The 121,896-nt window shown below is 53.1% G+C and overlaps 9 protein-coding genes across 11 annotated transcripts in view; 5 read left to right on the top strand and 4 right to left on the bottom strand.

The window, feature by feature from the left end:
* Positions 1-2,597: 2,597 nt before the first annotated feature.
* Positions 2,598-17,916, bottom strand: PPP1R3F (protein phosphatase 1 regulatory subunit 3F). Its single transcript, XM_032843050.1, is given in 5 exon segments — positions 2,598-4,370; positions 6,849-6,931; positions 7,370-7,425; positions 16,894-17,855; positions 17,857-17,916. Coding segments are annotated over 5 exon segments (2,442 nt in total). The 5' UTR covers positions 17,902-17,916; the 3' UTR covers positions 2,598-3,074.
* On the top strand, positions 17,478-36,187 carry FOXP3 (forkhead box P3). Its single transcript, XM_032843051.1, has 13 exons — positions 17,478-17,561; positions 21,316-21,775; positions 29,530-29,764; positions 30,299-30,403; positions 30,502-30,640; positions 31,047-31,134; positions 31,204-31,308; positions 32,146-32,233; positions 32,432-32,512; positions 33,213-33,363; positions 34,082-34,158; positions 35,391-35,492; positions 35,701-36,187. Exons 2-13 carry the CDS (start codon positions 21,756-21,758, stop codon positions 35,848-35,850), a joined length of 1,341 nt encoding a protein of 446 aa, XP_032698942.1. The 5' UTR covers positions 17,478-17,561; positions 21,316-21,755; the 3' UTR covers positions 35,851-36,187.
* A 763-nt stretch (positions 36,188-36,950) lies between these two features.
* On the bottom strand, positions 36,951-50,248 carry CCDC22 (coiled-coil domain containing 22). Its single transcript, XM_032842911.1, has 17 exons — positions 50,048-50,248; positions 48,811-48,988; positions 43,248-43,380; positions 42,322-42,428; positions 42,117-42,183; positions 41,834-42,012; positions 40,262-40,456; positions 39,711-39,773; positions 39,505-39,624; positions 38,844-38,963; positions 38,641-38,757; positions 38,433-38,534; positions 38,242-38,349; positions 37,980-38,075; positions 37,677-37,736; positions 37,523-37,597; positions 36,951-37,077 (listed from the first exon to the last, which is right to left on the bottom strand). Exons 1-17 carry the CDS (start codon positions 50,095-50,097, stop codon positions 36,964-36,966), a joined length of 1,884 nt encoding a protein of 627 aa, XP_032698802.1. The 5' UTR covers positions 50,098-50,248; the 3' UTR covers positions 36,951-36,963.
* Positions 50,249-51,502: 1,254 nt separating this feature from the next.
* Positions 51,503-76,190, top strand: CACNA1F (calcium voltage-gated channel subunit alpha1 F). Its single transcript, XM_032842879.1, is given in 49 exon segments — positions 51,503-51,591; positions 52,983-53,235; positions 53,622-53,727; positions 53,951-54,090; positions 54,337-54,479; positions 54,569-54,721; positions 55,364-55,560; positions 55,668-55,771; positions 56,488-56,678; positions 56,929-57,021; positions 57,134-57,198; positions 57,200-57,228; positions 57,399-57,425; positions 57,582-57,742; positions 58,675-58,900; positions 60,236-60,443; positions 60,544-60,664; positions 60,781-60,862; positions 61,783-61,828; positions 62,014-62,065; positions 62,899-63,061; positions 63,248-63,377; positions 63,585-63,644; positions 63,794-63,900; positions 63,992-64,079; positions 64,490-64,597; positions 64,670-64,722; positions 65,708-65,854; positions 66,655-66,856; positions 66,955-67,113; positions 67,890-68,000; positions 68,245-68,328; positions 69,160-69,180; positions 69,386-69,514; positions 69,863-69,928; positions 70,188-70,279; positions 70,737-70,896; positions 71,123-71,250; positions 71,549-71,645; positions 71,831-71,933; positions 72,199-72,300; positions 72,467-72,597; positions 72,843-72,971; positions 73,252-73,421; positions 74,369-74,494; positions 74,596-74,723; positions 74,824-74,933; positions 75,468-75,665; positions 75,960-76,190. Coding segments are annotated over 49 exon segments (5,955 nt in total). The 5' UTR covers positions 51,503-51,566.
* Positions 76,191-79,290: 3,100 nt separating this feature from the next.
* Positions 79,291-90,985, top strand: SYP (synaptophysin). The gene is given in 8 exon segments (XM_032842919.1): positions 79,291-79,341; positions 80,515-80,550; positions 80,552-80,581; positions 81,708-81,832; positions 84,559-84,754; positions 85,482-85,673; positions 87,007-87,337; positions 89,488-90,985. Coding segments are annotated over 7 exon segments (942 nt in total). The 5' UTR covers positions 79,291-79,305; the 3' UTR covers positions 87,334-87,337; positions 89,488-90,985.
* A 1,441-nt stretch (positions 90,986-92,426) lies between these two features.
* PRICKLE3 (prickle planar cell polarity protein 3) lies at positions 92,427-101,244 on the top strand. 3 transcript variants are annotated; one of them, XM_032842899.1, is made up of 9 exons: positions 92,427-92,566; positions 93,749-93,834; positions 94,660-94,843; positions 96,723-96,836; positions 97,168-97,305; positions 98,274-98,477; positions 98,589-98,775; positions 99,539-99,835; positions 100,399-101,244. In XM_032842899.1, exons 1-9 carry the CDS (start codon positions 92,525-92,527, stop codon positions 101,001-101,003), a joined length of 1,857 nt encoding a protein of 618 aa, XP_032698790.1. In that variant the 5' UTR covers positions 92,427-92,524; the 3' UTR covers positions 101,004-101,244. The 3 variants fall into 3 exon arrangements, with proteins under 3 accessions (XP_032698790.1, XP_032698792.1, XP_032698791.1); XM_032842901.1 differs by lacking the exon at positions 100,399-101,244 and adding an exon at positions 99,212-99,360 and having other exon boundaries at positions 92,431-92,566; positions 99,539-99,753; XM_032842900.1 differs by lacking the exon at positions 92,427-92,566 and adding an exon at positions 92,866-92,942.
* Positions 101,245-101,274: 30 nt separating this feature from the next.
* On the bottom strand, positions 101,275-104,175 carry PLP2 (proteolipid protein 2). The gene is made up of 5 exons (XM_032842902.1): positions 103,929-104,175; positions 102,672-102,824; positions 102,478-102,573; positions 101,848-101,938; positions 101,275-101,655 (listed from the first exon to the last, which is right to left on the bottom strand). Exons 1-5 carry the CDS (start codon positions 104,022-104,024, stop codon positions 101,633-101,635), a joined length of 459 nt encoding a protein of 152 aa, XP_032698793.1. The 5' UTR covers positions 104,025-104,175; the 3' UTR covers positions 101,275-101,632.
* A 2,753-nt stretch (positions 104,176-106,928) lies between these two features.
* On the bottom strand, positions 106,929-110,981 carry MAGIX (MAGI family member, X-linked). Its single transcript, XM_032842977.1, has 6 exons — positions 110,814-110,981; positions 109,872-110,018; positions 109,041-109,123; positions 108,728-108,964; positions 108,446-108,617; positions 106,929-107,696 (listed from the first exon to the last, which is right to left on the bottom strand). Exons 1-6 carry the CDS (start codon positions 110,860-110,862, stop codon positions 107,398-107,400), a joined length of 987 nt encoding a protein of 328 aa, XP_032698868.1. The 5' UTR covers positions 110,863-110,981; the 3' UTR covers positions 106,929-107,397.
* A 9,197-nt stretch (positions 110,982-120,178) lies between these two features.
* The window catches only part of GPKOW (G-patch domain and KOW motifs), a 16,379-nt gene continuing 14,661 nt past the window's right edge, over positions 120,179-121,896 (top strand). The window contains exon 1 of the mRNA XM_032842884.1: positions 120,179-120,306. The gene's annotated coding sequence lies outside the window, so the exon portion shown is untranslated. The remainder of the gene's footprint in view (positions 120,307-121,896) is intronic.

Genomic DNA, 121,896 nt, shown 5'->3' with positions numbered 1-121,896 from the left:
CTTTTTGTTGCCTGAGCTCAAATGTTAAATGTTAAATAAAAATGTTGCAGTTCTAGAATAGATCCAACTTGGTCATATTACACTTTTTAAATGTATTGAATGTAGGCAGTGCTAGAGACTGAATGATTATGTCCCCTCACAAGCTGTATGTTGAAACGTAACCCCCAATGTGATGGTATTAGGAGGTGGGGGCCTTTAGGGGTGATTAGATCATGAGGGTGGAGCCTTCATGAATGAGATGAGTACCTTTATAAGAAACCCCAAAGAGTGGGCACATGGGTGGCTCAGGTGGCTTGGTTAAGCCACTACCTTCAGCTCAGGTCATGATCCTGGAGTCCTGGGATTGAGTCCCGCATTGGGCTCCATGGGTGGCTCAGGTGGCTTGGTTAAGCCACTACCTTCAGCTCAGGTCATGATCCTGGAGTCCTGGGATCGAGTCCCGCATTGGGCTCCCAGCTCTGCGGGGAGTCTGCTTCTTCCTCTGACCTTCTCCCCTCTCATGCTCTTTCTCTCTCAAATAAATAAATAAAATCTTTAAAAAGAAAAAAATAGAAACCCCAAAGAGTAACATTGCCCCTTCACTATGTGAAGACACCCCAAGAAGAGAGCCATCTATGAACCAGGACGTTGGTCCCCACCAGACTCCAAATCTTCAGGTGCTCTGATCTTCAACTTCCCAGCCTCTGGTGCTGTGAGAAATAAATGTTTGTTGTTTTCAAGCCACATAGTCTACACTATTTTGTTATGGCTGCCTAAGCAGACCAAGATAGGCAGCTGGTTAGTTTAAGGTATTTGTATATTTTCTTGAGATCTATAATATTCTTTTTTCACTCATCAAGTTTTAGGATCAAGATTCTATCAGCCCCATAAAACGAATTAGATGCTCCCTTTTATGGCACTCTGGAATTGCTTTTGTAAAATCAGAATTATTTGTTCCTTGAGTGTTTCACCAGTGAAGCCATCTGGGCCCAGAGTTTCTGTATGGGAAGACTTCCGGTTATAGGTTCTGTTACTTTAATGGTTATAGGACTGCTCAACTTTTCCTCTTTTTTTTTTTTTTGAGACAGTTTTGGCAAGTTACATGTCTGTAGTAATTTGAGTACTTTGTCCATTGTATCTAACTTTTCAATCCAGTTGGCAGAAAGTTGCCTTTTTGGACATTGAGCAAATAATCACATCAGTGGAAGACCACGGACACTTGTTTGCGCTTTTGATATTTGGCCAAGTGAGAATATCCTCATTGAAAGATGAAATGAGTGGGTGTTGAATTTGTTTTCAGTACCTGTTTTCCACTTCCAAACCTCTGCAATGCTATTCCTTCTGACTGGACTGCCCTCTCTTCCCCTCTACTATCTGCTGGATTCCTTCTCATTTTTTAACTCAGTTCAGGCACTATGCCCTCCCAAAAGGTTTCCAGAGTCCCCACACTGGGCTGAGCATATGTCCTGAAGCCCCCGTCACTGCTAATGAGCTAGTCACACTGTACTAAAATCCTTTCTCTGTATCTGTCTCTCCCACTAGACTATGAGATCCTTCCTTTGTGTCCTCAGAACAGAGAAGAGGTGGTCAGTCCACATTTGTGGAACTGACCCGAGCTTGTCACCACTGAATGCCCAGCTAGGCTCTCTAACCATGTCTCTATTTTCCCACATCCGTTTATTTGTTCCCTCATTTATTTCAATCAGCAGGCATTTATTGAGGACTTACTAGGTGCCAGGCCCTGTTCTAGAAGAGTGGCCAACAAGGAAAGAGGAAAACCAGGCAAGTGTGGTGTCCCAGAAACCAAGTAAAGAGAGATTTCAAGGTGGGGGAGACGACCAGCTGTGTCAAATGTTGCCAATAGGTCAAGGAAGATGAAATCTGGGATGTGGCTGTTGATGGACCAATCAAATATCATCAGGGATTTTTGCTGAAGTGGCTGGGCAAACAATCTGATTGGGGCTGTTTCAGAAAAGCAGGGGAGCCCTAGAGAAGAATGAAAGAAAGTTGGTGTAAAGTTTTGTTGCGAAGGCAAGTAAATAAATATATGGTGTTTTGTTGTGCTAATGCAGAGATTTTTATTTGCATGCAGTAAATATATCTATCCTTTCTTTCAAAGCTTCTGGGTTTCCTGTTTTGAGTTATAAAGGCAAAGTCTGTGGACAGCAACTGTGGTATGAATTCTTCACAGCACATTAACTCCTCTGTCCCTTCTGAGACCTTCCCAATCTTGGAGACAGAAGGGTCTCCTTCCTGGTGTCAAAGGCTTCTTTTTTTTTCCCAGGAACCTCAAAACCTTGTGACTTATTCGCAGCCAGTATTCCCACATCTACAGCTGACCACATCCACCGCCACAGCCGTGTGTTCGACACCAAACCCTCACATGGCAATCATTCTTCCTCCCTCCCTGGCAGAATATAGAAAAGACCAAAGGACCCGCCCCTCCAAAGACCACCAGACCACACAGGGCAGGACCATAAGGTGAGGTGACACGTACTGAAGCTGTGGCAGCAGACATGGCTATGTCCCACGGCCAACTCCCTACCCGCCCCTCCCATAGAACGGGACCACCCCACACACTCAGGCCCACACGGGAGAACACTGTACAGCAAGACACATCATTTCTCATAGAGCTCTATTGTGGCATATAATAATAGGTACTCTATATAAATTAAATTAAAAATAAAGCTCCAGCAGGTTGCACAGGTTGGCTGTTAATAAATATATCTCTGGGTAATTGTGCCCCAAGACCAGCTCACGACCACTCGCCCTCGTCCAGAGAATTATACAAAAATAAATACAGGCTTGGGTGGGGAGGAAGGGAGGACATGCCCAGTTCCTCTCTGAAAGTTATCTCACACCGTCCACCGTGCCCTGTTCCCCTCCACAGGCATCACCACAGGGAGCCCTGTGCCAACAAGTCCTCAAGGACGGGAAGGTGTCTCTCCAGTTGGGCATTCTCAGAAGCAAAAGACCCCTCACTATACAGGCCACACATCCTATCTGAACCCCCTGGGTGCAGTGCAGGGACGGCCTCTCTCCACACCCCAGAGAGGGGGGACGTCTGTTACTGCTGCACCCCATACAATCAGCCTCTACGAGAACCAGGCCAGAGAGAGGCACAGCGCAAGCACCAGGAGGGACATACCACTGTTCAGAGCCACAGGGACCACCACCAACACAGCCAGGACCCCCACAGTCTGGGTCAAGGGCCCCCACAGCTGGGGAGGCAATACACACACACTTTCTGCAGGGACTGCTAAGGTGGGAGACTTCTTTGGGGGCTCCAGGCTTGGGCCTGCACTCTCTTCATCCTGGGGGCTCATATGGGGCCTGGCCAGGCTAGAAGGACAGACTTCAGCCCCCGAGGGACTGAGGAGGGTCAAACTTTGCCCCCGTAGGACTGGAGCAGCTGGCTCCTTACCAGATCTAGGAACCAAGCTGTCTGCCCACTCAGTGGTAAACTCCATCCGGCCTTCTTTCTCCCCTGGGGGCCCGGTCACCCCAGCCATCACCCTATTTATGCGCAGAGAGTCGGCGTCCTTGCCCATCCCCTTTTCTGGAGCCCCAGCGAACTGACCCTCTGCACCCAGAACCACGGGGCTGTCACAGCCCGAGCCCTCTGCCCACGGGAGCCACACATCTCCCATAGTGGCTACCACAGGATGGACCCCTGAGAGGATTTCTGGAGGTGATTCCTTGGGGGTGTCCCCTTCTGGGCTGGAGGGTACAATGGAGAGTCCCTCTTCGCCCTCCCCCTCCTCATCAGGATCCTCAATGTCCTTGATAAGCTCCACACCACGCCCCAGCCGGGCATAGTGCAGGGTGATCTCCTCAGCCAGGGCGCTGTTCAGGGCCCGCTCGGGGCCAGGCCACTTCAAGATCAGGTCGCGGTCCGTGAGTATGCCCAGGGGATGGCTGGGGGATACTCCCCCATCTGTGGGGCCCTCCCCGCCACCTCCCACCCCACCTGCAGCCACAGCGGCCCGCAGGCGGCTCAGGTGGGACAGGTAGAGCTGCTCCAGCTCCTGGTCAATGGTGTCCTCACCAAGCAGCTCCTCTAACCCACCCACAACCTCCAGACCCCCAGGGGGTTCATCCATTAAGGCCCCCACCATGGAATCCTTTCGGCCCCCTCCATTCTCTTGCGATACTTCCCACGTGGCCTCCACCTGTTGCTGGCTGGGTTCCAGAAGAGGCCCGGCTGCCCCCTCACTTGCATCGGGCCCCGAGGCCTGGTCCCTGGGGGAGCCACCCAGGCCACAGAGAGAGGAAGAGGGGAGAATCCTGATGGCCCGTGCCTGGGGGACCTCTGTGAAAGCCACAGGCGGATTGCTTCTGGGGACGTCACCTTCCTCTGGGGGTTTGCCAGTCACTGTAACTTCAGAAACCTAGAGCCATTGGGAGGGGGGTAGGGCAGGAGGGGAGAGAAAGGAAGAGGAATGAAGTAGAGGAGGGGATGGGACAGGCAGAGACAGTGAGACTGGTGACAGCCCACACCCAGCCCCACCCGTGTTTCCAGGTACACCCTCCTTAAAGAGCCCTCTCTAATGCTCCAAATGCCAAAGCCTATGTCATCTTTATTAACATAACCAAATCAGATGGAGTAAAAGGGGACTTCCTGCAGATCATTAAGCTAAGGAAGGCAGTGGGCCCCAACATTTGGTGAATGGCTCTCCGTAAGTACTGTTGGCTGACCTCTAAAACAGATCCAGAATATCCACATGAATTCAGGTATTTTCTCTTTCAAAAACATTTATTTTGACAAGGCCTAGAAACAATGGCCTATCTAGCAGGAGGAAAGCACACGGAGCACCCAGATTCTAGTTTCTAAATACCATTCTCCCCTAAAAGGAACCAGAGCTTTCTAACTAAATGGCTGTGGGTAGGGTAAGTACAAAATGAGTCTCGGACACACTGTCATTCAAGAATCTGAAGAAGTGGTCAAAGAATGATGGGACTGTGTTCAAAAGGACTCTGGAACCAATGTAAACAAGTTCCTACTGACTGGAGAGAGTTCAATTTAAACATCAAAATGAGTAAATAGATGCAATGGGTGGAAACTTAACAAATATGTTTAAAATTCATGAGTTAGTAATAATACACCAAAACCAAAAATCCTTTAGTTGGTCACCTTTGGAGAAGTTCACTTCTTCTGAAAACTGGTAAATAAAAGGGAAAAAATTAAGCATTTATACAGCTTTTTCAATACAAATTATATACCCTCAAGGCAGCCAAACGGTTGATATGAGAACGTTTTTCCTTGGAAAAGAATTCCAGTTACTAAATGAAATGGGAATAAGAGAATTAAATAGAATCAATTCTAGTTAAATTAGTTTCATAATAATAGATGGTATTTAATAAATCAATTTAAAGTGGATTAATTGGATTTAATAGATCACATTAATTAAGTGGAATTAACATATTGATTTAAAAAAGAGTGAGAAATGTGTTTCCATACAATCAGCCAAAACCAGCCTGTGGGAAACTCTACAGGACAAACAAGGTTTCTTCAACAAACAAACTGCCAGAAAAGTGAGGGAGATTTTAAATCTAAAAAAGACCCATCCACCAAATGTAATGTGTTGACCTGGTTTGGATCCTATAACATCTATGAGATAAGGAAATTTGAACACTGATCAAATATTTGATGATACTAAGGACTAACTGTTGATCTCCTGAGGCATGATGCTGCATTGTGTTTTTTTTTTAAAGAGTGCTTAATTTTATGAGATACAAACTGAAATATTTGTGGATGAGATAATGTCTGGATTTCTTCCCAAAATAATTCCATAGGCAATTGCGGGGTGGGGCAGAGAGGGTATGGAAAAAGTAGGAATGGACATGTGCTGAAATTTGTTGAAGCTAGGTGACAGGAATATGTGAGTTCATTATACTAGTCTCTTTCCTTCTATATATGTTTGAAAACCTTTGTACTAAAACACACACATACACACATGCTCTCTCTTTCTTTCTAACATACATCTCCAGAATCTCTATCTCCCCTGTCATCTCTGGCATCAATTGCCCAGACCACTGCAGTTGCCTCCCCGTACGGTCCCCCTGCTTCTGCCCTCATTCCTACAGCCCACGGTCCTCACAGCAGCCAAAGGGAGCCTGTTAAATCCTAAATCAGATCATGGCCTTCCTCCGCTCACAACCTTTCCGTGGCTCCACTGTCACTCAGAGTAAAAGCCCGAGTTCTCTCCAAGGCCCACGAGATGCTATGTGATCTGTCTGACCTCACCTCCTGCTGCTCCCCAACGCCCCCCCCACCGCCGCTCACTGCTCCCTGCTGTTCCTCACACATTAGTCATGGCCCCGCCTGGGGGGGCTTTGCAGCTGCCTGGGATGTTCTTCCCCTAGTTACTCATGTGGCTCACTCTTACCTTCTCCAATCTTTGCTCAAATCTCACTTTCCATGAAGGCCTCGCCTGCTCTAAACTCACAAACCTTCCCCCCACCCCCATATGCATGCACATGTGCACGCACACGTGTATGACACACACACTCCCCATCCCTTTATTTTTTTCCTCAGCACTCATCATCACCTAAAACAGCATATATTTTAACTATTCTTTTGTTTTGTCATGTCTCACTCCACCAAAATGTAAGTAAGTCCCACGGAGACCTCTTTTTTGGTCGCTCCCAGCTTCCCAGTGCCCAGGATTGCTTGGCACAGGGCAAGCACTTGATAAGTGTTTGCTAACATAACAAAAGCTCGGGTGAATCCCGGCTGTCCACCCTCCGCCCTCAGGCTCTGCTTTGGGGGGACTCCCTCTGACCTAGGGTAGACCTGGAGCAAGCTGGCCCCCACCACCCAGTCTCCCACTGGGCTGTCCATCCAGAGGCCGCCAGGGCCTGCTTACCTGAAGCGTCATCTGAGGCCATGGGCGGAGAGGGGTGGGGGCCACCAGGGGACCCACTGACTCCTGGACATTAGGGCGCTCTGCTGGAGAGAAGAGAAGGGGTAGCGTTGGAGTGAAGCTGGTGTCCGGGCAGGCCAGGTTTAGTTAAGAAAGGCTACTCTTGGGGCGCCTGGGTGGCTCAGTGGGTTAAGCCGCTGCCTTCGGCTCGGGTCGTGGTCTCGGGGTCCTGGGATCGAGCCCCACATCGGGCTCTCTGCTCCGCAGGGAGCCTGCTTCCCCCTCACTCTCTGCCTGCCCCTCTGCCTACTTGTGATCTCTCTCTCTCTCTGTGTCAAATAAATAAATAAAATATAAAGAAGAAAAAAGAAAGGCTACTCTTTGGGCTACTTGGCTTTTTGTCTCTGAGGCTATCTGAGACAGTTGAAGGCAGAGGGGACCTCCTAATTCATATAGAGAAAACGGGGAGAAAGAAAGGAATAGTGCGCAGAAGCTGAAACCTCCACAGCCTGCCAATTGCTTACCCACAGCAGGGGTGCTGTCCTCTGACCTCCTCATCCTCAGCTCTTCCTCAGCGGGCCTGTCAGGGGCAAAGGGGAGAATGCATGGATCTGATGTCCCTGAGAGGCCAGTTCTGCCACCCACCGGCCCCTTCCGAGCCTCAGTGGCGGCCCACTCCCAAGGGACAGTGGCCATCTTCCCTTCTGCCACCTCTTTTTACCCAACCCTGATTGGAAAAGTCCCACAGACACATTGGGGAAATGCTGTGAAACACAGGAAAGCATAGCGAAGGGGGAAAAGTCACACATCAGCTAGAGGCAACCACTAGGACCATGAAGGACAAGTTAATTCCAGCTACTCTACAAAATCAACTTAGCTTCCGCAGACAATATTTCACAGCTGGCTTTGTCCGTGCAATGTCCGTGCAACCATATGAAGCATCACTATATGCTCTTGTCAACGCCTGAGATGGCCGTTTACCCTCACAGTGGCTCACCGTGACATCTGTAACCCACTCCCATCCTCCTGAGCAGCTCGCTTGTTGCCTTCATTCCGCTCTCACGAAGCAGACTCCAGCAGACACTACTGGGCATGGTTTACATGAGCATTTTGGATCATTTCCTTAGGGTATATTCCTAGCAGTAGAGGAACCCACTTTCTCCAAGAAAGGCCAGGTGAGGACTGTGGGACTCAGAAAAGCAGCAAAGAGGAGGAAGGAAGCAACTGGAGGACAGGAAGGAAGCCAGCAGAAAAAGGAAGTAGCCCAGGGTCACAAAGACCTGGGTCCCTCCACCAACATGTCCCCCGTCACCCAATCAACCTGGCCAACCCCCTAACCTTTCGGAGCCTCGCCCTCCTCACCTTAAAACGGAGCACAGGACAGTCAGGATATACACACCAAGCACAGGGCAGTCAAGGCCATCGAACCAGACACCAGGGTCTATCACGGAGCAGGGGGCTGAATCGACCGTGGGTATTCATTAAGGTTGGTCCTCCTCCACAACGCAAGTCAGGCCCCACCGTCTAAGTGGCATAAGGCAAGTGTATTTCACCCAGTCTCTCCCAGGGGTGGGGTCACAGGGATCATGGAGAAATTGCTGTTCTCATTCTCAGAAATGAGTACCAAATGTTTACAGATTAAGGCAAATGAGAGGGAAGCGTTAACAAAAACATGAGCAGAGGCGGAGAGGAGCTGAGGCAATTGCTCAGACCTTCTCGTTCCTAAAAGGTAATATGATGACATTGACATTTCTGCAGATGGTTGCAACTTTTTGAAAAACATAATTAATTGCCTCTCAGAAACCGGGGATCACTAGCTGACCTGAATAGAATACCTTCTATGATGTTCGGCACTGTTCTGGGTGCTTTCACATCTATTAACGCAGCCTCACAATAATCCTGTGAGGTAGGTACTTTTAATCCTGTGAAGTGGGTGGTAGTATTATCCGCATCTCACAGATAATGACGTGGAAGCTGAGGAAACGGCTCGAGGTCAGGCAGCAAGGACCAAAACCTAAGCCTTCTGGCTCCCATGTCTAAATCCAGGCTCTTGATCAACAAACTGCTGCTTCCTGGACAGGGGGCGGGGGAGAAACTGGGGTCTTACCCCAATGCCATCTCCCATCCTTTCCAGAAGTAGGTAGAGGGGGGGCAGCAATGACAGACAAGATCTCTCTCTCTTCATTCATTCAGGCTTTTCTTTGGACCTACCTTTTGCCCATATATTCATTCCCAGTTTCCCTGCCTTCGTGGGACATTTGACTAGGTGACCACCAGACACGGAAGTCGCGGCAAGGTCCCTCAGGGAGGAAATTTGAATCAGGTACATGGATCTAGAGTCTGGAAGCTCCAGAAGGGACTATCTGTCTTTCTCTATGGACTAGGGCTCGTGCATCCCACCAAAGGTATTTGAATCTGAATATTACCAGGCCCGGGAGTGAGTGACTCCAGAATCCTGGCCACCAACTCCCAAGCATCACAGAGAAGAAAGGGGGATTTGGAACAAACCAGTCTGGTCTTGCGCCAGTCCCCCCAGTAAGTTTAAAATCTAGGTCTTTGGACCTGTGGCCCAACATGATTTCTGAAGACTTCTTTTGCTGGCACAGTCCTTCGTTAGAGGAAAAAGTTAAGTTTCTAGAATCTTCTACAGCAAGCTTCTTCAAGAAGACCCACAAACATAAGGGTAGCCCTCCCTCCAAGGGGCAGGACTAGGCAAGCCGTCCCCTGCCATCTGGCCCAGTGCTGACATGTACAACCAGGCTCTGAAATACCACTCCAGAGTCCTAGATGTATTTGAGAGAGAAAAGGTGGGGTGGGGAGGGACACAGGATGCAGCCAACCAGAAGGAAAGGAATTCCACAGTTCAGCTTTAGGAAGGAGAGGAAAAACAAATACAAAACAAATCCCTCAGCCCCCAGAGCGTCTCTTCTGCAGCAGAGGAGCGTGAGAAGAGGGGGAGCTTCCAAAAATCAGGTCAAGCAATTCAGCCGATCCCAAGATCCACAAAGTCAGCAGAAGTACACAGGGCTCTCTCCACATCTCTGAAGTCAGAGAGATGAAAGCAGGAGGCACAAGCATTTATCGTTCATCTCCTCCAACGTGGGCCCTTTTCATTGATACACCAAGTCATTTGAAAACCTTCACATCTATCCTTCAAAGCAACACCCTTCCCTTTTTACAAATGCGGAAACTGAGGCTCAAGGAACCGTGTCTCTACACCCACTAACTACACACCACACTGATAACAATCCAAAGAAGGCTCCATTTTGAAGACTGTTCGAAACTGTGGGCTGAAAAAAAAAAAAAACCTAGATATCCTTGAACTGTCTTTCACAGTAAACATTCAGGGGCAGCTATGACTTTAATCAAAAGGAGGATAGTAAGAGAAATGGAGTACAAGTGTATACTGACTCACTGATCAGTAACAGAGAAGAGGGGTTCTTAGAAAAACTGGGAGGGAGGAGATTAAGAACAAAACTGTACCTCCAGGGTGCTTGCTAATTTTCGAGAAGGAAACCTGCTCTTTTGGCACCAGCCCCACAAATGCCACGTGCTATCTCCTCCAGGGCAAAACGCAGTAGTGGGCCAGGGGCAGGCCCGGGAACCTGGGCCCACACCCAGGATGCATCCTTGGGGTGTTCTCAAAAACTAGTTAAGACAGTGCAGCCTAAAAGGGACCACACCAGTCTCCTAGGTGTGAAATTCCTCCTGCCATCAGGAAATTCAACGACCGCTGACCTCAGACGACATGCGGGGAGACCGGAAGGTGAGATTTCATAAAGAGGTGCCGTCAGCCCCAGCCTGGGCCAGCCGAGACAGAACAAAATAGTTAATCACCAGAGTGCAAGCGGGGGAGGGCTGACAACCCCCAATGGGCGAGAACAAAGCAGACTCTCAGAGCAGTCACAGCACTGCAGCCGCCACCCCGAGTCCTCTGGGAGTACCCCCGACGCTGTTTTCAAAGAACTTGGCAAGCCCAAAGTGGGTCATGTGCTGAAACCCAAAGGGAAACTCAGCAGACCCCAGCTCCCATGCAGTCAACTCGAAGATAATGCTGACTCCCCAGGAGGTCAGGTGGCTTCAGAAACCTGCCCCACGATACTTGGAATCCCAGGATTCTGGTTACCCACCCAGCCATCTGCTTTCTGACAAGAACAGGGTTTGAAGCAGCTGTGAAAGCCACCACATTCTGGGGGGGCACTGCTCTGCCTTCCCCAGCTACGGTCTGTGTCAGTGTCAACTCTGGGACTCATAGCCCCTCCGGCGGGCTGGGAGGGAAGAGAGCAGTTTATCGTGGCCACGAACTTCTTTCATGGCAGGGACCTCATTCATTTGGCAGTGACCCCCAGTAAGAAATACATTTGACATCATAAGCCAGCACCCCCCATACATGTGTAAATATACAAAGTTATAGAAATCTGAAAAAGTTGTTCTTTGAGTGAAACAGCACTTACCTTTACTACGTGTTGTGACGCACACTATTTCCTATGCTACTTCTTTTTCTTTAATATTGGTTGGGATCCAGGAAACTGATTTCACAGTTCAATGAAGGGTTAGAACAGGTAACTTTGAATAATCTCAGCTCTGCCACCTACCAGCTGTGTGACCTGGAGCAAGTCACTTAACCTCTCGATGCCTCACTTTCCTCCTCCGTACGGAAGGTATAATGGTAATGGCCACCCCAGAGGGCTGTGGGGTAGACTGAGAAAATAGTGGAACATCGCCTATAAAGTGCTAACAAACAGCGATCCCCTCCAAATTCCCACTGAGGGAAATTGAGGCTCCGAAAAGGACAGCAACTTGCCTGACAATGCCCCACTGGTCAGACGCACCACCCAGCCTGGTATAGCCTTTAGGAACTGTGGAACTAGCGGAGGACCACCCTGGCCCAGAGCCCAGCTCCACCACTTCCATAGTGTGTGGCCTCAGTCCACATCCTTAACCATGATGCCCTACCAATTGTCGGTGGAGTACAAAAGGATCGCTTTCTCACTCAATCCTGACTTTCTGGACAACTAAGACGGCCCTTGGCCTGTCCTGTTTCAACTTTGTTTGTTCTGGTTTCGCCTAAGGCTGCCGACTCAGAGAGCAAGTTGTGTCCCCAACCATTCACCAACAGGTGACCTAAAAATCACTGAGGCCTTACCGTGCATCAGCCCAGTGACAGACCCTGGAGACACAAGGGGGAGCACACCCAACTAGCAAGCTGACAATTTCGTGTGGAGGAAGACATTTAAAAAAATAACTCACACTCATTCTTTCAACAAACATTTATTGAGCACCTGTTAAGTGCCAGGCACCGTGGCAGGCCCTGCAGAAATACAGAGGTGAACAAAAAGCAGACCATGTCCCTACCCCTCACGGAGCTTACAGTCTAAGAGGGCAGAGAGGGTCATCCAATAATCCCCTAATGAAGGTCTAACTACAAACTGAGGTCCGTGCCTTCAGGAAAGGAAGAATGCCCTGGAACAAAGGGCCCTGGCCCAGACTCTAGGGTCAGGATGGGCTTAGGATGCTTAGAAGGAAGATAAGCAAGGGAGGGGTCAGGGAGAGGCCGCTCAGGAACACTGCTGGGGAGGTAATGAATTTGATCTAGAACAGGGGACCCATCTTTGGGACACCAGCCAAGTGAGAGACACCGAGCCTGGCTATGTGAGCTGAAGGCAAGAGCAAGGAGAAGGGCCAGGGGGTTAAGAGGAAAAGCAGCAGAGCGTGGTCCCAAGGAAAGGGAGAGACCGTGTGTTAAGTAGGAATGCTCAGCAACTTCAAGAAGAAAACCAAAACCACCTCTGGAATCTGGTAGATGTGGGGGGCTGAAGCAAATGGAGAAGGAGAGTGTCAGCAACTCTTCAGAGAGGGGTCAGCACTGAAGAGGAAGGGGTGGTTAGGCGCTGGTCGGGAGCAGCAGGGACAGAGGGGAGGTCAAAGGACAGGTTTTTCAGACAGTAGAGATGCTAACATGTATAAAGGCCAAAAGAGAGGATCAGCGAGGGGGGCCAACAAAGCTGCCAGGAGAGAAAGTGTCAAGTTCTGGAGCAGGTGGCAGAAAATGGAACTTGCAGAGCACAAATGGGGAGACTGGCCTGAGGCAGTAAAAGGGGCCCCTCCTCCCCTGTAACACAAAGGAGGGAACTTAGTTTGCACGCTGGGGGGCTGTGAGCTATGGGGAGTTCCATCCTTTCAGGTTCTTTTTGTTTTTTGAAGCAGGAAGTAAAGTCTGAAGGTAAAGAACATTTGAAAAGAGTCACAGCAAGGGGGAGACAAGAGTGGATCAGAAAAATAGAATAGGACTGCCAGGCGGGGTGGGAAATGATCTTAAAGTTGTGGCAACACACACCTGTTCTGCTACATGACATTTTCAGGCAGGGCTCGGCTGATCCACACTATAAAAACATCAGGGCCATGCTAAGAAAACATCAGAATGTTGGGACGGACAAGCTTTCCAGGGGAAGAACTCTTAGAACTGAGGGATCAAAACGAAGAGACCGCAAGGAGTACAGGATCAACATTCCTGGTGATGGAAAACAGCATGGGCAAAGGCCCTGAGGCAGTAAGGGGCAAGGCACCTTGTTAAGACCACAGTGACAGGAGCTCAGAAGGCAGAGGATGGTGGGATGTGAGACTAGCAGCTGTGGAGGACAGACTGGGGGACAGGGCAGGGGGATGCTGGAAGGCCATGCTGAGGCTTTCTTGGTCTTTCTAAGAGGAACAGGACACCTCCTAAGGGTGTTAAGCCAAGGCAGACCAGGAGGGTTCCTCCCAACACCAGCCCTAGGGCTCTGGACTCTGGGAGCCTCAGTTTGCTCATCCAGGAAAGAGGGATAAAAACAGTCTCTCTCAAGGCGAATACTGAAAGGATTAGATGAGGCCTTTGCACGCGAACCCTCAGCAAAACGCCCAGCACAGAGTAGGGTCTCTGCCAAGCGTCAAACACCAAGCCCTCCATCCCTGCCTCTCCCACCCAGTTCCACCACAAAACCCTCGACAGCTTAGTGCCAGTCTGCGTCTTTTTCCCTGTTTGAACCTAGCACCGTGCCCAGCACATAGTAGGCCCTCAACAAATGCTTGTTGATGGATCATCTCGAAGCCTAAGTGTTATCAAAAGCCTGGTCCCATAGACTTCCCCTGTGCCCCCACCTGACGTGGCCATGCCCAGTTGGGGCGGGGGTGGGGGGGGCGGCGGCTGCGGCCAGCACTTCTGAACAAGGCCCTCTACCACAGGGCTCCCACACGTTCAGCCTATCCCCTGCGACCAGCTACCGGTTCCCAAGAGGGCTGGGTCGCAGGGGCAGCTGTTCTTCAACAGTGCTCCAAGTCCCGGGCAGCACACAGCTTTTAAAACAATAATAAGTTGAAATGTACTCGCCAAGAAAGCCACCGACCTACAAAGAAAATCTTACCGCTGATCTTGCAATGAGCACCAACCTCCCCTTTGCAAGAGCTGAGATCAAAAGATAAAGAAGCTATCAAAAAGCCATCTGCCCACTTAAAATAATATCACAAGTCATGTTAGGAACCACAGACCCGGGGCCAGATACCAAAACAATTGTCTGAACGAGCTGCTTCAATTTCTCCTTAAAACCACCCATGTATTTTAAAAGAAAAACACCCTCTCCACCCACCTTGGCCCTGCGAGCTTTTGATTTCTCTGGTTCTCTTCCTTTAACACTCTAAAATGACCAAACTCTGGCTACCCAAACTGTCACATCTTACAGACAGGGCTCCCATGCAGCCACCTGGGAAGACAACTTGGGAAAAGTGACAGAAATGAAGGCGCTTCTGGGAACCAGGACCACTCCAAACCTTGATCTGGGTGATGGCTACGCGAGCATATGTATGTAAAAATCCACTAAGCCCTATACTTAAGATCACTACACTGTGTAAAGGGATACCTCCAAAAAGCAAAGAGACAGAAAAGAGCGAGAAAGAGAGAAAGAGAGAGAGAAAAGGAAAGCAAACCCCGCTGGGAACACCAGAAATGAGATGCAGAATTCTTCCCGAACCCTGTCAGAACTTCCAGAGTAGTTAAAAAAAAAAAAAAAGTCCCCAGCATGTCCTCCCTGGCATTGTCACTCCCTGAGCTACCTCAGTATCCCCCTTTATCAAATGCACATAACCAGAGCGCCTGTACCACAGAGCACACACAGCAGGACTCAGGAGAGAACAGACTTGAAGCTCTCAGCATACAGCTCAGTAAATGCTGACCACTACTCTCTTCCACGGCTACCACCATCCTTCAGTGCCTTGCCCATGTTTGCTGTGTTCAATCCAAAGTGACTGTCATTCCCCTTTAGCAGATGAGAAGACTGAGGCTTACAGATGAAGAAACTGAGGCAAGGCCACACAGTAGGTGATGGGCAGAGCCGAGTTTGGGAGGGGTATCCACGGAACTGTATGTGTGATTCCCTAAACATAAACACTAGCTAACACTTTCTGGCACTGCTATGAGCCAGATTTGGTTCTGAGTGCTTTTACTCGTCTCCTCTGAAGTAGGTGTAATTATCTGTTTTACAGGTGAGGGTACTGAGGCATGGTGCGGTTAAATGAGTTAGCCAAGGTCACAAAGCCAACAGACAGCAAGGCTGCAATTTGAACCAAGGCACTCTGATGTCAGAATCCATTCTCTTAACACTGTAAGGGAAGGCATGCTGCCTGGCCCCCTTACACTAAGTCTCAGGTTACTGTGGGCTCACAGGTCCGTAAGTGGGTACTTGCCTGCCTGCTCACACACCTGGGCACGCCTGCCCACCAGCCCTAAGCTAGACCTTTCTGAATCACTCACTCACAGCCTAAGGCCTTGCCAGGACCACAAACATCTTGCTGCAGCCTGAGGCTTCTGATCAAGCATATACAAGGTCCAGAACGCATTTTCCCATTCCCATTTCCAGTCCTTCCCAGAGGCAGGGAAATGTGTGCATTTCCCACACACGCACAAAGACTCTACTTCTCCCAGACTAGACTTACGTGACCCCGTCCCCCAAAAGAATCAGGCCTAGCTGCTACCTTCAAAGAGCTCCTAGCTTGACTGAGAAAATCTAGTCTCCTATGATGCCTCCTGGGGTTAAGTGGCTCCTTCTCCCAGGCTCCGAATGGTCACAGGCAAAAACAAAGGACAAGAGCTTCAAGTCCAGGCCCATCTGGTTCTGCCTCTGCCAGAGCCACTGCTTCCCTGTGAGAGCAGAGACTCAGTCCCTCAATCCTGCAGGAGACCTCGCACTGGACTAGAACATAACAGTAAAGAGATGCACAGGCTTCAAGGTCAGCCATGGTGGAATTGGAAAAGCCAGGCGCCATCACTTCCTCAACCAGTTTCTCCCTCTGGAATCCCAGTTTGCTGTTCTGTCAAATGGGGATCAGATCCCCTGTCCCCCACTGGTAAAGCCCTTGGTCTACCCTACTAGATCACTGAAGTTCTGTCCACTGCAGCACACAGCTCATCATTCACACCAAGCTCATTCTCACCTTAGGACCTCTGTCCTCAGCTCCCTCTGCTCCCATACCTGTGCATAACCACTCCTCCTCTATCATTCAGGACTCAGTTTAAATGGCACCTCCTCAGAAAAGTCCTCCTTATTCCCTTTTCTACAAACTCTCCCCACCCCACCCCCATACCTGCACATGACTCTTCTGATCATCCAGGACTCACCTCTTTAAAGGCCTTCCCTGAACATTCTAAAGCATCTATTCCCTCCAAACTATCGCCTTACCCTATTTCACTTTACTCTCAGCAACTAATCTTATCCCTCTGTATCTTATCTGCTTGTTTTTTTTTCTTTCAAACCATCTCCCAGAGGAGCCTACATGATCCTTGAGGGTAGGGAAGATGTCTGTCTCCTTCAGGGTTTTACCGGGGAATTCAATAAATGAATGAAACCCCAGTAATTAAAACAGAGCCTAGCACATGTTTGGCCTCCGTTACTCTAACTGACTGAATGCGCCCTCCTCCCTGTCCTGGAGAGCAGGCCTGAGGGGGTTCCAGGGTCGGGATGCTTGTCCTCCATCCTAGACACAGCCCTGCGTTGGCGGAGGTGGCGCTGGCAGACATTACCTGCGCCTCACCGGCTTCATGCAGCTCTTCAGCTGCCTGGCCTCAGCCTCCACGGGACCCTGGCACTCGGGCTGTGGCTCCAGCTGCTGCAGCTGCTGCTGCTGGGGCAGCCCTTCAGCATCAGTGGGTGTGGGAGCGGGTGCGATCCGGAGCAGGACTGTGTAGTTGCGGCCTTGGTTGTTGGCCCAGAAAGTGCCCTCGGGGGTCTCATAGCGCACCACGAAGTCCAGGCGCGCCCCATCGCCCGCGCCCTCAGCAAAGGGCAGCTGGAAGGCAAAGCGGTCAGTGCGGCCGCCGTCGTCGGGCGAGGAGGCGGACGCCTGGCCAAGGCCCAAGCCCAGGCCCAGGCCGGGATCCAGGATGGGATCTCCTGCTCCTGGTCCTCCCGCTCCTGCCCCCGGCGGGCTGCGCGGGACGTAGCGCGCTGGGTGGTCGCAGAAGGAAGCCCAGCCGTCGTGTGAGGCCCGCACGTGCACCGCTTTCTCGAAGGAGCGGTTCAGCACGCGTACCAACCCGCGCAGCACCGGCGGGCGCCCCCCAGGCACCCACACCCCGGCACCCCCGGGGACCGCTCCGGGAGGCGGCAGCAGCGCCTCCAGCTCCACCATGACGCGCCCCAAGCGCTCCAGACGGCCCGGCGCGGGCGGCAGCGAAAATGTGGGCACCAGGTAAAACCCCCCGCCAGCGGGGACGGGGCACAGCGGCGAGGGCGCAGGGCAAGCCTCCTCTTCCTCCTCCCCTTCATCCCCATCCTCGCCATCGTCGTCCTCGTCAGCCCCGCCGCCGTCGCCATCTTGCCCGGCCGCCGCCGCCATCTTGCCCGCCCCGGGCCCGCCCCACGGCCGGTAGCGGCGCAGCTGCGCCAGCGGCAGCCCCAGGGCCTCGTCGGCGAACAGCACTCTCCGCGGGGCCACCGCCGCCTCAACAGAAGTGCGGGGCTCGCCCGCGGCCGGCGAGGGGGGGCGCGGGATGCCGCAGCGGGGGCTCCACAGGGGCCGGGCGCGCCATATCGGCGGCGGCGGCGGCACCGACGGCACCGGTGGCGGGACCGGCGGGGGCAGGGCCTGAAGGGGCGGGCAGCCAATGGGAAGGCCAGCGCGGGGGGGTTACGGCTCACGGGGGGTGTAGGCGGTGAGAGGAAGACAGGTAGAGCAGAAAGCCAATAGGGAGCCGCGCCTGGATGACGTAGCGGGGAAGCGAGTGCAGGAGAAGCACGCAGCCAATGGGGATGCCCGAGAGTGGGCGGTGCAGGAGGCGGGATGATCAGGGAATCAATGGGGAGGCCTAAATGGGGGGTGGTGCGGGGTCCGGGATGGAAGGAGCCGTAGGACTGCTAGTGGGGGAGTGTGAGCGGGAACGGCATGTGTGCGGCGGGGAAAATGGAACGACTGCAGGCGATGGGGGCAGCGGGGAGCGAACGGAGCGGCCAGAAAACCAGGAGATCCCTTGGTTGCGTAGGCGCCGGGACGCGAAGACAGAGGCCGCGAATAGCCAATGGAGAGCCACGCGCCGGTGGCGTAGAGGAGATGACGAAAAGATAATGGCTACAGCGGGCCAGTGGGGGAGTCGTGTGAGCTTGCACTCTGCCTTCAAGAGGCGGTGCTAGGGCTGAACTAACGAATACGAAGACTAGAAAGAGACCCAAGGGGCGGTGTAAGAACAGCCTCAGAGACGGGAATGGAGGGGCAGGGCCAATGGGAGTGGACGGTGAAGGCTGGAGCCAGGAGGAGAGATGGTTGATAGCCAATGAGGGACCCAGAATGAAGGCAGTTGAGACCTCAAAGGGCAGTGCTCGCACGAAATGAACCAATATGCAAAGGCTGCAAAGTCTAGCGGACTGGAAGGACACGGAGGAGGATCCGCCGAGAGCAAAGCCAACCGGGGTGTTGGAGGTTGTGTGAAGTATGAACAGCCAATAAAGAGGCCAAAGGAGGGGATCTGGGCTGTGCGGTGGTTGGGCCAGAGATCCATAGAATGCACGCAGTTATTGGGAAGAGTATGCCTCTTGTGGTTGGACTCACCATCTCCTTAGCCCTTCGTGTCTTCTCATTGCCCCAGAGCTGTGAATGCCTAGAGTCCCTGAAGACCTAGACTGCACCCTAGTGTGAGGTCGAAGAAAGCAAAACGGACTCTCCTGTCACAGTTACTGGGTCTTCCCTGCCCACCTCGGATCCTTTGCTTGAGCAATGCCACTAGCCAAGAATATTCTTGGTTGTCACCCTCAGCATTCTCCGGGACTTGTCACCATTGTTGAAGAATGGCCAAATGAAAAATTGACCTCTTCTGGAAAATGAGCTTTTTCTGACTTCAGCTCAGCAAAACACTGAGCCTGACTGTATGCCACCAGGAGTTGGCTGAACACATTGGCAGATGTCTAATGTAATCACAAACCAAAGTCCTACCTTTCTTGCCCCACTGGCACTCCACATCCCAAAGTGGCCCCACTTCCCTCTTTCTGTCCCCCATCTCTGCTCCTGCTGTTTCCTCTGCCACAGGCGCTGCTCTGGCTTCCTCATTCACTCTCCTTTGAGGTCCTGCCTCCTGTGGGAACTGAAATGTAGCTTTGGTCCACTGAGTATGACCCTTCATAAATTCCCCCTCCCTCCTGGGAGGGTTTTCTGAACACCAACTGTATGCAAGGTGCTGACATGCGACATCCTGAGGAGAGAGGAGGTCCCCCCCACCCCGTAACCTCCCCCTTCTCAGGTCTCAGTGTCCAGGGTGGGGTCACGGATCAGGAAGGAATATGTTCACTTGCAAGCAACAGAGGGAAAAAAAACACAAAAGAGTAGGGCTTAAACAAGATAGACTTGGAGGGTTTTTTTTCTTACTTCTAGTTAGGGCATTATCTGTGTCCTGGTCTGGCCCCAAGACTCTCATCCTTCAGCAAATTCTGTGTGCTCTCCATTCAAAATGTTTCATGAATCCAGCCTCTCCTCCCCACTCCACTGCCAATGCCTTCATCAGTCACTGGATTACTGCAGTAGCTTCCTTGTGTCTGATGCCCCTGCTTCCATCTTCACTCCTATAGTCTGTTCTATACTCAGCAGTCAGAGGGATCCTGTTAAATCCTAAGGCAGTTCATGTCGCCTCCTTACTCACAACCCTCCTGTGGCCTCCTCCTCACTCAGAGCAAAAGCCAAAGTCCTTACAATGGGCTACAAGGTCCTACAGGGTCTAACCCCCATAACTCCTTTCTGACCTCACCTTCTCCCCCTCTTCCTTTTGCTCACGCCACTGTAACCACACCGACCACCTTCGTAGACCTCGAGCAAATCACACACACCCACTCAGGGCCTTTGAGCTGGCTGTTCCCTCTGGAACCACTCAGGTATCTCCGTGGCTCCATCCCCCGAGTCTGCCCAAGCCCCCTGCCCCCATTCTCTGGGGACTTTCATGGACCTGTCTGTGTACTCCTGTGTACTCTCCCCCAGAAGCCTTCCACACAAGAGGATATAGTCCAGTACGGAGAGGAGGTGGTGACCTCTGCCCTTCTCTGTCCACCTGACCCCCCAGCTCTTACTCTGCAAGGGTCCCAGCTCTCAGCAGCAGCAGCAGCATCACCTCACCCGAGCCCCACTCAAGTGGCCTCCTGGTCCCTGGGCCCCTGGGGCACCAGCCTAACTCAGTCATCCCTCTACTTCTCTGGCCACTCCTCTTCTGGTGCCGATGACAGTAAGGGAGAGATGGTCTAGGGAGGGTATACCTCTGACCTTATAAAAGAAAACCAGTCCCCTCTCTCAAGAGGGGACAGGTCCTGGAGCAAGAAATGAGGCCTCCACCTCGAGAACTGGCCTAGTTTATGGTTACACAGGAAGTATAAGTAACGTTCAGACCCAAGTCCAGGCAGAGCAAGGGGTCATTGGGCCTGGAAACATCCCTAAAGGCAGCTCCCCAAAATGCTTTCCTGACCAAAAAGCGCCGCACACCCTCTTGCTCCCAACCACATACCACACCTGTTAAGCCTGTGCAAGCCTCCAGCCTGAGGACCTCATCCCACTTTGGTGCCTCCTCTGGCTGCCCAGCACACACGGGCCATCTCTGGGTCTCAGACGTGTCCCACCAACCTAGAAACCTCAACCAGTGAAAGTTTTGTTTTGAACTAATGGTAGGGAGGGTTGGGTTTTTTTTTTTTTTTTTTTTTTTTTGGCTTGTTTGTGTTTATATATATATATATATATATATATATATATATATATATTCACTTTTTTTTCTTATCTTCACAAAGCCAGACCATCAGGCCCCCTCTGGGCTTTTCCAGAAAGGTGAGTCAGAGTTAAGGATAGTTAAGGATTTTTTTTAGGGCTTGGGAAATGGGGCGGCGGGGGTGGGGGGGGGAACGTGAAGGGGCAAAGGGGTGGGTCTTGGCCACTAGGTTTGTACCATGTGTATAAAGAGTGGTTTCCAATTTCTCTTCCCCAGGCCTGAAGTCAGTCTTGCAGAGGGCTTGGAGTAGATGTTGGATGGCAGAACCCCGGGCCACGCAGGGTGCTGAGGAGCCGGGGACTGGGAGCCACAGCCGTGACTTATCGGGAGAAGTCCCTGGGGCCTGGGGCTTCTGCTCAAGGGGGTTACTGCTCAAGTAAGGAAATGCAGCTGCCAACTCTTGGACAACCGTAAAACCTCACAAGCTTCAAGCCCCCCCTCCCCTGAGGAATCTCCAAATCTCAGAATTTCCCTGTCACTGCAGCCTCGAATTTAAGACCCAAGACTGTTGGGCCCAAGGAAACCTGGGTGTTTTTAAGCCCGTCCAGCACCAAAGAAGGCAGAGTCCCCACTTGCCAGCTCTGTCATCTTGGGCAAGTCCGTCGACTGCTTCGCGCCTCTGTTTGGCCCATCTGTGTAACGGCCATGATGACAAGATGGACCGAGAAGGGCTGTGGTGAGGATTGAACGTGATCGTTTGGGAGACTTATCCAGCATGGTGTCTGGCCTGGGGAAAACTACAGATAAATGTCAGCTACAGAGAGGATGGTGGATACTTGGCATCCAAAAACCCCGGAAACTGGGATTTTTCAAAGTAGAGGATTGCAAAGACTGAGATCGTGGTGTCCCTGAGTAGGAGAGGGTCGGGTTCCTAAGGTGCCTCTGGGCTTCATGAGGACAGATGCATTAACACTGGGGGCCTCATTGGGACCTTCCCTGTAGGGTACCCTCCAGGTTAGAGCTCTCAGACCTTACGGCGTAATAAGACGAGACTTTTCTCCCTCTCCTCACCCAGTGATGCTAAGTGGATTCTGGGAGCTAGTGATTCTCAGACTGTTAGATTCTGTAAATTGTGGCAGATAGAGAGGGACTCCCTGCCTTTTCCTCTGTGAAATAACTTCCATGTCCCCTTCTGTAGGGAGACGCGTTGCAGATCTCCCCCTCCCTGGGCAGTAAGAACAGTGATGACCATATCAATTCTGCTTAAGGGGAAACTGAGGCATGGAGCAGGGCAAAGTCTCTGGAAACCCAGCCCTATTCAGTTTCTTTCCCTGGTGTTTCTTGTCCCATCACATTCACAGAGTGGTGTCTCTGCCTGCTTGGGACACCTCCGTGATTTATTTGAGTTTCCCCCCTTTTTTTTTCTAGCTCTACACACTTTTGTGTAAAAAACTGTGGTTTCTCATGAGCCCTGTTATCTTATTGATACCTCTCACCTCTGTGGTGAGGGGAAGAAATCATATTTTCAGATGACTCGTAAAGGGCAAAGAAAAAACCCAAAATTTCAAAATTTCCGTTTAAGTCTCATAATCAAGAAAAAGAGAAACAGAGCGAGCGAGAGAGAGAGAGAGAGCAAGAGACAGAAAAAACTATGAGAACCCCCCCACCCCGTGATGATCAGCACACACACACTCATCGAAAAAAAAAATTGGATTATTAGAAGAGAGAGAGAGAGGTCTGTGGCTTCCACACCGTGGTTTTTCTTCTCGGTATAAAAGCAAAGTTGTTTTTGATATGTGACAGTTTCCCACAAGCCAGGCTGATCCTTTTCTGTCAGTCCACTTCACCAAGGTGAGTGTCCCTGCTCTCCCTCATCAGATGCGGGTCCAGTGGAGGAGATGGTAGTGAGGCAGGCACCGGGCGGGGGTCAGGGGACCTCCGGTACTGGCAAGACAGCTCCTTTGGTTCCAGTCAGGTAAGAGATTTTTTTTTTTACAATTATAATAGTAATAATAAATGCCGGCAGACTGATTAGGAAAGTGCTTGATCAATGCGTGGGCAGAGGCAATGATAAATAAATTAATTGCTATGTAGATCGGCAGGATTTTTTTTTTTAAATAGGCCAACTGCCAGTCTTTGTGAATTTCAGAGCTTTGAACAACTTGAAACTGTCCAGGTGTAACTGGAAATTTCAACTACACCCCTCCCTCCTCTTCGTCTCTTGTCTCCTGATAGCTCCCATCCCTCTCTGTCTACTCATCCTGTCTCCCTCTTTCCGTGTTGCTCTGTCTCCCGGTCTGTTTCCCTGGCACTCAGACTCTCCATCACCCTTTCTCTGGCTCTGCCCAGCTTCCCTGCCTCTGTCTCCTCCATCTTCACCACACTCCCACTATCTTCTTTCCTCTTTCTCCCACTGTCTCTCCTGCTCTCTTGTCTAGCCTTCCCCCACCGGCCTTCCCCCCTCCATGATCCAGCACAGAGCTTTGTACCGTTGGTGCCTAATAATAGTGGATTGACCAACATCGATGAGGACATTTCCATTTTACCAGAGTGAGCATCAGTTCTGTTTGCCCCGATCGACGGAGGATAGTGAGCTGTTGGTTCAGGCTGAGCGCTTAATTGAACTTGGGCTTGCATGGCACGAGGGGACCTCCTGGGGGGTACTTTATGCCACTGTTGGTCATGGTTTAGCTGTGTGGTCCTACCCTGGGACCTTGTGTGTGTGAGTGTGTGTGTGTGTGTGTGTGTGTGTGTGTGTGTGTCCAGAGTCCATGTCCAGGAACCAAGCAGGCTGTTCAGGGCTGGGGCAAGCTCATCTCTGCAGGCTTAGCAGTGCTCACTGTTAGCTGTTAGTATTTTTTTTTAACCAAATTAAAACCACTCTCTATTGGTTTTGCTACTGCTTTATTCAATTAATAGGAGCGTTTTGTAGATCACTAAAAATTGTTTCAACATATGATCTTTCGTGGCTGTCAAGACTGTCCTCACACTGGTGTGAACCACGATTGGTTCGACCAAGTGCCAATTCCTGGACATTCAGGTTGTTTCTAGTTCTTTCCCCCATAATCATCCCTGATTAGTTCCCTGGATTCCTGAAAATGGAGTTGCTGAGACAAGAGGCACGTGCATTTTTAAGGTTGTCTGACCCTCTCTGCAAATCATTCTTCCAAAACGTTGTCCTGTTATATGCTTCTTGTACTCAAGCCAGCCCTGTGTGGGTATTATCATTTTTTAAATCCTTTTTCAGCATACCAGGTAAGAAAAAATATTATCACATTGTTGACATTTGCTTTCTTTGATTATTTACACTATTTATTGAGCATTTGTACTTTTTCTTAAGTTGTCTGGTCATATCCTTAGTCCCATTGGAGTGCTCATCATTTTTTTTCTTATTGATTTGTCACAGCTTTTTATTTAGAAAGGATATTAACCTTCCAATAGGCATACATGTATAGCAGATATTTCCCCCCCAATTCATCTCTCACTTTTTCTATTTGTTTATGGAGTTTTGTGATGCTATGATGTTTTTATATAGACAAATGGGTTACTCTTTCCTTCTGTGGTTACTGTCTCTGGTTTTGTGCTTAGAAAGTCCTTTCCCACTTGAAAATGAGATAAATGTTCACCTGTGTTGGCTTCTAGTCTCTTTTATGGCTTCATTTTTTCCATTTGCTGTGGAGGTTAAGAGTGTGGGTACTGGAGCCAGACTGTCTGGGACAAACCCAACCTCACCCCAAGCCATCTGTATGATTTTTAGCCAGGCATTTAACTTGTCTGTACCTTCATTTCCTCGTATGTACTGTGATGATTGTAGTAGCGCCTACCTCAAAGAGTTGTTGTGAGGATTAAATGTATTAACCACGTAAGTGCTTGGCATAGGGCTGGCGTGCAAGAAACCCAAGAATATATTCTTTCTTATCTCTTTAATAAATCTGGGATGTGTTTCAGGGTATATGTTGACTGGCGACATTTCAAACTGGGCAGAGAGGAATTGGTGGGGAAAATGGACTGATTATTCATTAACTAACTTTATCTTTCCCTTAATATTCCCAGAAGCATTTGTCAAATAGTGTAGCCTCCGCTGTCTCCCAGGTTGAAATGACACATTTCTCACAAACTCGATTGCCTCTAGACAGTCGTCGGTGATTGAGATTTCTGTTTTGTTCCTTTCCCCAGTGTCTGAGCCATGGCACTTTGCTGACTGCCACTTCGCAGTCCAGTATATCCCCTATCTGATGCAGCCTCAGTTCCTGTAGCCAGAGACCAACAGCTACTATTATTTGGGGCATTCATCTCTACCCCCCCCCACACCGTTTCCCTCTTTCTCTGTCTCTGTCTCTATCTCTATTTGGGACATCTCTCCCTCTCTCTCCCCCTCTCCCTCTTCCTACCTCATCCTCTTCCCATCTCCCTGTGCTGTTCTCTTATTCTTTTTGTTTCTCTCATTCTCTGTCTCCCTCCTTGTGTATACTTCTAGGACTTTTGTTCCTTTGAGTTCCTCTTCCCTCCTTTCTCTCTCTCTCTCTCTCTCTCTCTCTCTCTCTCTCTTTCTCTCTCTCCCTCCCTCAGCATCTCTCACTCTCTGTGTATCTCTGTCCCACCTCATGTTTCTTCCATCTCTCTGTATCTCTTGTTCTCTGGGTTTTTGTGTTCCCCTATGTCTGTCTGTCTCTCTCTGTCTCTGTCTCTTTGTGTATCCCTGTCTCTCAGCCAGTCCCCTGGCTGGAGGGGCTGTTGTTGACTCGATGCCCTGCAGACATGTAGCAGGTCCCCCAGACACAAAGTGGAAGGGGCCTGGCCCTTATCTCCTCCATGCCTCTCTCTGCCCAGTGTACGCAGGAGCAAACTGAGGCCTGGAGATGGGCAAGAGGGCCTCTCCCAAGGCCTCACAGGGATGGAATGGTGGAGTTAAGACCCAAGCTCAGACCATGGGACTCTTGGCAGGACCCTGCTTCTGTCTCTCCCCTGCACTCTGGGCCTCAGTTTACTTCTCAGCACCCATGAGGGGTGGAAGGGAAGCTGAGCTGCCCCCTGGCTGCTGCCATTCCCCCTTCTCCCTTCTCACAACTTGGACCCTTACTCAGGCAGGAGGCTCTGTGGCCACATGGGCCAGTATGGAGCCCAACCTCCTAAGAGCTAGTCTGGGTGGGGTCCCAGGGTCCCATGACTCAGAAGGCCTTGTGGCCAGAGGGTAGTGATACTGGAAGGATGTAAGTCAGCCAGTATGTCTGTGGGTCTGGCTGTGGATAGAGCTCAACCATATCCCCAGAGTGGGCACGGGTCCCCGGGAACTTCCACCCCGGCACCCCTCCAGAGAGCCTGGCAGTGGGCTCCCTACTGGCCAAGGCTCTTCCTGTCCCCCACCGTGAGGCCCTAGCCAAAGGCATGCTGGCCTCTAGCTCCCCCTCCTTTCCTCCCCATCTCCTGTGGAATGGCTATGAGTACAGGAACATGGTCCCAGAATGAACAGGGAGACTGAGGCCCTGCACGTGTTCATTTACCATCACTGATATTTTGTTAAGCATTTCATGTGCATTAACTTTGGACAAGGGGTACAATTACTGTCCCAGTTTACATGCAAGCCCGAGGAGAGTTACAGCTAGTTAATGGCCGAGCCCAACCCCAGGCTCAGGGGAGTCTGCTGTCACAGAACTTGGGAGGGAAACTGTCAGAAGAGGCAGAAGAGGCAGAGGCTTCCTACAATGCCAAGCCTGGTAAGGCCAAAGACCCTGTGAGGTAGTGAGCTGCCTGTCCTTCAGGGAGTTTCAGTGAGTTTGGACACCATTGACATTGGCCTTCACCATCTGTGAAGTTGGACCCAAGGACCCTCACAGAGGGGGTTTGAGACTCTGGGATCCTTTGAACATAAGAAATGACGTTCTATGATTCGGAGGTTCTGGCATAGTACCATTTGAAGACCCCCAGGGTCCCAACAGCTGTAGGGTCTGCGTGGTAGTCCCCAAGCATCAAACCTTTGGTCTCTCCATGGCCCCAAGTCTACAGGGCCCAGGATTTGTCATGGTGGCCAGATGGACGTCACTCACCACATCCGCAAGCACCCACATCACCCCCACCTGGGCCAAGGCGGCTGCAGGATGGGCCAGCCAATTCTCGGAACGAAACCAGTGGGGGGGGATCTACCCCCTTCTCTTCCTCCTTGGTGCCGATGAAGCCCTGCGCATCCGGCCGCCATGACGTCAATGGCGGAAAATCTGGGGATGTGACAACAGGGCCCAGATGCAGACCCCGATATGAAAACGCTCTCTGTGTCCCAGAAACAACCTCCATGCAGCTTCTGAGAAACAGTCAGAAAGGGACGCCCCAACAGACAATGCAGGAAGCTGGCTGCCCAGCCCGGCCCTCCAGGTTCCCCACCACCAGACAGACCGTATCTATGTCCCCTTTCTGAGAATGTCCCTGTGCTTCCCTGAGGCTGGACGTTCCAAATATGTTTGAGGAAGAGATTTCTTATAAGCCCCAGCCAAGTGTCCCAGCACCGTCAGAAGTGACCACGGGCCAGCCGTCTGGGCCAGGCAAGAGTGGCGGAGACCATCCACTCATGGACCAAAGTTGGTATTCGTTTACTCAGGCTTCTATAACCATTTACCACAAGCTGGGGGGTGCTTAAACAACAGAAATTTATGGTCTCCCACTTCTGGAGGCCAGAAGTCCAAGATCAAGGTGCCAGCGGGGCTGGTTCCTTCTGAGGCTATTAGGGATGGTCTGTCCATGCCTCCCTTCTAGCTCTTGGAGGACTGCTGGCAGTCTTTGGCATGCGTTGGCTTCTAGAAGCCTCTCCCTGATCTCCACCTTCATTCATTTGCTCACCTCTTCATGGTCCCTGAGTCCTGAGCCTCCACAGATCCAGGCTCTTGCTTCTCACATGTAATGTAATGCCCCCACCCCCACCCCCCGCACCAAGAGACTAAGAGTTTACTACCTGGATTCTCACCCCCACCTGCCTCCATGCCAGAGCTCCTGACAATCCCGTGAGCTGACAGCAAAGAAAGGAAGGTGCAGCTGCTCCCCTAAACCCCCCTTGTGCCAGCTTGGGCTACTATCGGCAGCTGTGTGCCCAACCCAGTGCTGTGCGGTGGGGAGTCACATGCACGCACACACACTTTCTGGAGAAAGACAGGGAGCTCTCAAGTTGCCGTGGGACTGTGGAACACACCTGGGTGTTCCCTTCAGTAAAGTGGTGGTTGGACTAGGCGGTCCCTTCCAGTTCCAGCTTCCTCTTAGACTGGGATTCTGAGAAGCAGAAGCCCTGCCTGTCACAGAGTGTTCAGTTCTGGGGCTCAGCAAAGGAGCCCAACGCCATTATGGAGGACTTTCTGGATGGGGTTCGGATAGGGGATACGGAGGAAGAGCAGACATTCCAGGCTCAGCATCTAGTAGGAGCGCAGGCTTGGAGAGCAGAGTTGGGGTAAACGCTGGTGGGGCTTGAGTCAAGATGCTCCCACCAGCCCTGGCTCAGGGGACCTGAGCTCTCCCTGCTCTCCGGCACCTGCCATGTCAGCTTTGTGCAAGGCAGGAGCCCAGAGATGATCAGACCCCGCCCCTGCCTGAGCTCCAGACTCCCGTCCTCCACTGCCCACTCAGTATTTCCACTCATGTGTCTAATGCCAGACTCGTCGTGTCTATCCACCCCTGGATCGTCACCCCCAACCTTGCTCCCCCCAGCTCAGAAGATGTATTTACTCAGGCAAATACCAGGCCAGAGGGCTCCTTGACCCTCCCCCTCTCACCACCCCCCACCACATCCAAGCTGCCAGCAAATTCTCCTGACTCCACCTTCAAAGCACACTCAGAATCCACCAACTTACCATCTCCACCGACACCATCCTGGTCTGTGCCACCACTGTCACTTGCCTGGACTGTCACAGGAGCCTCCTCACCAGTACCCCTACTTTCACCTTCCGAGAGTCTGTCCCTCTCCCCGCAGCCAGAAGGACCTTGAGTCCATGCCCCCCTCCACTCTTGTAAATGCCAGGTCACTGGGATAAAATAATGCCACCCAGAGAGTCAGAAGCCAGTCCCAGCAGGATCAGCAAAGGTTGTATGCCCTGTGTATAGTGCAGGGAGGACCAGGGGCCTAAGGCTTGGAGACGAGCCCCAAGCAGTTGGGAGAAGAAAAACTGACACCTGCCTGTGGCTGAGGCCCCAGAAACAACCCCAATCCCCCACCTCCCTTGTGGAAGACACATCACCACCAGCGCTCTGCCAGCATGGCTGAGTGCCAGAGCCGGGCACGTCTGCACCTGGGACGTGTGCGGAGACACACGCACATCTGCGTTCCTATGCATGGGTGTGTGCCACACGTACGCGTGATTGGAGCTGGGGTCCAGCCGTGGAGCCCAGGACAGGACCCAGCTGATGCCTGCTCTGGCCGAAGCACGGGGCGAGGGGTGGTCTACAGGGTTCAAGTGGTCGAGCAGCTCACACCACCACTGGGGACACGTGTAACTCCTTCCCCCTATGTCCTCACAGCCTGCCCTCGGACAAGGACTCAATGCCCAACCCCAGGCCAGCCAAGCCCTCGGCCCCTTCCTTGGTGCTTGGCCCATCCCCGGGAGCCTCACCCAACTGGAGGGCTACATCCAAGGCTTCAGATCTGCTTGGGGCCAAGGGCCCAGGGGCAACTTTCCAGGGCCGGGACCTCCGAGGCGGGGCCCATGCCTCCTCCTCCTCCTCTTTGAACCCCATGCCACCATCGCAGCTGCAGGTGAGGCCCAGGGCCCAGGATGGGGCAGGCAGGGTGAGGTACCTGGGCCTACAGGTGCCGACCTTTACTGTGGCACTGGGCGGGGGGGCCCAGCTGGGGCACAGGAAGTGGTTTTCTGGGTCCCAGGCAAGTCTGTGACTTATGCAGATGTCACGGGGCCAAGAAAGTCCCCAGTTAGCAGGTCTCAGAGATTCAAGGCTCTCCCCGACCTCCTAATCCCGGTCTCAGGAGAGGAGATCCTATCATGGCCCCACAGGCATGGCCCTGTGTCCGCATCCCCACATGACAAGGGAGAGGGCTGGTGCCCAGAGAGGTGAGGTGACGAGACGGGGTTGAGGCCAACTCAGCCACTTATTAGCTGTTTGATCTTGAAAAAGTCATTCGCTCTCCCTGAGCCTCAGTTTCCACATACGTAAAATGGGGATGGTCAGAGTACCTACCGTGTGGGGCTGTGGCGAGGAGTGTATGAACTAGACATGTAGAAAAGTGAGGATAAGGATGGCATCTCACACGCCTGCCTTCTCCCCCCCTCAGCTGCCCACAGTGCCCCTAGTCATGGTGGCACCCTCTGGGGCACGGCTGGGCCCCTCGCCCCACTTGCAAGCCCTCCTCCAGGACAGGCCACACTTCATGCACCAGGTACTGACCGGGAATGGGCAGGGCGGCGGGAGCAGGTGGGACAACTGGGTGCCGTGGCTGGGGGGGGAGGCTGAACCACAGCCCCTGTGTGCCCCCAGCTCTCAACGGTGGATACCCACACTCGGACCCCCGTGCTGCAGGTTCGCCCACTGGACAACCCAGCTATGATCAGCTTGCCGCCACCCACTGCTGCCACCAGTGTCTTCTCCCTCAAGGCCCGGCCTGGCCTGCCACCTGGTAACAGCCCCCAACCCGCAGCTCTACAGAACCCCAAGCCCCACCCCCACCCCCCAGGGCGTGAACGTGAGCCGAGTAGGCTGCTGAATGGCGGCCCTCAGGAGGTCAGAGGCATCGGGTCTTATCATCTGGGAAACTCCAGCCTCCAAAAAATGTCAGGCTCAGAACCTTAAAGATGCAGAAAGGCACGAATCACAGAACCGCAGGTCTCTGCAGTCGAAATGTCAGCGCTCACGAATGGCGGCCTCTGAGCTGCTCCCCAAGAAGCCTTGGGTGTTAGGGCCAACAGAGTCCCTGGGAATCAGGGCCTGAGAGGCTCAGGAGGAAATTCAAAATGAGAGTCTCTGTGGGCTAAGCCTGAGGGACCAGCCTAAGGGTCCCAAAGGTACCCCATCCCCACCCACAGGGATCAACGTGGCCAGCCTGGAGTGGGTGTCCAGGGAGCCCGCGCTGCTCTGCACCTTCCCAAGCCCCAGCACACCCAGGAAAGACAGGTCAGTGGACCAGGCTGGGAAGGACCCTTGCTCTGCCGTTGCCTCCCCTTACACCTTCTGTCCTCCTAGTGCCCTCTCGACCATGCCCCAGGGCTCCTACTCGCTGCTGGCAAATGGTGTCTGCAAGTGGCCCGGATGTGAGAAGGTCTTTGAGGAGCCAGAGGATTTCTTCAAGTGAGTGACCCAGGCTCATACTAGTCCAGGAGGGTCCCCAGTGTGTGGGAAAAGGCCTGTGGTACAGGTCTCAGCTCAGGCCTCATCTCAGTACAGAGTGATGAGGCAAAAGGCAAAGGCTAAGACCATAGATTCAAATCCCACTCACTGGCTGTGTGGCCTTGGGCAAGTTACTTAGCTTCTCTGGCCCCTGGTTTCCTCATCTGTGTAATGGGGCATCATAACAGAGGTTTATACTATTACCTACCTCCATTTTACTGATACAGAGACTGAGGCCATAAAAAAGTTAAGTGTCTTAATCGAGATCACCCAGTTCCTAAGTCACAGAGCTGGAATTTGAATCCAGGCAGCCAGGCTTCTGCTCACCTACCCCTCCTGATTTCATTGATCCCCACAGTTCCAGATTCTCACAGTGACTCTTGCTGCCTCCCCCAACACACACACATACATACACACCCCTTCTCCCACCATACCCAACTATCAGTGGCAATTCTACACCCTGTCCTCTTCACGACCATGACTTTGCACAGGCTGTCCACCCCTCCCCACCTGGAGTGCCTCTCCTGCCCTCGCCTACCTCTCAGCTCACGAGCCTTCCAACATCGTCTCCAGCACCCTGGCCAGGCTCCAGTGGCGAGCTCAGGCCTGGCACCAGAGATGCCAAGTAGCATGTGTTAAAGGAACAGCAGGTGTAAGAGGGAGACTGAGGTAGAGAGGGGAGGAGGCTGAGGCACCGAGGAGAGACCTCCCAAAAGGTCTGGCCCTCCTCACTCAGAGTGGTGAGCCGGGAGGCCAGGCCCACCATGGTCACCCACGTGGACTCTTCCCCCTACCCAGGCACTGCCAGGCGGACCATCTCCTAGATGAGAAGGGCAGGGCACAGTGTCTCCTCCAGAGGGAGGTGGTGCAGTCTCTGGAGCAGCAGGTGATGGAGGAGAGGGGTGGTTGGGGGATGATGGGCGAGCCTTCTGTCTACCCTGTGCCAGGAGCCAAGCTCACCCAGGACGGGGGCTGGCATAAAGGAAGGGAGGGGGTAGGGCACTCCCATGGAGGATCACAGCCTGAGCCAGGATGCGGCAGAGAAAGGCCAAGTTGAGGGCTCACTTTGCGCCTGTCCTCACAGCTGGTGCTGGAGAAGGAGAAGCTGGGCGCAATGCAGGCCCACCTGGCTGGGAAGATGGCCCTGACCAAAGCCCCATCCACGGTGAGTCACCCTGGGCCCACAAGCGGTACAGGCGGCTGGAGGGGGCGGAGGGGACCTGCCCTCGCACCCACGCCCTGGGACTCTGTGCCCCCCAACCCCAGCTCCAAACACGCCCAGACCTGGAAACCTCTCCCCTCGGTTACAAATCCTCTACCCTCTAAGGTCCCAAAACATCATGACCTTGAGTTTTCAAAGCAACAGCTAATCACCAAGCATTTACTGGACAACAGAGCCAGTGCCGTGGGCAGGGTTGGCCGTGTAACACCCAGGGAGCAGGGGCTGGTGCAAAATAGACACATGGGGCCCGGGTTTCAAGATGACCCCCACAGAGCAGTAAACAAAGGGCATGGACCCCTGTGATCACACAGGCCACACACCCGTGAAGCTGGCCCTGGGGACCAGGCCCCTTTCCTGAGCACGTTGCTGGGATTAATTTATCAAATCCTCGTGAGGCCACTCATGATAGTTATTACTATCATCCCTAAGGTTAAGGTCACAGTTGGGTAGGGAGCCCAATTCAGCCCCAGCTCGTGGCCCTGGCATCATACAGCTCAATGCTGCTTTGTCGGATTCTGTATCAGACTGGAATTGGGAAGAGAGCTCCCTCGCTTTGGAAAAAAAAAAAAAAAGACTTATTTAAAATTGAAGTGGAAAGTTTAAGCCTCTGAATCACCAGCCGTTCTCTTCTCTCCTCCTGTAGGTGTCATCGGACAAGGGCTCATGCTGCATCGTGGCCAGTGGCACTCCCGTCACCACTGGCCCAGCGTGGCCCAGCCCCCAGGAGGCCCCTGACGGCCTGTTCGCTGTGAGGAGGCACCTCTGGGGCAGCCATGGAAACAGCACGTTCCCAGGTAAGTATGGTCCATATCCCTACGTGGTCCAGCCTCCACACACCCTACCCCCTGCCCCTCATCCCCCACTGGCCCGGGGTGGGAGATAGCCGGGACCAACCCTCCCCAACACTGCCACTCAGCCTTTGGGAAAACACAACCCCTTGCCAAAGCTGCTTTTAAGCGTTTCCAAGGCCTGTAAGCCCCCTGCTCCCACCCCACCCCCACTGCGGTTTCTCCTGTCTAGCCCCATCTCCCCTGGGGCCTGGGGCTCACTCAATCTGGGCTTTGGCTACTCCATTCTGTTGTCAGAAGGGAGGGCAGGGAGGGAGCTAGCTCCCCTCACTCCCCAGAGACTCTCCCTTCCCCCTCCAAGGAAAAGCGGGGGGATTCTCCCAAGCTCATGGATCCAGGGGCTGCCCGCAAGGCCTGGGCTGTGGGCTTAAGAGGGATCAGGGCCCTTGAGTGCCATCCTGCCTCTGCCACTTGGCCACCTGAATCCCTCTGGTGTGCAAGTTATTTCACTTCCTTTCAACTTCGGTGACAATGAGGCCCATTTTGGTGCAAGTAGCACAAGCAGTAAATGACACATCGGCGCCCAATGTTCAGCATGGTCACCGTGAGGGTGACAACTGGCAGTGAGGGATCTCAGCTGGGCAGCCTCTCCTTGTAGCAGGGGAGATGGAAGAGGGAGCGAGGAGCTCCAGGATGGAACCTGATCCTCCCCCACCCCCTACAGAATTCTTCCACAACATGGACTACTTCAAGTTCCACAACATGCGGCCCCCCTTCACCTATGCCACCCTCATCCGCTGGGTAAGCAGGCAGTGTGGGCCAAGAAGAAGGAAAAGAAATGGGCGGGGGAGAAGGGGAGCACCAGGCTCTCACATTCCCAGCCTCCTTCCAAGCACCCCCAGGTCAGGCTCCCTCATGAACAAACCCAGGCCTCCCACAGGATTCCCCACCCGCCCTCATGCCGGCTTCACCCCAGACCTGCCCCTCAACCCAAACCTAAACCACTATCCAGGCCTGTGTGAGCCAAATTCTGGCCCTCACCCCACCCCTTTCCCGGGGCCCACCTCGACCCCATACTTAACCCCCTCCCAGACCCGTAAAATAGCCCCAGATGACCCTGATCTTTGCCCCTTGCCCTAAACCCACCACAGATACTATCCTAACTCCTTCCCCAGCCCCCACATACCCCAATAAGCCAGCAGGATCCTGCCTCTCACCCCTTCCTTGTGACACCTATCTGACCCTTGGCCTCACCCAGTCCCAGCCCCTTCATTTGAATCTCCCTAATGCTTGCCTAGAACTTTCATCCTAGGCCCACACCTAACCCCTCCACAACAACACACATTCCCCTACCTGGCCCCACCCTGACCCAGAACCTCACTGTGGTGGTAATCTCCCACCCTTTCCTTCACCCCACTCCTAAATCCAAACAGATCCAATTCCCTGACCGTTAGCCTCACTCCACACCTAACATAAGCCCTGACCCTGAACGACCACATACAACCAAATTCATTCTTGACCTTGACTCTAAGCACATGCCTGACACAGAAAATAACTCCATCACTAGGCTCGCCTCGGACTCCTGACCTTAATGCCATCCCATCCCTCAGCCCTCAACTCGCCCCGGTCCATCCCCAGCCAGACCCTTAACCAGCCCTTTTCCTGCTGACCTTTAACTCTGCCTGGCCCTTTACCACTCCCACATCCTTAACTTGGCCCTACTCCTGGGTTTTGACCTTCCCAAACCCTGACGTCTTGCTCCCGTGGAGAAGGCCAGCTCCAACTCCATCCCAGACCTTTAACCCAATCCCAGGCCTACCCTGAACCAGACCTTACTGCGACCTCAGCCTTGATCCTCCACCTCACCCGACTTCTAACTCTGTCACTGACCTATCACTGCACACCGTCTCCCTCCCTCTCTTCCCCTGCCCACCCCAGTTCCACTCCTGTCAGACACCCAAGGTGGGCCACTGCCACTCTCAGCCCAACTTCAGGGGAAGGGCTCCCTGACCACCTGACCCCCTAACCTCCAGGCCATCCTGGAGGCTCCTGAGAAGCAGCGGACACTCAATGAGATCTACCACTGGTTCACACGCATGTTTGCCTTCTTCAGAAACCACCCTGCCACCTGGAAGGTAAGCTCTTCTGGCAGTGGCAGTGGCTGGGAGGGCCTCTAATGTCACCGGGGTGCTGGGCCAAGCTCAGGAGTGGCGTGGTGGTGGGGGGCTTGTAGACATGTCGGGAAGGGCTGGGAGGCCGGTTTGGGCTGGGTCCTGCTGACCTCAGAGGCTGACTGCCTAGCCGTTCCCCCTACCCCTGGCCTGGTGGGCTTTCTTCCCACAGAACGCCATCCGCCACAACCTAAGCCTGCACAAGTGCTTCGTGAGGGTGGAGAGCGAGAAAGGGGCCGTGTGGACCGTGGATGAATTCGAGTTCCGCAAGAAGAGGAGCCAGAGGCCCAGCAGGAGTGCTAACCCCACACCCGGCCCCTAACCTCAAAACCAAGCAAAGGAGGAAGGATGGACAGGGGCTGAAATGGGGGGTGGAAGTGGCCGGGGGCAGGGGTGATGGGCCCTGGACATGCCCACTGGGGCCAAGAAGTGAGGTGTGCACGGTCTTGCCTGCCAGGGACCCTGAGCCTCAGCTGACCACCCTTCTAGAGCATCCGCCCTGCACCAAGGCTGCTCAGAGGGGCCCTGGCCCCTGCCCCCCTGGCCCAGCTTCCCACAACAAGCTCTTTAGCCAAACTGAGCCTTCACACCAACCACACACACAGCCTGCCTCGGTCACTCAGACAGGTGACCTTTGGGCTGGAAGACACACACACATACACACACACACACAGGGTCCATCCTGTCCCTTGGACACAGGACCAAGAACCTGCCTCAGTACTCTCGGATAACCACAACCTCTACAGCCTCACAGACCATCGCACCTGAGCATGGTCCTGTCAACCCACAATCCCCGAAGCACACACCCACGGCCATCCCCCTGCCTGGCACACACGTGCATGTGGTGTCACATGGGGCGTACTCAGCGCACCCCCCCCCCCCCCCGCCCAGAAGCAGCCTTGGTACCTTTAGGATCTCAGGTCCCAAAGAACCACACAAACACACCCCAGTCGTGCACATTCTCATGCAGCTCCCAAGACATCAGCTCGCTCACACAGGCCAAGAGAACGCACAGGGACATCACAAGTGCATGCACATGCACTTGGCGCCCCAGTGGGTCTCCGGGGTCCCAAGTGGGCTTTCACAGCCACACCCATGGAATCACCAGATAGATCCCATGTCTCACCCGCCGCCCGCCCCACCTCCCCGGCCTTGAACGCTACGTCCCCATCCAGGCCTCAGCTTAGACTGCAGACAGACCCCCTTCTTTATTTGGGATCCAAGGTCCTAACCCCAGCGCCCTCTCCAATAAATGGCAGCCAAATTCCCATGCTCTGGATGATCACTCCAGATCAGGGCTGGGGTCAGGAGGGCGGGGGTCTGGGCCCAAGGCCACAGCAGGAGGAGCACAGCCAACAGAGGGAATGGCTAGGGCAAGTGCTTGGCCAGCACCCCCAACATCCCAGCTCCCTGCCTAGACCGGCGCTGCGGCTCCTCAGGTCTCCCGGACCCGCCCCAGGAGGCTCGCGTTCTCCTGGCGGAGGGCTCGGTAATCCTCGCGGATCTTCTCCAGGTTGCTGAGGGTCTTTTTCCCCATCTCCGTCTCGATCTAAGGCAAGGCAAATCGCAGACCTTCAGTGTGTGGGGCCCCTGTCTCAGTTCCTGCTTGCCACCCGTCTCCATTAAGGCCACTTGAGGCCCCCTCCTTGCTCCTCCCACCCTCCTCCTGCAACAGCGTGCTGTGCCCTAACGTAGGGCCTTTGCACGTGCCATCTGTTTGCCTAAAGTGTCATGTGCTAACGTGGCAGCATGAGCCACCACATACTCTGGCTGAAGCCTCCGCCGATGGCCAAGGGAGGCAGGTACAAGGCCCTTCCGGCTGGAAGCTGGGGCCCTCTGGCCGCTGGCTGGTGCCAGGTCACACACACAGCTACTAAAGGGCAAGGCTGAGAGTCCAGCCATGGGCTATGTCTGCTCCCACAGCCTCTCTGGGCATAAACCGAGGTGCTGTCCACTGGCTTGCCTTGGTTTCCCCTCCTACCCCCGGGCCTCACCTGCTCCTCAAGATCTCGAACTTCCCGCATGATTGTGCCCGTATCCTCGATGGTCTGGATGAGCTGGCTGCAGTTCTGGGGACGGCAAGAGCAGAAGGCTTGCACCCCCACCACATGCCACCCCGGCCGGCCCCCAGCATCCTTCTCCACTCACCTCGTGCAAGGCAGCTAGATATTTGTATGCCTTCCGAACAGCGTCATCCTTCTTGGCATCCTGACCAGACAGAAGGGACCAGTGGGCTTCCCCCTCGCCCCCCACACATACCACCTCCAGGACCCCAAGTCCACCCTCTCCCACTCCCCTGACTTCCCCCTCCGTGGCTTACAGCAGGGCCCAAGCCGCAGTGTACCTACACGGCTCACACCAGGCCGAGGCCCAAGCCAGCCTGTGAGCAGATAGGCAGGCGGGAGCCTAGCACGCACTGTACCCCCCGACCCAGCCCAGCCAGGCCCTCACCTTGAACACAAGCTCATCGGTCACGGCAAATGTCCGGTCCAGCTTCCCAGACAGGGAGTTGATTTCCTTCTGAAGCTCCTTTGTGTCCGACAAGATCTGGCAGAGAACAGGGCAGCCGTGAGCCCACACTCACACCCAGACAGTGGCTAGAGAGCTCTGCCTTTCAGAGGGCGTGAGGTCCCTGTGTGGCCACGCTACATGCTTCTGCCCCTTGCACGTGTCTGCCTGTCAGCCCCAACCCTCCACGGCCACAGTGATGCACCTTAGTGATCTCTTCCTTCTGCTTCCGGATGTTGCCCACAATCTCCAGGATGCGCTGGGTATAGGCCAGTCGGGACACGTCTCTAGGCAGGGTTTCCAGCTCAGACACCTAGATAGGAACACGGCAGACGCTCTCCTGGGACCCAGTCCCCATCCACTCCAAGCCACTCAGGGCCCCCGCACGGGCCTTACCAGCTGCTTATAGACCTCCTCCTTCCTGCGGGCCTCTTCGGCAGCTGCTCGGACACTCTGGTGCAGCTCCTGGATCTCTGCCAGCCGTCGAGAAGATTCCAGCTGCCAGGACCCCAGGGGCAGAGGGGCAGTGAGCACAGCACAAGGATGGCCCCCTAGGGAGGAACTGAACCCGCCCTACCCACAGCCCAGGGACCTGACAACCTACCTCTCTGCAATCCTGGAGCTTTCGGAGGTGGCGGTACTCAGCCAGGAGAGGGACCCGGTGCTTTTCCCACTGACCCGCCAAGTGGATGACCCGCTGGGCGCTACTCTCTACCACGAGCTGGGGGTGATGCGAGGGGATCCGTGTCACACAGGCTGGACCCCTCCGCCTCTGGCCCTCCCGCCCAGCCCCACTGCCAGCCCCACCTGCAGCTTGGCGAGGTTGGCAGCCCCATCAGGCAGCAGCTCCGCCGCCCGGCTCTTCAAGCGCAGGACCTGCTCACGCTCCGCCACGCTGAGCTCGCTCTGACGACGCTCTGCCTCTACCTGGCACCCCAAGACCCCCGCTGCTGTTGGTGGAGGAGCCCAGCCATACGTCACAGCCCTTTAGCCCCCATTGAGCTTGAGCGCCCCCAGATGACAACACACCCCTCCACGCTCTAGCAGCCCCCTGACCCCTCCTGAGGGTGACAAACACCCACAGGCCCCTCTGATCCCTCTACCTCCACAATGACCCCCTCCCCCTGCCCCGGAAGCCCTGACAAGGCCCACAAGCCCCTGCCCAGACAGACCCATCGCACCCTCACAGATGCTCACACCCCTCCTGATTCTCACAGACACCAACATATCCTGACTGAAGCCCACAGGTGCCCCTAACCCCCACAGCTCCAATGCCCCTGACCCTACGTCCCCCTCTCACCCCCACTGATTCTCCTGAAACCTCAAGAGCCCACAGGTCCCCGAATCCTTCTGACATCAGCAGACTGCCACCAAGCCCTCTCAGCCCCTTTAAGTCCCTCTAGGCCCTTTAGGCCCTGCCAGGATCCAACCCCAGGTGGGCAGCCCCTCCCCCACCCCCATCCCCCACCTGCACAAGGTTGATTCCCAGGGTCTTCATGTTGGCTTCAACCTCTTCGATGTTGCGGTTCACTCCCTCCAGCTGTTCCCGAAGAGACTGCAGCTCCTGCTCTTGGGCTGCCCTCGTGTCCTGGGAGGGACAGGCCAGTGGGGGCGGGGGTGTCAGGCCTGCTAGGCAGGGCAGGAGCCCAGAACCCCCTCCGCTGCTCCACTTACCTGTTCAGGCCGCTGGGAGGGGGCCGGCACATCGCACGCCTGGGCTGCCTGGACCTCGGGCTCCTGGGGGAGTGAGACGGGGGTATCCTGGCTGTCAGAGAAGGCCCTGCCCCTCCCAGCCCAGCCTCAGCAGCCCCTCCGAGCGCCATACTCCTGTCCTCTCAAAAGCTGACGGCTGTCAGAGCAGGTTTATGGGACCCAGACACTCTGAGACCACAGGCTGGAGTTCTTGCTCATGAAGAAACCTTCCAGACCCCGATACGAGAAGGATGACGGCCCCTCTAGGTCAAGGAGCAAAGACGTGTCCAAGGAAACTGTCCGGAGAAGCTGGGGTTTGCACAAAGCACCCCTACACCCTGCCATGGTTTCCACCCCTCCCCCCTTTCTCCACGGAAGCTCTTGAGAAGCCAGGGGACCCCCAGCGCACAGAGGGCATACCCAGTGGGGACACAGGAACCTGTGTTGATAAAGTATGTCGTCTGCACAGACAGCGACCCTGCAAGCCTGCCTCGGCCCTGCCAGCCCGCCCGGGGCCACTCAGACCCACTCACCGGATGGAAGGTGAACTTCTCTGAGTGGGTGAAACGGGATCCCTTGGGAGCACCAGTCCTGGCCCCCGCACCCCAGGCCTGCAGCAGCTCTCCCAGGTCTCGGGCTTGCGCGGGAGCCCCTGGTCGGCCCCAGGTCTGGCGGAGATGCTCAGCCAGGTGCTTCTGCAGCCGCTGTCGCTGGGCCCGTGTATCCTCCTGGACACAGAAGGCAGCGCAGATGGGAGGCTGTCGAGGCCAGCTGGGCACCCGAGGTCCTGCCTCCTCCAGTGAGCCGCCTGACAAAGGGCTACCACCCAGTTGCCTCTCCCACCGAGGGGGCCCAGTCCTCCCCTCTCGGGACGCACCAGGTCTGGGAGGTCCCCAAGGACAGGGTCCCCCCTCCCAGCCATGTTTCTCTCCACCCATTTGCTCCCCATACAGGAGGGCAGCTGAGGGAAGGGAGAGAGGCAGCAAATCAGCAACCTCCAAATCAGAGGTTGATGGGGCAAGGCTACATGGGGACAGAGCAGAGAGAGAGTCAGAGGTGCTGGGCAAAGAAGCGGTGGAAGCAGAGTAGGAGAGAGAGAGAAAGAGAGAGAATGAACAGAAGCAGTTTCTAGACAACTGGGGAAATCTGATTACGAACACAGTGATGGATGGTATTAAGGTGTTAATGTTATCAGGTGTGAAAATGACCCAGGGGTTACCTTAAAAAGTGGATACCCTTATGAGTTAAGAGATGTATACTTCAGTATGTACAGTCAAAATGGCATGTATACTGGGAATTGCCTTAAAATAATACTGAAAAAAAGAACAACTCGGGGAGAACAGATGAAGAAAGATTGGTGAAAGGCTCATAGTTGAAGGCGGATGAGGGGCACCTAGGATTCATTAGAATATTCTGTGTCTGAAAATGTCTATGCGTTTTAAAAAGATAAACATCAAAAAAAATAATTAATTAATTAAAAAGACAGAAGTCAAGATGGAAGAAATGGCAGCGGGGAACACAGGGGCAGGTGGAAAGTGAGTGCCAGAGGTAAACAGAAGGGAAGGGGAGAGACAGTCTGGAAATGAGGAGACAGACAGAGGAGCAAGAACAGAGGGACAGCAACACCACAGAACGAGAACGACAGTGACCAGAAGAGCCAGCACAGAGACCTAGGGACAGAAAAAATGAGCACGGGGGACATTGGCAGAGACAGAGAAGGAACGAGAGACTCAGGGGCAGGAAGAAGGTAATAGAAACAGGAAGGAGGGGGGCAAACCCTGACCTCTCTGGTGGCTAAGAACATGCCGGTTGTTCGGTGGAGCGTTAGCCTGAGGGGAAGGCACTATCACCCCCGCCCAAGTCTCAGAACTGGAAACCGAGGCTCTGGGGAGGGGAAAGGAGAGTGACCAGTCTGAGGTTCCCAGTCCTTTGGACCTCGGTGTTCTCTCAGGGGAAGAGCCAGTTAGGCGCATGCAGAGGGGAGGTGATGAGGGACCAAGTGGGGAAAGGAGGGCACAGAGGACCAGGGGATGCTGAGATGGGAGCAGTAGGAAGCAGCCATGAGCAGGGGCCTTGGAAGTAGGGAGCCGAGCTTCAGGCTGTACCTGGGTGGGGTGGCGGGGGGCCCGGTGGACCCAGTCCTCATCTCCAGGGCGGTCCTGGCCCGTGTGCTGGCAGAGCTGGATGGCATGGCTTTCGAGGAGTGAGGCCACCCTCCCGGCAGGCTGGGGCACCTGGGTGGGGGCTGGTAGCAGCAGAGGACTTGCCTGGAATTCCCGGGGCTCTGGAGGCAAGAACAGAGTCAGCTAGCCCTCCCGCTGGGCCCAGGGCGCCAGGCCTACCACGTCCATCCTTCTCCTGAGCCCCTCCCCACAACCTCAGGCTTACCTCCTCTGGAACTCAACTCAGGCAGGACCAGCCTGGTGGTGTGGAAAGGCTTCTGGGAGGCGGAGCCCTAGGGAGGAGAGCAGAATCAGAGCCTCCATGAGGAACTGTGGTGGGGGCCACTGGTGGGAGGGGGGCCAAACACCTGAGCGCCCAGATGGGGCCAAGGTGAGGACAGGCAACATCGATGGGAGTTGGTGGGTCCCACCTGGAAGTGCTGTAGCTTGGGAGTGCGGAGGAGGGGTGGGACCCAGGGCAGGGCCAGCTGGTCCCGGATCTGGCTCCCGATGGCCCGGAGAAGGATAGCTGAGTCCCCTGTGGAAGAGTGGGGAAGGAGCATCCATCAGATGACAAGGCCATAACGCCAAAAATATAAACCCTGGGAAAGAAGCCACTGTTCCCGGACCACCCCCCCCATAGATGCATATCTAGCTAGCTAGCCTTCTCACCCTAGGCCATTCAACAAGCAGTTACGGAGCACCTACTGCATACCAGTCACTGTTCTAGACTCTTGGGATACTTCAGTGAACAAACTGAGAAGTACCCCTGCCCTCACAGAGCTGGCATGCTGGTAGAGGAGAACATGATTCAGGTCAAAAGTACAAGACAGAAAGCTGTCAGGTGATGATCTGAGAGGAGGGTAAAGATCACTGAGAGGGGCACGCAATTTTAAACAAGGCAGTCTAAGGAAGGCCTCCCCGAGGTGATCACAAGAAAAGAGCCTCTAAAAGGTAAGAGGGTGAACCAGGAAGATATCTAGGGGAAGAATAATTTGGCAAATACAAAGGCCCCGAGGCAGGAGCACACCTGGAGGGTCAGAGAAGCACCAAGGAGGCTGGTGTGGCTGGAGTGGTAGGGAGGGGAGTGAGCGAGAAGGAGGAGGAGGAGGAGAGGCCGAGGTCCCTCCCAGCACCAACTTCCCACCTGGGGCAGCCCAAGCCCAGGACCCTCTCCCCCTGCCCTAACTCCCCTCCCCCAGCCCCAATCCTCCCCTGCCCCCCAGCTCTCCCAAAGATACATGCCCCACCCCACCCCCAGTCAACCTTTTTACCACCTCCACCTCTCTCAGGCCCCTACGACACCCAGCAACACCACGCTGTCCTTCACCGACACCATGCCCTGGGCAGACCATACCTGCAGGCTGATCTGCATCCTCGGAGGCATCAGAGGGCAGACGCTCAGCCAAGAAGAGAAGCAGGTCCCGGAGATCAGGCTCACTGGGGTAGAGGAAGTTCTGATAGCCAAGCTCCAAGGGATAGCCCAGGTCCTAGAGGTTGGGGAGGTAGCCTCTATCAGTCAGACAGGCAGAATTCCTCTGTCCCAGGAGCCCTGGGCCTGGACCACAAAGGCTCCCACTCTCTCACCAACCACCACCCTCTCAACTTCACCTTGGCTCCCCAAAGGCCTTCAGGCCTCTGCGGGGGACAGGGGTGGGAATCACAGAGTGATTATAGTCAATGCTACAGAGAGCAAGAAGTAAGAAAGGCTCTGGCCTTTCTAACTAGGACCCCAAATCCACACGTCACAGAGGAGAAGACAAGTATTTCTGAATCCCTGAAAAGAAACAAAAATTTTAAAGAATATAATTACCAAAGTCACAAAAGTGATGACAAGCTAGAAAAAAATGTATATGGAGTTCACATCACAAGCAAAGAGTAAATCTACCTATCCTATAAAGAGTGTCTAAAATCAAACAAGCAGAAAAGACCAGCAATGCAAGAGAAAAGTCGGCAAAAGATAGGAAGAGGCAGCTCACAGAAAAAGAAATGAAAATGGCCCTTCAACCTAGGCAAATATGCCCAACCTTGCTGCAGACTGAAAGCACACAGAGAGATCTCACACACACACATCACTGATCCAGGACACTGCGACAATCCGTCCTCCGGGTGCGTGCTGGGAGGGAGATACCATCGCTAGGGCAGCGTTCCTGCCCAAAACCTGAATCCGCTCATTAGAAAACACTCCGACCAACTCAAGGGGTAAGCCAGTCCAGGCCAACAGCCAGCCTGGGCTCTTCAAAAACATTTGTCATTACAAAAGAAACGTAGAAACAAAAACCAAGGAGGACTGTTGACTACGCAAGATAGAGAAGTAACAGTGAAACAAAATGTAGGGTCCTTGATTAGATATACTCCCCAGTTAAAACAAAACAAAACAAACAAACAAACAGCAACAGAGACATTTTGGGGACAGCTGGGGAAATTCCACCAGGCACTGGATATGAGATACTGTTGTTCTAACATATTACTATCAATTGTTAAATATATACTATCAATATTAAATTTCAGGGATGTGATCACGATACTGTGGTTATGCTGGCAAATGTCCTACTTAGGAGAGGTGTGATGAAAATTGTAGGTGGGGGGTATCCTGCTGTCGGCCACTTTCAAATGGTTCGGCAAAGAAGTGTAAGTGTGTGTGTGTGTGTGTGTGTCTGTGTGTCTGTGTGTATGTGTGTCTATGTATCCATATACAGAGAAAAGAATGGAGCACAAAGCTAACAAACTTTTGTCCAAGTACAAAGCTGGGGAGAAACATGATACTGAGATATCATTCCTCACCTACTGAAGGGGCACAAATCAGTGGGCCAGGCTATGGAGAAGCAGGTGCTCTCCCCAGCGCTGCTGGTGGGAAGGCAGAAATGAAACAAAGCCAGGTGAGGGCAACTGGGCAAAATGGGCCAAAAATAACATCTGCTTTTACTCTTCCACCTCGCTAAGCCTGCTTTGAGGAGCTGACCATGAAGCCATGCCCCGAACAATTCAAAAGGACAGATGCACAAGGTTCCTCTTTACAGCATTATTTGCAAAATACTGGAAACGCCCTAAATGTCTAAGCATTTAATACATTAAATGCCGTTTTGGGGGGGATTTAAAAAAAAGGTAAGGAGAAAAGAGTCTTCCTCCTCTGTATGAAGAAGACTCTGATTATCTACCTTCTAATTCTTTTTTTTTAAGATTTTATTTATTTAAAAAAAGATTTTATTTATGTATTTGACAGAGAGAGAGAGAGAGCGCGCCCACCGGCAGGCAGAATGGCAGGCAGAGGGAGAGGGAGAAGCAGGCTCTCTGCTGAGCAGGGAGCCTGACACAGGGCTCCATCCCAGGACCCAGGGATCATGACCTGAGCCGAAGGCAGACACTCAACCGACTGAGCCACCCAAGTGCTCCCTCCCTTTTGATTCTTACAGTGCTATCAGATGCTGCTTTCTTCTACCACTTCTGAGATACAGCATCTCCTCCTCCAGCACCCGTAAAAGATGAATACCAGTGACAATGATAATGGTGGATACTGTGTCAAGCCCTCTATTTTCCATGCTTCGATTCCTTAAACCAAACGCGGGAATGGGTAGCTAGTCTTTATTTTCCCTTGTTTTACAGATTTCCCATAAATTAAAATGACCAACTCTACCACAGTGCTGTGATTTCCGAATTACCCTCAAAAGGCTGCGGGTTCACTGCCCTCACCTCCTCTTCCTCCGCGTGACAGACTTTATTAATTTACGACAGAGTGTGGGTCCCTTAGGGAGCCTTTTCTCGACAGAACAGCCAAGGTAACGAAAAACAAAAAAGTTGCTAAAGAAGAAATACAAGGGGTGCCTGGGTGGCTCAGTGGGTTAAAGCCTCTGCCTTCAGCTCAGGTCCCAGGGTCCTGGAATTGAGCCCAGCATCGGGCTCTCTGCTCAGCAGGGAGCCTGCTTCCCCCTCTCTCTCTGCCTGCCTCTTGGCCTACTTGTGATCTCTGTCTGTCAAAGAAATAAATAAAATCTTTAAAAAAAGAAGAAGAAGAAGAAGAAGAAATACAAATGGGCAAAGCCCTGAAAAGGGAAGGGCTCTGCAAAGAAACCTCGGGAGTTCCCAAATGACCTCGGGCCGACCCTTCTGATAGAAGACGGCCTTTCTCCCTGGCTCCAAACCAGGAAGCAGATTTCTGGTTTTGCTTTTTGCCTTCCAGACTCTGCAGAGTATGCAGATGTGCTCCCTGGAGCAGAACAAGCAGGAAACGCAGCAGAATATGGAAGACCGTGAAGAGGAAGGATACGATGTCCAACCGTAGTCAACACAATGCTCCAAGGGGATCTATCTGTGTGATACAAGGGTTTTTAGACTATTTCAGAGAAATAGGTTCTTGCCTTGCTTCGTGGCTCGTACATACCCTAGATGGTTACTATGTTAGGTGGATGGGACTTTTGCTATGTGTCATGAATCATTGCTTACAACCAGAAACTGGGCAATCAAAATCTACTAAAGCAAGAAAAAAGATAGAAAGGAGAAAAGTGGGCGGGGGGGGATAAGTATATTCACATTTGCTTGTATCTGCATTAAAAAAACAAAAAGCAAAAACCTAGAAAGACACACAGAGACCAGTTAAAGTGAACGGTTTGGAGCGTGAGACGGCGAGATACCACGTTCCTTCCATCACACCCTGGAGATCTCTCTTACCCTTTCAGTGGTTAACCACCTTTTACCTAATTAACAGTTCTTTGTATTAAAATGTCCCTGCTCAAATTACGCCTGGGGTTTTGGTCTCCAGACTGGACCCTGACTAATAAAATGACCTACTCGAAACAAAAGGGACTTAGAGGGGTCCTGGGTGGCTCGGTGGGTTAAAACCTCTGCCTTCGGCTCAGGTCATGATTCCAGGGTCCTGGGATAGAGCCCCCCATCAGGCTCCCTGCTCTGCGGGAAGCCTGCTTCTCCCTCTCCCACTCTCCCTGCTTGTGTTCCCTCTCTTGCTGTGTCTCTCTGTCAAATAAATAAATAAGACCTTTAAAATAAAATAAAAAGGGACTTAGTGGCTTTGGTGTGAGAAGATTGGGAATGAAATTCAGCCCAGGCCACTGACTGGCTAAGGTCTTAGACCGATTACTGAACTGCCCGGAAGCTCAGTTTCCTAGCTGTAAAATGGGGTTCCCTACATTCCTGCTTTAAGAGCTCATAGGCCCCATCAGGGTTCTGCATGAGGCCTGAGAAACAGGCCCAGAAAGAAAGCTTGATTCTCAGAGTTGCCGTTGGTCTGGAGCTCCACAGACTCTGAAAGTAGACTTCCCAGACTCAAATCCAAGGTTTGCCTCTGACCCACTGTGTGACCTCGGGCAAATCATTTAAGTTCCCTGTGCTCTACTTTCCTCCTCTTGAAAAAAAAAAAAGAAGGGGGATGGATACTGACAGTACCTACTTGAGAAAGTTGTCAGGAGAACAAAGGAATATCATACCATGTTACCACAGCGCCCAGCCCAGGGTAGACACTCAGAAAACATCTTTATTATCTGCCTATGTGTGTGGATTAGGTCACAACAGGAGGATTTATGTCAGAGGGTCACCATCACAAGAGTATGAAAACCACCGGCTTTCGAGCGACTTTACTTTGGTTTTTTTCCGACACCTGCAATCAAAGAGTTGTGATTGATACAGAAACTCATTCCAGGAGTCAGGTGTGTGAAGTGACAGACACCAAAATATGGAGGTGGCTGAGTGGCAGAAAGTGCTGGGTGTGGGGCATGTGAAGAGGTGGACAACAGAAGAACCTGAAAACCCCTGAGAGCCAGGCGAACTTGAGAGCTAAGGGATGGGCAGGGCTCTTTGGCCTCCTGGAAAGAGATAGAAACTGCATAAGCAAGGTCCAAATTCAAGAAACCTGACTACCCTGTCCCCAGGGCCGGGGCAGGGGGAGCTAAAGGAAATTTTCACTGTATTTACTCTACTCTCCCTCTGCCACCATATCCTAGGTCTGTTGGCCAAGTTCACGTTCATCATGTAGCCAGAGGTGGCTAGAATGCAAGCCACCAGATCAGGCCTCTCTCAGAACCATAACACCACTTACACAGAGCTCTAGCCCACTTTTTCTATATGCACTGAGTTTTACTCCTCCTAGCAATCCTAGGTGGGAGGTGCGACTCTCACACAGGTTTGACATGTGAGGAGATGGACCCAAAGAGGTTAAGAGACTGACCCTACATCACAGAGCAAGCATGCCAGGAGAAATGACATTACGCAGAGGGCTTAAACATAGTAACTGGGCACAGATCTGTACTGGGGAGGTATGACAGTTTCACCACACGGCACTTTACCTGAGAGACAGGTTGGGAATTATTCTCAGGAGAGGCAGGGCCACGAGGGAGAATGCAGTAGAGACACAGTTCTACTTAACCAGCATACCTTCCTTCAGGTAACCCTCTGACCCCCCAACTCCCAAGCGATCCTGCAGGAGCAGCCAGTCACAGTGTCCTACGGGGATGACCATGTGATCCATGTGAGGCCGATCAGAGCACATAGTGATTAACTGAGGAGAGAGCCTGTGACCCAAGTTAAGCCTTTTCCTGGAGCTCCTAAATGGATACCATAGTGGGGGAAAATTCTAGCACTACCTTAGTGGTGCTAAGCTTAAAATGTGGGAGCCAGGGCCAGCCCAGGCTCAAACTAGATCAGCTCATATAATGCTCCTAATAACTCTACTTTTATCACCTCAGTTTCAGAAATAAGGAAACCGAGGCCCAGAAAGGTCAGGGTCACACAGTTAGTAGTGAAGGTCTGAGCTACTCAGGCGGTCTGACCACAGAGCCAGAGTCCTTAACCACTAATGAATGCTCAGCCACAAGAGGAGGTGGCAGAGAGGAAAGCCGACCATTTCAAAGGAGCTCGGGGACTTTGTGAAGGAGGAAGGAAGAGGCCATGTGTACTGGGAGAAGGGCACTCACCATGCAGGCCTGAGCCAGGCTCATAGCCAGGCGGAACCGGGCAGACATGGCCAGAGGGAGCAGGGGGCTGAGGCCGGAGCCCACGGCAGGGTTGATGACGCGCAGGCAGCGGACCACAGCTTCTACAACCAACTCCGTGGTGAAGGCTCGTAGTGTCTGCACATCTGGAGGGACTGCCCTGAAAAAGAAGAGGGCAGGCTGGAAGCAGGCCAGGCAAAAGGGATCAGGCTGGGCCCTGCTGCCTTATGGAAGCTTTAGTATTGGGGTGGGAGTGGGGCGGGGGAGGGATGGTTGCAGTTCAGACAGGTCCTGGGTGTTGGTGACTTCAACTTCCATTTGGAAAACTAAGAACTGGGGAAGTCCTTAGGTCCTAATGGTGGACGTAAGGGATCTGAATTAAAAAAAAAAAAAACTCAAATTGCCATATCCTTAAAAGTCTCAAAGTTCTGGGGTCTGGGAAGGGCAAGGGACCCAGGTGGCATGCCCTCTGTGTTTCTGGATCCCCAGGTATCATGCTCCCTGCACGTCAGGGGCCCCTAGATATTGAGCTGCTAGGGTTTTAAGACTAGATATCTCAAGGCTCAGGTTTGCAGGAGTTCCAAATGTCAGGGTCCTTAGATGTCAAGATCCCCGAATATCAAGACCTTCTAGTTTCAAGAAATCCAGAAATCAGGCTCCCTAGATGTTGGCATCCTCGGTTCTTAGGGTCCTTGAATGCAGAAGTCCTTGTGTGTCAGGGTGACTAAGTGTTGAGGCCGCCAGATTTTAAGTTCTGGGGATTTTAAAAGCCCAGGTGTTGGGAAACAGAGTTTGAAGGTTCCCAAGTATCCAGTCCCAGGGTTTCTGAGTGCCAGCGTCCTGGGTGTTTAAATTCCCTGGTTCTCAAGATGGCTTAGATTTTCTTAATACCAGAATCCCAGAGTATTGATGTCAAGAACTACATACTTCAGGATCCTGGGTGTTGAGGATCCAAGGTTTTAAGCTCTGGAGATGTCTGGGTCCTGGAATTTGGGGTTTACCAAGTGTTGGGGGCAAAGGGTTTCTTTGGGAGCTCCCTGCTGTCAGAGTGCGTGCATGCGTGTGTGTGTGTCTGTGTAAGGAGGGGGTGTCTTAGGGTCCTGGAAGTTGGAGCCCCAGATGTCAGGGTCTGGGGTTTTAAGGTTCCCGGGTGACTGGGTCCAGAGTTTTGGAGTCCCGGATGTGGGCATTCCGGGGTGGGCGGGGGCTGTGTCCTTACGTGCCGGCCTGGCGCAGGGAATGGATGAGGATTCGGTCCGCCTCCTCCATGGTGGAGCGGTGTTCGAGTCTGGAGTCGGGTCCAGGGCCGGGTCCGAGCAAGAGAGGCGCAGTTGAAACCCCGTTCCGCACTCGCGGTCCAAGGAGTGTCACAGGCTGCGCGGGGAGAGCCGGGATGTGTAGTTCGAAGGACAAGTGTGGCGCACGCCGGATGCCTGGCGGCGTCCTGGTGCGAAGGTGCGTCTGCAGGCTTGGGCGTGCAATGGCTGCTGGGAGTTGTAGTTCTTCCGCTTGCAGTCCGGTGGGGTTCTTCCAAGGGGGCAATTAAGTGTATTTTGAGCGCGTGAGCGAGCGAGCGAGCGAGCGAGAGCGCGCACATCTCTGTGTGTGTGCGCCTGTCTATGCGCGTGAGCGCGCGCGCAATGGTAAAAAAGGGACCGGAGGGGAGAGAGGCTTCCTGACTCGTTCATTTAAGGCGGCATTCATCTTCCATATCGTAAAAGTGTATAAGTTAAGGGCAAGGGCTTTAGCATAAAGCGGCTACAATTGCGTCTCAACATTTTAGCTCACGTGTTTAGCTCAACTAGCTAAAGGTGCAACCATGGGCAGGTTATATAATTTGCCTGTGTCTTAGTTTCCTCATCTGTAAGGATTAAAACAATTAATTTATGTAAAGCATTGCTAACTCTGTACCTGACACATAATACAGTAGGAAAGCTCTATGTAAATTGTAACCACTAGTATTCATGTATTCCATAAATGCTTTCTCTTCATGTTATACATATGTGTACAGGCCAAGGAATAATTACAGAGTAAACATTCATGTAACCACCATTCATTAGTGCCATGTTTGTCAAAAATAAATCATGTTTGCATATATATGGGGCTCAGTTTCTGAACTCTATTCTGTTCTTAATTATTGTAGCTTTATAACATTCCTTAATACCTGGTCTGGAATGTCCTCCCACTTTGTTCCTTCTCAAAGGATTTTGGCTCTTCTAGATCCTTTGTATATCGATATAAATTTTAGAATCAGTTTGTCAAATTACAGGGAAAAATCTTTCGGGATTTCATTTGGGACAGCCATTGAATCTCTAAATCACTTTGGGAAGAATTGACATTTTCACAACATTGACTATTTCTATTAGTAAATTTAATATATCTCTCCATTCCTTAAGTCCCCTTTAATCACTTGACAGTATTTGAAATTTTTTTTCCCATGGAGATCTTACACATATTATGTTAGGTCTATTTTTACACATTTCAAAGTTCAAATACTGTTGGGAAATGATATCATTTTTCTTATTTTAATTTCTGACTGGTATATATTTTATAAAAATATTTTTAAAAAATCAGTGCCTTTTCTGTTGTCAGGCTCTAGCCCAAAAATGTCCCATCTTTGCCCCTATTCACCCTCCCATCCAACCCGGCTATAGCCCCGCCCTGTGACCTTAATCTCTCTAAAGCTGGGCGAAGAGAGGGGGGCTGTGTGCAGATGGCTCTTCAACCTTGAAAGGAGGATGTCGGCGTCTGAAGGCGGGAAAGGTGAGAGCAGCCTTCCACCCCTGCAGACCCTTGGAGCAAGCCGAGGCTCTGCTCTACCCTCTGCCCCTCTGCCCCATCTACTGCCCAACAGGACCCCACCCCTGGAGAGTCACCAGGGGACCAGAATCACATCACTTTGTTTCCCTCCCCGACAGCACCAAACATAGCCTTACCTGAATCCTGACGCTCAGTCTGACTCAGACCCTGCCCCTATGGCCTCCCAGCCCCATCCCCAGCTTTAGTTCGGAACTGAATCCCAGCCCTAATCCTGGCCCCAACCTCCATCCTAGTGCCCACCCCAAGTCCAATTCCAAAGCTAGCCCCAAGCTTAATCCTAACGCAAACCTTACCAACCAGAGGGCAAACCCCTGTCAGGGTCTAAACCTCAATGTAGATTCAGCCCTTAGTATGAGCTATAAATTCCCCTAACCTCAACCCCAACATCGAGATATCAATATTGTTAGTGAGTAGGTCTCTGAGTCTCCAAAAAGTCTCCAAAAAGAGCACAGATCAATTTTAAAGACTAGAGAGAGAGAGAGAGAGAGAGAATGAACACATTTGATGGTGGTAGTAAGTCATGAAGTCTTACTACCTTGGAGTCAGAGATTGCATATGTTGGAATCCCAATCCCAATCCCACTTGGTCACTTCCCTTTTTGCATCAATTTCCTCATCTGCAAAATGGGAATAATACTCTGTGCCAGACATTATTCTGAATGCTGAACTCACTTAATCTTCACAACGACTCTATAACATAGGTACTCTTATCACTCCATTACGCAGATAAGAAAATTGAAGCTCAGGGAAGTTGCACCATTTTCCCAAGGCTGCACACAGGTGCCAAGTTCAGACAGCTTGTTTCCTCCAACACTGGGGATCCTAACCAAGCCAACCTACTGCCCCTCAGAGGCTAGAACAAGGCCACAAGAATTGGGAATGACTTTAGCTGAAAACCCCAATGCCAAATTCAGATCCCATCCAAACTTAACTTTAACCCTAACCTTGATCCCACTTCTAATCCCAACTCATACACTCTACTCCTTCCTGTATTTAAACCCAATCCAAAATCCACTAGAATTTAACCCTAAATTTGCCTCTAGCTATAAACTTAATCCTACCCCATGCCAATTTAAACTCCGTATCAATTCTAACAGCAAAGCCTACTTTACTTGGAAATGTAATTTCACCTTCCCTTCTCTAAAAACTCTCTTTACCCCCAGTCAATTACAACACCAACTCTTCCCTGCAATTCTTAACTCAGGCACCACCCCAACTCTCCCTAATTTTACATGCTTTTCTCTCCTGCCCCCAGACACAGGGATGGGATCAGGAAGGAGGCAACCATGATTGCCCCAATCCCCTCTCCCTCCCTGACTCGGTTTCTCCACACAGACACCACCCCAGAGCCCAGCCCAGCCAATGGGACAGGACCTGGTCCTGAATGGGGGCTGTGCCCTGGGCCTCCAGCATCGGGGGGTGAAGAAATCAGTGGGGCAGCGGGCCTGGAGACCCCTAAGCGAAGGACTCAGCACAGTAAGCACAAGACGGTGGCAGTGGCCAGTGCTCAGCGGTCACCCCGGGCGCTCTTCTGCCTCACACTGGCCAACCCCCTGCGGCGGTTCTGCATCAGCATTGTGGAGTGGAAGCATCCTGGAAGGCCGGGGCGGGGCTCAGGAGTGAGGTTTCACCAGGGTACCAAGAGTCAAGGTTTGGGTCAGGGCTGGGATGGAGGAAGGCTGAGGTCACTAGGGATCAAGAGTCAAGAACTGGATTAGAGGGTGAGTTGAGAAATGTGAAGGTCACTGCGGGGGTTGGGGGAGGAGTGTCAAGAGTAAAGGGCTAAATCAAAGCAAGAGTTGGGGATGGCTAAGGTTTCTAGGGGGTTCAAAGTCAAAGCCTTGGTCAGGGCAAGAGCTGGGGATGTCAGGGCTGGATGCCTTGAGTCAAGCATCAGCATTGGATGGGGAGGGCTCCAAGGGAATGTGGGGAATCTGAGACCTATCTGCCTGGGTCCTTGACTGTCCACCTGAGGCCCTTTGACATCCTCATCCTGATGACCATCTTTGCCAACTGTGTAGCCCTGGGGGTCTACATCCCCTTTCCAGAGGACGACTCCAACACTGCCAACCACAACCTGGTGAGGCTTGCCCCCTGCCCCCTCCCCAAACCAGATCCAGCCCCAGTAGAACCACACCACAACCCTTCAAGCCCCTCATCTCCCCTCCTCGCTGACCCAGATGACCCTCTCATATCCAGTCGAACCTTAGATCTCCGATTATGCTTCCCTTTCGGCGGCCCCCCTCAAGCCCCACCCTCAAATAACCCCCACTCTCCCGCCCCGCCCCTGGCTCCAACCTCAGGAGCAAGTGGAGTACGTATTCCTGGTGATTTTCACTGTGGAGACTGTGCTCAAGATCGTGGCCTATGGGCTGGTGCTCCATCCCAGTGCCTACATCCGCAATGGCTGGAACCTACTCGACTTCATCATCGTTGTGGTCGGGTGCGCGTCTGCAGGGGACACCCCCACCTTAGTTCGACTTCCTACCCCAGGCCCGCTGAATTTGGGGCCCAGGGGAAATGTCTGTCTCCGACTGCCCCCATTTGGCAGCCGGAATCAGGAATATCAACATATTTTAAACTTCTTCACATTTCCAGTCATGAGGACCTATGCTTTTCCGAGAAGGGAGGGGTGGAGGGAGGTCCCGAGGCCCACCGTCGGCCTCCTAATCCCGTGCTACCCCTTCAGGCTGTTCAGCGTGCTACTGGAGCAGGGCCCTGGCCGGCCGGGAGACACCCCGCACACAGGGGGAAAGCCAGGAGGCTTCGATGTGAAGGCGTTAAGGGCGTTTCGGGTGCTGAGGCCACTGAGGCTGGTATCTGGGGTGCCAAGTGAGTGGCACGCCCCCCCAGGAGGTTGGAGGTGGGGGAGGGGCACCGGAGTTGGGAGTTAGGCCAACCTCGCCCCTCTGTTCCCACAGGCCTGCACATAGTGCTCAATTCCATCATGAAGGCGCTGGTGCCCCTGCTGCACATCGCCCTGCTCGTGCTCTTTGTCATCATCATCTATGCCATCATTGGACTCGAGCTGTTCCTTGGACGCATGCACAAGACATGTTACTTCCTGGGATCTGGTCAGCCTTTCCACCCCTCTGGGGCAGGACACCACCACCACCACCACCCTGCCCTTCCCTCCGCGGGTTTCTGGGCCACACCCTCTTCTCAGAAAAACCCGCTCAAATCCACAGGACTCCACCCCCAGGCTCAGGCTCCGCCTCCGGGATAACAAGCCCAACCCCTTTATTCAAGCTCCGCCCTCAATCCCGGACTACTGCCGCCCCTTGACTAATAGCTCCGCCCCATCACAAGACTCCACCTACAGGCCTAGACCTTTCCAGGCGCTTGACTCCATCCTCCAGGACTGGCCCCAAATACTCATGCCCTTTATCCAGACTCCCGCCCAAGCCTTGCCCCCGCCCTTTTTTCAAGAGGGCCTTCCCAGTTCACAAGACTCCTCCCCCAGGCTCAGGGCTCACTGCTATTTACAAGATTCTACCAGAAGTTTTACAGTTCTACTCCCCTCCCCCCAGATACCTGTGGTTGGGACTCACAACTTCCCTGTGGTTCCGAATCCTGATCTAGCAGAGTTGGGAGCTTACAGTTGCCCTTGATTTAGAAAAATCTCGAACCCTGAGTTGAATTTCTCAGGTGGACGGAGCTCCAGGGTAGCTGTGGGTGGGCAGGCTTCAGAACCCAAAGCTCCCGTCTTCCCACAGACGTGGAAGCGGAGGAGGACCCGTCACCCTGCGCATCTTCGGGATCCGGGCGTGCGTGCACCCTGAACCAGACCGAGTGTCGCGGGCGCTGGGCAGGGCCCAACGGAGGCATCACCAACTTCGACAACTTCTTCTTCGCCATGCTGACCGTCTTCCAGTGCGTCACCATGGAAGGCTGGACAGACGTGCTCTACTGGGTGAGGTGGACGACAGGCACACAGTGCAAGACTGCACCTGCCTTTCCTCCCCAAGCTCAGGCGAGAGCGTCTTCATATACTGAGAGATGCATGTGCTCTCTTTCCAGATGCAGGATGCCATGGGGTATGAGCTTCCCTGGGTATATTTCGTGAGTCTCGTCATCTTTGGGTCCTTCTTCGTCCTCAACCTTGTACTTGGTGTCCTGAGTGGGTGAGGAGCCTAGACACCCGCCCCCATACTGCCCCTCAGCTCCAGTCCCATTTGTTTTGTTCCTAGCAAACTCCTAGGCATCCTTTCAGAACCCATCAGAAATACCACTTCATTCCGTCAGTCAACATTGAGCAACTACTGGGTGCACTAGGAATAGAATAAAAGACAAAAATCCCTGTCTTCCTGGATATTACATTCTGGTGGGGAGAGACAGATAATACCAATACACACAACAGATTGTGTATATGCACACCCACACACATGTATGTGGTGGGTTGTTGAAATTTTTTCTTATTTCCAGTAGGCCCCATGCCCAGTGTGGGGCTTGAACTCACAACCCTGAGATTAAGAGTCACATGCTTTACTGACTGAGCTAGCCAGGCGCCTCACATATGTAGTGTTTTATATGGAATATGTGCTATGGAAAGAAAGGAAGGATAAGGATAGAAATGAGCAAATCATGCAATTATAAATAGGGGCAATCAGGACGGAACTCCTTGAGAAGGTGACATCTGAGTAGAAATGTGAAAGAGATGAGGGAATGGGCCACATGGATATCTGAGGAAAAGGTGTTCCAAGGAAAGGGAACCGCTGATGCGAAGCTAGAATGTGTTTGACATATTCCAAGAACAGCAAGGAGGCCAGTGGGGCTGGAATGGTGAAGGCAAGGGAGCTAGAGTGGTTCCCTCACCTAGCTCTCCATATTCCTCCCTCAGGGAGTTCTCCAAGGAGAGGGAGAAGGCCAAAGCACGAGGGGACTTCCAGAAGCTGCGGGAGAAGCAACAGTTGGAGGAGGACCTGCGAGGCTACCTGGACTGGATCACGCAGGCAGAGGACCTAGACATCGAAGACCCCTCAGCAGATGGCAATTTTGGTTCTATGGCTGAAGAGGGCCGGGCTGGCCACCGTAGGCAACCCCGTGGGGCCCATTCCCTGATCCACGCATGCCTCAGATGTGGGCTACCCTCCTCAAATCCCGCCCCAACTGGCAACAACTCTAGGCCCAGTCCCCGGTTCCAGCCTAGGACACAGAACCAGACCCACACTCAAATACCCTGTACCCAGAACAAAAACTCCAAATAACACCCCCCCCACCACCACCACGGCCCTAACCCAACCTCAGGCCACGCTCCCCAACTGTCCTTCCCATCTGGCAGGGCCACAGCTGGCAGAGCTGACCACCAGGAGACGTGGACGTCTGCGCTGGTTTAGTCACTCTACCCGCTCTACCCACTCCACCAGCAGCCATGGTGAGGGTCCAGCCAGATGAGGGAGGGGGGTGGGATGGGCAGACAGAGAAGCAAGCCAAGTTTGGAACCTGGGGTCTTCAAGTACAGACCTCTATTCTCACCTTTCCCACAGCCAGCCTCCCAGCCAGTGACACTGGTTCGATGACAGAGACCCCAGGCGATGAGGAAGAAGAGGAGGGGGGCTCTGGCCAGTTGCACACGCTGCCTGTAAGGGCCTCCAGCCCTTGACCCCTGGCCAGTCCAGAACCCAGTCCAGACCCTGACCACCATCCTTTTTGGACCCTGTAATCTTGACCCCAGCCCCTGAGCTCCAACCCCAGCCACCGACTGCCCCTTAGTCCCTCTTGACGCTCACCTTCCATCCTCCTCTTTTCCAGAAACAAGATCATGAAAACTAGGGTCTGGTGAGTTGGGAAAATTATGGGATTTGGGGCCCCATGACTTTGTGTGAGCCCCACCTCCAAGTCCCCCGTGACCACCGGGCTAGCCCACCTGAGCCCCCCAGGCCCCGCTCAGGTAGGTAATTTCAACCAGAGGACTCACCTTTCCCCCCTCCCCAGCCGCCACCTCCGCCGAGCTAACCGGGGCCTTCGGGCACGCTGCCGGAGGGCTGTGAAGTCCACCGCCTGTTACTGGGCCGTGCTGGTGCTCGTCTTCCTCAACACGCTGACCATCGCCTCAGAGCACCACGGGCAGCCCATTTGGCTCACCCAGATCCAGGGTGCGCCCTCTCCCCCACCGCCAGACTACCAGCCCCCTTCCCCAACCTCCAATTGTCTACACTCTAGAAACCCAAATCCAGGGCCTCTGGGGTTCCTCAGAACCCCAGACATTGCCTTTTTGCCCTAATAAATGCAGAAACCTTGGCCTGTCCCATCGCACCTTGTAGCTAGCACTCCCAGAGCACTTGCTCTAGGCATCAAGCTCTGTTCTCAGCACTTTGCATGGACTAACTCAATTTTTCTTCACTAAAGCCTTATGTGAAGCAAGTACTACGGCACGCAGTACTGAGTGCCAAGGTACTGAAGAATTAAATGATTAATCCCAGGACTCAGCTAGTGAGTGGCAAACCCAGGCAGGTGGCTTGGGACTCCAGAATCTTAACTCCACACTGTCTGGACGGGTTAACCCCTCTGTGTCTCAGTTTCCCCATCTACAAAAATGGGGTTAGTAATTGTATCCACTTCATGGGAGTGGTTGGAAGGATTAAGTGAGTTAAAGTGAAAAGTGCTTCGAACATGGCTTAGTCCACATAAAGCTAACATTTTAGAAGTGTTGGCTTTTACCGTTATTCATTTTATCTCAACACCAACCTGAATACTGAACACACTTCTGACCCCAAGCCTCAAACTGGCCTCAATCCCAGCTAAACCCCAGATCCTAACACTAGCTTCAAAATGGAGTTTTCTTGGACTCATAGAGGCTGATGGAGGCCCCCCCACCCTGATTCTTCTCCTCGCCCCAGTTCCAAGCCTCTCAAAACCTCACCCACTCTGACCTACAGACTCACCCCAATCCCTAACCTTGTCCTACCTGCCCCCAGCCTGTATCTGGCCCGATAACAGCTAACCCAGATCGCCCCATGGCCCCCACCCCTCTACACATTACTGAGGAAATTGGCCAATCCAGTCACCTCTGCCCCTCTCCCCATAGAGTATGCCAACAAGGTGTTGCTCTGTCTATTTACGGTGGAGATGCTTCTCAAGTTGTATGGCCTGGGCCCCTCTGCCTATGTTTCTTCCTTCTTCAACCGCTTTGACTGCTTTGTGGTCTGTGGAGGCATCCTGGAGACCACCCTGGTGGAGGTGGGCACCATGCAACCCCTGGGCATCTCAGTGCTCCGATGTGTGCGCCTCCTCAGGATCTTTAAAGTCACTAGGTGTGTGGGGCAGGGGAGGATTGGGGCCCCAAGCACAGCCTGAACAACTCCCTCCCCAGCTCCAGTGACTATCTGCCTTACCATTCATTTAACAAATATCTACTGAGCACCTACTTGGTGCCAGGCACTCAGAGAAACACTAGGCCTAGTGAAACACTAGGCATCAAAGCAGACACAAGTTCCCACCTCGCAGAGATTATTTTGAGAGAGAGAAAGAGCACAAGTTGGGGGAGAGGGGCAGAGGGAGAGGGAAAAAGAAAATTTTAAGCAGCCTCCACACCCAGCTCAGAGCCTGACCAGGAGCTTGATCTCACAACCCTGAGATCATGACCTGAGCGGAAATCAAGAATCAGATGTTTAACCAACCGAGCCACCCAGGTTCCTCTGGCCTCATGGAGATTAAAGTCCATTGGGGAGGGTGTCTACTCCATTTCCATTCCCTTCCTCAACCTGAACTCCAGCTCAAACATTATTCCGAGCCCCATCTCTGAACTCACCTCCATACTCATCTGCAAACATTACACCATCTCTAGACCTAACCCCTACCCACTCATCATATGCAAGCTCATCCACAGCCCCAACACCCAATCCCAAGGCCAGCTCCATCTCTAATCTCATCCCTAACTCACAGCCTATCCCCATCACTAACCACAACCCCCATGTCCCTAACTCCTAACCAGTAGCCTACCTCCAGTTGCAATCTCAGACCCAGAACCAATCTCATTCATAACCCCTCTTCTATCCCAACCCTCAACCACAACCTTATCCCCAACTCAGTCATCTAAAACTCCAAATACTCTCTTAACCCCTAACCCCAACCCCATCCCCAGCTACAGTCCCTAACCCCAATCCCAGTCCCAGTCCCAACCTGAAACCCAATTCTAGATTCAACTTCCATATAACCTCCATCCTAACTTCATCTCTCATTACACCCTCAACGCCAACACTAATCCCAAATTCAACCTTCTCCTCACATCTTATTTTCACACCAACCCAACTCCAAAGCTCATTTTATTTTGTTAAACATTTTATTTTTTTTATCTGAGAGAGAAACTGAGAGAGAGAGAGCGAGAGAGAGAGAGCACAAGTGGGGTGAGGGGAAGAGAGAGAAGCAGACACCCTGCTGAGCAGAGAGCCTGATGCGGGGCTTGATCCAGGACTCCAGGACCATGACCTGAGCCAAAGGCAGACGCCCAACAAACTGAGCCACCCAGATGCCCTTCCGAAGCTCATTTTGACCTGACTCTCCCTTAGCACATTGCAAGCTGGAGTCCTGCCCTGGGTCCTGACTCACCACTGGACATGTCAACCCTGCCTCCTCCATCTCTGCTGCAGGCACTGGGCATCTCTAAGCAATTTGGTGGCATCCCTGCTCAATTCAATGAAATCCATTGCATCGTTGCTGCTTCTCCTCTTCCTCTTCATCATCATCTTCTCCCTGCTTGGCATGCAGCTCTTTGGGGGCAAATTCAACTTTGACCAGACCCACACCAAGCGAAGCACCTTCGATACCTTCCCCCAGGCCCTCCTCACTGTCTTTCAGGTGAGGTCTGGAGACCATGGGATGGGTGGGTTGGGTGGGGAGGAGGGAAACCATAGGGTGGGAGGATCCAAGGAGCTTCACAGCGAACTCTCACCCCCAGATCCTGACAGGTGAGGACTGGAATGCGGTCATGTATGATGGTATCATGGCCTATGGTGGGCCCTTCTTCCCAGGAATGCTGGTGTGTGTCTATTTTATTATCCTCTTCATCTGCGGCAACTGTATCCTTGGAGCCTTGGGGGGCTGGGTGCTGGTAGAATGTGGGATAGCTAAGGGGATGTGGGCAGTCCACAGGCAGGCTTCTTCTCCATTCTTTGTTAGCCTGAGCTCACCCCAGACATCCTTCTGAACGTGTTTCTTGCCATTGCTGTGGATAACCTGGCCAGCGGAGATACAGGGACTGTCAATGACAAGGGCAGGTGATGTCTGGCTCTGTCCCCAAGACAGTCTCTCCCTGGGATCCCTGACTGGGTCTCCACACGTACATCCTACACTACCAGAGATGCCTCGGTCACCCTGGCAATCCATATCCCCAGATCCAACCTGTCAGTCCTCATTCATTCAATGTGCATTCTTTGATCTCCCACTTTGTGTCAGGCCATGTTCTAGACACTGAGGAGACGACAGGGGTCAAGGTAGACAGAGTCCTCGCTTTCACAAAGATGACTTTCTAGTTGGGGGGAGGCAAGCAAAATACAAAGAAATGAATATATAACATAATTTAATAAAATATATGTTAATGATATATAACAAAAAAAAGAGTTTGGGGAAAAAAGAATAGAGAGAAATGAAAGTTGCTATTTTGCTATAGGGTTAGACCCTCTTTTGGTCAAGGAAGGCCTTTACACAGAGGTGACAGTTGAACAGACACCCAAATGAAGGGAGAGAGTGAGCCATGAAAATATCTGGGGGAAGAGTGCTTCAGACAAGGGGACAGCAAGTGCAAAGGTCCTGAGGTGCACATTCAGCACATTTAAGAAAACACCAAGGAAACCAGGGAGTCTGGAGTGAGGTGATCAAGGAAAAGAGTGGTTGGAGGTGAGCTCAAATGGGGGAGTAGAGGGACCCCATTGGGGGCATTCTGGGCCATAGTGAGGACTTTGGTTTTTGCTCTGAGTGAGTGGGAACCATAGGAGAGGTGTAAGCAGAGGAAGAATGTGCCAGACTTAAGATTTAATAGGATCCTTTTGGCTGCTGTGAAAAGAACAGACTGTGGGGATGAGGGCAGAAGCAGGGAGGTTCTATGGGACCTCAGAAAGGTCTGTTCTGATTGCACTGACCCCCTCAGCCTCCTCTATCTGCTGCAATCCTTAGCAATTGCTCCCCTTTTCTCTCACAGGGAGAAGAGCACTGAGGGGGCTCTCCCACAGGAAAATGGAGTGTTGGTGAGTTAGAAGCCTGGGCACTGTCTACGCCTCCCATTACCACCAATACCTGTCTATGTGTGTGTGTTTTAACCCCCATTTTCTGCCTGTGCATCTCTCCACTACTGTGTTCCTTCCATGCCTCCCCTAGGTCCATTCTATAGTGTCTCCCCCACCATCGGTGACCCCCATCTTTCTGTCTCCAGGTGCCTGGTGGGGAGAATGAGGAAGAGGAGGGCAGAAAGAATGAAGAAACAGGCAAGTGGGCAGGGCCAGATGGAGGAGGTGTGGGACCTTAGAGACGGCACCCAGGCAGACCTCTTGACCACCTAGATCCTCCTGTCTGAGGAGAAGACTTTTCTGAAATCATCTTGAAAGTGATGGGCTTGATTGGAAAGGATGACTACCTACTATTTACGTTAACATGGATGGAACTGGAGGGTATTATTCTAAGTGAAATAAGTCAATCAGAGAAAGACAATTATCATATGGTGGAACATAAGAAGTAGCACAGAAGATCATAGGGGAAGGGAAGGAAAACTAAGTGGGAAGAAATCAGAGAGGGAGACAAACCATAACAGACTCTTGACTCTGTGAAACAAATTGAGGGTTGTGGAAGAGGAGGTGGGTGGGGAGATGGGGTAACTGGGTGATGGGCATTAAGGAGGGCACATGATGGGATGAACACTGGGTGTTACACGCAACGAATGCATCATTGAGCACTACATCAAAAACTAATAAACTGATAAAAGTAGTGGGTTTGGTGTGTGGCCAGCAACATTTGGGATGCTGAGATTAATGAAGAGAAAGACTTTTGTTTTATTGCAGAACTTCTCAGAGCCTTTATTGTAAAACAGCTTGTATTGGATGGCGAGGATGGTGATGTTCATTCAACAGACATTTCCTGAGCTTCTACTGTGTCCCAGGCACTGTTCTAAGTGCTGGAGACCCAACTGTGAACAAAACAAACTAAAAGGCCTTCTCTGAGGAGCTGACACGGGAAGAATTTGCCATGTGACAACCACTATTCTAGGGGCTTTACATACGTTTTCCAATGAATTGTCTGTCTTTTGGTCTTCTTCTGGTACCAGGCATGGAGGAAGAAGAGGAGGACGAGGAGGATGAGGAGGAAGAGGAAGAAGAGGAGGAAGGAGGTGCAGGGCGTGTGGAACTCCTGCAGGAAGTTGTACCCAAGGAGAAGGTGGTACCCATCCCTGAGGGCAGTGCCTTCTTCTGTCTCAGCCAAACTAACCCGTGAGTGCTGGGAATGGATGAGGGGCTGAGGCAGCAGGGGCTGGGGCAGGTGGAGGGCTAGGGACCAGCCAAGGCTCTGGCAGGGTGCGCGGCCCGATGCAAAAGAGGCTGAGCTCTCTCCCTTGGGCTCTCCCAATCAACTCTGCAGTTCTGGGTTCTCACCACAGCCCATTCCCCACTCCCCAGGCTGAGGAAGGCCTGCCACACCCTCATCCACCATCATATCTTCACCAACCTTATCCTGGTGTTCATCATCCTCAGCAGTGTGTCCCTGGCCGCTGAGGACCCCATCCGAGCCCACTCCTTCCGCAACCACGTGAGCCATTGGCTGGGGGCTGGGGGAACACTCCCAGGGGTGTCATACTGGGCATAAGAAGGACAGAAAAAGAGAGGGAGAGAAGGGAAGGAGGAGGGAGGGACAGCAAAGCTTACAGAAAGCACATGCACACACACACATACACACATACCCCTAGGATTTCGCTAAGCCATGACTCAGTGGCTTCCCCTATTTCTCTACTCCCAGATTCTGGGGTACTTTGATTATGCTTTCACCTCCATTTTCACCGTAGAGATTCTACTAAAGGTAATGAATAGGTCCCCAGTCTTAACCCCAGTTGCCCCAAACCATCCTGTACCCACCCCCACAGCCCACCTCTCCTGTTTCCATACCCTCCTCCCCTCTCTATACCCACACCTGGAGTCTACCCTGATGTCCTCCTCCCCCTCCCACAGATGACAGTGTTTGGGGCCTTCCTGCACCGAGGTTCCTTCTGCCGTAGCTGGTTCAATCTGTTGGACCTGCTGGTGGTCAGCGTGTCCCTCATCTCCTTTGGCATCCAGTGAGTGACCCTCTGCATCCCCTGCCCACTCCATTCCTCCCAGAGAAGAGGCCAAACCTGGGCCAGGGCCTGAGGACTGACCCTTCCCCAGCTCCAGCGCCATCTCAGTGGTGAAGATCCTGAGGGTACTCCGAGTACTGAGGCCTCTCCGAGCCATCAACAGGGCCAAGGGACTCAAGGTAACCCAGCCCCACCCAAACCCACAGGACCCATGTCCTGCCCCACTCCTAGGGCCCCAATCTCCAATCAGACTGACTATTTGCACAGACGCCTGACCACACAGCTTGGACCCAACATGTAACCCACACCCCAGACCACTGATCATGTGGCCTGACCAATGTTCCTTACAAGTAACTAACAATTCCCTACCTATGGCCACATTTCTCTGACACAAGTTCCTGAAATGTGGGCCCATATCCCTTCCCGGTAAATAATTATTCCTGGTCAGTGCCCACATGGCCCTGAGCACATATCCCTGGTCCACGACCAGGCGTCCCCAGCCCGAGTCCCTGAGCCCCATCTACTCCCAGAATCCCCTCTGGCTGCTGTGGCCTGTAGTCTCGTGAACCATCTGTGTGGGTGCCTGCAGCACGTGGTGCAGTGTGTGTTCGTGGCTATCCGAACCATCGGGAACATCATGATTGTGACTACTCTCCTGCAATTCATGTTCGCCTGCATTGGCGTGCAGCTCTTCAAGGTGAGAGGAAACACTGGAAGGTCAAGGTGGGGAGCAAGGGGTAAACCTGCCTGACAAGTATCCTCCCTACAGGGGAAATTCTACAGTTGCACTGATGAAGCCAAACACACCCCCCAAGAGTGCAAGTGAGTGCCCTAAACCCTGCCCTTGGTGGAGCTTCGGACCCCTCCCAAAGGCCAAAGAGGCCCCTAGATCTCACCCAGGTCCCTGGAACCCTTGGAGTTTCCTCCCAAGAACTGCAGAAACTCCCTCAGTTTTTATCAAGCCCCCCCAAGCTCCCCAAATTCCCCACAATACACCCCCAGAACTTTCCCAAGAGCTGCAAAGGCCCTCAGGTCTTGCCAAGTCCTAATAGACCCCAATACCTCCCCCAAACCCCTCTTCTCATCCTCCAGAGTTACCCACATTCTACTCTGGACCCCCCCAGAAATCCCCAAACACTCCCCTCACCCATGGCCACTGTCACAAAGTCCCAGGCTTCCATCTTGAGATTCCTGTAGAGGGTGGTGATTAAAAGCATGTGCTTTGAAGTCAAGCATTCCTTGTTCAAATTCATCTCATGAGACTTGGGGGTACATTTCTCGACCTTGCTGAGTCCCATTTTCCTTAACTGAAAAATGGGGATGAAAACAATACAGATCTCACAAGGTTTCTGTAAGGAGTAAATGAGTTACTACAAGGAGAGTGTATTACAACGTAAAGTTTCTACATGTAAAGCTGAGCACAGGGCCTGACATATACTTCATGCTGAGAAATGTTGATTATTAGTATTATTTTTTTTCCTGGGAGATGACAATGATGATAATGGATATGACAGTTAACATATATGGTACCAACTATGTGCGAGATACTATTCTCATTGAGTGACTTGATTAATCCTTGTATCAGGCCAGGAAATATGTTCTGTTAGTATTCTTATTTTACAGATGAGGAAAACTGAAGCACAGAGAGGTTAAATGCCTAAGATCACCCAGCCAGCAAATGGGGGGGGGATGGGTAGGATTTGAACCCAAGCTATTCAACCTCACCACTCCATGCTGGAGACCCCAGGCCCCTTTCCCCAGCTCCCCACCCCTGCTCACCCACCCACCCTCTCTGCAACATCCACAGGGGCTCCTTCCTGGTCTACCCTGATGGAGATGTATCACGACCACTGGTCCGGGAGCGGCTCTGGGTCAACAGTGATTTCAACTTTGACAATGTCCTCTCAGCCATGATGGCCTTATTCACTGTCTCTACCTTTGAAGGCTGGCCTGCGTAAGGAGCAGGGCTCCAGGGATGGGCAGGGGACAGGGAAGGAGTCTAGGGATCTCCTTGGGGATGGGTGGAAAGGTATGTTGGGATGTGATAAAGGTCTCTTGTGACTGGATAGGGTTTTCTGAGGACTGGTGAGCATATCAGAGGACTGAGTGGGGGTCCTCCAGAAGTTTGCTGGGGGTGCTTTGGGGACTGGGTATGGGGGTGTCTCCAGGAAGGCTAGAGGTCTCTGAGGAAGTCTAGAAAGGACTGGGTAGGATTTAAGGGGGACCAGGTAGAGGTCTGGAGGAAGGCACTGGGGGAGGTCTTGGAGAGATGGAGCTGGATATTCAGTGGTTTTCAGAGAGCTGTATAAGTCTTTGGGGTTCTAGTTGAAGATCTTTGGGAAGAAGGTGCAAGGAATTCAAGCTGATGGGACAGGATTTAGAGATCTTTGGGGTCTTGTGGGGGAGTTCTGGGGAAGTGAATGGGTATCTGAGGTGAATGAAGAAGGGAATTTAGTGGTCCATGGGAACTTAAGGGATTTGGGGGTCTTGGAGGACTGGGGTGGGGACTTTCTCTAGAGGGTTGTATGGGGACCTCTGGGTCTCCAGAGGGCTGAGACAAGGGATTTAGGGGTCTTTGAAGCCAGCTGGTGTTGCTTGGGGTATGCATGGAGGTCCCAGGTGGCTAAGTCAGGGGATTTGGGGTCTTTGGGGTGCCAAGCAGGAGATTCTAGAGTGTCCATTATAAGGTGTCTGGGGGCAGGTCTCAGGGGGCTGGGATATCTCCTCACCCATTCCCACTGGTTCCCTCCCCAGTCTACTATACAAGGCCATTGATGCAAATGCAGAGGACAAGGGTCCTATCTATAATTACCATGTGGAGATCTCAGTGTTCTTCATTGTCTACATCATCATCATTGCATTCTTCATGATGAACATCTTTGTGGGCTTTGTCATCATCACCTTCCGTGCCCAGGGCGAGCAGGAATACCAAAACTGTGAGCTGGATAAGAACCAGGTGACCTCTAACCCCTCACCTTATGGCCTCCAAACCCTCCCCACCACCCTCTTGCCTTGGGATCCCACTGCTCACTCATGCCCTGCACCCGTATGCAGCGCCAGTGTGTGGAGTACGCCCTCAAGGCCCAGCCACTCCGCCGCTACATCCCCAAGAACCCACATCAGTATCGTGTGTGGGCCACTGTGAACTCTGCTGCCTTCGAGTACCTCATGTTCCTGCTCATCCTGCTCAACACGGTTGCTCTAGCCATGCAGGTCTGAGCTCCCCACCCTGACCCCTGCCAGACACCTGACCCTATTCTGTCCACACAATCCCTTGGGAACCATTAGGAATGCTTTAGGCTGCAAGCAACAAAATCCCCAACTGACAGAGACTTAAGTTATAAAAATATTTGCCACATTTCAAATCTAAGGCCAATAATTGGAAGTTGCATCCTGACTTAAGAGATATAAGAATGTGGGGGAAATGCAGATGGCCACTGTAAGTTGTTATTGATTGTGAAATGCACCCCATTTTCAAAGATTCTAAATGTGAAAAGATGTGCATATTGGAGTCAACAAAATATGGTAGGCTGTTTGATAATTGTTCATCAGGTATCCAGTGTCTTTCTCTTCCTCCATTCTTAACAAGTTGGCTTTCATTCTCATGATTGTTGCTTCATGATCACAAGATGACTGCCATGGCTCCAGGCATCAAAACCACATTCAAGGCAGGGAAAAGGATGAAAGACTGCACCCAAGGGCTCTCCTCATTTGAGCTTTTTATTGGAAAGCAAAAATAGTTTTCACAGAAGCTGCCCAGCCAGCAGAAGACTTCTGTTTCTGTCTCATTAGTCAGAAGTAGCTGCAAGGAAATCAAGACTGGGCTTTCCAATATCCATATTGGGATACCGACAGTTTGAGGAGTTTGGCCAAAGCATAGTTCTATCACATCTCCAGACTCACCTCAGTCCAAGCCAGAAAATATTTGGTTGTGGGTGGAGAGGTCTCTGCCTCAGGCTCTATCCTCACACTTTGGCTTTCTCTCCCAGCACTATGAACAGACTGCTCCTTTTAACTATGCCATGGACATCCTCAACATGGTCTTCACTGGCCTCTTCACTGTTGAGATGGTGCTCAAAATCATCGCCTTCAAACCCAAGGTGCCCCCCCCAAGCCCTAGACTCATCTGCAGTGGGTGAATTCCTTGGGGTGGCACTCATTGCAGAGCTCTCAGGGGGGGGCAGCAACCAAGGGTTCATAGATCAAGGAATGAGAGGGATCCAGATGAAGGCCTATTGTGTAGTCCAAGCTGGGCCCTGCCTCCATAATATCACCTACCACTGGACCCCTATACTAACTTGCTAGCTCTGAGAAGACAAGACTCTACTTTTTTCCTGCCTACAGCATTACTTTACCGATGCCTGGAACACATTTGATGCTCTTATTGTGGTGGGCAGCCTAGTAGACATTGCCGTCACTGAAGTCAACGTAAGGACTGGCCTCTCCACAAACCCAGTCTTCCCCCACCTCAACCCCAGGGCCTCTCAACTTACCTCCACCATAGTCCTGAAGACTCAGTGCTCCTCATTCTAGCTCCATGTCTCCTGAATCCCTGTCAGGTTTAGCCAAAGCCCCCCTCCACCAGCTCCCTTATTCCATTTATTTCCTTACTTTATATCCCTTATTCCATTCCATTCAATTCCATTTGCTATCTCCTAAAATGACTCTCCTGTTATTTCTATTATTTCCTTCATTTCCTCTACATCCACCTCCATTGACTCCATCATCTCCACCAATTCCTGCTTTGGCTCCATCGTTTCTTCTGAATACTTCATTGGCTGAATTTCCTCCAACAACTCCACTGTCTCCAACACTGCGTCTTTCACGGCTCTGTCATCACCACTGACTGTACCATGGGCTCTATCATCTCCTCCATTGGGTACTACTTGGCTCTATCACCTCGATTGACAATGCTGCTGGTTCCATGTCTCCATCACTGTCTCCTCCATTGGGTCCTCCATCGGTTCTCTAATCTCCATCATCTCCATGAAACCACTGGCTTCATCATTTCCTCCATTGGCCCCACTGGCTCTCCGCCATCATTTCCCATACCCTCTCATTTCCCTTCCACCCTCATTGCCAACTTTTCCCACAACCATCCTGATCCACTACCATATAACCTTCTCCATCATCCCTTGAATAATGACTTTACCATCCATTATCCCCTGTATCTGCTACATTGTTTCTCCCTTTGTTCATTTGGGCCTGCGATCTCATCCTCTCCTCTGTCACCTCTGTCTTGGCCATATCTCCCTTCAGAATGGTGGCCACCTTGGCGAGGTAGCTCCCACCTCACAACAGGGACTCTATGCTTCTTTCCACACCTACCCTCCCTTCCTTTCTTCCTAAGAGTCCTTAGAAATGCTCCCTGACTATCCTGGGGCCTGAGTTCTGAGGGACTTGGGGGTTGGGAGGGCCAAAGCATAAGACGAGGTGACTGGGGCAAATGTAGACTCATCATACCTACCTACACCCCCAACCTCAGAGCTCTGAGGACAGTTCCCGCATTTCTATCACTTTCTTCCGCCTCTTCCGAGTCATGCGGCTAGTCAAGCTTCTCAGTAAAGGTGAAGGAATCCGCACATTGCTCTGGACATTCATCAAGTCCTTCCAGGTAACTCCCCATCCCCTTGACCACCCCTCACCCTCATCTCACACTTCTCAGCCTGTCCTTTTACCACCCCAAGAACTACATTTCCCAGTGTGCCATACCCATCTGCAATTTACCATTTCTGGTTTTCTCTATTTTTCTAGCCTCCCAATTCCCAACATGCCTTGGTCTCACTGACCTTATTCTATTGTATTTAATACTGTGTCCACATTTGGGAGACACTGATAGTCATGGGCACTTTGGGGATGGGTCACATCTCTCGGTAGGCCTAGGCTTGAGGGAGCAGTGCATTCTGGGGCTTACAGTTCTATGCCTGGACCTGAATATCTATTCTCCTCCCCAACCCCATAGGCCTTGCCCTATGTGGCTCTTCTCATCGCAATGATATTCTTCATTTATGCAGTCATTGGGATGCAGGCAAGTGGGGAACCCAGGGAGCATCCCTTAGGCACTATGGGTAGGAATTCACCCACAGTGGGGGTGGTGGGTTGAAAGACAAGCTGGATGACACTGAGTCAGTCCACACATCTGTGAAATGGGATCAGCAGTGCCTGCACATCAGGGCTGTGAGAATCTTTTGATCTAGTACTCTGTTGAGTACTGGAAGGTATGAAATGGGTGACAACCTGTAGGGGCATGGGTTTGCCACTCTGACACATGCCCTGTGCACCCACAGATGTTTGGCAAGGTGGCTCTTCAGGATGGCACACAGATCAACCGAAACAACAACTTCCAGACCTTTCCACAGGCTGTGCTGCTTTTGTTCAGGTGACATCCATGCCTCCTCCACTGCCATCTTGGTCCCCAGCATGTCCTTGGGTGCCCACACACCCTGTCTGGGCCCCAGACTGCCTGAGCTGTGGAAATAACAGGGCAGCATGGGGCTTCATTTTGCCTGAGACCTTTTATGGCCGTGATCTGAAGAGTCTTGTGTAATAATCTAGCCTCGGCCATTCTTTTTCTGGCTGTAAGGTATATCCACTCTTAGGCCTCAGTGCCCCATCAGTAGCATGGGGATCAACATGGGGATACCTGATGAACATGACTGTCATTGTCTTGGCCACACCAGCTTTTAAAATATTGAAATGCTTTATGGAATTTATCTGTGCCAGATATAACCCCTGGCATGAAGTGGGTCATCTTCTTACCCTCCAGTCCCCTACAATGCCACTTGTGATGATTTCATAGCCTCCCCTCCAAAATGGCCCCACTGTGTGACCCCCAGGTGTGCCACTGGTGAGGCATGGCAGGAGATAATGCTTGCCAGCCTTCCCGGGAGTCGGTGTGACCCTGAGTCTGATGTCAGCCCTGGCGAGGAGTTTACCTGTGGTAGCAATTTTGCCATCGCCTATTTTATTAGCTTCTTCATGCTCTGCGCCTTCCTGGTGAGGACCGTTTCCCCACAACCACCACCACTGCCATGGGGGCTGGGCCTGAAAGGTCTGGGGACAAGGTGGGGAGCCCAGATCTTCAGAGGGGGTGAAAGGGCTGGTCTGATAAGATCAACCAGGGACTAGTGACCCAGTAACCATAAGTTTACCTCAGCATCCCACCAACCCCCCACACTCAGCTTAGCCCTTCACCTAACCCTCACTGTTCACTGGCCCACAGATCATAAATCTCTTTGTGGCTGTCATCATGGATAACTTTGATTATCTAACCAGAGACTGGTCCATCTTGGGCCCCCATCACCTTGATGAATTCAAGAGGATCTGGTCTGAATATGACCCTGGAGCCAAGTATGGTCTATAACCACATAACTGGGATTGCAGGGGACAGTGCCCTGTCCCACCCAGTCCCCCAGCCCCAGAACCTCTGACCTGTTATCCATTACCCATTACCTAGTCAATAGATGCCCCAGGGTTCCCATTGCCTCTGTCCTCTGCCTTCCCCAACTGCCCTCAGATTCTTCCCTGGCAGGCTCTGGGTTGTTGGGGGTGGGGGGGAGTTGGTAGAGATGAGCTGGTGGAGTCTTCAGAAAGGGATAGAGGTATCTCCAATCCAGCGGTGCCCCCCACCCACCCCAACTTGTCCCAGGGGCCGCATCAAGCACCTGGATGTGGTTGCTCTGCTGAGACGCATCCAGCCCCCCTTGGGATTTGGGAAGCTCTGCCCACACCGAGTGGCCTGCAAGGTCTGTGCACCTGCCCACCCCCCACCTCTGAAAGGGCTGTCCACCCACCACAGGGGTGGGCAGGGACCCTGTCTTGGGTGGGGAGGGTGTGTTTGGTTTTATCTTCAAAGGTTTCTGCCCCTGGGTATCCAATGCCTTCATCCCTGGCATTTGATCAAAGTGGGTTCCATGTCCCTGGTGTGTAGAGACTTGTGGCGATGAACATGCCCCTCAACTCAGACGGGACAGTGACATTCAATGCCACACTCTTTGCCCTGGTTCGGACATCCTTGAAGATCAAGACAGAAGGTGCATGGGAGGGATGGGGAAGAGGCAGGAGCGGGAGGGCCTCTGGGGAAGGTGCAGGGATCAATCTCATTGAGTGATGGGCCTGGCTCCTGGCTCTGAACCTCAAAATAAGTGACTATGGCTCCTCCTGGCCTGTTTTACCACCTGTTCAATGGGGGTGGTGTGTGACTGCGGTAGAAGCTTGTGAAGCCCCTTCCAACAGGGAAGGAGTGGCTGCGAAGGGCTCCTCCTATTGACTCATGCCCCATATTCTCTCCTGATGCAGGGAACCTGGAACAAGCCAATCAGGAGCTTCGGATTGTCATCAAAAAGATCTGGAAGCGGATAAAGCAGAAGCTGCTAGATGAGGTCATCCCCCCTCCTGACGGTGAGCTAGCTCCACCCCAATTCCATGAGCCCACCCAAATGTCAAATGATTACTCACCATCATGAAACTAGCATTGGATGGGGGTGGGGGCCAAAGGGAGTCTATGCTGTGGGTAGGGGGAACAGAGGACCCCTGTGTGACCTTGCCTCTTCTCCCTTACCCCCAGAGGAAGAGGTCACCGTGGGCAAATTCTACGCCACATTTCTGATCCAGGACTATTTCCGCAAATTCAGGCGGAGGAAAGAAAAGGGGCTACTAGGGAGTGAGGCCCCCTCAAGTACCTCCTCTGCCCTTCAGGTCTTCAGAGAGGGGCCTGGGTAGGGTGGGGTATGTGGGAGCACCATGGCTGAGGCTTCCTGCCTTCTTGGTCTTGTGGAACCCATGTCACAAATGAGGAAACAGAGGTCCCGGGACTCACAGAGGGTCAGGGGTGGCTGAGGGACCCCTTACCCCACCCCACACTCCTGCATGGGAAGCAGGCTCATGAATGGGGGAGTTTGGACCCTGAGCTACCTTGCTTCCCTATGTTTCTACCCTCACAGGCTGGTCTGAGGAGCCTACAGGACTTGGGTCCTGAGATCAGGCAGGCCCTCACCTGTGACACAGATGAGGAGGAAGAGGGACAGGAGAGAGAGGAGGAGGAAGATGAGAAGAACCCAGAAATTTATAAAGTGAGGGCAAGTTTTCACTCCCCTAGGGAATTTGATTGTAAAAAACACTCTCTTAATTCCTTATGTAACTTGGACACTGCCTTTGGGGATGAGGCCCCCTGAGAAGACTCCCTACAACAGGCAAACGTTTATTTGATACCTACCATCCACTGTTGGAAGGTGAAACCCAGATTTAGCCCTTAGGGAGGTCACTGGGAATAAACTTCAAGTGACTTGTATCACTGACCAAGTGACTTAGATGTAACGTGAATGGCAACATTCAATCCTGTGACTTCCACAGGCCCCGATGGGCTCCCAGCCCCCATCTCGCCGGAGCTCCGTGATTTCTGTGTCTCTACCTGTTGGGGACAGACCTCCAGATTCACTCTCCCTTGGGCCCAGTGATGACGATGGGGGGGCTCCCAATTCCAGACAGCCCAGTGGACCCCAGGCTGGATCCCATGGCCACAGGTATGGTCAAGGGTCTGGTGGGATGTTGTAAGGGAAGGCAGGGACTAGCCACTACATGGGCGTAATTCAGGGGCAAGGGGGCCTTTGAATGGAAATTTAGGACGGATGGAAGGGATTTAAGGGCTCAGATGGGAACAGAGGGTAATAAGAGATTCATAAGAGAAAGGCAATGCAAAAGTTTAATACAAAAAGCACGTAACATGGAACTAAGTGAGTTTAAGTTCAAATCCTGGTTCTGCCATTTGCTAAGTGATCTTGGGCTAGTCACTTAGTTTCCACGATCCTCAATCTTGTCACCTGTAAAAGGGGGATGATAACAGCACTTACCTCACAGAAATAATGAAAGAACATAATGAAGTCACACCTAGCTTTTATAGCCTCCTCCTCACCTCCCCCAACACACTCCCAGTTCCTGTGTTGAAGGTGTCTCTTCAACAGGCCAACTTTGATTTTTTTTTTTTTAATGTTGGGTCCTTCCCATGAGAAACATCTATTAAAAGAAAGCCCACATTCATTTTAAGATGATGGCAGGTTGGGATGCCTGGGTGGCTCAGTCAGTTAAGCATCCAACTCTTGATCTGGGTTCAGATCATGATCTTGGGGTCACGAGATGCAGCCCCAACTGGGGCTCTGCACTCAGCATGGAATCTGCTTGGGATTCTCTCTCTCCCTCTCCCCCTGCTCCTCCTCCAGTCTCTCTCTCTCTCTCTTGCTCTCAAATAAATAAATAAATAAAATATTAAAAATAAAATGATGACAGGTTAATTTTATGTTATGTGAGTTTTCCCAATTGGGAAAAAAAAAAGAAACCTAAAAGCCCAGTGTTTCTGTAGGGGATGCGGCATGGAACAAGAAGGAACCAGGAGGATTGTGGTTGGAGGGCCACATACTAGGAGGATTGTGGTTGGAGGGGATCTGGTTTGTCTAACTTGCTTCACTTTCCCCAGGAGAAGTTCTGGAGGCTTTATTTTCACCATTCCAGAAGAAGGAAGTTCTCAGCTTAAAGGAAATGAAGAACAGGAGAATCGTGCCAAGGAAGAGGAAGTCCCCACCAAGGACTCTGGCCACGACATGTAGGATGACCCCATGAGCCGCATGCAGGAGGGCAGGACTAATGGGACCTCATTGCCCATGCGCAGGCCTGAGCTCATCCTCAGCCCTCTCTCCCGTGCAGGCTCTCCTACCTAAACGAGCGGGCAGGGACTCCTCCACGCCCCATCATTTTGCCACCCCACAGACCCCAGAGATACCTGGACGGGCACAATGCACCGCGCCGCCGTCTGCTGCCCCCCACACCTGCAGGTGAGAGCAGGCATGGATCCTGGCCCCCCTACCAAGAGCCAGCAGGGCAGAGGGCGGGGGTGGGTGGCACTGACATTCTTCTTTGCCCCCCCACCCCCAGCTCGGAAGCCTTCCTTCACTATCCAGTGTCTGAGGCGCCAGGGTGGTTGTGAAGATTTACCCATCCCAGGCACCTATCATCGTGGGCTACCCCTCAACGGCAGGGCACAGGTGAGGTGGGGAATGGGGTGCTGAGTTCTGGACGGGTAGAGTTAGCCTAGGCTGAATTTATCAAACATACCACATGTCTTCTGAAGAATGAGGCACATATGAATTCACAAAAGCAAAAAAAAAGTGGGGGTGAGCAACCCTCTCAGGACCCCTCACTCTTTGGAAGCTCAATAAGCTTTGCTGTCCACCCAAAAAAAAAAAATGAATTCACAAAAGCCTCACTGTACCTGTGAGATAGGTACTGTTGTTAGTCCTAGTTTACAGATGAGGAAACTGAGGCCCGGAGAGGCTTACCCAAGATCACACAGTCAGCAAGTGGCAGAGCTCTGACCACCAGTAAGTGGCAGAGCTCAGATTTATACCCAGGTCTTTTATGCTCTTGAATAAACTCAAGTCTGGTTTATTCGCATTCAGTTTGCCTCCAGTTGTGTTTGGGGGGGGTGGGCGGTGATAAGAGGTAGGCACAGGGGTGATTCCTAGATCCTCATATCCTACCCATCAGTCCTGAGCCCCCTGATGTTTATTCTGGTCCAGGGTTCCTGGGCAACCCCTCCACAACGGAGTCGGCTCCTCTATGCCCCACTCTTGTTGGTGGAGGAGGGCGCAGCAGGGGAGGGATACCTCCACAAATCCAGTGGTCCGCTGCGCACCTTCACCTGTCTGCCCGTGCCTGGAACCCACTCAGACTCCAGCCATGGCAAGAGGGGCAGTGCTGATAGCCTGGTGGAGGCTGTGAGTCTAAAAGGGACCTGGGCAAGGGGGATGGGGGAGAAGGGGAGGAAGTGGGAGCTTGGGAAGGAGGGAAGAGGGCATCCCCCCAACCCCCGATGTCTGCACTGTGCATGTGATTATCTATCCCTTTGCTCTGCAACTTCTGCTTAGCATGATGTATGCACGACTGTCCCCAGTGACTTCCCTGCACACTTTCATGGATGATGCGTCATCTACCTACACTGACCCGCTGTGCACATTGGTTTGATTCCATGTTGGGCCCTCTGCTGACTCTGATCCCATCTGTGCCCCCAGGTGCTCATCTCCGAGGGCCTGGGCCTCTTTGCCCGAGACCCACGCTTTGTGGCCCTGGCCAAGCAGGAGATTGCAGATGCCTGTCGCCTGACCCTGGACGAGATGGACAGTGCTGCCAGTGACCTGCTGGCACAGGGGACCAGCTCACTGTATAGTGATGAAGAATCTATCCTCTCTCGCTTCGATGAGGAGGACCTCGGAGACGAAATGGCCTGTGTCCATGCCCTCTGAATTCCCACCCCTCCTCCCCTGCTCAATAAACCTGCTCTCCCTTCCCCAGAGGGAGACAGGCATGGACCACAGCCCTGGATTTCAGTATCTTTGCAGTGGGGGTCTGGGGCTGCCCAGCGCCCCCCAGGCATCCATCCCCTGCTTCAGCCCTGAGCCACTGCCCACACACGAATATTTCCAGAAACCAGGACAGCCAGGCCTGATTATTCAGCGTTAGGGAAGGAGGGAGGAGGAGGAGGAAGAAACAGCAGCCAAAAAAAAGCTGGAGACAGAGTGGAGGTGGTGGGGGAGGGGAAGGGGACCGGACAGAGATGGAGGAAGGAGGAGGAGAGGATATGTGGAGGCTTGGATGAGGAGTGGGCGAAAATCAAAGATTCCACAAGGGGTCAGTCAGGTCAGCCTGAGGAAGAACAGATGGGATAAAATGGATAAGAATACTCAGAGTAGAGTCCTGCCAGTAGAAAGGCCTGGAGGTTGGATTTAGCCTGGTATATAATATGTCAGGCAGAGGGGTCCTCTGACAGCATCAGGAATTTCTGGGAAGCTAAATTGGGATTACCCTGTCTCCTGCTTTCTACCTTCTGCCTAAGAAAGAGAAAATCTAAGTCCATTGACAGAAGACATGGGTGACAGCAAAGTGGGTTACCACAGTAATCCACTCAGGGCCCACCTGGTTTTCCTGAGACCACCTAAGGGTACCCCACTGTCCCGCACAGATCCCAGCGCTCCTCCTTCTGCTTCTTGCCCTGCCTGTAGTCATCACCCAGCCTTTGGGGGTCTCATTAACCAAGTGAAGTTTTATCAGGCATTTACTTTGTGCCAGGCACTGTTCTGGGTTTCTCTCAGGCCAAACTGAGCTGGCTTAGACATGCTGCGGGACTTTCCAAGGTGGCATTCAGCCCCACTCTGAAGGAATCAGAGGCAGTGCTGGGAAAGGTCCTGGATGGGGCCACTGCCAGGGAGGTTCTGACCCAGGGTTTCATCCCAATTCTCAGAGCAAGAGTTTTCCTAAAAGCAGTGGGGAGCCATGGGAGAGATTTGAGTAGGGTGGTGACATAGTTAACGGCATTTTAAATGGATGCTCTGACGGCTGTGCTGAAAACAGAAGGGAGGGGGAAGAGACTGGAGATGCTAAAATTGGCAGGAACCATGGTTGCCTTAGCCAGGGGAGGTGGCAGAGGAGATGGTGAGAAATTAGTGGATTCCAGAGCTGTGTAGGAAGTAGAATGAACCATTTATTTGGCCCCGGGCTGAGCGCATAACAGTGATTATCTTGTTTAATCAGTGCAGCAACCCTGTAGGTACCATGTTAAAACTATTTTACATGTCCGAAGCCACACAGGAATAAATATTAAAGTGGGATTCAATTGCAAGTAATTGCTGAAACCCAAGCTCTTTTGCCAAAAAGGCACCAACGGCGAGGTATCCATTACATATTTGTGTGAATTCGAGTGTGTGTACATGGGGATGCTTTAAAAAAGTAGGTATATATCCAGATGGTTCAAAATTCAAAAGGTACATGGGGCACCTGGCTGGCTCAGTCAAACGAGCATGTGACTCTTGAACTCGGGGTTGTGAGTTTGAACCCCAGATGAGGGTAGAGATTAAATAAACAAATTTTTAAAAATTCTAAAGGGGGACATCTGGGTGGCTCAGTCGGTTGGGCATCTGCCTTTGGCTTGGGTCATGATCCCAGAGTCCCAGGATTGAGTCCCATGTTGGGCTCCTTGCTCTGTGGGGAGCCTGCTTCTCCTTCTACCTGCTGTTCCCTCCACTTGTGTTCCCTCTCTGTGTGTGTGTGTGTCAAATAAATAAATAAAATCTTTTTTAAAAATACTGATATGGAGTCTTGGAATGATCACCAAGATAGTTAAGTAAGAAGCAGACTCCCTGACCAGGAGGGAGCCTGATGCAGGGCTCGATCCCAGGACCCTGGGATCATGACCTGAGCCAAAGGCAGCTGCTTAACTGACTGAGCCACCCAGGTGCCCCTACAAGGCTCCATATTAGTACTAATGACAGTTGCATAGTACTCCATTTTGTGGATGTATCAGATTTTGCTTAAATGGGCCACTAGTAAGGAGTGCTTAGGGAGTCATATTATAAACAGCACTGCAGTGAATCATCTTATACATACAACTTTTAGCACATGTATGAATCTGTCAGATAAGTTCCTAGAAGTATAAATGCTGAGCCGATCAGTATATGGATTTGTTAGGTTGCCGAATTCTGCAAAATTGCCCTCTACATAGGTTATTCCAACCTAACTTCCACTGGTAATTTATGGGAATGCCTGTTTCTGGCCAACCTGCCAATATTGAGCTTAAGCAAACTTTTTTATATTCACCACCCTCAAAGATGAAAAACAGGATCTTAGTAGCTTTTATAGGCATTTCTTTTAGCATAAATGAGGTTGAACATCTTAAACTCCCACTGTATTTATCCACTGGATTTTGCAACATGGCAATCGCCATTGACCTTGTGGGCCTAGTTTTAGTAGCATGAAGGAGTGATAGTCTGATTAAAAGAGAGCTGAGGAATAAACAGGATGTAAAGGGTAGAGTTGAAGCAAGCAAAATTTTGACTAAAAGGATAGAGAAATAGGGGAGATGGTTGGAGGAGAAGAGAGGGGTTTTTAAGACCTTGAACTACGTTGAAATCGCTGAGACTTTGGGCACTGCCAATTACTAGTGGGGCGACCTTGGGCAAGCAGCTACACCTCTCCGGGGACTCATCTTCCTCATCTGTAAAAAACGGGGCTAATGGTCCCTACCACATAGGGCTATTGTAAGAACACACTCAACAAACTCCGTAAAGGGCCTGGCAAAAACGTTTTACTGTAGGACCGAATGGTCCTCCACTCCCCAGACCTCTAGCTGTGTTTTTCAAGACACCGACCCTCCCAGAGCGCTCTCGCGACTCCAGCTCTAGGGCTGGAATGGCGGCTGGCGAGATTTAGGTTCGGCCCGCTGTGTGCAGGCGCGCGCCGAGAGTGGGGCGGGGGCGCGAGGGGCGGAGCCGTGGCCGCCTGGGCTGTTCCGACGATCGCGCGCCGCCCCCGCCGCGCCCCGCGCCCGCCCTTGTTAGCAGGCGCCTCCCGCCCCCCGCATTGCTGATGCTGCTGCTGGCAGACATGGACGTGGTGAATCAGGTACGTGTTCCAGCACCGAGGACAGAGCCCGCCGCTGCCCGGCCTCCCCGCCCGGATCGCGGAGAATCAGGCGACACGGAGTGGTGGTGGCCAGGGTCCTGGCAGCGGACAGTCGGTCCCCAGCACTGGGGCTGGGGTCTACGGCAGGCGAGGGAGGAAGCGGGAGGTGGAGAAAAGAAGGAGCGCGCCCTTTGCCGCAGCGAGGGCCGTCCTCACTGCAGCAGCGGGGTCCGCCAGAAGCCCGGTTCCTTACCGGCAACCGTGAGGAGAGGAAGAGGGGTCTTGGGGCTAGAGTAGGGGTAACGGGGACGGGGAGAGGAGGAACAGTGGAAGGAAGATGGGGGTTGCTCATAGATGAGCTAGGAAATAGAGCGACAGAAGGCGTGGGGGCGGGGGTGGGGGGGAGGGCTGACACCTGCCCCTCCCAGGAAAGGTACCCCAGTAGATGACCACCCCTTCCCCCAGAGCAGATCAAGGGGGACGATGCGACGTTGCCTCTCCAAAACCCCTAGTCTCCCCTCCCCCAGTACATATCCAGTGAAGCCATGTCCCAGCCCTCCCCCACCTTACTCAGCCCAGACCCTCCCTGCCATCTCACTCTTCTTCACCACCTCAGAACCTCACCCCTCTCTAACCAGTACCAACCCCTCCCCACCCTCATCATTTCAGACCCCACCACCACCATCTGACTCACCTTTACCGCTGCAGACCCCTCCCCCACCCTAGCCAACCTGACTCCTTCCCTGTTATGACTCACCTCCACCACCCAAGACCCCCTCCCCCACCCTAATGAACCCCAAGTCCTTCCTCACTCTCTCCACCTGATCCCCTTCACCATCTGACTCACCTTTACTGTTTCAGACCTTCTCCCCTTCCTTAATTAGTCCCGACCCCATCCCCATCTTCCTCACCCCAACAACCCTCTGCCATCAACCTCACCATCTCCCCAGACCTCCCCTCCAGTCCTGAACCCCAAGGATCTTCTCTCAGAGACCCTGTGCTCACACTTTCCCTGAAGTGTCACTTTCTCCTTCTCACCCTTTCTCTCCCAATATCACTCACTCCTGGAGGTCATATGCCCTAGTCCCAGGGGTCATTGCCTGGTGGACTTGCCTCTCACCTCCCTTTCCATTCCCAACAATCCTACCCCCTCCCCACCACTTCTCTCCTCAGCTGGTGGCTGGGGGTCAGTTCCGGGTGGTCAAGGAGCCCCCTTGGCTTTGTGAAGGTGCTGCAATGGGTGAGTGTGGTCTGGGCCATTGGGAGAGAGAAGGAGGTGGTGGGCTCTGGAAGAGTAGGGGTGGGGAGCAAGGAATGGATGGGTGGGTGCGGGTGGAAGGGGATGGAAGAATTGGTGAGGTCCCGGGGGCTGGGGTCAGTGAATAGAGGGGCTGTGATGTGACGTCATGTACGACCAAGGGTACCCCCATTGTGAAGTGGAAGAATGTGACGTCTTACCTCCTCCTTTGAGGTGAGAGAGGGGCAGGGGAGGTGGAGTGTGAAACTGGTTGCTGCAGAAAAGATGGAAAGCCAGAGAAATCCAGAGACAATGAGAGACAGGGAAGGATGGAAACAGATGAAAATACCAAGAAGAAAACAGAGAGAGATGAGAGAGAGAGTGGAGACATGGAGAAAGAGACAAAGAAAAAGGGAGACAGAGATGCACAGAGAACAGAGATGAGAAGAGAAATAGATACAGGAAGAGTAGCAGAAAAAAATGGGATGGGGGAGAGACAGAAACAGAAAAAGAGAGATACTCAGGGGAACAAGGAAAGGAGAAACTGATACACAGAAAAAGAGAGATGCACAAGAGAGACAGAGAGATCATGATACAGAGACTGAGTCAGAGACAGAGCAGGGAGATAGAGACAAACAGACCAAGGATGGAAATACACACAGGGAGAGACATACATTTACATGGACGGAGCCAGAGAAAAAAAGAGACAGAAAGAGACCTACATGGATATGAGATAGGTAGAGGCAGAGAGAGAAACAGAGATACAGAGACAGAGAGACATCTGAGAAAGACAGAGAAACAGATACCAAGAGAAACAGAGACACAGAGAACAACAGAGACAAGCAGAAATACATAGAGAAATAAAGAGACTGAGACAGAAGAGAGAAGGAGGGGGATCATAGCATCGAGAGATAGAGACTGAGAGAGACATTGAGAGAAAGACTGGAAGAGACAGCCACACCCCTGTAATCAGCTTGTCCTTGGAGCCGATGAGCCCTGATTAGGTGGTGGGGGTGGGGACTGGTCCATCTGCTGCTGCTTGTGCTGGGCCCTGATCTGTCCAGAGGAGGGCATCCCATCCCACGTGTACACAGGCTCACCATGACCATCCCCATCCCTGCTGCCCAAGGTCTTTGCTATCTTCGCCTTTGCCACATGCGGCAGTTACACCGGGGAGCTCCGGCTGAGTGTGGAGTGTGCCAACAAGTCAGAGAGTGACCTCAGCATCGAGGTTGAATTCGAGTACCCCTTCAGGTGCGCCCCCCCACCCTAGCCCACCCCAGGGATCCCAGGGGAGATGGTGGGGGTGGGGTAGGACTGGCCAATACTGCCTCCGCAGTGGCTCCTGTTCAGCCCCCACCTCAGGAGACCACGGTGGGTCAGGTCACCGCACATGCACCGAGCCCCTACCTTGCGCCTGGCGCTGCTCTGGACATCTAGGACATCTGGTGAGCAAGACAGGCATAGGCTGGTGCCCTCTGGCTGTGTTCTAGTGAATGGGGAGGGGCAGGAGACCAGCAATAAACAAGATTCAAACGTAGAAGTATATACGGATAAATAGCCTTAAAGCACTAGTTGCTCAATTAATGTCAGCCAATATTATTTAATTCCCATTCATTCATTCATTCCATACACAATTTTTTGGAGAACCTACTGTATGCCAGTTTCTGCTCAACGTGCTGGGGACATAACAGGGAAAGAAAAAAAAAAACAGACCAAGCTCCCTCGGGGAGCCAACATTTTAACAAATAAATTGATAAAAAGGATGATTGCAGACTGGGAGAAATTCAAAGAGGGGATCCTCATGCAGCGTTTTATCACAGAGAATAATGAGGGGGTCTGATTAGCTATAGGGAATGATTAAACCCAGTTAAGCAATTCTGAAATTCACTGAGCTCATACTGTGTGCCAGGTGCTAGGAACATGAGGACGAGCACAAGCAGGCAAGGTCATCGCCCTCGCAATGATGCTTACCTCCTGGGGAGTGGGGAGACAGAGACACACAGACACAATTTCAGTAGAGGCTTCTGAGGCTCCTCCACTACTTGGACAAATCACATAACTGCTCCAGGTCTCCATTTACTCATCTGCAGAAGGGTCCGATAATATCCCTTCCAAGATTATGATGAATAGTGACTGAGTTAATACTTGTAAAGTGCTTAGCACAGTGCTGGGCACACAATAAGCGTGCCACGAGGGCTTGTTAAAATAAAGAAAATAAAAAAGTTTAAGGGACTCAGGAAAGAGGTCAGGGCTTGAGTTGGAAATTGGGCATTTTTGAGCGCTAAGGATAAATGCAGGCTCAGGGGATCACCCAGGGTTAGAGGGAAGAGTGTAAAGAGGAAAATCCAGGACAGACCCTGAGCAATGGTTGAAAGAAAAAGAAGCACCAGGGGAGGCATGGCCTGAGGGGCAGTGGGAAGCAGGGATCCACTGGTTCACAGAAGCCAGGAAACAGAGTTTGGGGGAGGGGGAGGAACCAGCAGCCTGGGATACTGCTGGGATTCCTTTGGGAATCCAGAAGGCCACAGAAACCTCCACTCTCTAGTAGCTCCCTCACCTAGGACCTCCAGTCCTGAAGACCTGCCTTTTACCCACAAGTCTTGAGGGAAAAAAAAGTCTTTGCCGTGGTCCCTCTGACTGAATCCCCCACTGCCCTGATAACCTTCCAAGGGCCCCCCATTTCCCACAAGACACCCTCTCTTCCAACCTGGCCCACTAGGAATCCAGAAACTTACCCAGATTCAAGTCTTAGCTCTGTCCTTTAGCAGCTCTACAACCTTGGGCAACTTAACACAACCTTGCTGAGCCTCTGTTCATCTGTCGAATGGGTGTACTAATCCCTGATTTAGAGGATTTAGGGAGAGGGTCATTAAATGAGGCAGTTATCTAAAGTGCCTTGTAGGTAATCAATCAATAAGTGTAAGCTCCCTCCCTCAGGACCTTTGCTACACAAGGGGACTAGCAACATTTGCTCTGTCTCAGGATCCTGCCCCCCAAGTCTGAGGCTAGACCTCTGGGACTCCACCTAAGACCTTCTCCCTACACGCATTTTCTCCCTATGACCTCCATTACACCGCAGGAAAGGCCTCAGTCCCAGGACACCTTCCCAATCTGCACCTCCCCACCTCACATTCATACATGTGTTCTGTGTGCTCCAGGATCCCTTCTACCCTCCTCTCTGTCTGTCTTCTGTTTTGTAGTCTCTGTGCTCTCCTCTGCTAAGCATACGTTTCTTTTCTCTTTGGGACCTGAAGTGAGGTAGTGAGAAAAGTCAGCATGATGTAGGGGGAACACAGTGTTCAGAGCCCAACTGTGCCATTCTCTCCTCAGCTGTGTGACTTTAGGCAAGTTAATGCACTTCTCTGAGCCTCTGTACATTTCACTGGATGAACATGCACTGAGCACCTACTGTGTGGCAGCACTGTTCCAGGTCTTAGGGATACAGCAGTGAAAACAACAAAGGAAAAAACCCAGCCCTCTTTGAAGTATGGGGAAATCCAGGAAAAACATAAAACACATAATATGTCAGATGCATGGGGTATCACTGCCATAGAGAAAAATGGAGCTAGAAAGGGGGCTAAGGAGCACTGGGAGGGAATGCTTCCATTTGATTTTAATACGGAGATCTGGGAAGGCCTCCCTGAAGTGACAGTTGAGCAAAACTTGAAGGACGTGAAGGGAGTAATATCTAGGAGAAGGGCATTCCAGTGCAAAGATCCTGGGGTGGGAGGGTGCCTCAGATGTTCTACAAATAACCAAGAGGTCAAAGTTCCTGGGTTGGAGTAAGGATTGAATAAGACCTATCTCCCCAGGGTGCTGTGAACAATCCATAAAATGTGACTGGTATACAGTAGGTGCTCTGTGAAGGGTTATTTCCTCCTCTTTCTTCCAGGGACCTTGTCAGAATCTGGGGAACCCATGACTGGGGGGGAGCATGTTCCTAGGGTCTGGACCACACCTGCCATGTCTCTCCACAGGCTGCACCAAGTGTACTTTGACGCACCCACCTGCCGAGGGGACACGGAGAAAATCTTCCTGGTGGGGGACTACTCCTCATCGGCTGAATTCTTTGTCACCGTGGCTGTGTTTGCCTTTCTGTACTCCATGGGGGCTCTGGCCACCTACATTTTCCTGCAGAATAAGTACCGAGAGAACAACAAAGGACCCATGATGGTAAGCCCCCACAGCAGCTCAAGTGCAGGGCCCGGGGGACATAGAGCCTCAGGGACACGGTCATGTTCATAGGCGCCTACCAAACCATAGACAGTCCCACATGCCAGCAGTCCCCATAACAGCCACAGATGTTACTGCTGCCGCTGCTGGGAGCATCAAAGAAACCGAATCATAGAATGACAGGGACCCACTCAGAGCCCACACAGAATCCCAGACAGACCTACCCCCTGGAAACCTGCCACCTTGCACACAACCACACAGTCTAGATCAAAGAAAGGTGCACAGAGGTTCACTGTGATAGTCATGCTTGTCATCATGCCACCCAGACACATTGATTCCTACACAGCTGTACTCATACACCCTCATCCCAGACACAAAATGACATAAATTCCCACATTTAGATGAAAGTAGAGACACGCTACTTTCCACAGATTCGGAAACCATCCCACAAAATCCCCCCACTCATACCCACACATCATAATTACACTCCCACATCCTCTGTGTCACAGACACACACGTGCGTGCACACACACACATAAACGCCCAAGCTAGGAATGCTCACCTTTAAGTGAGTACTGGGGGCTTCAGAGCTGAAAAGGCAGGAGAGAGACAGGGTTTTACTGTGGGGCCTCCCCCTCCCAAGAAAGACTGTGATCTGAGGAGGTCCCACAGCATGTCATGAAGCAGCCCAGTCACAGTGCCATCTGCCTCTCCTTCCCTGCCCTAGGACTTCCTGGCCACGGCTGTGTTTGCCTTCATGTGGCTGGTTAGCTCATCAGCATGGGCCAAGGGACTGTCAGACGTGAAAATGGCCACTGACCCAGAGAACATTATCAAAGGGATGTCTGTCTGCCACCAGACGGGGAACACATGCAAGGAGCTTAGGGACCCTGTGACCTCTGGCCTCAACACTTCAGTGGTAAGCCCTGGGAAGGTGGCTGGGCTGGTGGGCCAGTTGCGGAGAGAGGCTGGGAACCTCACAGTCTGGCTTGGGGAGCGGTGGAGAGAATGAGGGGAGAATTCAAAGGAGATCCAAGAGGGCTCCCCAGAGGAGACATGCCAACAACAGTGGCTTGAAGGATGAGATAGCAGTTATAACCACTGCAATACCACAAATAGTCCCCAGGAAGGGAATATGAGACTCTCTGTCCTATTACGTTTGGGAGATCTGGATCCCAGGCCCAGCCTAGTCGTGGGGAACCTCTGGCGACTCGGTACCATCTAGGGACCATTTTGCCTACAGTATGCAAAATGAAAGAATAACTTGAAATGTTTCTCACTTGGACTCCCCCTACTGGCCAGAGTCAAGCAGTCTGAGCTTCAATCCCAGCTCTGCCACCTGCTAACTAGTTACTCAGCCTCTCAGCCTCAGTCTGTGCATGTAAATTGAAAACTACTAAGAGGTCCTGCTCCAAGTTGAGTATTCAGTGAACTAGCAATATACAAAGTGCTTAGAAAAGGACTTGGCATGTGGTAAGTTGTATACACGTGCTACAGATGCTAAGATACCAACTTTTTTAAAAAAGATTTTATTTATTTACTTGACAGAGAGCAATCACAAGTAGACAGAGAGGCAGGCAGAGAGAGGTGGGGGGAAGCAGGTTGCGCGCTGAGCAGAGAGCCCGATGCGGGACTCGATCCCAAGACCCTGGGATCATGACCTGCACCGAAGGCAGAGACTTAACCCACTGAGCCACCCAGGGACCCCCCCCCCAACTTTTTTTGTATCACTTGCTGGTGTGAGATTTGGAGCATCTTAGCCTCTCCAGGCCTCAGCTTCCTCAACTGTAAAGAGGAGCTATTACTGCCTGTCCATTGAATTATATTGTATATATTTAAGCTCCATGTATTTGTTTTAATATAAAAGCATGTATTTATATACTTTGTATATGCGTATATACGTATGTGTATAATGATCTGTTAGTATATCTACATACATAATAAAATTTATGTTTAACATTTTACTTTATTACAAATTTATATTATATTTTATACATGTATAAATGTATGTATGTAATAGTGATAGATGTCAACATCCCTGAGAGTATGAATTCTAACACACCCCATTCCCCCTGCCCCAGGTGACTTTTCTGCACATTGGCGTTCATGCGCCAGCACTCTGGAGGGTCCGGGTTTTAGAAACCACCACCCTTCAGAAGGCCACGTCTCTATGCTCTGCGCGCGCGGCCTCGACGTCCCCCGGGGCCAAATCAACAGGCACAGGACGACCGCCTGGCTTTGTCTTCCCGCAGGTGTTCGGCTTCCTGAACTTGGTGCTCTGGGTCGGCAACCTGTGGTTCGTGTTCAAGGAGACAGGCTGGGCTGCCCCATTCATGCGTGCACCTCCCGGCGCCCCCGAGAAGCAACCAGCGCCCGGGGACGCCTATGGCGAGGCAGGCTACGGGCAGGGCCCAGGCGGGTACGGGCCCCAGGACTCCTACGGGCCCCAGGGCGGCTACCAGCCCGATTACGGGCAGCCCGCCGGCGGCGGCGGCGGCGGCTATGGGCCTCAGGGAGACTACGGGCAGCAAGGCTATGGCCCTCAGGGCGCGCCCACCTCCTTCTCCAATCAGATGTAGTCTGGTGAGTGACGGGCGGGCGGGCGGCGCGGCCAGGAAGGGTACGGGAAGGGGGACGGGCGGGTCAGTAAGCCAATAAGAGTCAAGAGTAATTGGTACGTAGGCACAGGGTGGGGGCTTGGAGGCGCCAATAGAGAGGCGGAGCTAATAGGAAGAACGAAAAACTAGCCAATAGATGGAGAGCAAGAGAATGGTGCTTGAAGACGGGCGGAATGAAAAGCCAATGGGAGATAAGTAGAAGGTCCTCTCTGACGGAAGGGAGAGGAGAGAAAAGCGGACAGAGCAACCAATGAAAGAAGGGAATGGCAGGGGGACTTGCGTAGTGGAGGAATCCGCCGAGGAAAGACGAGGTGGGCCTTAGAAGTGATTGATAAGCCAGTTTGTTCTAATAAGGCCAATGGATGGTGAGGGTAAAGGGCCTTGGGTCATGAAGGTAAGACGAGCACACCTGTCCCGGAGGTGGTGATAGATCTAACATCTCTCAGCAACCCCTGTGGTGAGGGAGGTAGTGTGGAATTTCATGGAAGGAAGGGGTCAGGCGGAGGCAATGGGAGGCTTCTAGGCCTTTTTGCTGGGTCTGAGAAGTCTGATTTCCTCACCTACGAGGGAGGGAAATGGGAAGAGGGGGAGATGACGACATGTGGACGGAGGTAGCTTCTGGCACTTGGCCAGGGTGGAAAGGGCAGGGAGGAGTTTATTAGGTACCTCGTATCTAATTCATCAAAAATTCCTGTTGACTCTACCATTAAAATATATCCATAATGTTCCACGTCTCACTGTCCTCTCCCCTGGACATCACAGCTTTCTACCCACATCCCCATTCTGTTCTACTCACAGCACTGGAGGGATCCTGTTAAATCCTAAATCCTGACCCTACCCTCCTGTGCTCAGAGCTCTGCCTGGGCTCCCATCTCACTCACATTAAAAGCTAAAGCCCACACCAGGCATGACACCAAGCCTCACCCTTCCCTTCTCCGATCTCCCACCTCCTCCCACTCCCCACCCCAATCGTGTTCCAGGCACAAGCCAAATTCAGGGCCTTGGTACTTGTTTTCCCCCTGGAGTTTTGCACCCACACTTAGTTTTGATAACCTTACCTGGCCAGCTTCTTAAAAGGCCCCTTTCTTATCTCTCTTATAGTACCCTGTGCTTTTCTTATCACAGTCTGTAATTATTAATTTATGTATTTATTGACTATCTCTTCCACTAAACTTCAGGACGTGACCATGACTTCTTCATGATGTACACACATCACTCAGAGCCCTACTAATGTTAAGAAACATTTATTGAGGAAATAATAGAAACAACATGAGACATGTATTCTCATTTCATGCTTCTCTGCTCAAATTCTTCCAGTGACTTACACCTCATCCAGGGCCAAAGCTGACGTCCTCAGCCTAGTCCACAAGGCCCTATATGACCCCATTACCAGCCTCTCTGACATCACCTCCTACCACTGCCCCTTGCTCACTCCACTAGAGCCCCACTGACCTTCTTGCTGTTCCTCAAACACACTAGACGTGGCTCTACCCCAGGGCCCTTGCACTGGCTATTCCCCCTGCCTGGATTTTTTCTTCATCCCAGTTATCTGCATGGCTCACTCCCTCATGTCCTTGACTCTTTATTCCAATATCATTTCTTAAATGAGTTCTTCTCTGACTACCCCACTTACCACAGCAACATTTCTTCCCCTACTGGCACTCCCAATCCCCCTCATCCTAGTCTACCTTTTGTTTTTACATTGCACTTACTATCACCTGATGTCCTACTAGATAACTTACTTAACACATTTTTGTTGTTTGAAGTCTGTCTTCTCCATCACAACACAAGCACTACAAAGATAAGCAGCTTTGTTTTGCCCAATATGATCTATCACCAACAGCTAGAACAGTAACATGTTAATGGATATTTTGGGGTTGGTGGAGGGGGGACCACAACGTCTTTGGTACTTAATCTAGTGGGCGCAAGCACTACCTTCCCAGTAGGGGCATCTGGGATGAAGCTGACCCAAGGACTATGAGTGAAGAAGGAAGGAAGAAAAGGCATGGCAGGCAGAGGGTAAAACCAAGGTGGAGGCGTAGCAGCCCAGCCCCCCACCCTAAGCGCACAACCTATGTCTGGACCCCCTCTCCTTTCTGTCTTTTGTCTCCACAGGTCAGTGCAGCCCGGGAGGACCCCATGGGTGGGCAAGAGCTCAGAAGCCCTGCCGCCCTTTCCACCCCTATACCCCAGGTCTCCGCCCCTCAAGCCAGGAGACTCTAACTCTCTTTGCTGTTTATATATATATATATTATATATAAATATCTATTTATCTGTCCAAGCCCTGCCCCCACTCCATACCCCTCATGCATTAGGGGCCTGACCTTGAGTGGGTCCCTCTCCTAACCCCACCCCTTCCTTTGCATCCCTTGGCCCCTGTCTGTTCCCTGGCCCTGTGCCCTGAGGTTGGGGGACTCTGAAAGGGGAACAGGGAAAAGACAGGTCTTAGCTAAGTGGGGAGGGTCGGTGTGACTTCAGACTTTCTCCCTTCTCTCCCTTCCCTCCTCCCAACTGGCCTTGACTCCTCCAGCAATGTCTGAGCAGGAGCCATGAGGGGAAATTCAACCCTGAGGGGGGAGAAAGGCAGATTGGGGGACTTGACCTGAGGAGGACTTGAGGGGAGCTCTTGGGTGAAGAGGACCGGTAAGCAAGGGGTGTGGGTTCCAGACATACTGGATCTAGAGTCTAAAGAAGAGGGGTGCCCTAGAGCATTCTGGAGTAGGGGTTGTTGGAACGAGGCTGAGAGCCCGGTTCTAGAATGGGTGGAGCTTTGAGTGAGGCAAGGGTCAGGCCCCCAAAGTGGGCAGGATTTGAAATGGGACAAGAAGGGGTGTGACCTGGGGACCGGGTTCTAGAGGGGTGGGGCCTGAACCAGGAATGGGTGAGGCTCCAGAGTGGGCGGGTCTTGGATTGGGACCAGAGTGTACTGAAGCGGTATTGCTAGGAATATTCAGGAGACCGAGTTTGATTCTAAAGGGGGCACATCTTGTGCAAGGCAAGAAGTGGGATTCAGGAATGGGCCAAGCTTGACGTGAGATCTGAGTTCTGGACAGGGCGGGGTGCAGAGTGGGTGTTCGTGGCTGTTTCAGAAGGGGCAGCCCACCCCAATGGAGCAGTGCAAAAAATGTCTTAAAGTGGGTGGGTTTGGCGGTGGAGTGGGGGGCGGGAATATCTCTGGCCAAAGCTGAGGATTGAGGTGGCCTGGGAGGAGCCGAGAGATAAGGCTTGGAGGGTAAGGGGTGGGATCCAGAGAGAAGCACCCCTCACACCCTTGCCCACTCCCGTGTGATAGGACAGCTAGGTAGTCAGAGGACAGAGCCAACGGGTCTGTGGGGCCGGCCCACCCCTCTCCTCCCTTTCCGTGCCTCTTCCCTCCCTTCATACCCCGGCCGGGTCTGGAGTCCCTATCCTGCACCCTCCGCTGTGTCTGTGACGTCGGTAGTGCCTGTGATCGTGTGTTGCCATTTTGTCTGGCTGTGGTCCCTCCCTCTCTCCTCCAGACGCCCCCCCCCCTTTCCTAGCCCTTCGGTATTGTTTGAAGACCTCCCCAAGGAAGAACAAATAGGATTAATTCTCCTCTAAATAAACTCCTCAACCACCTAGTCCTCCCGGCTCTGATTTCTCAGTGTGTCTTTTTTCACTGGAGAGGAGAGAGGAAGACAGAGAGGTGGGGGAGAGGCGGCGAGAGGAAGCTCCGCCCCTGACCTGCTGGACTTGCCATTCAAGTCACCCCGTCATGTCAGGTCCCTCCAGCCGTGTTGCCGATCTGATCATTCCAAGTCACGCTCTGAGTAGCCCTGCCCACTGCCCCTGCCCACTGGCTGCCGAACGCCCTGTCTTTCTAGGGTTCGGTTCTAATTCTGGCCCACTAGCCGCACCCCTTCCCAGGTCCTGTGGAGCCCTGTCCTCAAACCCCAAGGGGTCTGGGTAGGACCCCTATACTTCACAGGGAGACTTCCCCCTACCCACCTGCCTCTTATTCTTCAGACCCAGCTTTCTCACCATTTCCTTTCCCCGCCCGAGCTGGAGAACTCGGAGACCCCCTGGGCTGCAAGGCCATGGGGCGGAGCACTGGGGTGACTCGTTACCTCATTCATTCATTCCCTTTCACCCCTCCCTGGCTCCTCCCCGGGGCAGGGAGGGGCGGGAAGTGACTGGGATGTGCATAATGGAGTTGAGTATGGAGGAGGTACCCTGGGCCCACGCTGAAAGACCCGGCGGCTGCTGCCGCCACCTTGCCTAATTAGAAACCCCAGCCCAGCGCCTGAGTTCTGATGGCAGGCCGGGGACCCCCTCCTCCCAGCCCTGAGGCACGGCGAAGCCTGACAGGAGAAGGAGAGACTCCCGGCTATGGGACTGAGCTCCGGGAAAAGGATATCTAACTGGAGAGAAAAAAATGGAAGCCAAGGGAGGGAAAGCTTTAAGATCTATTTCTCAGGACTTAGGGCGACAAGACAGCTGGGCCTGTAAGGAAGGGAAGGGAGCAGGAGGTGAGGCCTCGGAATCTGGTCAGTGACTTTCACATCTTTCCCCCATAAATCTCAAGTAGTCCCGGCTCTGATAAGGCCTGGGAGTGGAGGCTGTGGGGGTGTATGAGAGCCAGCTCTCTGATGGTGGCGAGGGAGCACCAGCTGGGACTGCGATGGGCTTGGGGATCATTCTCGCAGCATTCATCGGGGGGAAAGAGACCCTTGGACTATCACCAGTGGGGGGTAGCGCCAAAAGGTGGCTTTAACCCCTCCCCTCCTCCAAATGAACTTCCAAGATAAACGGACACGAAATGCCAACACAAATACCCTAGCTCACCACTTCCAAGTCCCCCCTCCTCCGCTGCAGAGCCCTCCAGCCCTAGACTATTCCGTGGGAGGCCCTGTGGGCCATGCCTTCTGAGGCCTGGCTTGGGTCCAGGGCAAGAAGGCTGGGGAGCTCTCCCATATGGCGCTCTTGGGCTGCCTGCCCCTCACCTCTAGGCAGGGGGCGCCTTGGCCCAGGAGTGAGCACAGGGCCAGGGGCGGACCGTGCGGGGCGCGCTCCTCCCACGCCGGTGTCAGATTTACGGAACAGAGCTCCCAGGCCCGACGCGCGGTGGCCTGACGGCCGTGAGGATTCCATCGGCCTGACCCTTCCCGGCTTGACCCTGCCCGGGCGCGCCATGTTCGCGCGTGGGCCCCGGAGGCGCCGCTCCGGGCGCGCGGTGAGCGAGACTTGGGGCAGCGGTGGGAGTCAGGGATAAACTGAAGCCCGGGAGCAGGGAATCGGGATAACGAGGAGGCGCTCCATCGAGGGTCTGGGAATCCCCAACCCCAGATTCCCAGAACGGAGGGGCTGGGGCTGCTGGAAGCGTGCGGATTGAGGAAGGCGGAGGTCTGATGGCACCTGTTCCCTACTCACCTCTCTGCACACTTCTATCAGCACCCCAGGGACCTGGTGGGCTCCCTTCTCGTGTGAATTCTGGGAAGGGATTCTGAGGGCCAACAGACTGGATCCTGGGGTCCTGGACTGAACGAGGACCTCCTGAATTTCTGAGGAAAGGGACTTCCCCTGTACTTTGGCAGAAGGCGATCTTAGGGGTGAGGTCCCACACTCCTGGGGTGCCTGAATATTAAGGGTCCAGGGATTAGGATGTGGGGGAAGAGGGCTTCCAGGCTTCTACTTGAGCCAGGAGCTTTCTGACTTCCTAGATAGCAGCGTTGCTTTTCTTTTGGAGGGGGTCTTTCGGTGGGGTCTGGGTTTGGTGGTCCAGAGGAGTGAATACCCTAGGATGTGAAGGGTGAAGACCACGGCTTTTTGGGGTGCGGGTTATTCAATGGATCAGGGGCCTCCTGAGATCCTGAAGGAGGGTCTCCAGTTCCTTGGGTATGAAAGGGGGAAGCCAGGATTTAGGGGAGGGCTGTTGAGATTCAGAAAAGAGGGGAAGGGTTATTGTAGGGATCCCAAGTAAGGATGGGGCCTCAGATTCCTACCCTGTGGAACCGGAGTCCTGCTGGCCTCCTGGGCGGAGAAGGGGCCAAGGTGAGGCCTGGGAGGAGACACCCAAATTAGGGACTCTGTGCTCAGGTGGGGAGAGTATTCTGAGTTCGGGAGAGGTGTGCGAGGCCTGAAGAAGTCAGAGGCAGGTGGGAGGTATCCAAGGCTGGGTGAGGGGGAAGGGAATTCCCTGAAAAGGGGGTTTACGGGGAGGTGGTCTCAGATGCTCCGCCTTTACCTCAGTCGTGCCCTCCTCCCCCGCGCTGCGGGCGCTGTCCCAGCCTGCCCAGCGCTGCCCTGGTGGGACAGGCCCCAGCGTGCGGTCGCGGGAGTGGAGAGGCGGGCGTTGACTTCTCTCTCCCCGCCCCCGCGCCTCGCCGGGTCCCGCGTCTGTCCCCATCCACTTCAGCCTCCAGAGGCGGAGGACCCAGACCGCGGCCAGCCCTGCAACTCCTGCAGGGAGCAGTGCCCCGGCTTCCTGCTGCATGGATGGAGGTAGGTGACCATCAAGCGCCTCGCCTTTGTCAGGACCCCGCCGTCAGAGGAAACCCCTAGAAGCTTCCGCCATACCCCTAGGCTTGAGCCGCCGGGTCCACCAGAGCAACTCAGCTGGGGTGGAGCCTCACTCTCAGCTTCAGGGCCCCGCCCCCTGACTGGTTCCCAATTGTCCTGTTCCCAGGAAAGCCCCACCCGCTCCATAGCCCCGCCCCCAGACGGTTATCACAAGCCAGAGTCCCAACCCTAGGGAAATCCTCCGTCCCAAGGCGCTGAGCATCGTCCACTGACATCCAGCGCCTCTCAGGCTCAAAGTTCCTCTCGTGGACCCAGTGTCCTGTCCTCCCCCTGGAGCCCTGTACCCCAAACATCTCAAAATACCCCAGAGTCCACAGCTGGCACATCTACAGGCTCGGAGCCCCCACCCGCCCACAATTTCAGAGCCTCAGCACAGGCCAGAGCCCGCCTCTAGGGAAAGTTCCCCCACAACCTCCAAAGCCAGTCCCGAGGAGAAACCCCCCTGAATTTAAAACTCCAATCTCAGACTCAGAGCCCCGCCCCTATTCAGGCCCACTGCCAGGAAAGTCTGACCTGAGTCCCAGAGATAAAAGTCAGAGGAGGGCCTGCAGACCCTACAGCCCCGCCCCCAGCTCCCAGCCTTGCCCTCCTCTAGGGTCTCACCCACCGCAGCCCCTCCCCCAGGCCCAGAAGTCCTTGGATGGTGCTGATCTGCCTGTCCCTGCCCCTTAGTTGGACTTCCATGGGCTGCTCAGGGGTCTAAGGGAGACACCCCTTAATCACTGACCTCCATCCCGGTCCCCTCAGAAAGATCTGTCAGCACTGCAAATGCCCGAGGGAGGAGCACGCGGTGCACACGGTGCCTGTGGACCTGGAGCGCATCATGTGTCGGCTAATCTCAGACTTCCAGCGCCACTCCATCTCCGATGATGACTCAGGCTGTGCCTCGGAGGAGTATGCCTGGGTGCCCCCTGGTCTCAAGCCAGAGCAGGTGACCAGAGGCTGACACCCACTCTTCTTCTCCAGTAGATGCTTACACGCACACGCACACACAGCACACACATACACACACTCAGGTAGAATCCTATTTCTGGGACAACACGAGACCATGTGAATCCTTCTGACCCCCCTGCAATCTCACGGTGGTCATTCCCCCACAATTCTTGGCGAACACTGAATGATCACTGAGCAGGTTGGTCAGGGCCTGCTCACGCCACTCCTATTCTACCCCTTGACTCAGGTCTCATGCCAGCACTTCGTTCTCCACATTTCCATTAATGGATTCGCTCAACAAATAGTTATTGAGCACCTACTGCATGTCCCACTCTGTTCTGGGCACTGGGGCCACAGCAGTGGATAAGACATAAACAAAATATGTCTGCCCACATGGAGCTTAGAGTCTTAAAGTGAGCACCAGCCAGTAAACACACCTGGAAAAATATGTCAGATAGTTTAAGGGCTATGGAATTAAAAACAAAAAAGGCAGGGAAGGAGTGAAGGAGAGAAATCTTAGAATTGTAAATAGGGTGCCCGGGTCAGCCTCTATGAAAATATGATGTTTGGGCTTCCTGAAGGAGGTAAAGAAGTGCCATGCATATATCCATGGTTAGAGCTATCCAGGCAAAAGGAATAGCCAAGCAGAGGCCCTGAGGCAGGAGTGTGCTCGGCCCTGTGGAGCAGAGTGAGTGACTGGGAGAGGAAGTGGAAGTAAGGACAGAGGTGGGGAGGGAGACATGGGGAAGACTTTGACCTCTATTCTGAATGAAGGAGAAGCCACAAGAGGGTTGTGACCGGAGAAGGGATGTGGTTTGCCTTCGGATTAAACAGGCTCCCCCTCTGGCTACTGTGAGGAAAATGGGCTGTAGGTGTGAGGGTCGAGGCAGGGGGACCATGACTAATAACCATGTTGGCAGTGGAAGTAGTGAGTGGTGGTCAGATTCTGGATACGTTTTGAAAGCAGAGCTAAGAGGATTTGCTTGTGGGTGTGTGAGAGAGAGGAGTCAAAGATGACCTCAAGGAGGGATGGATTAACTGACAGGAGACAGGCCAAGGCAGAGCATAAGTTCGGTTTTGGCCATCTGGAGTTCTGAGATGCCCGTCAGAGATGTGAGTGGCCATGTGGCCTGGCACTCAAGGGAGGTGTCATAGGGCTGGAGGTATGGATTTGTGAAGCATGAGCCATGAAGTGGTATTTATAACCATGAGTTTGGATGTGATTCCCTAGGGAGCGAATGTAGAGAGAGGCAAGGGAACCATGGATGAGCCTGAGGCTCCTCCCACATTTTGGGGTTGGTTAGTTGAAGAAGAACCAAAAAGGGGACAGAGAAAGAACAGCCAATAAGGTAGGAGGAAACTGAGGACAGTGTTCTGGAAGCCAAGGGAACAAAGCATTTCCAGGAAAAGGGAGTGATCAGCTGTGTTCAGTGCTACTTATGGGTCCGGCTGGATGAGGACTGAGACCCGAAAAAGGATTTTGAAGGTGTGGACATCGTCAATGACCGGGACAGGAACAGCTTTGGAGGAGCGGCAGGGACGGAAGGGGCAGGGAAGCCCGACTGGAGTTGGGTCTGGAGACAGTGGGAGAGGAAGTGGAGGGGGCGAGTGCCCACAGCTCTTTTGAGGAACTCTGCTGTAAAAGAAAGAATGGGGGACAGCAGCTGGAGAGAAACGTGGGGTCAAGGCGTGAAGGAACTCATGGCATGTTTGGGAGGTGATGGAAATGATCTGTAGGAAGGAAAGGTGGAGAAGGTCAGTAGACAGCCCCTTCCAATGACTTTAACATTCTCCGAGAAGAAGGAGCCCACCATCCTGCTGCATCCCAGCTCACCCCTCGTCTCAATTGTTCTCTCCCGTCCCCCACATCCTCCCAGGTATACCAATTTTTCAGCTGCCTCCCAGAGGATAAGGTTCCCTACGTCAACAGTCCCGGGGAAAAATACAGGATCAAGCAGCTGCTGCACCAGCTGCCCCCACATGACAGTGAGGTGAGGAGCGAGAAGACAAGAAGGCCATGCCAGGTAGTGAGGGGGCAGGGCACAACCAGGGCAAATGCTAAGCAGCTGGAAAGAAACGCACAGGGTCAGGGGAGGAAAGGGAAGCCCATCCAATGTGAAAGGTGTGCACAGGCAGGGACAGGTGGGCCATTCCTCGGCCAAACCACAGCTGAGCCCTGGGAGAGGAGGTAAAGGGTGGAAATGTACGGCAGGAAGCACCCAGCTATACCAAAGCCTAGAGGTAAACTGAGTGTGGATAAATTCTGGAAGCGTGGGTGGGGCAGGCATGGTGGGAGGAGCCTGGAAGACCCTCCCACCCCAGGCACAGTACTGCACTGCGCTGGAGGAGGAGGAGAAGAAAGAGCTCAGAGCCTTCAGCCAGCAGCGGAAGCGGGAGAACCTGGGCCGTGGCACCGTGCGCATCTTCCCCGTGACCATCACTGGGGCCATCTGTGAGGAGGTGAGCCAGGGAGGGCCCCAGTGGGTGAGAGCAGTGCCTTTGCTCCAGGCCCTGGGAAGAGATGAAGCCTGCTGCTTCAGTCCTAGGGGTCGTCTCTCATGTCCCCTCTGGTGGATGGGGTCCTTTCCTCACATCCCACCGTTAGGCAGGGACCATGCCTTAAGCCTCCCTGGCCAGCAAGATCTGTCTGCAGGGCCCCCTGGTGGACAGGGCCTGTTCTCTCGAAGCTCACAGTTGACTGTGGTCTGTCTCTAAGGAGGCCCTAGTGGACCTTCTCTATTAGTTCCCTCTTCACAGTGGATGTGAGGAGTGGGCTGTCTCTCTGGTCCTCTTGTGGTTAAGACATGTCCTTAAGAACTGACCCACAGTGGTCTGGCCTGTCTATAGGGCCCAGTGGCAGGTAGAATTTGTCTTCAAGGCCCCTCCCAGCAGATGGAGCCTGACCCTAGATCCTCCTGTAAGGTTCTAAGGTGAGGTTTGTCGCTAAGATTCCCCCACTGGGCCTGGCCTCTCTCTCTCTCTCTCTTTTTAAGATTTTATTTATTTTAGAGAGAGTGACAACTAGAGAGAGAGATAATCGGGTTCCCCGCTGGGTAGGGAGCCCAGTATGGAACTCCATCCCAGGCCCGCCCGAGATCATGACCTGAGCTGAAACCAGATGCTTAACCAACTGAGCCACCTAGGTGCCCCCTGGCCTGTCTCTTTGATTTCCCCAGCTCCCTAAGGACAAGACTTGCCTTTAAGGCCACCCACAATTAGAAGGGCCAGTCTCTGTGGGCTTCCCCCCAGCAGTCATGTCAGCCTCTAGGGGACCCCACCCCCACCCCGTGTAAGCAGGGCCCCATCTAAAAGTTACCCCATGGGTGGAGCCAGTCACAGAGGTTGGCCAGGGGCAGGCCCAAGTGTGACAGGCCTCGGCAGACCCCCATCTGGTCTGTCGGTGGCAGTGTCTCTCTGTCATCTGGCAGTGCGGGAAGCAGATCGGAGGTGGCGACATCGCTGTGTTTGCCAGCCGAGCAGGCCTGGGTGCCTGCTGGCACCCACAGTGTTTCGTGTGCTCCACATGCCGTGAGCTGCTGGTGGACCTCATCTACTTCTACCATGCCGGCAAAGTCTACTGCGGCCGCCACCACGCAGAGCGCCTGCGCCCGCGTTGCCAAGCCTGTGACGAGGTTCACGCCTGTCCAGCCCGGGGTGGGAGTGGAGGGTGAGCAGGGCCAGGGGAAGGCCCTTCTGATGGCCAAGGTGGCCCGTGTCCCTCTCCCCCCTCCCCTCCCCCCCAGATCATCTTCTCCCCTGAGTGCACCGAGGCCGAGGGCCGGCACTGGCACATGGGGCACTTCTGCTGCTTCGAGTGCGAAGCCTCGCTGGGAGGGCAGCGCTATGTCATGCGTCAGAGCCGCCCCCACTGCTGCGCCTGCTACGAGGCCCGCCACGCTGAGTACTGTGATGGCTGTGGGGAGCACATTGGTGGGTGAATAGGAAAAGGGACGGGGCGACACATGGAAAGCCGGGCCGTAGCACCACCCCACCAGGCTCCTCCGTTATAGTCCATATTTGCGGTCCAGTGCCCGCACCATAGCCCTCCACCCTTTACTGCAAGTCCCTCACCAGTATCCCCCATCATGCTGGACTTATGATACCCCACCTGTTTGACCCTAGGCACCACTGCGCATCTATGCCCACTTCCAGGGTTCCAATTCCCAGCCCCCCTAGCCCCCTGGGGCCACCCTCTTACTCCTTCAGTGGAGGCCCAACTCCCCCAGACTCTCCATAGTCTCTAAAATCTCCATCAGTGTAGGTACAGTCCTACCTCCTGAGCTGCACCCTTCCCTCTAAGACCCACTCCTTTCCCACCAAGGCCCTGCCCTACCTTCTAAGCCCTGCCCCCCCAACTTTCCTTCAGGTCCACCTTTTACACTCCATCCACCTGACCCACATCTCAAGAGTCCAATGCCCACCCCCAGTCTGGGAGGGGGCACCCTGGGAAAGAAAGAGAAGGAGAAGAGGAGACATCAGCTGGTTTCACAGAGAGAAAGGATGAAGAAACTTAGAGTGAAGCCCAAACCTCAGTTTCTCTTCTTCCTCCAGAAAAGAGCCCCATTCTGGAGAGTTGGGAGGGAGGGCGTCTTGGGGTACCCTGCCTCTTCCCAAGATGGGCCCCATTCAGGACAGGCAAGGGCTATGCCTGCTGGCTCTGCCTCAGTTTCCCCCCTCTCTTCCATCCCCGCAGGCCTGGACCAGGGTCAGATGGCTTATGAGGGCCAGCACTGGCACGCCTCAGACCGCTGCTTCTGCTGTAGTCGCTGTGGGCGAGCTCTCCTGGGCCGCCCCTTCCTGCCACGCCGTGGCCTGATCTTCTGCTCGAGAGCCTGCAGCCTGGGGTCCGAGCCCACAGCTTCCGGGACGGGCCGCCGGAGCTGGAGCGCGGGCACAGTCTCCACACCTCTCGCAGCATCCACCGCCTCTTTTTCCACTGCGGAGGCATCGGAGACCGCCACCAAAGGGACCAGCTCGGAGCCAGAGCCCGGTGAGCTAACCCTGGGGCACGCCTAGCCTCTCCAAGTCCCCGCCCCCACCTCAAGCCAGACCCCTCCCCTTGGCTGGCCCAGACCCTTCTCAGGCGGTATCCCTGGCCTCGCCCCCACCTCCATCCAGGCTGCATCCCCAAACCGTGCTAGGACTAGTCTCCAGCCCACACTACCCCTTGTGAACCCTGGCTCCGCCCCTCTCTGTTACAAGGCCCGTCCCCTAGCCTCAATTTGTTCCTTCTTGAACCCAAGTTCTTCCTCCTTTCCTCTAAACCCCTCACCTTCCTCCCTCCGTGCCCAGGTCCCACCCCCCATTCTATGGCTAACTTGGTCGACTTTAGTCAATGTCACCACCCCCTTACATCAGAAGCCACGCTTCTATTCCCTCCACCCAGAGTCTGCTCCAAACTTCACATTTCCCAAACTCCCCCCACCTCGCTGCCGCCCTCCAACTGCTGCTCCCACTTTCCCAGTCCTGACGGGGTAAGGTGGAGAGAAGTCCCTTCTACCGGCCTCCCCTCAGAGGCCAGATAACAGGGAGTTGCTCCATCTCTCATTCTAGTTGCAGGCCCTGAGGAGCCCACCCACTTTCTGAGAGGGGCCCCCCACCGCCACTCCATGCCAGAGCTGGGGCTCCGCAGCCCCCCAGAGCCGCCCCCAGGACTCCCCAGCCAGCCTGATCCGAGCCCAGAAGATGGTGCCTTTGGTCGCCAGAGCACCCCTCGTGTCAGCTTCCGTGATCCTTTGGTGTCTGAGGGAGGCCCTCGGCGGACCCTGAGTGCACCCCCAGCACAACGTCGCAGGCCTCGTAGTCCCCCACCCAGAGGCCCCACCCATCACCGCCGCCGCCACCACCACCACCACCATCATCATCATCATCATCACCGCCGCCACTCAGGCAGACATCGCCACCACCAGTGTGATTTGGGATCAGGGTCGGACTCAGGATCTTGCTCCAGCTCACCTTCTAGCCCCAGCTCTGAGTCCTCAGAGGAGGATGGCTTCTTCCTAGGGGAACGCATCCCCCTGCCCCCGCATCTTTGCAGGCCCAGGCCTGCTCAGGACAATGCAACTGGAACCCCCAAATCCCCATCTCCACAGCTCCCCAGGAGCTCTCGCCCAGGGATGCCTCGCCAGGCCAGAGACAAGAACTGCATCGTGGCCTGAAGGCAGTGTAGTTCTGGAGAGTTCTGTTCTCCCGTCAGTGGAGATGATCCCATCTCCCAGCCCAAGCCATACGTCCCCTTCCTCCTTCATCTGTTTGTGTTAATGAAGTAATTTAATATTTGCCATAAAACAGGCCTGGCTTCTTTACCTCCTTGCTCCAGCTGTCCCCTCCCCAATTTTCCCCCTCCTGATGCTTGAGATTTATCCACATTTGACCAAAGGATTAATTTATTCATTATCATATATTGTAACAATCTGTTTATTTACCCCCCCCCACAGAACCACCCCCCGCACAGAGGAGTTTATTTGGTGTGGGTCACAACCTAGGGCCTAGAATCTGAAATCTGGGCCCCCCCTCCTGCCCTCATTTTGTGGCTTCAGTGGGTGCATAGTCCAGGCAGAACAAGTGTATCCTCCTGGGTGCTGCAGAAGGAAGGGAGACACAGGCACACCCATAAAGGTGGCCACACCCAGGAGGGACTGGCAGGTAGGAAGACAGATTCTCCCAACAAAGGCACTTGTACTTCAGTAAGAGGCTGGGAGTTGGCTGGGAGTGTTGTTGGGGCAGGGAGGAGTTATTCAAAGGAAGTGTTATTTGCAGGCTTCAGAGAGAAATGAAGGGAGTTCACCTACACCGGGCCATCTGCAGGGTCTGCAAGTGAGGAAAAGAGAGGAAAGCATTGGTAGGATCCTATGCCCATTTCCAGACAAGGAATACTGAAGCTTACGGTACTCATGGGCACTAAAGCCATCAGTACCAATAAGGGGGCATTCGTGCCTGTGGGAGACCCCCTTTCCTACTCAAACCCCCAGCAACACTCCCCCCACTAACACACGCACTTACCAGTAGGGGCTGCTATATGTCTTTGCTGCCGCAAGGGGAAGGTGATGTAGGCATCATAGCCAAAGAGGCTTGTGGCGAGTAGGCCCAGTACCTGAGGGTGGGGATGGGTGCAAGGGAGGCTGGATTAGGTTCGTCAGCCTACTCCGCCTCTTGCTTCCTTGTATCTACCACCTCCAATGACTGCTCCCATGCAGGGATGGTGACTAAAACCCCAGATCAGGAAGCCAGAGAGCCCCAGGGACAAGCCAGGAGACGGGAATCTACCCCATCCTCCCTCCTCCTAGAACCTCCCAACACAGGGTAACCACACAGCGGCCCCACATGTCAGTGGCACCATGCACATGGTACATTCAAGACAAAGTTCTAGTGGATGGCAGTCTCATGTGTTGACAAAGGGGTCACCTCTTTGTGCTTTCCACAGAGGTCCCTGTGTTGGACAAGGCACAGCCTTTCATGGAAAATGATGATCTCGGGAGGACAACCAGAGCATGGGCCAGACCTTCCTGCAGGCTCTAAGGACAAGTGTGACCTGCTATGGGCCACATACTTTCTCCCAAAAGCAGAAGCAGAACTGGGCCCTGGATTCTCAAACCCCTATCTTTGCCTTGGAGCTGCCTCTGTGGCTTTTACCCCTGCGATGATTTTGGAGTGGTTTCCTCCCTCAACAAGGACAACAATGGAGGTGATCAGGTAGAGGATGGCCGCTATGAGGGTTCGGAAGAAGTCCTGTGAGGCGTGGGGAGAAGAGGGGAATTCAGCATCCAGCGGTCCCAGGACCATCCCAACTGCCCCGGCGCCCCTCCCTAGTCCCACCCCTTTCTCACACTCCAAGGCCAGTTGATGATCTGTATCTTCGTGTGCAGGTCGCACATGTAGATGACAAAGAAGATAGCAGCAAGGATCATCTCGACCACCGACAGGGAGGAGTATCCTGGCGTGGAGGCACTGAAGCAGATCAGAATCACGAGGCACAATATCTGGAAGGATGACAGGGGAAAGGGGACAACCCCCCCCCCCAATCAGCATCCAGGGCTGAGGGGATTTGGCTTAAATTGGAGGTCTCAAACTCCGACGATGCCTACCAGGGCTGGAAAGATGACAAATACTAATAGCTAAAGGTTTACTTTGTGCTCACTGTCCCAAAAGTTGTTCTAGGGGCTGTACAAGTAGGAATTTACTTAATCATCATGACAACCCCATGAGCTGGGTACTGTTATTAGTATCTTTATTTTATAGATGAGAAAACTGAGGCACTGAGAGGTTAAGTGACTTGCCCCGTAGGGGCACCTAGGAAAGGGTAGAGCTGGGTGCCTCGGTCCCCCGCCTTTTCCCTTCCAGCATAGGGGCGGGCTGCAGGGAGTGGTGCTGCCAGGTGTTTGGTGAGCACTGCGGGCGCCAGCTACAGGGCCTTGACAGGGGCGGGGCCTGCGGTTCCCTCGGCAACCCCTTTGGGAACCGGTAAGAGTGACATCGGAGGGGCAGGACTCTGTTAAAGGCGTCGCACCGCTTTTACAAGTGAATCAAAGTGGCTCCCACTTTCAGGAAGCCAAGGGTGGGAAACCCAGGCTCCCCGAGCGGCCCGAAGAGCTAAGGACATCCTCCCGACCACAGAAGGGCGAGGAAGAACTGGTAAAGGGCGGACCGCCCTACACCGTAGGACCAGGGCTCAGGGCCCCACCCCAACAGGCCCCGCCTCTGGGCGCGCAGCCAGCCCGCCTGCCAGTGCCCAGGCCGCGCCACGCCCTGCCACGAGAGGCCCCCCCCCGCCCGCCTCCTAGCCCCCTGGGATCCCTCCGAGGAGCCCACCGATGTGTCCACGCGCTCTCCCTCCACAAGGCCCCCCCATAGGCGCTATGGTCCCCTTGCGGCACCCCGTAGCCAGCAGCTCCTGACCACCTTCTCCAATCCCCACTGCTTCGCCCCGAGCCCCTGGATTCGGGCCTCCACCACCAACCCACCCTCCCGCGCCCCACTGCGGAGCGCCTCCAGGCCCGCGTCTGCCTCACCCGGGGCCTCCGGGCTCCGCGTGGTCCAGCCACTCCACCCTGCCTTTGCCCACCCGCCTGTCCCGGGACGCTCACAATCTCAGCAAACAGGAGAATTCCCTTTCGGGTGCGCGAAAAGTTGGTGCAGGCGGCCCAGCAGCCGGGGGCCGAGAGGCGCTCGGAATCCGCCATGGGGTGGGCCGGAGTCCCTAGGGGCGCGGAGTATCTACTCGCTTTCTGGCGGATTTCGGGACGCTGCACTACCCTGCCGTCTTGCCCGCCGTCTGGCTGGGAAGGGGGCCCCCGGGGCGAAGGAGGGAGTGAATCACCTCGCAGAGCAGAAGCGGGCGGGGCCGGAGGGGGCCGGGCCAGGTGGCTGCCGCCCCGGAAGCCCCTTTGCCCCGCCTGCCAAGGATACTCCCCGCTGGGTGCGTAGCCCCCAGGGCGCCCCACCTCCGGGGGCGCCAGCCTTTGAGGCTTGGCAGTTCGGGGTACCATGTGCGGTAATGGCGGGACCTTTTGCGCTTTCGGAATAGGAATGCTTTCGGTGTTGCCTCAATTCAGAACCTCGGGGATCTGGTTTTGGGGAAGCACATGACTCAGTTTCCTTAGCTGTAAAAATGGCTGAGGCCATGGTTAAACCCAGGCATGTTTCCAGAATTCTGAATATTTCGGATCTTAGAAAGTTGTGTATTTCTTAACACTCTCAGCGAGGTCTGGGGCAGCCCCGTTTTAAAATAATAATAATAGTAATAAAAAGCCTTAATATTTATTCAAGTAAAGGGGTGGAAATCGTTCACAATAAGTGGGATAAGCCAGAACTGAAAATTGTCCCTCATTAAGTCAGGTTAGGTTTTGTAACCAAGTGGTGCTCAATACACGGGAAAGCTATTTCCAGGGCTTTGGGGACTTCAAATTTCGGGTAAAGGATCATGGTTGGTGGAATAAACCCCTTAGCAGTGATGGAAATGAGACTGCACTAGCGCACAGGCTAAGAGAGAATAGGGCTTGGTGAGCATCAAACTGCTCAGTACATGGGGACAGACATTATTAACGGTGTCACAACCCAGAGGCTCTCAGTTCTGCAATCCTAGGGAGGCCCTGGCCCCAAGTGCTGGGCCTCTGTTTCCTGGTTCTCAGAAGAGAGCCACCAGCACAGCCCTAGATGAAGAATGGGGAAGGAGCCCAGGTTTCTTTAGTGCTGGAAGCTTGGCAAGGTGAGAGGAAGGTTCCTGGGGTCCCGGTCGTGGTGACAAAGCTGATGACATTTGAAGTGTGTTATCTATCCTACCTGAGCTATTTCTCCTGACTCAGCCTTGATTTCTGCATCTGAGACAGGAATCTGGTCACAGGAATCAGGATCTCCCTGGAGATATGCTGAGGATCACATTCTCTAGACTGAATGTTGGTTTTATTCTCATCCCATTTGAGGGAAGAGTTGTGGCTGGAAGGCCAGGACAGTTAGACCCAAGGGTCTGCCTGCACACATCCCCCAACCTGGGGTGCCTCAAAACCAAGAAAGGGGCACCCTACTATCAGCCCAGGTTGCTGAGAGTGGTTGGGTGGTAGAAGGAATGAAGCACACTTTTCCCCAGACTGAGTGTGTGTTTTCCAACTCTGTGAGGACATATCTGAGTTTCTAGAACAAAACAAACTCTGCTCCACTTCAGGGCCTTTGCACTTGCTGTTCCCATGGCTGCCAGTGCCCTTCTCCAAGCTCTTCATACATTTATTTGGCTTTTGGTCAATCAGGTCCTAGCTCAAAGGTTGTCTTCAAAGAGACCAGCAGCCCACCATCGTTATTTCCACCAACATAACCTCCTTTTGCCATCTTTATAACTCTGACCTCTCTCTGAAGTTACCTTTAATTTATTCCTTTTCTTTTCTTTCCTTTGCCTTTTCTTTTTCAACCTAGGTTTACACAAAGTTAGAAATCTTTATGTTTTGTTTCACCAGCATCTCCCCAGTGCCTATACAGTGCAAAGTAAACAACTGGGGCTCAATTATTACTTGATTAAAAGGGCCGGCTCAGGAATCCGGCCTTGATTAAATCTCGCTTCAACCCCCTCCCTAGAGCCATTTATACTATCTGGGCCTCAATTCCCTCCCCCATGAAATGGACATATCAGGATTGTTGAGCAGATGTGTAAGTAGATGAAAATAGATAGTGCAAGTAGAGCCAGTAGCAGGAATAAGGCTAAGTAAATGGTGGCTGGGGTTACTATTATTAGTCTCCCGGGTGTGACTGTGTTGATAGGACTGAAGCTCCTTCACTTCCCTAGAGCCACACCTCCACTAGGCTCTGAGTCAAGGGTAGCTGGAAACCCCATCGCACTTCCCCACAATGTCCACAGTGCTGACCGTTGAAGCATTCACCAGCTCCCAGCCTGGCTATGAGGTCCCCCTCTCCTTCCAGCATCAGCCTAGAAATTCACACGCCTGTCTTTTAATTTGCCTCCCCTCTCCGGTGGGAGTTGCCCATTCCCACCTGACCACAGCTTCCTTCATTGGTGGTGGGAGGGGTCAAGTGCTTAGGGTGTGGTGACAAGCGGAGGTGACTAGACATTTCTTGCCTCGGCCAGCGCTGGCTTTGGGGCTATCCCGTAGGAGTCCCGCTGGCCACATAAGCCCTGCCTTCAGGGCTCTGCTCCCAGGATGGAGGAAACTCTGGCCTCTTCCAGGACCAGGAACGCCCAGCATGTGGCATGTGCACACAAGCCAGGCGCTGTTCGTCACCATGTATGGAAGAGGGGGCGCGGCTGAGAGGTTCTAACAGCCTTTTTTTAGTGCAGCGCTGACTCACACCTTCCCGGCTCCTCCCCAAAGGGGGCTCCAGGGCCCCAGCCCGTGCCCTAAGGGTGGCAGTCTACGTGCCAGCGAGAGCCAGCCGACCAGGCCGGAAGTGAGAGACCACAGGCTCCCGGTGAAGGAAGCCACCCTGGTTCTAGCCTTGCTATCGGGCCATCAGGGCGATTCCTGATCGGGGCTGTGGGTATTCAGGCGCACTCCCGCTACAACGGCCCACCTCTGCATTCGCCATGCCGGGTGCAAAGATTATCTGTGAGCCCCGCACACCTGTCAGAAAGTGAAATGAATGAACACGGAGAGAAGCAGGAGCCGGCGAAGAAAAACCGAGTGGGGAGAAAGCACGCCAGGCTGAGGATCAGCACAGGCAGACCCCACTAGAGACACGGGTGAAACAGCGTGAAGTAAGCTTTTTAATGGTTACAGGAAGAGGCCCTGCTTGGAACCAGATCGACCCACCTTCTCCTCTGCGGGGTGAACGCAGGAGCCCCACCCGGCCTACAGCACCCGGCAAGTCAAGACTGGGTCGAACCATTTTATTACCTCCCCCGCTCGAAACCAGAAGCGCAGGGCCGGCCCGTCCGGAGGGCTGTACCACTGACACTGTGAGGGAAGCGCGGGATGGTCCGGGGCGCAGCCGGAGTGGGGATGGGACGAGACCGAGTGTGCGCTCTCCCAGCGATGCTAGCGTGCGGTCGGTGGAGTACACCGGATCCAGGTCCGGCAGTACCAAGTGAGCATCGGGCCGTCCCATAAGTGCTCAGTGCCTCCGCCTTCCAGCGGCCATCTCGAGAGCAAGCTGCGGCGCCCTGGGGATCCCTAGGGCCCGCGAAAGCCGTTCCTCACTCGGCACCAGCCAGGGTCCCGGGGAACCCGGGGTTCGGTTGTTAGGGTCGTCTGTGCAGCGCTGAGGAGGAGGAACCGCAGAACAGTCGGCCAGCGGCTCTGGGCTAGGTTCAGGGCTGCCCCGACCGTGCGGAAGTGGAGAAGCACTGACGGTGTGAGACCTCATCACCTCTGGTCCACCAGGATCTGGGCTGCGATCAGGGGATGGCAGACCTGCGGGTTGGATTGGGGGATAGGATGGGGAATGGAAAACCGAGCCCCCTGGCTGAGGGGGGCCGGCAGACTCCAGGGCCTGCAGGAGACAGGGACCCCTCCTTAGAGAAATCTCCCTTTGAGGCTGGACAAACCATTCAGGAACCGTTACCACCCCCTCAAGACTCGCCCCACCTCCAACGCCTCTTGTCCTGAGACCTCTCCCCAGCTGGATCCAGAACATGCCCCGCAAATACTTTACCACAATCCCAAAGGAAATCAAACCCTGACCTTGACCTCGATATGCTAAACCCCTCCCATCTAGGACCCCAGACTATCCCCTTCCTTAACCCACCTCCCTCAACACCCAGCTGTTGGCATATGGACCCCTCAGCCTTGGAAATAGACCCCCCTCAACCTCCGGATCCCCATCCCATCCTCTCCCTCCTGAGACCCACTCCACCTTTTCATGCGAGAACAACTCTTCCTTCTAAACACCTGCTTTTACCCCAGACCCTTCCCCCATTCTCCTCTCCTAGTACCTCAAAAACCTCCCCTCTAAAATCTACTTTTATTCCTATTCTGGGACCCTGCTCTTCCCCAACATGGATCGTGCTTTTGAGAATATCATGACACCTCACAGACACTAAACTCTGACCTCCTCCCCACAGAGACCACCACCACCTCCCACCCTGGACCCTAGTCTCTCCATGTTGCGAGCCTCTCCTTCCCCTCACAGCTCTCTGAACCCTCTCCCTTGGGAAACCCACCATCTCCTTTCTGGGGCCCTCCCATCCCTTCAGGCTTGTCAGGGTGGGTTTCAAGGGGCCTGCTTAGTACAAGACAGAGACGGGGGCCGCCTGTGCGAATGCGCTCCACCACTTGGGCATGGGTGAGGCCCCGAGTTGATTCTCCGTTGATGTGGAGCACGAGGTCCCCAGCCTACAAGAGTGCAAGGAGAGGGGTATTGTAGAATGAGCAGATAGGGAGCACCGCGACAAAGGGCGAGGATTGGGCGAGCACTGTTGAGTGGAGGACGTCTTATACCTCACCTGCAAGCGACCACAGCGCTGTGCTGGCCCGTTTCTCAGCAGCCCACGCACCGCCAGAGGAGCATCCCCCGATGAATCTCGGCCTCCGCTTAATGTGAGGCCAAAGCCCGTGGAATCTCGAACCAGTTCCACGCAGAACCGTCCAGAGGTCTGGAGAGGCTTCGAAGCAGAACATGCCTTAGCCTGGGTCACTTGTGGCGGTGCAGTACCTGTACCCAAGGTCACTGACCGATGATGCTGGAGTAAAAACACAAGCATACGTACATTGCCAGTCTCAAAGCGGGTGGCATTCAATAAAAGGGAGAGGTGGTACCTGCGGCCGGTGTTCCACGAAAGTGGGATTAGGCAGGCGACTGTCTGTAACCTCTATGTCTGCAGAGTCCAGCACACTAACGGCTGGAAGATGAAAAAGGCAGTCAGCGGGGGACTCCAGGGAAACCACTTAGGACGTGCCCCCAGATTTAACGTTCTAGCTTCACCTCATTTCCTTACCTCTAGAATGCAAACTGGCACGCCCACCTATTTAACTGAGCTCAACCCACATGAGTAACTGACCTCAGGTAGACTTCTAAGTAATAATCCTGGGCTCTGCTATTTGAATACACCTCTAGACCTTCCTATAGTCCTCCAATAACGCAGAGATCCTGTTCCTCATATTACACCCTTAGGCACACCCTGGGGGGTGCAACTCCAAGACTGGACTCCTAAACTTTTCAGGCTCCGCCCCCTAACTGGCCTATAAATTTCAATCCATTCCTGACACTTCGATCCCTCCCCTTGGCATTTGTAGGCTCTACCTCCTGGAGTGGATTTTTTTTTCCAGACCCGCCCCTCAGCCAACTGCCCGCCCCCAAAACTCTTCAGGCCCCACCTCCTCAGAAATGCCATACAAAGGCCCCCTGACAGGGATAACCATCCAGCCGTGCACCCGCAACTAGCCAATGCAACATTAATCTATCAAAATAGCTTTTCCAAGATCACCTCGTGGAGGAATATTCTAGGATAACGCCAAGGCTCCGCCCCTCGAAGCGCCCTCCGAGCCCCGCCCCGCCACCCACTGGCCCCACCCAGAGAAGTAACAAGCAATCCCGGGTCCGCCACTACTGAATCCGGCCCCACTCACACCCCGCCCCACGCAACGCACCAGCCTTGGGGCGCAGGCGCAATGTGGCGCCCGTCCTGCGTACCAGCGCCGCTACGTCGGCCGCAGCTCTGGCCGCCAGGGGGCGCGCGTTCAGCCGCTCCAGGAGCTGCCGGGCTCTGGGGCCAGCCCGCTGGGGAAGGTCCCGGCCTGCGCGGGTGGAAAGAGGAGGTCAGCACCTGCCCTAGCCTCGGCGCACCACCTCGCTCCCCGACGTCGGAAGACCCAGAATGCCCCTCAAGACCTTCGGAACCCCCCGACCACTCCCTGGATAGTTCCGCAGGCCCCTCTCAACTCCCGCGACCCCCCACCATCGCGGGCATGCCCCCGGACCCCCGCCCGCACCCACGATATCCCTGGAGAGAGCTAGCTGACCGAAATATTTCTGGACACGTCCCAGCACCCTGGGACTATCTCTAAAGGTCTCCAGCTGCCCCTTCGTAGCCCCAGATTCCAAACTCTTCCCGCACAGGAGCGAGAGGGACCCCGGTTCCCCCAGATGTCCCGACAGAAGACGGTCTGCCCCAGCTGTGGCTCCGGCACCCCCGAGTCCCCTTCCAGATCTCCTAGGCAACCCTGATGGCCCACGTAGCCCCAACTGCCGCTCCATTTATCCCCGGAGGCCCCCGCCTAACCCCCCGCAATTCACTACGGACCCTGAGTGGCCAGGCGTCCCCAGTGACCCCGGGCAGACCCCTCTGGCACATCTCCCCGGAGACTTCTGAGAGCCCCCGGGTCTGGCGCGCAGCCCCGCGGTGCGGTGCGGTGCGGTGCGGGTGCGGGTCGGGGACCTGGAGCCCAGCCCCGGCCACCCGGCACCCGCCCGCCACTAGGGCGCCAGGGCTGCTTTGTTTACCACCTGTCGGAAGGAAAAGGTGAGGAGCCGACAGGCGGTACATGGGGTGTCAGGGACGCGCCCAGTCCCTCCCCACCCAACCCCCGTACCTCCTCTGCTCCCCCTAGGGTCCGTGGCGCCCCTCGCGCGCGGCTCCATGACCCGAAGTCCGCCGGCTGGACGCAAGGCCGCCAGCGACGCGTTTGGAGCGCCTGGGCGCGCTCACCTGGCGGCCCGCCCAGGCCTGGATGCGGCTGAGGCCGCCCGGTCCCGTGCCTGGCGCCCCGACCCGCGCGCTGACCTACCTGGCCGCCGGCGAGGAGGCTTGGCTGCGGGAGCCAGCGCGAGCTCTGGGCCTCGCTCTGCCTCAGGCGCTGCCTCGGTGAGCCCCGGAGCCTGCGCTGGGCTCCTTCTTCCACCCAGGAGGGGTTGTTAGTCCACGAGCGAGAAGAGGAGGGGAAGTCGAGGCCCAGAGAAGTTAAGGGCCCCGCCTGAGCTCTGACAACTAAAAACGGGGGTGCAGAAGTGGAGCCCGCGTTTACCAGGGGATTCTGCAGACCCCCACGGAGCTTTGCTCACAGTAGGACGGGACCTCAGCAAATTTGCGGTGAAACTTTTCTACTCGGGAAGTGGAAGAGTCCGTTGGGCTGGGCAGGGGCGGGGACGGGGTGGGGGGCGTCGGGGAGGCGTCCTTTGGAGCCTTGGGGGCCATGGGAGGGTTTGGGGCCCTGACCGTGATAGGGTTGGGGGACTCCAAAAGCCGGGAAGGGCGGGTGCCCTTGAGAGTGGAGAGGCGGTAGGGGCCTCAACTTGAGGAGGCTTTCAAGGCCCGTGGGTGGGAAGGGTCGCCAGCCAATGAGAAGGAAGAAATGAGGCCCCTCTTAGTTACTAAAAGTGAAGGGTGGCCTGGAGACAGAGGTCCGGTTGGGGGAGCACTTGGGCACAATGCTACTGGAGTGGAAGGAGGAATGGGGTGCGGTGAGAGATAGCCTGTGACCGCCACTCTGTGGAGGAAGAAACTGGGGCCACAGGGGCTCAGACACCTCTCAGTCCAGGGCCCCACAGCCCGCCAACCACAGTGCACGCCTCAGGCGGCTTATCCCCAGCATTCACTGGGGCTGTGACTGTTTCACTCTGGGCCCTGGACGCACTGTGTCCTGATGTCCATTCTGGGTGGCCGGGCAGCCTCAGTTGTCCACCTTTCAGGGGCCTGGTGTTGTCCTAGGTGAGAGGGGTTGAATGGTCCCTGCTTCCCTTCCTCCTGCAGTCTCCTGGCCCTCCCACCTCGGACCTGACCTTGTCTTCGGAGGGGATACACTGGACCTCATTCATTGCTCTGCCCTGTTTTATGCCAACCACCTGGGGCTGTCATAACTCCCCAAATTTTGTGAACTGTTTTTCCCACCGTCCCTCCTTTGCCTGCACTGTGTCTTCTGTATAGGAACTCTTCTCAGTCTTTTTGTCCACTGAAACAGGACTGCATATTATCAAGGCCCATTTTTAAGGCTTTAATTTTCCATCCATCCAGTTCTGAAAAGGAATGCAGAAGATGGGTGATTGGCTATGTAGAACTGTAAACCTACGTGTTTCTTTCTGTGAGGAAGAGTTTAGGCTGCTTTATTTTCCTGAGTCTTCTCAGGAGAACTGGATTGAGGAGAAAAACCAAGTCTGATCCCAAGGCTCCCCCATCCTCTCCTTCACTGGGAAGCCTTCCCACTGTCTCCTCCAAGATCCAGTCCCCTTGAACTCCCCTTGGGGACTTCCCCAGTACTCTAGGGCAGTGCTGGTCACCACAGTCACTGGCCTTTCTGGGCCTCTGTCTGTCTGTACTGGGGTCTTTGTCTGGCTGCCCACACCTGTCCCAGCTGGAGTCTGGTGTTGGGTAGGGGAAGATTGAGACCCTATATTGCAGAGTTCTCCATAGAATTCTCATTCCTTTATGTATTTTATGGACATTCTCTAACACCTGGTCAGAGGTCAGCCCCATGCCGAGGCAGCTGGGTCCATGAGGCTGAAACAGCCCTGGGCTCCGGTATTAGTAGGCCCTCTTTCTGGAAGAAGGGACACCTACACAGACATTGACAACACAGTGATATCCGGGTTGGGAACCGCCTTTCTTATGAGTTTGTATTGGAATTGTATTTTTCAGAGTTGGAGGGTACATTCGATTTTATTTAATAGTTACCCTGATTTATTACTTTTAGACATTTAGCTTTATAATAGGTGGGCCTCCACTTGTATTCTCACACTGGGACTCACAGATGTTGTGGGATGGGCCCCGTCAACCTCAGAAACAAAGAGGGAGCACATGGATTTCAGAATTTGACATGCTACAAAGACACAGTAATAAAAAGAGTGTCAGGCTGAGCATGGAGCATAGACAAATTAATCAATGAGACATTGGGGTTTTAGATACAGGTATATATAGGAACTTGAAACATAATGTATAGATAGCACTACAAATCAGATGGAAATGATGGAATCTGTGGTATATGGTGGGAAAATCAACTCACTCTCACCTCAGTAGGATACCGCCTCACATCCAGTAGAGTGGCTACTATCAGAAAATTGGTAAAGAACCTTCTGGATGGGGACAAGTTAGAACCCTTCCGCCTCGCAGTGGCAATGTAAAATGATGCAGCCACAGTCAAAAACAGTTTGGGGTTAACTCAGAAAGTTAAATGTAGTCTTACCATATCATCCAGCAGTTCCGTGCCTAGATGTATTATACAAGAGAACTGAAAGCAGAGAATCAAACAGATACTTGCATGCAAATGTTCACAGTAGTACCATTCCCAATAGCCAAAAGATGGAAACAGTCCAAATGTACATCAAGTGATGAATGGATAAGCAAAAGTAGTATAAACATACAGTAGAATATTATTCGGCCTTAAAAAGGAATGAAATTCTGGCACATGCTACAACATGAATGAACCTTGCAGACATTATGTTGAGTGAAAATAAGTCAATTACAAAAAGGCAAATAGTGTTTGATTCCACTTGCACAATGTACTTAGAGTAGGCCAATCAATAGAGACCGAAAGTAGAATAGAGATTACCAGTAGCTGGGGAGGGGGGATAGGGTGTTATTGGTTAATGGGTAGAGACTTTTTGTATTCATGGATGAAGCAGGACTGAACTATTTTTTAAAGATTTATTTATTTATCTGAGAGAGCGCTTGTGAGCGGGGGAGATGCAGAGTGAGAAGGAGAGAAAATCTCAAGCCAACTCTGCTCAGAGCATGGAGCCCAACTCAGGGCTCAATCCCATGACCCTGATACCATGACCTGAGCCAAAATCAAGAGTTGGAGGGGCGCCTGTGTGGCTCAGTGGGTTAAAGCCTCTGCCTTCGGCTCAGGGAATCTCTGCTCAGCAGGAAGCCTGCTTCCTCCTCTCTCTCTCTCTCTGCCTGCCTCTCTGCCTACTTGTGATCTCTGTCAAATAAATAAATAAAATCTTTAAAAAAAAAAAGAGTTGGACACCTAACCACCTGAGCCACCCAGGCATCCCTATAGAATGTTTTTTTTTTAAGATTTTACTTATTTATTTGACAGAGATCACAAGTAGGCAGAGAGGCAGGCAGAGAGAGAGGTGGAGGCAGGCTCCCTGCGGAGCAGAGAGCCTGATGCAGGGCTTGATCCCAGGACCCTGGGATCACGACCTGAGCTGAAGGCAGAGGCTTAACCCACTGAGCCACCCAGGCGCCCCCTATAGAATAGTTTTTTTAAAAAATGGTTTCATTCGGGGGCACCTGGGTGGCTCAGTGGGTTAAGTGTCTGCCTTGCCTCAGGTCATGGTCTCAGGGTCCTGGGGTTGAGCCCTGTGTCTGGGCTCCCTGCTCAGTGGGGAGCCTGCTTCCCCCTCTCCCTCTGCTCCTCCCCCCTAAACTGTGCTCACACACGTGCTCTTTCTCTCTCTCAAATAAATAAAATCTTAAAAAAAAAAACCAAAATGGTTTCATTCAAATTAGATCATAGACCTAAATGTAAAACCTCAAACTATACAATTTCTAAAAGTAAGAATAGGAGAAAAACTTTGTGACCTTGGGTTAGGCAAAGGTTGTGTAGACAGGATATCAAAAGCAAAATCCATAAAGGAACCAATGGATTCATTGAACTTCACCAAAATTCAAAACATCGGCTTTTCTTTTTTAAAGATTTTATTTATGTATTTGACAGAGAGATTGCGAGAGACAGAGCACAAGCAGGAGGAGTGGCAGGCAGGGAAAAGGGAGAAGCGGGCTCTCCGCTGAACAGGAGCCTAATATGGGACTCGATCCCAGGACTCTGGTTATTATGACCTGAGCCCAAGGCAGATGCACCACCCAGGCGCCCCAAACTTCTGCCTTTTTAAAAATTATGTTTTAAGATTTTTATTTATTTATCAGAGAGAGAGTGAGAGAGGGAGAGAGAGCGCACACAAGCAGGTGGAGAGGCAGACAGAGGGAGAAGTAGGCTCACCTCGAGTAAGGAGCCTGATGCTGGACTCGGACTTGATCCCAGGACCCTGGAATCATGACCTGATGGGAAGACAGCCACTTAACCACCTGAGCCACCCAGGCATACCAAACTTCCGCTTTTCAAAAGACAGTGCAAATCACTCTTCTTAAGAATTGTATTCATAATACACACACAATGGCCCAAATTTAATAATACAACCCCATAAAAATGGGCAAAATATTTGAACACATGCTTTATCAAAAAACATATATAGATGGCAAATAATTGTGCTGACAATGTTCAATTATTATTAGCCTTTAGGGTAAGCAAGTGGAGATCGTGATGAAGCACCACTGTACACATAGCAGAATGACTGAAAGTAAAAAAGTCTGACAATACCAACTGCTGGAGAAGATATGGAGGAAATGGAATTCTCAGAGACTGCTGATAGTAATATAAAATGATATAGCATCTTTAGAAAACAATTTGGCAGGGGCGCCTGGGTGGCTCAGTGGGTGAAGCCTCTGCCTTCCGTTCAGGTCATTATCTCAGGGTTCTGGGATCGAGACCTGCATTGGGCTCTCTGCTCAGCAGGGAGTCTGCTTCCCCCTCTCTCTCTGCCTGCCTCTCTGCCTACTTGTGATCTGTCTCTCTCTGTCAAATAAATAAATAAAATTTTTTAAAGAAAAAGAAAACACTTTGGCAGTATCTTAAGTTAAACAGGTATATGATCCAGCCATTCCACTCCTGGGTATTTACCTAAAAGAAATGAAACAAGGTATCTTCACAAAGACTTGCATATGAATATTCATGGCAGTTTTATTTGTTGTCTTAGTCATCTCAGGCTGCCATAAGCCACCTATAAACTGTTAAACTGTTGTTTAAGCCATCTATAGACTGTTGTTTAATGGCTTAAACAACAGACATTTATTTCTCAAAGTTCTGAAGGCTGTCAAGTCCAAGATCAAGGTGCTAGCCAATTTGGTTCCTGGTAAAAGCTCTCTTCCTGGCTTGCAAATGTCCACCATCTATGTGTATCTTCACCTGGAGGGAGGGAGAGAGAGAGAGAGGCTCTCTCTGTCTTTTTATAAGGCCTCAATTCTATGTGTTTAGAATCTCGCTGTTATGACATCATTTAACCTTAATTACCTCCTAAAGACTATCTCCAAATAGTTACACTGGGGCTTAAGGCTTCAACATATGAATTTTGAGGCAATACAATTCAGCCCATAGTATTCATTAATAGCCAAAAACTGAAAACAACTCAAATATCCATCAACAGGTGACTGGGTCAACAATCTATGTAATATTCATGCAATGGAATGTTACTCTGCAATAAAATAGAATGAAAAGGGGTGCCTGGGTGGCTCAGTGGGTTAAGCCTCTGCCTTCAGCTCAGGTCATGATCTCAGGGTCCTGGGATCAAGCCCCGCATTGGGCTCTCCGCTCAGCAGGGAGCCTGCTTCCTCCTCTCTCCCTGCCTGCCTCTCTGCCTACTTGTGATCTCTCTCTGTCAAATAAATAAATAAAATATTTTAAAAAAATAAAATAGAATGAAAAAATTTGGATGGATCTCTTAAAATCAAAAACAAACAAAGACCAACCTAAAAGATTTCCTGAGGACACAAAACCAGTTTGGATATATAAACAAAGTTTAGCTTATTTTGCAAGGCTAACTTGACCTGGGTCATTTCTTGTTTAGGCCTCTGGAAATCATAAACAAAACTTAAACTGTCTCCCAAGGTAGAAATGAAGTAACCACTGACCAATTCCCTGTCATTGAAGAAAATTATAATATTATAACCAGTCACTGTGAAGAATAAACAGTCACTCCTTTCTCACTGTATAAACTGCTTTATAGCAATACAACCCCTGAGCTTCATCCCATGTTTTGGTTTGAGTGCTCCTGGTTTCCAAACTATTTTCTTGGTGTGTGCACAATAAAAGTTTACTAATTGTTACTTTGGTGATTGATTGGTTTTACTTCTGTTATTTCTGAACTTTCGGCAGATCTCAAAAAAGCCGTGCTTAGTGAAAGAAGCCAGAACTGCTCCCCCAAAAGAGTACGTACTATACGATTCCATTTATATAGAAGTCTAGATACCACTTATATGTGGGATCTAAAAAAACAAAACAAATGAATAAGCATAAAAGCAGAAACAGACCCATAAATATAAAGAATAAACTGGTGGTTACCTGAAGGGAAGGGTTGGGTGAATGGGCAAAATGGGTGAAGGGGAGTAGGAGGTACAGGCTTCCAGTAAAGGAACAAAGTCATGGGATGGAAGGTACAGCATAGGGAATGCAGTCAGTGGTATTGTAGTAGTGTTGTATGGTGACAGATGATAGCTACACCGGTGGTGAGGAATCACTATGTTGTGTGCCTAAAACTAATGTAACATTGTGGGTCAAATTCGATTTTATTTATTTATTTATTTGACAAGGGAGGAGGGGAGAGCACAAGCAGGGGGAGCAGCAGAGGGAGAGGGAGAAGTAGGCTCTCCGTGGAGCAGGGAGCCTGATGCAGCACTCAATCCCAGGACCCTGGGATCCTGACCCGAGCTGAAGGCAGATGCTTAATCCATTGAGTCACTCAGGCACCCCCAACTTCAATTTTATTTTTTTAAAGATTTTATTTATTTATTTGACAGACAGAGATCACAAGTAAGCAGAGAGGCAGGCAGAGAGAGAGGGGTAAGCAGGCTTCCCACTGAGCAGAGAACCGGATGCGGTTCTGGATCCCAGGACCCTGAGATCATGACCTGAGCTGAAGGCAGAGGCTTAACCCACTGAGCCACCCAGGCACCCCACCAACTTCAATTTTAAACATCTAGAAAACTGCAAACTAATGTGCAGCGATAGAATAAATCAGTGGCTGGCGAGAGCTCGACACAGGAAGGAGGAATTACGCAGTAGGAAGGTAACTTTTGGCAGTGAGAATTATGTTTCCTACCTTGATTGTAATGATAGTCTCACAGATAGAAACACAGTTAAAAACTTATCAGATTTTGTCAAGCCTCAATCCATTAAAAAAATTAAAGGATTGATTAAATTTTTCAGAATTGGGTAGGGCTATGGGAAGAACTGACTTAAATCCATGAATGAGGGGAGGTTAAAGGGGTTAATAGGTTTATATTCATGAATGGACGAAGCTAAGGCATCGGTTTAAACCCACGCTTGAGCGGGACTGAGAGCGGGTTTGGCTCTGTCCCTTCTGATAGTAATCAACATAGATTAAAGATAAACACTGCTGGGCTACTACCACACAGCTTGATTGGCCCCAATGTAGGTGATTTGGAAGCTTGATTCCTAAATTCTTGACGATTTTATGATACACACCTTATTACTGGCACTTCCCAGAGGAGTAGACTGAGGCTCTAGATGGAGTGGTGGCTATGGTTCCATCTCAGGGAACCAGGGTTGGCCTTCTGTCTGGACGCTCCTACCCCTCAACCCTGACAACAGCCTCAGTGACCTAAGATCCGTTGCTTCATCCCAATCCTTGCCCTTGTCCCCAGATTTGTGACCCCACTGTCTTCAGCTCTCAGTGAACTCCCACCCACCATGAAGGATCCCTGAGGCTTCCTTGGACACCCCATTCATGTCCACCAAGACTGAGCATCTCCCAGTCTGGAAGCTCTTCCCCATTTCTAGACCCTGGAACCCTCATCCACTTGGCAAGTTCCCTGACCCATTTCCAAACCACTGAGGCTACCAATGTCTGGAAGCCTCCCCTTACTATCCCCCCATCCTGACCTTTCAACAGTGCACAGAGCCTGCAAAACCTACCATCCACCAATCTATGGAGCCTCAAGCTCCCTTTGCCCAGAACGTAAGTACCCCTCTATCTCAACCACCAGTTCCCAGAGCCATGAGCCCCAGATTGGAAGCTATGCTATCCATCCTCAGTGCCTAAAGTCTCATCTAGAACAGGGAAAGACAATGTATGAGGTCCAGTGTATCCCCTCCGAAGACAAGGTCAGGTCCGAGGTGGGAGGGCCAGGAGACTGCAGGAGGAAGGGAAGCAGGGACCATTCAACCCCTCTCACCTAGGACAACACCAGGCCCCTGAAAGGTGGACAACTGAGGCTGCCCGGCCACCCAGAATGGACATCAGGACACAGTGCGTCCAGGGCCCAGAGTGAAACAGTCACAGCCCCAGTGAATGCTGGGGATAAGCCGCCTGAGGCGTGCACTGTGGTTGGCGGGCTGTGGGGCCCTGGACTGAGAGGTGTCTGAGCCCCTGTGGCCCCAGTTTCTTCCTCCACAGAGTGGCGGTCACAGGCTATCTCTCACCGCACCCCATTCCTCCTTCCACTCCAGTAGCATTGTGCCCAAGTGCTCCCCCAACCGGACCTCTGTCTCCAGGCCACCCTTCACTTTTAGTAACTAAGAGGGGCCTCATTTCTTCCTTCTCATTGGCTGGCGACCCTTCCCACCCACGGGCCTTGAAAGCCTCCTCAAGTTGAGGCCCCTACCGCCTCTCCACTCTCAAGGGCACCCGCCCTTCCCGGCTTTTGGAGTCCCCCAACCCTATCACGGTCAGGGCCCCAAACCCTCCCATGGCCCCCAAGGCTCCAAAGGACGCCTCCCCGACGCCCCCCACCCCGTCCCCGCCCCTGCCCAGCCCAACGGACTCTTCCACTTCCCGAGTAGAAAAGTTTCACCGCAAATTTGCTGAGGTCCCGTCCTACTGTGAGCAAAGCTCCGTGGGGGTCTGCAGAATCCCCTGGTAAACGCGGGCTCCACTTCTGCACCCCCGTTTTTAGTTGTCAGAGCTCAGGCGGGGCCCTTAACTTCTCTGGGCCTCGACTTCCCCTCCTCTTCTCGCTCGTGGACTAACAACCCCTCCTGGGTGGAAGAAGGAGCCCAGCGCAGGCTCCGGGGCTCACCGAGGCAGCGCCTGAGGCAGAGCGAGGCCCAGAGCTCGCGCTGGCTCCCGCAGCCAAGCCTCCTCGCCGGCGGCCAGGTAGGTCAGCGCGCGGGTCGGGGCGCCAGGCACGGGACCGGGCGGCCTCAGCCGCATCCAGGCCTGGGCGGGCCGCCAGGTGAGCGCGCCCAGGCGCTCCAAACGCGTCGCTGGCGGCCTTGCGTCCAGCCGGCGGACTTCGGGTCATGGAGCCGCGCGCGAGGGGCGCCACGGACCCTAGGGGGAGCAGAGGAGGTACGGGGGTTGGGTGGGGAGGGACTGGGCGCGTCCCTGACACCCCATGTACCGCCTGTCGGCTCCTCACCTTTTCCTGCCGACAGGTGGTAAACAAAGCAGCCCTGGCGCCCTAGTGGCGGGCGGGTGCCGGGTGGCCGGGGCTGGGCTCCAGGTCCCCGACCCGCACCCGCACCGCACCGCACCGCACCGCACCGCGGGGCTGCGCGCCAGACCCGGGGGCTCTCAGAAGTCTCCGGGGAGATGTGCCAGAGGGGTCTGCCCGGGGTCACTGGGGACGCCTGGCCACTCAGGGTCCGTAGTGAATTGCGGGGGGTTAGGCGGGGGCCTCCGGGGATAAATGGAGCGGCAGTTGGGGCTACGTGGGCCATCAGGGTTGCCTAGGAGATCTGGAAGGGGACTCGGGGGTGCCGGGGCCACAGCGGGGGCAGACCGTCTTCTGTCGGGACATCTGGGGGAACCGGGGTCCCTCTCGCTCCTGTGCGGGAAGAGTTTGGAATCTGGGGCTACGAAGGGGCAGCTGGAGACCTTTAGAGATAGTCCCAGGGTGCTGGGACGTGTCCAGAAATATTTCGGTCAGCTAGCTCTCTCCAGGGATATCGTGGGCGCGGGCGGGGGTCCGGGGGCATGCCCGCGATGGTGGGGGGTCGCGGGAGTTGAGAGGGGCCTGCGGAACTATTCAGGGAGTGGTCGGGGGGTTCCGAAGGTCTTGAGGGGCATTCTCGGTCTTCGGACGTCGGGGAGCGTGGGGGCTCGCCGAGGCTCGGGCGGGTGCTGACCTCCCCCTGCGGTCTGGCCTCAGAGCTCGGGAGCTCCTGGCGCGCGCCCCCTGGCGGCCAGAGCTGTGGCCGACGTGGCGGCGCTGGTACGCCCCGAGGCGGGAGAGTGTGTGGGGCGGGTAGGGTGGGGCCTCTCGGGGTGGGGGGGGGATGTGAGTGGGGCCGGATTCAGGACTGGCAGAACCGGGATCGCTGGTTACTTCTCTGGGTGGAGCCAAAGGGTGCCACTGGCGGCGGGGCGGGGCTCGGAGGGCGCTTCGAGGGGGCGGAGCCTTGGCGTTATCCTAGAATATTCCTCCGGGAGGTGATCCTGGAAAAGTGATTGCGGTACGTTAATGTCGTATTGGCTAGTTGTTGGTGCAGGGCTAGATGGTAATCTCTGTCAGTGGGGGCTTTGTTTGGCATTTCTGAGGAGGTGGGGCCTGGAGAGTTTGGGGCCGGGCAGTTGGCTGACTGGCGGGCCTGGATAAAAAGTACATTCTATGGGGATGGATCCTATAAATGCCAGGGCGCGGGACTCGAAATGTCCGGAATGGGTTTAACTTTATAGGTCAGGACCCCAAACTTGCATTGCACCCCGCTGCTCCAGGAAGGACCTAAGGGCGTAGTATGAGGAGCAGGATCTTCGCCTTATTAGATGGATGTAGGAAGGAGGTCTGGAGGTGTTTTCAAATAGCCGGGACCAGGAGTAGTTAGGAAGCGGGGGTATCTGGGTAGTTATTCATGTGAGTGACGCTTGGAGAATTACTTGTTGGGGCACTGTCTAGGCAATTAAATTGTGGTCCAGGTTGGATGTGAGTCGGAAGAGCCG

This window comes from Lontra canadensis, unplaced genomic scaffold (assembly GCF_010015895.1).
Source record: "Lontra canadensis isolate GAN:19392208 unplaced genomic scaffold, GSC_riverotter_1.0 scaffold134, whole genome shotgun sequence".
Lineage (NCBI taxonomy): Eukaryota > Metazoa > Chordata > Mammalia > Carnivora > Mustelidae > Lontra > Lontra canadensis.
This window is presented reverse-complemented; position numbering and strand designations above follow the sequence as displayed.

What these genes read in the sequence shown, in the direction of transcription:
- CCDC22 (XM_032842911.1), bottom strand. Translation starts at nt 50,097, where the DNA reads ATGGAGGAGGCGGACCGAATCCTCATCCATTCCCTGCGCCAGGCCGGC. An exon ending in TGAGTTGAGTTCCAGAGGAG is followed by an intron (nt 42,013 to 42,116) that starts GTAAGCCTGAGG and finishes TCTTGCCTCCAG; the next exon opens with AGCCCCGGGAATTCCAGGCA. An exon ending in AGCTCCAGGATTGCAGAGAG is followed by an intron (nt 38,535 to 38,640) that starts GTAGGTTGTCAG and finishes GGGTCCTGGCAG; the next exon opens with CTGGAATCTTCTCGACGGCT.
- PRICKLE3 (XM_032842899.1), top strand. Translation starts at nt 92,525, where the DNA reads ATGTTCGCGCGTGGGCCCCGGAGGCGCCGCTCCGGGCGCGCG. An exon ending in GGCGCCGCTCCGGGCGCGCG is followed by an intron (nt 92,567 to 93,748) that starts GTGAGCGAGACT and finishes CATCCACTTCAG; the next exon opens with CCTCCAGAGGCGGAGGACCC. An exon ending in TGCCCCCACATGACAGTGAG is followed by an intron (nt 96,837 to 97,167) that starts GTGAGGAGCGAG and finishes CTCCCACCCCAG; the next exon opens with GCACAGTACTGCACTGCGCT.
- MAGIX (XM_032842977.1), bottom strand. Translation starts at nt 110,862, where the DNA reads ATGGAGCCGCGCGCGAGGGGCGCCACGGACCCTAGGGGGAGCAGAGGA. An exon ending in GCGCCTGCGCCCCAAGGCTG is followed by an intron (nt 109,124 to 109,871) that starts GTGCGTTGCGTG and finishes TTCATCTTCCAG; the next exon opens with CCGTTAGTGTGCTGGACTCT. An exon ending in AGCGCTGTGGTCGCTTGCAG is followed by an intron (nt 108,618 to 108,727) that starts GTGAGGTATAAG and finishes GCACTCTTGTAG; the next exon opens with GCTGGGGACCTCGTGCTCCA.
- FOXP3 (XM_032843051.1), top strand. Translation starts at nt 21,756, where the DNA reads ATGGACCGAGAAGGGCTGTG. An exon ending in GGCCACACTTCATGCACCAG is followed by an intron (nt 30,404 to 30,501) that starts GTACTGACCGGG and finishes GTGTGCCCCCAG; the next exon opens with CTCTCAACGGTGGATACCCA. An exon ending in TGGAAACAGCACGTTCCCAG is followed by an intron (nt 33,364 to 34,081) that starts GTAAGTATGGTC and finishes CACCCCCTACAG; the next exon opens with AATTCTTCCACAACATGGAC.
- PLP2 (XM_032842902.1), bottom strand. Translation starts at nt 104,024, where the DNA reads ATGGCGGATTCCGAGCGCCTCTCGGCCCCCGGCTGCTGGGCCGCCTGC. An exon ending in TCATCAACTGGCCTTGGAGT is followed by an intron (nt 102,574 to 102,671) that starts GTGAGAAAGGGG and finishes CACGCCTCACAG; the next exon opens with GACTTCTTCCGAACCCTCAT. An exon ending in ACATATAGCAGCCCCTACTG is followed by an intron (nt 101,656 to 101,847) that starts GTAAGTGCGTGT and finishes CCTCACTTGCAG; the next exon opens with ACCCTGCAGATGGCCCGGTG.